Source organism: Leuresthes tenuis, unplaced genomic scaffold (genome assembly GCF_036924035.1).
Source record: "Leuresthes tenuis unplaced genomic scaffold, fLeuTen1.0.hap1 SCAF_9, whole genome shotgun sequence".
In the NCBI taxonomy this organism is placed as follows: Eukaryota; Metazoa; Chordata; class Actinopteri; order Atheriniformes; family Atherinopsidae; genus Leuresthes; species Leuresthes tenuis.
Window position 1 is genome coordinate 15,121,015 of NW_027325363.1, and position 140,551 is coordinate 15,261,565.

The 140,551-nt window shown below is 41.8% G+C and overlaps 9 protein-coding genes, 1 long non-coding RNA gene and 1 other non-coding gene across 17 annotated transcripts; 4 read left to right on the forward strand and 7 right to left on the reverse strand.

The window, feature by feature from the left end:
• Positions 1 to 2,950: 2,950 nt before the first annotated feature.
• Positions 2,951 to 6,966, reverse strand: c1qtnf5 (C1q and TNF related 5). 2 transcript variants are annotated; one of them, XM_072392497.1, is made up of 4 exons: positions 6,855 to 6,918; positions 4,939 to 5,128; positions 4,303 to 4,547; positions 2,951 to 4,219 (listed from the first exon to the last, which is right to left on the reverse strand). In XM_072392497.1, exons 3-4 carry the CDS (start codon positions 4,532 to 4,534, stop codon positions 3,699 to 3,701), a joined length of 753 nt encoding a protein of 250 aa, XP_072248598.1. In that variant the 5' UTR covers positions 4,535 to 4,547; positions 4,939 to 5,128; positions 6,855 to 6,918; the 3' UTR covers positions 2,951 to 3,698. The 2 variants fall into 2 exon arrangements, with proteins under 2 accessions (XP_072248598.1, XP_072248597.1); XM_072392496.1 differs by lacking the exon at positions 4,939 to 5,128 and having other exon boundaries at positions 6,855 to 6,966.
• Positions 6,967 to 8,538: 1,572 nt separating this feature from the next.
• On the reverse strand, positions 8,539 to 44,024 carry kmt2a (lysine (K)-specific methyltransferase 2A). 3 transcript variants are annotated; one of them, XM_072392499.1, is made up of 34 exons: positions 43,714 to 44,024; positions 36,364 to 36,436; positions 32,910 to 36,250; positions 32,521 to 32,698; positions 31,583 to 31,811; positions 30,790 to 31,466; positions 30,522 to 30,595; positions 30,146 to 30,382; positions 29,878 to 30,024; positions 28,716 to 28,814; positions 28,304 to 28,424; positions 28,036 to 28,149; positions 27,693 to 27,877; positions 27,397 to 27,573; positions 26,876 to 26,986; positions 26,536 to 26,609; positions 24,556 to 24,767; positions 23,990 to 24,084; positions 23,772 to 23,909; positions 23,537 to 23,695; positions 23,290 to 23,401; positions 23,116 to 23,194; positions 22,834 to 22,994; positions 21,760 to 21,906; positions 18,534 to 21,195; positions 15,820 to 18,426; positions 15,434 to 15,502; positions 15,125 to 15,351; positions 14,816 to 14,890; positions 14,510 to 14,684; positions 13,911 to 14,018; positions 13,719 to 13,799; positions 13,347 to 13,476; positions 8,539 to 13,248 (listed from the first exon to the last, which is right to left on the reverse strand). In XM_072392499.1, exons 1-34 carry the CDS (start codon positions 43,957 to 43,959, stop codon positions 12,973 to 12,975), a joined length of 13,596 nt encoding a protein of 4,531 aa, XP_072248600.1. In that variant the 5' UTR covers positions 43,960 to 44,024; the 3' UTR covers positions 8,539 to 12,972. The 3 variants fall into 3 exon arrangements, with proteins under 3 accessions (XP_072248600.1, XP_072248599.1, XP_072248601.1); XM_072392498.1 differs by having other exon boundaries at positions 24,556 to 24,770; XM_072392500.1 differs by lacking the exon at positions 21,760 to 21,906 and having other exon boundaries at positions 24,556 to 24,770.
• A 3,812-nt stretch (positions 44,025 to 47,836) lies between these two features.
• ube4a (ubiquitination factor E4A (UFD2 homolog, yeast)) lies at positions 47,837 to 61,119 on the reverse strand. 2 transcript variants are annotated; one of them, XM_072392502.1, is made up of 20 exons: positions 61,100 to 61,119; positions 58,885 to 59,054; positions 57,311 to 57,487; positions 55,861 to 55,973; positions 54,848 to 55,000; positions 54,537 to 54,696; positions 54,195 to 54,397; positions 53,880 to 54,071; positions 53,454 to 53,787; positions 53,109 to 53,235; positions 52,679 to 52,986; positions 52,200 to 52,332; positions 51,926 to 52,116; positions 51,447 to 51,547; positions 50,927 to 51,040; positions 50,513 to 50,687; positions 49,711 to 49,891; positions 49,437 to 49,584; positions 49,147 to 49,304; positions 47,837 to 48,986 (listed from the first exon to the last, which is right to left on the reverse strand). In XM_072392502.1, exons 2-20 carry the CDS (start codon positions 59,012 to 59,014, stop codon positions 48,851 to 48,853), a joined length of 3,234 nt encoding a protein of 1,077 aa, XP_072248603.1. In that variant the 5' UTR covers positions 59,015 to 59,054; positions 61,100 to 61,119; the 3' UTR covers positions 47,837 to 48,850. The 2 variants fall into 2 exon arrangements, with proteins under 2 accessions (XP_072248603.1, XP_072248602.1); XM_072392501.1 differs by lacking the exon at positions 61,100 to 61,119 and adding an exon at positions 60,731 to 60,835.
• Positions 61,120 to 62,183: 1,064 nt separating this feature from the next.
• On the reverse strand, positions 62,184 to 78,387 carry LOC140314342 (BICD family-like cargo adapter 1). The gene is made up of 10 exons (XM_072392503.1): positions 78,008 to 78,387; positions 75,750 to 75,965; positions 69,646 to 69,765; positions 69,099 to 69,245; positions 68,418 to 68,588; positions 66,272 to 66,436; positions 65,655 to 65,732; positions 65,119 to 65,231; positions 64,825 to 64,945; positions 62,184 to 63,423 (listed from the first exon to the last, which is right to left on the reverse strand). Exons 1-10 carry the CDS (start codon positions 78,257 to 78,259, stop codon positions 63,187 to 63,189), a joined length of 1,620 nt encoding a protein of 539 aa, XP_072248604.1. The 5' UTR covers positions 78,260 to 78,387; the 3' UTR covers positions 62,184 to 63,186.
• A 2,739-nt stretch (positions 78,388 to 81,126) lies between these two features.
• On the forward strand, positions 81,127 to 84,225 carry LOC140314343 (protein FAM98C). Its single transcript, XM_072392504.1, has 8 exons — positions 81,127 to 81,266; positions 81,500 to 81,606; positions 82,155 to 82,280; positions 82,369 to 82,634; positions 82,721 to 82,801; positions 82,894 to 83,010; positions 83,500 to 83,646; positions 83,732 to 84,225. The coding sequence occupies exons 1-8, from the start codon at positions 81,223 to 81,225 to the stop codon at positions 83,885 to 83,887; spliced, it is 1,044 nt and encodes a 347-aa protein (XP_072248605.1). The 5' UTR covers positions 81,127 to 81,222; the 3' UTR covers positions 83,888 to 84,225.
• Positions 84,226 to 85,536: 1,311 nt separating this feature from the next.
• Positions 85,537 to 88,531, forward strand: chchd2 (coiled-coil-helix-coiled-coil-helix domain containing 2). Its single transcript, XM_072392505.1, has 4 exons — positions 85,537 to 85,712; positions 86,843 to 87,098; positions 87,538 to 87,703; positions 88,141 to 88,531. The coding sequence occupies exons 1-4, from the start codon at positions 85,663 to 85,665 to the stop codon at positions 88,149 to 88,151; spliced, it is 483 nt and encodes a 160-aa protein (XP_072248606.1). The 5' UTR covers positions 85,537 to 85,662; the 3' UTR covers positions 88,152 to 88,531.
• Positions 88,532 to 88,702: 171 nt separating this feature from the next.
• On the forward strand, positions 88,703 to 94,416 carry LOC140314345 (phosphorylase b kinase gamma catalytic chain, skeletal muscle/heart isoform-like). The gene is made up of 10 exons (XM_072392506.1): positions 88,703 to 89,001; positions 89,581 to 89,722; positions 90,451 to 90,629; positions 90,770 to 90,824; positions 90,912 to 90,977; positions 91,061 to 91,224; positions 92,504 to 92,594; positions 92,832 to 92,985; positions 93,079 to 93,204; positions 93,749 to 94,416. Exons 2-10 carry the CDS (start codon positions 89,640 to 89,642, stop codon positions 94,013 to 94,015), a joined length of 1,185 nt encoding a protein of 394 aa, XP_072248607.1. The 5' UTR covers positions 88,703 to 89,001; positions 89,581 to 89,639; the 3' UTR covers positions 94,016 to 94,416.
• A 337-nt stretch (positions 94,417 to 94,753) lies between these two features.
• On the reverse strand, positions 94,754 to 96,821 carry LOC140314346 (uncharacterized). 2 transcript variants are annotated; one of them, XR_011917136.1, is made up of 4 exons: positions 96,669 to 96,821; positions 96,206 to 96,290; positions 95,521 to 95,599; positions 94,754 to 95,235 (listed from the first exon to the last, which is right to left on the reverse strand). It is a non-coding gene; the product is annotated as an uncharacterized lncRNA (long non-coding RNA). The 2 variants fall into 2 exon arrangements; XR_011917137.1 differs by having other exon boundaries at positions 95,147 to 95,235; positions 95,521 to 95,610.
• Positions 95,856 to 95,993, reverse strand: LOC140314887 (small nucleolar RNA SNORA15). The gene has a single exon (XR_011917215.1). It is a non-coding gene; the product is annotated as a small nucleolar RNA SNORA15 (small nucleolar RNA).
• Positions 96,822 to 99,460: 2,639 nt separating the features above from the next.
• On the forward strand, positions 99,461 to 103,171 carry psph (phosphoserine phosphatase). Its single transcript, XM_072392520.1, has 6 exons — positions 99,461 to 99,554; positions 100,224 to 100,367; positions 100,504 to 100,638; positions 101,662 to 101,807; positions 101,892 to 102,040; positions 102,149 to 103,171. Exons 2-6 carry the CDS (start codon positions 100,228 to 100,230, stop codon positions 102,257 to 102,259), a joined length of 681 nt encoding a protein of 226 aa, XP_072248621.1. The 5' UTR covers positions 99,461 to 99,554; positions 100,224 to 100,227; the 3' UTR covers positions 102,260 to 103,171.
• LOC140314355 (protein NipSnap homolog 2-like) lies at positions 102,666 to 109,585 on the reverse strand. Of its 2 annotated transcripts, XR_011917138.1 has the most exons (11): positions 109,471 to 109,585; positions 108,747 to 108,886; positions 108,621 to 108,666; positions 108,223 to 108,317; positions 107,903 to 107,973; positions 107,664 to 107,804; positions 106,588 to 106,619; positions 105,090 to 105,184; positions 103,927 to 104,010; positions 103,447 to 103,761; positions 102,666 to 103,389 (listed from the first exon to the last, which is right to left on the reverse strand). XR_011917138.1 is itself a non-coding variant. In XM_072392519.1 (10 exons), exons 1-10 carry the CDS (start codon positions 109,560 to 109,562, stop codon positions 103,697 to 103,699), a joined length of 861 nt encoding a protein of 286 aa, XP_072248620.1. In that variant the 5' UTR covers positions 109,563 to 109,585; the 3' UTR covers positions 102,666 to 103,696. The 2 variants fall into 2 exon arrangements, 1 of the variants encoding a protein (XP_072248620.1); XM_072392519.1 differs by having other exon boundaries at positions 102,666 to 103,761.
• Between the last annotated feature and the right edge of the window lie 30,966 nt (positions 109,586 to 140,551).

The window sequence follows — 140,551 nt, forward strand, 5'->3', positions numbered from 1 at the left end:
GGACTGTTCATATTTCAGGTTGCCTTTATCAGTCCTGCCCAGATGGTCTATGGTCTGAAGTGATGACGAGTCTGTTGCTGTCTGTACCTCAGCGGCTGAGGAGTGATACAACACCGCCCCCTGCTGGACAAAACCGACCCATCATCTGTCGAGAATCCACTTCTGCTGAGGATAGAAGATAGAATGAGTTCCCCTGTATTCCTTGGAGTCATAGAGCCTGTCCAGAGTGCATCCTGCTTCTCGCCCCATGACAGCTGGGATATTCGCCATATTTAGCAGATGAATTCTTGAATTCTGACTGTAAAAGTTTTTTTAAGAACAAAGTGCCCTTTGTGAAAAGTCTTTGAAAACTCTCCATAGATATCGTGTTCAAAAGAATCAGACAGACAGTCTAAAGATACTGCCTCAGGTGGTGAAATATGATTTATCTAACACTGGCAGGTCTAGAATGAATTTGACGACATCTCTGTTAAAATGCCTGAAAATACATAAATATGCATCAATTGTAAAGAAAATTAGATTAAAAAATATCCTAGTTTTTGGGAACCTTGAGTTACTTTTGTGGAGGTAATCTAACTTTAGGTATTTCTTTTTTTAGATATTTTCCGTGAGCTAACCTAACACTGGAATTATGAGGTTGCTGGTCATGACCCCACCACTCCACCCGAATCAGAGACTCGTGCATGCAGACTGCAATGCTGTAAGACACAAATCTGCACCCCCCCAGGCTGAGAATCACTGAACTGAATAAAAGATGGAGAAAGTTTCCAAAAGTTTTCTTTAGTAAACATGCACAGGGTAATATAATATAGTCTAAGTCTTCGTAATTGAGTACTATGTTACTAGGAAATCTGATTCCAGCATCTCTGAAGCCATTGCCATGGCCCTGACTCTGTTTACTGTGGTAAACGTTCTCATCTTTAGTAAATCATCAATCTTATACTCGCTCTACATTTCAAACCTGATAAAGTCTCACAGACAAGCGGACACCCGACCGCCTGCTCTGTATTTTGCACTGTAACCGTATGCCTGGATTCAAACATTGACAGAACGATTTGCAGGCCTTGAGCGAATGGAAATAACTGATTGATGCCAAGGGAAGATTAAAGAACTCCTTGCAACTCCTATTCTGCCCTGGAGGGAATTGCTACCAGGGTATATTTGGAACATAATTATGGTGGGAGTCTCAGGAGCAGGAGAAGAATAACATTTCTTCATGTCTTTGATGGTGTGTGTGATAGGTAAAGAAGAAAAAAAGACAAAAAAGCCTCGTATGAGTTCTGGTCAGAGTTAAACTCCTACATAAACAGTCGTGTTTCATTAAATGTCAGGAGGTGGAGGAGGTGACTCAGTGAAGTGGGAGAATAAATACTACGATTACTGACGGGAAGAAGCAGATGATGATTCACCAGCTCACAGCGTTGAAATGCAGCTTGTGATTCTGTCGCAGCGTTTGGTGAAATCATTAGGCGGCCGTAAACAGTGTGAATCCAGTGGAAAATGAATATTTCCAGCCTTTTTTTTCATTTTAGTATTTGCTTTGGTTGTTCTCCGTCTGGGAACAAGAACGAGAGAACGACTACTAGAAATGCCTCATGAAAATTGATCAGTCATCCAAAGATGGATGATGACCAACTGCGTTTGCTGAGGTTCTTGACCTTCAGGTGCTCTCACGTCGTTTCCATTTCATGCAACTTTATACTTTGATATCGCCTCACTTTATGAAGGAAATACTGCAGTTTTACTCCTCTACATTTATCCAGCTTTTATCCCTAATGGTGACTTTTAAATTTTCTTTTAAAAACAACATACGATCCTTTCAAGAAGTATAATGTCTGATTTCCAAAGTGAAAATCTCCCTTCAAAAAATAAACTGCCCTGCCGTGTTTCAGTAATGAGATCGGAATGTTTCTTCCATAACTATCCAAGACTTAGTGTAATTAAGAAAATTGTGTTCTGCTTTTCGCTTTAATGAGTCACCTCACAATCCCTCCGTCATATTTTATGACCCAACAAGAGTAAATGTATTATTCTGATTTTGTTTAATTTATAAATGATAGGAAGGAAAGGCGCCCATGCAAATGATTGGACACCCCTTAAACATTTGAACCCTCAAATAACTTACACCAAGGTCTCAGACTTTTGATTGGTTTGTTACATCGAGGCCTTGTTCATTACTAGAAACCAGATTAAGCCAACTTTATAAGTACTTACTTTACAAAAACTCTCACTTATGACCTTTTGCTTTGTCGACACCACAGATTTCTAAGAAGAACATGTATAATTTTCCCTTATAATCCTATGTCCTATGTCCATAATGTAATTAGAAAATGATTATCAACAGTAAAGGTCAGTCGATCTTGCACACAGAGAACTGCTGTTCCAGAAAGTCTAATTGAAACCCCCGTTTCAGAGAGAGAAGGTATTTAGAGAGATTTTTGTTAAGTTCTGATGGAATTTTCTACCGTGCAGCCACATCTGCACTTTGGGAGTCTTTAGAACAAAACATTTCCTGTGTGGTCTACTCAAAACTCAGCTTCAAAAGCCTGCAAATGAATATCTAAATAACCCTGATACCCAATGATGAAGTTTAACCTTTTAAAAAAAACAGTCTGTGAAGAAGTAGAAGTTGAAAAGAGGATGACTTTTACAATAAAAATAATCATCCTGGCGTGCCTCAAAATCCACAACCTAATCAACCTGACATAAACAGTCAGCAGAGCGTGTATGATCGCCCAAAACTCAGGACACGAACAAGAATGGCTGAAAATCCCCCAAACGACCTGAAAAGACCCGAAAGAGTGCTCAAAAGTGCTAAAAAAGTGTGATACTCATCAAAAGGGGGTGCTACTGAGTACTGTACTTACCATGAAGGGTCCCTAACTTTTTTTTTGTATTTTGACATCAATAGCAGCTGTAAAAAGGGATTTTATTTAAAACATTACAAAAGTTGTATTTAATCTTGTGCCTTTAATTCTAAAGTAACAGAAAACCATAACTTTTTCATATCATATGTTTAAAAAATACTTCAAACTGGTCCAAACAGTTACAATAATAAAAGGGGGTGTTTTGTACTAATTACTCAATGTAATCACTGTAATACTCTCATATGAAAACACTTTTTACAGCAGAAGAAACTGGGTGTTCTTTCACTTTTTCATTGTTTTTACTCTCATTAAGTAAAGAATCTGAATATGAACATATCAGAAAGTGGTTCGACGCACATGTTAAGTCACCACTCACAGCAATCACCCTCACTTGTCCTCATTTTTCACTTTCCAACATGAATGGGTACCACATTCTATAAAGTCTAAAGATTTATGCGTTTTTAATGTTCGCTGTGCGGACACTGAGGGGAATCAAAGTGCAATAAAGGCATGAGAGCAGATTGGATCTGTGGCCTGGAGCTGGCTGAAGGCCACTGTCCCAACATCTGTTACAAGAATTAACTGTGACAGCAGTTTAAAGGCCGAAAGTGAAAAACAGATAGTGAATAAATCGTACTGTTAAGTGTAAGTACCTCACACCAGTATACTCTGTGCTATTCAAGTAATAGTCTGTCTGGTGCATTCTTAATGGTTACAGAAATACAGCTGTACCAAGTCACAAGAGATTCACCTTTATTTAAAAAGGCGGAAAACGTGTTGTGGTTCATTTTCCACAGTGGGATAAGATTTTGAGCTGTTGCTGAACTCGTGTCATGCAAACACGGCAGAGTTTTTCCAGTCTGAGTACACCAGGAAGCCGGTGAAGGTGCTGTCTGTCTTGGAGCTGGAGTAAAATCCATTGTACTCTGAGAGCGCCATCTGGACCCACACCTGGTCACCAGGGACGAGGTGAAGCAGGGAGCCACCGGACAGAGAAGCCGGTTTGGGCCAGTTACCATAAAACTGAAAATAAGATGCCATGGCGTGTCCGTTCTTCATCAGGTCGAACTGCAGGCTGGCACGGTAAACTGTGGCGTGGACGGCAAAGTAATACACTCCGGGGACTTTGCAGGTGAAGTGTCCCGTCTCTATGTTGTAGTCCCCCTGTTCGTTGAGCACGATCGTGTCGAAGCGCACTGTCTCGCCCACATTGAGAGATGAAGAGAGGCCCTGAGACAGCTTGACACTGAAGGCCGATTTAGGAGCCACTGCACACTCTCCTGGTTGCCCCCTCTCCCCTTTTACTCCAGCGTCTCCTTTGTCTCCAGTCAGGCCTCGCAATCCCGTCTCACCTGGATAGGAATAGGAGCACAAATATGAGCATCTGGCACTGACAGTTATTATGTACTCTCACATAGCTATAAAAAATAACTACCTTGGTACCCTGTGTCCCCCTTCTGCCCTTTCTCCCCTGGAGCTGCATCCCTCCCATCCCTTCCATCTCTTCCCGGCTGACCAGCGCTTCCATGAACCCCGGGAGAGCCGGGGATGCCTGGCTGACCGGTACACAGACTGGCAGGGATCTTGTTGTCCTCCAACTGGCTGGAAAAACGGAGTTGGAGGACGAGGAAAGAGTGCAACAAGAGGAACAGCCTGAGTGAGGTCATCGTGGTGTCGAGGCTGAGAGAGAAAGGAGAAACATTTTGCAGTCATGAAGAAAAGATTTACATCTCGCAAACAACTCTCTGGAAGAGCAGCAGGAACGTTTGGTCCGTACAACAAACAACAGGAAAAATGATCTGATAGAACAAAAGTGCACCTTGAATCGCAGCGTCAGCGTTCTGTTTTAAACTACAGCAAATGTAAACATAATACGATCTTACAGGACAATCTTTAGTTTCCATTTGGGTGCAACTAAAGTAAATTGAATGCATTTTGTTCTGTTGTTTCTGCATCTAAACAGCTGTCTTAGTGTTCAAATCATGCCGTTTATAAGCACTGTGGTACTGCGATCCTATGGTCTGATTTCAACTTTTTATTTCCTCACCAAAAATTAGAAAAATTCTAATACCCTTGGGTTCGGAACAGATGTTTCCAATTAAGGCTTGATGAGCTGCTGAATACCAGTCAGACGACTCAGATACAGCTCACAGTAGGAAGGAGGAAGACAGAGTAACACTTTCTCTGTCTTACTCCTGTCTGTGTGTGGACATAAATCACCTCAGAATGACTACAGACTGCCAGAGAGTTGTCATATTACCCTATAAAAAAAAAAAAAGAAGAAAAAAACAAAGGCAACTTCTAAGCACTTCACTATGCTCGTCTTTCTTATCTTTTACAGTGTGCCTTGTCATACATTCACTGTCCAGTATCGACAAGATACAAGCTCCTCTATGCTATCACCCCGTTAAACCGTCTGTCTGAGAGCAGGTCAGGCGTCACAGGACTATAAACTAAACTGATGATCAAAGCGGGAGGAAGACTTACTGCCGTCCAACAGCTGGTTTGGTGATGAAAACCTGCTGTTTGTGCATCAATAATGAGAAAAGTCCGATTTTTTTTATCTATCAACAGGATGACAGCGCTTACATCCAGAACAGCTGCAGACACAGAGTGAGACGGGGAGAGAAAGAGTGAGAAATGAGGGTGGGACAAAGAACTGCATGTCAGCATTCCTGGCAGAAGTAGAGAGCAGACTAGAGGACAAATATTGGAGAGTCTGAGCAGATGTCTGCCACCACTCCTCAGTAGCCCTCAGATGATTAGAGACATGAATGTTTTCAAGAGAGCACAAACGAGGAATCCACAGTTTACTGACCAAAAACACAAGGTTTTCTTCTAGAAGTGCACAGTCCTACTCAGTCTAAAAAGAATAGATCGTGTTTAGAGAGCACAGTATTTGATTTTATACTATAGCAACATTTGTGATGAGGTGACTACCAAATATTTTCAGCTCTAATAAAAAACGTCCATCCAGTGATTGGCTGGACAGTCAGGGCCACTGTATGCTGTGACTGTTAATGTCCTCTGTTAGTCAGAAAAAACACCGCAAAGACAAAGACAAAAAGAAAGACAAAAAGAAAGAAAGAAAGAAAAAAAATTAAACAAAGAATTACTGAAAATATACAGTCTCAAAACAAATACAAGGAGACTCAAAACTACTAAAAGACAAATTGAAACAACTACAAACTGAGTCTAAATGACTTAGGATTCAACAACTAATACACCACCAGACTTGCTCAGAAAAATAATCAAAATCCATGCCAGAATCATCAAAATGATTGGAAACAGCAACAACTCTACACAAGAATGAAAAATGACTGAAAAAAAAGACTTGTTTAGGTAGAAAAAATGTTTATATAGGCTGCAGGGGGGGGGGCTTGTACCAGCCATATTGGCCTCTTCATACTGTTCTCTGTGGCTGAAATGAACAAATTAACTGATTTCTCTGTAAGTCAGAAACAAGGCAGTCATTTGAGATAGCTTGGCATGTTTCTCTGAGGTCAGCTGGAGTGTGATTTCCACATTTGCTGTAACTCAGCATCAAAACTGCCCCTTTATATTAAGTCAGTTGTTCTGAATGGCGCCTAATCCAGACATAGTAAAGTCAAGTGGTGTCCTTAAGCACAGTTTGGCCATTAGTCAGTGTCTAGTTTTTATAGACTCAGTTTAAAAAGTCATCAACTCATAAACGATAAAGTGAAACGCCTGTACTGTGTTTTGCTGAATATTTTGTGTTCTACATATTCTATAATAATGTGTATAATCCAGCAGTTCTACCCACACAACAGGCAGTGATGCGTTACATGGTAGTTAGTTTAGTTTATGCTGAGTGGTCTGAAGAGAAAAAGAGGAGAGAAGCCCAGTACTTTTGTTTCCCCTAAAGACACATCTCAGCCCTCTCGTCTCTGTGCTCTGAAATGTCAGCATGTAAGCTGTTAAGCTTTAATTAATCGAATTTAGTTGAAGAAAGAATCCCAAACTTACCAGGATGCAGTGAAGTCTTCAGGAGCTGCTGCAGCTGCCGTTGATGTTTGTGTGTCCAAGAGAGACCGCCGAGGAGCTATTCCTCTGGAGCTGAGTCTGACTGGGAAAAACTGAAACGAAATGGTACTGAAATCCAATTAGAAAGTGGGGTGGGTGGGTGGATGGGTGGGGCGGAGCCATGGGTGGAGGAGACAGAGAAAATATGTGATGTCAATCCAGCACAAACAAAGAGAGAAATATAACTGAGTAAAGTATGACAAAATCAGTATGAAGGAGGGGGGGGGGGGGGTATTTAGGCAGGAAGGAGTGTAAAGAGGGGATGATGAGTGGAGGAATGCTCGGGACGTTGCATAATGGTGATTGGGAAACTCTTCAGGACATGACCAGAGGGAGTCCATAGGGCTGTGGTCAAAACAGACAGATGTTCCCAGAACACACAGCTGTAGCAAAGAATGAGCTTCTCCAATTTTTTTTATCACGCAGACGACGCAGAGACACAGACAAGTAAAAGCAGGGAGAAAAAAAAAACAGGCACGAAAATCAACACATTTTCCTCTCTCTGCTCTGTGGGTTTGATTATCTGCGTCCAAGAATAAGCCGTTTGCCACAACAAGATCGCATCTTTCACACTAATATCAGTCTGCCATTCGTGCAAGACTCTGAAATCCTGCAGTGGTAGCGTTAAGATGATAAAGAAAGAAGTCTTCATATCTTCTTGGCAAACGAACTGAACTCGGGTCGTTTCCATTTCGCAGCAACCAGGCCAGTAATAACACATTTTTGCGTTATCATGGAGCCCTGATCTCAAGAGGAACAGGCCCGCGCCAAAAAAACTGGAGACACTGTAGGATCACAGTCGGGTAAACTACGGAGGGGGAGCAGAAAGTTCAATCAGGGTCATTTCTTTGTTTTATTCTAATTCCTGTAAAAATCGAAGATTTGTTTCTCATAGAATTGAATCCAGGAACAAGTCTTTTTTGGCGTCTAAAATGCTAATTAAGAATGAAACATCTGAGCTACTTTTGTGTTGAATCTGGATGAAATAGATGGTCCGTCCGATGACCTTTCGTTAAACCGACATTGGTGGATCTGAGTCCTTTCATCAACTGCTGAGTGGATGATTTGCTCTGAAGTTGCAGCTCAGATGATATGTACTAAAATAATCAACAGACTTATCAATCTGGTACTTTTAATGGATTTCAACCCAGCTCTAAAAGCCTAAATACACTGATGCAATTATCATGGCATAATTACCCTAGTTCATGCTCCCTGGTTTTCTGTCTTTTTGCTGTGACATGCATGAGAACAGAGGCTGACGCTTCTGTGAGCGAACACATGGGTCTGCTTAGCGTTTTACCAGTAAATTGCGGCTTTTATGGGAATGCGGTGGGCACCAGCTCTTTTGAACACGAGCCGAAACTCCTTTGAATTCCCACCCATCGGACCGCTGTGAGGAGAGCTGTCAGCAGGCTCCTGTGGAGGCAGCGAGCTGTAACCGAAGCTAAGACGTGCGTTTAATTAGCAGCACCAGATTCAGCGCATTCTGGGTCTGCTGCAGTCATTTCCTGTAAGAATCCATAAAGTGCCGCTCGGAAGATTTCCTTTTCAATTTGTACAGCAGCTCGAGTCGAGCCTCTGCACAGGAGAAACGGAGCCACAAACAGAGAAGTGAGACAGAAAAGAGTAAAGGAGACATGTTTATTATTTAAACTATCACTTAAATAAAAAAAGTGCATAGAAAATAAACATGATTAGAAACTTTTCTTTTTACACTTATGTACAACTTTGTTTCCTAATCATACATTCAACCAAGTAGTTTGTGGTTTGTTTTCACGGTGGTGGTTTTCCTTCATTTCGTTGCTGTGTACTGAAAGAACACTGTTGAATGGGAGAAAATATGACTGTCGTGAATACCGTTATTACACAGAGCAGGAGATATCGATATAAGACTAAAGTTCAAGGCAAAAATAAAGCAAGCCCGTTCATGTTCATGTTCATGTTCATACCCCCCCCTCTCACTGCGACACCACTTCCTGCCACAGGCTGACGACTTCTATACACAACAATTAAAAAAGTACAAATACAGGTTAAGTACTCGTCCGACCTCTCCAAAAACCTTGACTTGTATAAGAACAATTCAGGGTGGATGCGCCACAAAATAAATAAATTAAATGTTTTCAACATCAGCATTATGACTTTCTATGAAAACAGTACATGATAAGTACAACCAAAGCTTCGGGAGGTGTTCGTGGAGACGCGAGGACGTTCCAAAACGAAGAAGAGAGAGAGAGAGAAAGAAAGAAAGAACGAAAGGAAGCCATTTTGGTGGTATCGTTCCAACTCCTGGTCAGTCTCCACAAACCAATCTCTAAGTTTACCACATCAAGTAAGCCGTCTAAAAAAAGTCCCTGTTGACATGAATAAAAAAAAAAAAAAGTAAACAAAAAAAAAACAAAAAAACATTCACTACAACAACCAGGAAAAAAAACAAAAAAAAAAAACAAAAACAAATGGATGACCTCAAGAAGTTCACGACCACAGTAATACAGTTACATTTGTCATCACATAAAAACCGTTCTGTTCCGGAAAGGAAAGAAAAACTGCAGCGCTCCTCGCTGGTGAAGGAACACTCACAGGCACAGCAAAATTTGCACTGGATATCGATATACAAAAGAATGATGCACGTTAGATTTATCTGATAGTACTGTAACACAAAACCATTATAGAGTACATTGAAACATTGCTATTAAACCATTATAAATCCGCTGTTTTGCTACTGTAACTAAGTTTGTCTGTCCATTCCATATATTGTATAGATACTAAAGTACAAGAAATGACTATGCATGTTGCCGTATAATATTGTTAAGTATTTATACTATAATTACAGATGATGACGGAGAAGGGCCACTGGTGTGGCGTGGTAAAATGTCCAAAGAAACAACGGAAGCTATTTCCTTCCTGTTTATTTGCTGCTCAAAACGGCAAAAAAAATGACTGACTTATTGTTCACTGAACACTCTGAGCCTGAACATGCAGAAGTGGAGCTTAAAATGAGTCGTAGACTGAGCCATGAGCATCTGTGACTGAGTTAACACCGATGCTGGCTTCAACTGTTTGAGCTAAACCGGTAAGAACCTGTGGTCCGGCAGAAAGAAATCCCACTGCTGTTCACACTTCGGTATAATTCCCTGTGCTGAAATTAAACTGCTGCTGCCCAAGTTTGAGGTCACGTTTGCGTCTTCCAAATCTACCTGGGTGGTTACAAATGAACTCAAAACAAACACAGCCGACAAAGTACCGACCCCATCACAAGACTGGTGATGCGGCGGAAGAATATACATTCATTGTTGACCTTAGCAGCAGAACCCAGCGAGCCCAGTGTTGGCGCCGCGCTGCGACCACGAGGCTGAGCCTCCAGCCGAAGGTGGAGAAGCACAGCCTGCGGGGTCGCACCTGCCGCACCGCCAGGAAAGAAAGGGCTGCCGGTGTGGTCCCTGCCTTCACTTTGTTGAAGAGAAAGGATCAAGTGCACTTTGCTAGAGCCTCAAACACCAACGTCAGGAGTCGCCAGAGCCTGAAACACGAGCTCAAAGCATCCGAAGAGACTGCGCGTGCTTGTGGGCTCAGCATTGGAGTTGCATTGTCTGTCTGGAAAAAAGAGCTGCGTTTTTTTATTTATTTTTTTTTAAACGTCTATTCAGTGCCTGTGTCACAGCGCAAGTGCAAACTGTTTGTGGGCCATATCTTAAGTTTCTGTTCACAACAACGAGGGGTAGAGTGGGAGGAACCGCTAACGACCATCACGTCACAACGGAGTCCGTGTGAACGGCAGACGACATTCACAAAAAGGGACAAAACAGAGTGGCAGCAGTCGGCCTGAGCGCTCTGCTCAGAGGACACCAAGGCTTGACATGAAGCGAAGAGGCGTGCTCATTTACAACTAAGGCAAACACCAAGGAGACTGAACGCAACGAATGTTTGCCAAATAGCAACGTTTTTAATGGACAAATTGGCTCGTGGAGATATGATGAGTGAAGTTAAAATAAAGGCACCTCTTTATTATAGACCAAGTCTGCAGAGGGACTTACTGCCTTAAACTGACAGAACGTTTAGCTTAATTATAATTGGCTGTGAGCCAGTCGATCCATGGCTGATAATTGAACCACTTGGATTTGACTGCCAGGGAGCAGCCTGTATTTGGACTTTTGGGGTTCTTTATGTGATGTGTTGTGGAGACGATAAGGCTGGAGAGAGGAGATATCTGCTATGGATCAACAATCTAAACTCTCTCAAGTGCATAATAATAGTTCACATGACTGCCACACTGCCAGCAAAGAACTGGAACAATGGAAACAAACAAAAAGATGTCAGCTCCAGCCACGTGGCCTGGGTAGGTAAAGAGCTACTGGTGGACTGAACTCAAAAGGGGACCAAGCCACAGACCAGCGTCAGTCTTTGGAATTAAAGAAAAACATTCAGGCTACAAATTAAACGAATGAAAAAAAAATAAAAAGAATTACAAGTACAACGCAACAAAATAAAGAAAAGAAAAGAAAAAAGCTTTTAAAAGGCAGTGGAATACAAAACATAGAGACCGAGCATTAGTGTTTGTAAACCTCTATTTCCTACAAAAAACGGCAATAAAATAAATATGATTTCTTTTCAAAAATATAAATACCATCGTTAAGTGCTATTCACTAGTGAGTGCTTTTTAAGGTTTTTTTTGTAGAAAAATATACATTATTTACATTTGTTTTCTTTCGTTTTGTTTTTAAAAAGCAAGCATGATATTTCCCTGTCCGTAATAAAAAGACAGATCACAGACAAATAAAAAAAAAAAAAAACATTTCTCCACAGTTACGGTTATCACAACAGGCCGAGAAGAAAACGAGCTGTGTCGAAAGTTCAATTGCGCAATGTTTGGTTCTCTTTCTGCTGTCATTTGGAACGCGACTTAAAAAAAAAAAAAAAAAAAAGTCCTCCGAGCTTATACGATTACCAAAAAAACCAAGCTGGGTAACGACAACAGCGGGAAGCACAAACCTGAAACGCGTCTGCGCGCCTCCGCCGGAGCCCGAGTCTGGAGCACACCTTCAAAAAAAATAAAAAATCAATTATGTCTACTCAAGCACATCAGTAGGTTTCTCTGGTCCCTCTGCTGTCAGTCCACCAGAACCTCTAGCTGCCTCGCTTTTGTCAGGCCTGAGGCTTCATCCCATCAGCAACACACCTACAAGGCTATCAAGCTGTCAGATGAACGGCATCAATCTCTGATAACATCCTCTATCCCGACGAGCAAAAAAAATAAACGTATCTTTCCAACGGAGTCGCTTTTTCTGTGGCTGCTGCTCCCCCTAGTGTTTCCACCTGTGCAGCTCTTATGGGGCTGCTACGCACGAGCAGCTCCTATTTACAGAGTCAGACGTACACACTTACGAGCTTTAGGAGAAGGTTCCAGTAAGTCATAACAGCTCTGAAGGCATCAGGGCACATTCAGACAGGGAGATGTGCATCAATAACATCTGACGTTGAGCTCAAACAGAAAGAAAATAAAACGAACAAGGTTCTAATTTCTTTTCTTTTTTTTACTTCTAATAAAATTACGCTTATATAAGTCCCTTCAACAAATTGCACTTTGGTGTAAAATGGAACCGAGTTCTTTGATTTTTTTTTTTCTTTTCCTCCTTCTAAGTTCACATTAGTAGAACGTAACATATTTCTAAAAAATTAAGGAGGATGGGACGATGTAAAAAAATTATGAAAGGGTGACTTTCTCATCCAAATAGAAATAAAAGTTAATATTGCAATGTTGCGATTTTTTGTCACTCACCTCTGCCGGTGAAGCTTTAAACGCCAAATGTAAATTAGACAAAAGGAGGCACATTACATGTTGGAATTTCTAGAAATGTCCCGTCCTCCAAAATGGCCCTTCCTGCATATAAAGTATGACCGCGACCCGCTGTCTCTGCCAACACCTGCAGCAGCTGAGGTGCTTTGTGGACCAATCCTGTTGAAGTGTTGTATCATCAGCCCCCGGGGCAAACCCCCAACAAGGCGGCTCCTCGGGACGTCGTGGCATTGCTGCTCCGGTCCTCTTTTAGTCGTTTAGATCCGGCCATCAGTTGAGGAACTTGCGGCACCTCTTTGCACCGCAGTTGCACGGCAGCTTGTTGCTGGCATCCTCGATGGGGAACTTGTAGTCGTATGTGAGCTCCTCTCCACGGTAAATGCGGCGAGAGGCGAAGATGACGATGTGCTTCTGGCCGTCCACGGTGATGACCCGCGAGTAGCAGTTGGGCTCGCAGGAGTGGTTTATGAAGCGAGCGGCGTTGCCATGCACCGTGGCGTCGACCACCTCGTAGTCATCGATGCGGAACATGTAACAGCCGATCCCCTTTGAGGACAGAGAAGAGGGTTCGTTCGATTCTCCCGTTACCTTTCGTCAAGTTAATCAAACTGTAAACAAATGCTCCTTGTGCTCCGAGACCTCACCTTTCCATCATAGTACTTCTCCCGTTTGTCAGTGAGCACAGACCGAATGACGTTTCCAGAGTATTCAATGACCATCTCCCCGGCCTCGATGGTTTTCTTGCAGAACAGACCTCGACCGTGAATAGGAGACCTGCCGAGAGGAACAGGGAGTCGCAGCGAGATTATTCAAGTCTTCAGACTCTTTGTAAGCTCATTAAAACCTTCTTTTAAAACCTTTAAGTAACTTCGTAATGAACGACCACAACAGTTCACAGATCTCAAGATCAAAGAATAAAATAGTTGTTATTGGTCCAAGCTATTGGCCAATGTGAATCTTTTCACCAACAGAAATCAGTTATGACTGATAATCACATTGAACACCACTGATCTAACCTGTAGACCCCAACTGTTTCCTTCGAGGTGGCTTTAAGCTGTTTGAACCTCACAGCAAGTGGCAGCTCCATGGAGGCACGCCTGCAATGGCAGCGAGAAAACAGACATATATATATGTAAATGTATGTATCTTTTTGTTTTTTAATGTTAGCATAATTCTGTTGACTCTAAAAAAAAAATACGGTCACCTACCTGGCAGACCTGAGCTGCCCTTCCTCATCATCATCTTCCTGCGGCCGATATTCAGGTGGTTGGCGATGTTTTGAGGCCAAGAAATTGAACATGTCAAATACAGACCTCCTGGTGGGTAGAGGTGAAACAGACGCATGTCAGGAACACTAACAGTAGCTTGATTTACTTCTGGCTGCCTGGTCTCTAAGCACCGGGCCTGGTCTCTAAGCGCCGGGCCTGGTCTCTAAGCGCCGGGCCTGGTCTCTAAGCGCCGGGCCTGGTCTCTAAGCGCCGGGCCTGGTCTCTAAGCGCCGGGCCTGGTCTCTAAGCGCCGGGCCTGGTCTCTAAGCGCCGGGCCTGGTCTCTAAGCGCCGGGCCTGGTCTCTAAGCGCCGGGCCTGGTCTCTAAGCGCCGGGCCTGGTCTCTAAGCGCCGGGCCTGGTCTCTAAGCACCAGGCCTGGTCTCAAAGCACCAGGCCTCTTCTCTAAGCACCAGGCCTGGTCTCTAAGCGCCAGGCCTGGTCTCTAAGCGCCAGGCCTGGTCTCTAAGCACCAGGCCTGGTCTCTAAGCACCTGACCTCTCATCCAACAGACGATTGTTGTGCCCATCGTTTTGCTAACCTGTGGTGGATTTCTGCACGAGCTGAGCCGTGGGGGTTGAGAGGAGGTTCGTCAGATTCCTCTGGTTTGTGAAAGCGGAAACGATAACTTCGGCAGTGTCTGGATCCGTACAGCTGCTCCAGCAGGAAGACGATGGCCTCATGGACGACTCCCAGCATCCTGAGTCCGTTCACACCTGTGAGGAGCAGAGAAAAACCCTCCGAATGACACAACAGCCTTCCACCCAAGTACCATGCAACACATTTGTACTTCCAAGAGCAATCTTGACTAATTAGGATTTTTTGAAATATATTTGCATGTTCTTACCTTCAAAAGAGAGCTCTCTGAGTCGTGCATTGGAACGAGCCTCCTTCACTTTATCAGTCAGAGACTTCCAGGCCTCTGTAGAGAGACAGTCAGCATTTTATGACCAGTGTGTGGTTAAAATGTGCTAAGATGTGGAGTAACACTTGGTTTTATTATCATCTATATTACATTTATTACCTTTGAAGTCATTTTATACGTGCAAAGTAAGGTCCATTCCACGTAGCATTTACTGAACTGTTTATTCAAACCCAATTTAAACTCGCAGTGATCATTTGACGGGACATAGTTAGTCCAGCTGTCTCATCTCACCTTCAATACTCTCACAGCGGATGTGGAAGCCGTCCTCACTGCAGATTTCAAAGATGATGCCCTTTTTGGGTTTGCTATCCAAGCCAGAATCCCTGCTGTTGCCATCTTGGTCGGGTGGTGAATCCAGGGGATGAGACCCTGCTCCTCCAGCTGTAGCCGGTTTGTCCTTTCCCACTACTTTCCCCGGCAGAGCATGTCCTTCAAATGTCTTCTTTTTACCAAGGACACTAAAAAATATGCGAGTAAAGCATTCAAACTCTTTGTCTGTTATACGGTTGAAAATGTCTGAGTAAGACTGATACTCCATACCTCTTGTTGGTCACTTTATCTGGAGGCTTGCCCGTGTCCATAGGTTCAGGGGAGCTCAGCTCCCTGGAGCTGATCGGGGAAGGACATTTTGGACAGTTTAAAATGAGTATACAATTAATCTACATTACTTTAACCATTGTACCAGTTTTGGAGGCCTCTAATGAATACAACAATTCACTTAAACTCACACTTAAACTGTACATTATCACCATGAATATGTAATTCGACTGTCAGAAAAAGAATTTGAATTTCTCAAATGTCCAAAATAATCCCTTTATTCACAAAAACTTATGCATAAAAGAATGAGCAAAACTGCTGCACATTCATTCCCAGTACTCATGTAAGTAAGAATAAATATGGCTCACCAAACATTAACAATGTCTCACCTTGGGTTTGAGGACTGGAGCTGCCCTGCAGAGTTGCTGCGATGGTCCTCTGCCTGAGAGGCTTTGAGCTTTTTCCTGCTGCTCATGTCTGGACTCTGTCTGCTCCTCTTCACTTTCTGTTTGCTTTTTTCTGTTCCTGAAAGTGTACCTGACACCGCTGCTCTCTGTTCTGATAATCTGGGAATTGCCATTGTTCTACCACTCTGGGAGTGTGCAGAGGTCTGCGTTTGCTTGAACACTCCAACAACACGTCCCTTGGCAGGGCTTCGAGAGGTGGATAGGCTGGGAGACAAAGTAGCATTATTGTTGGGACAGGAGTCCACAGTCTGAGCGGTGCTAACAGGCTGAGGCTGATGCTGCAAATGGACATTATTGCCCTCTGTCTCTGGATGCTGACTAACAGCCATGCTGATAGTCTGTTGGGTTGGAAGGACACAGATGCTGCTAGCTATAGATGTCTGAACAGAGGAGCTGAGCTGTGACATTAGAGGAGCTCCTCCTGCTGACTGAAGGACCACTGACTGATCTGACAGACCCAAACCATGTGGACTCGCTTTGAAAAGTAGGCTGCTAATCGACCCTGTGATCTCAGCAGAGCTGAGGACCGGGGTGGAGAGTGACACTGATCCTGGTCCAAGAAGGCCAGCAGAACCACTAGAGGGCACAGACACAACATTCAACACAGACTGACTGGGGTTGAGACCAGAGACTGTACAGGGTAGGAGATGAGTGGAAGAATCGTGACCCAGGATTCCGGGCTGGGTGGGACCAGGAATCCTCTGCTGTAGAAGAGAAGTGGGATCCAAGTACATAACCCCGCCAGATTTCGCTCTCTTGATAATATTAGGGACCTTGCGCTGTGAAGTGGACAGGGAGCTCAACTCAACAAGGCTACCAGGTTGACCTGGGATGCTTGCCGTAATCTGTGGGGAGGACAGGTTGATGAGAGTCATGTTGGGGGGGCCCACTTCAGACGGCGCCAGAGTGGGCTGGCTGCGGGAGCGAGCCATCTTTTTGCTTTTTCTCGGCAGACGAGAGATTGGCCTTTTCTTTCCATGAGCTGAGGCCAGTACAGCTGGGGAAGAAGTCAGGGAAGAGGGACTGGAAACTATGGCAACGCTGGGACCCAACTCATGTGGTCTGCCAGCCTCTGACACCAGAATCTGGGATTGGTCATGGGGCTGAGAGGGTAGGCCAATGAGAAGCCCAGAGGTGGTGCTGGGGATTCCTGTCTGGAAGCCCGTCTGTGTGGTTCCTGTAAAGGTGTGAATCTGAGAGGGGTGAGGTATGGTGCCTAGGACTTTACCACTGGCAGGAAATATTTGCTGGGCTTGAGATAGACCAGTGTTCAACCCTGTGGCAAGTGTCATGGGGCTCAGCACTGCAGGAGAGGTAGTGTCCATCACTCCTGTGGCACTAATTTTTTGGGTGACACCGTTAGGGACTGTCTGAAGGACATAAAGCGGCTGGAACTGCTGATTGACCACAATGAGCTTGTCAGGGGCTGGTTTGATGACTGCTGGGCTGGAAACCTGAGCCTGGGAAGGTCCGGGGCCAGGCACTGGACTGGGGCTTCCTGCAGCTGCTGCTGATGTTGGGTGGTACTTCTGACCCTGAAGAGGCATTGAGGGAGAACTTGGTAAACCAGGAGTACCGGAACTCCTGGGGACATCCTGATTAGCTGGAGGTTCAACCCCCTGACCAATGGCAGGGCTGGGAATAAACTGCTCAGGAGTCATGTGACCTTCTGTGACCTGCGTGTCCCTGCTGCCTAAAGCTGTACCATCATGCTGATTCTCCGATGGAGACACACCTGGTCCAGATCTTTTCTTGTCCCCGCTCTTTTCTCCACTGATGGTCTCTGGATCAGAGTTCAAGCCGAGAATAGAGCGGTCTGAGGTATTTGAGATGAGACTCCCAGCAGAGTGGTTCTGACTTGTGCTGACCGTTGGGCTGCGAGTAGTCAAGAGAGAGAGGTCAGAGGGCAGCTCTAGAGGAAGATATGGCTCTTCTACAGATATGGAGCTATTTACACTACTCTCTACGACTCCTCCACTTTCAGCACTGGACAGTGGCTGGGAGAAATCATTGAACAGCATGTCTTTACGCCTGCTGACATCTACTCCAACATAGCCCTCGCTAAGAAGCAGCTCTGAGGACGATGACATGGAGGGCGTGTTCAAGACAAACTCCATGATATCGGATGGCAAAATGTTCCCACAGTCATCGCTGTTGTTGTTGTCAGAGTCTGATTTGAGCAGGTCTGTGCTGAGGGACAGCTGGGCCTCAATGGGATCCTGACCCTGACTCTGTGGCTGGGATTTGACCCCGCCTCCTAACGGAAGACAGTTTTCCTTCTGGTTCTTTCTGCTTTCTCGTGTGTTGCCACTCACTGCTCCTCCACTGTTGTCAGCTTCCTTGCCTGAATCATGGGTGTCAGGTTTCTCAGTGTGCCTTTCTCTGCCCCTCCTCTTAGGGGCGCTCTTATGTGGCGTGGAAGAGGAGGTGGCTGTAGTGGTTGTGGTGCTGGTGGTGCAGATGCTGGTATCGCTCTCTGATCCATCATCAACGCCATCAAGCTGGCCGATTTGCTGCTTGCCAAGGGTTCTGTTAATTACACCAAACAGAGCAATGTTTATTAGAGACGATTAGAGACACCAGAAAACAATCACAAAGAATTTTACAATGTCATTTTAAACAATGTGTGTACTAACAAAGCACTAAGCATGTCCTCTTCAGCTTTTTCTTGAGCCCTTTGTTGTTGCTGCTCCTCGTCTTTCAGAAAACGCTGCAGCTGGGATCCCCGTCCCAGACACTGGTCTAATCCTTCAATAGATGGGAGGCCCTCGCCAGGGTTAATTACTGTCCGAGTAAAGTTGTAGTAATAAGGATCTTTACTCCTGTGTTTCATTCCTCTGTCTTCATCCTCTCCACTGTCCCCCGATGAAGATGAGGTGCTCATGTCATCTGCCCCATCCACCTGCCCCTCAGCTGACTTTTTACGGCCACCTGTCCTCCTCTTCACCACAGCTCCCACTCCATCACCGCTACCGTAGAAGGGAAGGTCCTCTTCGCCATACGAGCGGACCCCGTAGAAGGGGGTGAGGCCAAAAAACATGTTGGAACGCGCGCGGGCACTGCGTCGAGGGTATCGTCGCTTGGCAGACCCCGATCCGTCGCTGTCGTCCTCGTGATGCTTATCCTCCATACCTCTGTCGTGGTCGTCCTCTGGGCCATCACCTTCATCCTCCGTGCACTGAGTGAGGAGACTGCGGTGGTCTCTGAGCTCACTGCGCGAGCGCTCTTTGTGCAGTTCGTCTTCCTCAGTCTGAGTCTGGGTGTCCGATTCGGAGCTATCGCTACTGCTGGCAGAGGGTGAAGAGAACAGAGCCGGGCGGGCAGACCGATGAGTCCCCTGTCCAGCAGGAGAGACGGTGGAGGCAGTGCTTGTGGGACAGGTGGACAAAGAAATGCCACCAACAGCACTGGTCCCATTAGGATCGGTCTTGATATCAGTTTTCAGTGGCGCTGGAGCCGGTTTAACTGATCTCCTTTTCTCTCTGGAAGAAAATGGAAGCTGATTGGCTGTCTGTTTGGATTGAGACTGAATAGAGGGCTTCCCGTCTTTCTCTGTAGCTAAACTGGTCTGCTGGAGTAAACTGTCCAGACTAGAGCTGTTCTTCCTCTCTGGACAGGAGTAGTTTTCCCTGATCTTTGAGGATGACCTTTCCCCTCCCTGGTTCTCAAGCTTCTCCCCAAGAGCCTTCCCATGAGCTTTGGAGCTGTTTCCAAGCATTGGAGTTTTGCTGTTGCTGCTGTTGTAAGAGCTGGAGTTCGAAGCGTGTGTGTTAGAGCTGCCAGGAGCTTTTGTGTTGTTGTTGAGAAGTGGAATTTTGTTGTTGCTGTTTTGAAGGGTCTTCTCTCTGTCTCGGTCTTTGGACACATCTCTGCTGCCTGCTGTCTTAACTTTGGAGTGTTTGTCTTTGGCAGCTGAGCCTGCAGCTGGGGACGCCAAATGCATGGAACCCCGTTTAACAACATCATCTTCTGCTGATGTCCTTGACGGCCACAGAGGCTTCACGGCTGCTGCTGCTGCTGCTGCTGCTGTGACTGGACTTGACGAGTAATCATTTGATTTCCATGTTCCACTGGACTTCTGTGGGGAGCCAGATTTTCCACTGACAGAGTCCTTATGGAGTGAAGATGGTACCATATTTCCAGTGCCACTGCTACTTTCCTTCCCTGAGCTGGACTTGTCCTTGCATGGGATTGTGTTAGAAGTGTGGGTAGACCGGTGATGAGGCAGCAAACTGAGGCTTGCAGAAACATCCTGGTCCTTGCTTCCATGTTTCCCTTGCTTGTCCACCTGCTTGGTGCTGCCACTTCTCTGCTGACCTGAGAGGACAGCAGTGCCCAGTGGAGGGGATGACTGGCCTGAGCCTACAGGTGCCAGTCTGGAGCTCTTACTTTCACCTCCAGGCTGTTTCGACTGACCACCAGCATTACTATCTTTCCCTAAGCCAGAGTCTTTGCTTCTCTCTGTGCTTCTATAACTGGAGTCTCTAGAAGGAAGTTTACCCTTGTCAGAGTCTCTGCTAGAAGGTCTGTCTTTACCTTGGCCAAAGTCTTTTCCAGTTTCTCTGCCATACGGTCTATGTTTCTCAGAATCCTTTGGTCCTGTATCTCTGCTGAACGACCTTGCCTTGTCCATATCCTTATAGCTTGGATCTCTAGATGATGATTTACTCTTATCTGTTTCTCTTGTGCTTGACTCTCTGCTTGTCTGTCTTCCCTTGTCAGAGTCTCTATTAGCTTGTCTCCCTTTCTCTGAATCTCTTGAGGGATCTCTACTAAGAGGTCTTCCCCTCTCAGAGTCCTTCAGACCTGAGTCTTTACTGGAAGGTCTCTTCTTTTCCGGCTCTTTGGATGATATTTCGCCCTTGTCCGACTCTTTTTGTTCTCTGGATGATCTACTCTTGTCAGAGTCCTTGGAACCATGGTCTCGACTTGACGGCCTCCCCCTGTCTGCGTCTCTCAAACCTTGGTCTCTGGTTGACTGCAGTTTGTTTCTGTCTGTGGAAAACAGCCGACCTCTTTCATCATCTCTCCGGACTGGACTTTTTGCTGAGTCTTTGCTGGCGTGTTTGGACTTTTCTGGGTCTCTTGCAGGAGAGGGGATGAGGGGAGGGGGTGAGGTAAGGGGTCGTGAGAAAATCTGAGCTGGAGTTGTCACTCCTCTCTGTCTGTTCAGCTGGTGGGGGGATGGAGAGAGAGAAGGGGAGCTATGGCGCCGTGAGTCAATATTCCGCATCCCAGGGTTCACCAGGGAGTCTCCGACTGTCACAACCTCGTGGCTTTGAGGTTGTGACGTACCCCCTGTAAAATGAAAGGAACGGACAGGGAAATTAATTTGACAAAAGAATCTCAAAATGATCCATACTGCAAGTACATGACAACGTTTCTTCCATTCAAATGTCCAAATCTGGAAAAAAGACCCACGCAATTACTTTTCAGCATTACTATTTATCAATCATAATAACATTTCAGCCCTCCAGGGCCTGAGTCAAAGAATCAGACTACTTTGATGCTCTTTTTCTTCTTTTTTTTTATGTGTTGAAATTTGTGGAAATCTGAGAGCATGATTGCCAATTAGCAAAAGGCACTCCCACGAGAAAGTAACTGCCTGACACCTGTGCACACAGGCAGTGGGTGAGCATTATCTATTTAAGGTCACTGATGAGAGATGGCTCTTTGCACAGTAATTTGATTTAGGACCTGGAGCGCTGAAACATTAATAAGATTACTCAGTTTTTTTCTTTGATTTGAAACTACAGCCAACATCTTCCAAAGCACAGGAAACAGATCGGAGTGTGAACATTTTCTTTAAAAAAAAAGCAGACCAAATCAAAATCAAAGTCAGAAAAGGATGCATATTAGTACCCGGAGATGGCACGGGCCTGGGGCCGACCGAGCGCTGACAAGGGGGGTAGCTTGGGTGCCGGTTTCTGGTGTAAACCCTGAGCTTTGGGGTGTTGGCGGGGGAAAGGGAGTCAGAGCGTCTTGGTGACTCAAATGGATCGGGAAAATCTACATACGGGGAAAAAAAGAAAACTGACTTTAGGAGAACACATTGTTTTCAGAGAATTTAGGAGAAACCAGAGAAATCTCTGTATACAAGAAACAAAAGACCAGTACAGAGGGTTATGATCTTCAGGCTCTCATTTCGCTCTGTGTGGGGGGGAAACAGCCAAAAAAAACTAAAAAATAATTAAATAAATTGAAAAAAAAAAACATACACAATATTACACCATGCAGTGTAATATTATTTTATTAGTACTGATAATATGGTATTTCTTCAGTTTAAATGGATTATCTATTACTTGTCTTGTTTTGATAAGGAAATTTGCCTCCAAGTATAATAGATGTGAGATTCTCTTGGCTTTTTTTTTTTTTTTGCATGCTCTACACTCCACTAGCTTATTTAGTTCTCTGGTCTAAAGAGGAGACCGACCATCTGGTTTGTTATCAGAACACAGTTTGCAAGCCAGGAATCATGATGGTATGAAGGTGCAACAGTCCGAGTAGCTGGTAAATAACCTGGACTGCCTGCAGCTCGAGCCGGTGAGTGAAAACATCATGAAATATGACAGGGCCCTGAACTGAATCCTCTATCAAGAAAAACCGAGAAAACATTTCACGTCCAAAACTACAGCAGCTGGTCTCCTCAGTCCTTAAAGGAGTGTTGACAAAAGAAAAGCACAGTTGTAAATACGACCATGTCCCAGCGTTTTTGAGGCACGCTGCTGGTTTCACATCTAATTTTTTTTTTCATTCCAGAAAACTACAAAATATGTCAGTTTTAGCATTTCATACATGAGCTTAGGACCACTTTCAATTAACTGTGCATTTAAATGATTTGCAAATCATTAATTCTCTATTTATTTACGGTGCCCAAACCTTTTTGGAAAGATTCTAACCTATTGAAACCTGAGAGATTAAAAGTTTGTGGCTTACCTGTTATGGATGGCGGGCTGTGTGCAATTGTACGATTCTCCTCAGGAGCCATCATGGTCTTCAGGTCAGACTCTGCCACTGGAGGGTGACAAACTAATATCCTACAGGTATATACACAGCGCTTTCGAGCATCTAGAGTACTCCAGTACACCCTCGAACACCTGGAGAATAGAGAGTGTGTTTAAATTGACAGGCAATATCGCTTTCTACTCGCTGCTGTGTGTACTTTATTTATAAGGAGAATAGTAATGCTGTCACTGGAAATATCGAGAGACGACTCACTGGTATCCTACAGGGAAGAGCTTGCGTTTGGAGTCTGAGAGTTCAGTCAGTATTCCCAAACAATCGACTGTCATGGAGCCTGCAATGGCGAGGTTTTAAATCAGATTTCAAGATGCTATGGAAGTATGCCGAGGCGAAAACGTGATAAGCAACATTCAGCGTTAGTTAACCTACCAATCATCATGTGGACATTTTCAGGCTCTAACCCTGCCAGCCACTTCTTCCTGAGACTAATGCCGTCAAGGTCCACCAGGATCCTGCGGGATACCTCAAAGCCAGACACCACCTAAAAGGAAAAGGAAACAAACGTGCGAAAGATGGCGGGAAATAAAGAACATCAGGTCGCAGTACCTGGCATTGTACATTCACACAAAAGAGCTCCTGAAAAGTTTAGGTTGCACAGTAAACGAGATTCCCTTACTTCCCCTTTGATGAAGTCCCTGTGCTTTGGACAGTAGACTTTCTTGTCCTCTAAGAAGACGCAGTGGCACTGACGGGCACACATGAAGTGGTAGTTATTGGTGCAAGAGGTGAGGCAGCAGCTGACCGACGCCCCCTTCTTTTGACACTTCTCACAGCGCTGAACAGAAAACACAACAGGGTCTCAGTGTCTGTCCCATCAATGGGCACTGGAAATAGCGGACAAAGCATCTCACCATCTGTCTTCCCCTGAGAACGGCCATGTGAACGTTTTTCAAAGAGCTATCGTCATCTTCAAACACCTCAGAGGACCACAGAGCACAGTTCACGTGGGTCCACTCATTCTGACCGATGTACAGCAGCCTGCCGCCCTCCTAAAACAAAGAAACGCTGTAAGCGATACGAACTCAGGCCTGTGTGTGGGGAAGTGAGTCGAGGCCCATTAGAGACTCACGTTAGTGTTCTCATCTCCATACTTGAGACACAGGGCACACTGCCTGTTATCAGTGACGCCTGGCGGAGGAGGGAGCTCTGGGCTGTCTTCATGATCTGAGGGGAAAACAAACACTTTGGATTTTAAAAAAAAACAGTAAGGACAAGATGTGCAAAAACACACCGCAACCCGTAAGAATTGAGGTGTTTTCCCATTACAAGGTACAACTCAGCACAAGTCCTCCAGCTTCAGTCTCTACTACAGAAAATATCCCCTCCACATGGGTGAGATCAGATGTCTGTTATCCAGTATGTGTGTAGCTGTGGCGGCACTGAGTCAACTTGTAAATCACTTTATAGAACAAAGAAGTGTGCCGAGACATTGTCGACGTTAATCAGGTGATGGTTCTCTTTGACCAATCAGCAGTCTGCAGTGTTTTTCCACATCATCCCATAGTGTCGGCTTGAGGTAGCATCACAAAAAGTATCAGTTAGTGTCAGTTACGTGGTATGAAACAAAAAAAAAAGAAAGTCGACCCAGACCATACTGCACAACTTTTTTCACACATTATTTACGCTGTGCCTTACCTGGTAGGAGTGGGGGTGGTGGAGGTAGAGAGGGTGGAAGAGGAGGCAGGGAGGCTGGTGAATCCTGTTCACCAGGGGTCTTGGCCTGGGGAGCTGGGATAATCTTCTTCATTAAGTGGGGGTGCTCAGCACGGGAAAGCTCCTGTCTCTCCTGCCACTGGGCGTAGTTGTGGTCCAGGGAGGGAGGCAGCACGGCATTGGGGAGAAGCCCACTGCTGGGGAAGAATGACATAGTGACACATCATTAATGGATTATCAACTAGAAGTAATATTAATTGTGCAATCTGTGATTGCTCTGTTGAACAACTGTAACCAACAGAGAAATATATCTATAGATATATATAGATATAGATATACATATCTAGATATCTATATCTATATCTATATATATCTACAGATAGATAAAAAGTCTGCCTGTCGGTCCTCCTCTAACACCAGATGAACCAGTGCTAAATAACTGCATTCAAGGAATTTAGCCAAGTTTTGTTTGTGCCAAAAAAAAAAAAGAAGAAAAGCAAGTCAAGAGTCATTTGAGCGATGTGAAGTTTCACCCTTAACAAGCCAGCAGGGACAACAATCCTTGCACTGTTTGCCACAGGATCCACTGGATGGTGCACCGGTTTACTAGACTGGCGCACCGATACATGCCGCAATGGAACGAGCTGGTAAGTCATCGACCACAAACAGACCGCAAAGATGTATCAGAGAGCCTTCAAGTGAAATGTGACACTGTTGTGATATGCCTACCGCAATGGCAGGAGACAAAGCTGAATAAATGTTCCGAAAAGCTAAGAGGATGAGTAAGGGAGTGAGAGACTGAATGAGTGTAATTGTCAGGAGAAACAAAAAATCCCTACATGCGGAACAGTAAAGCCTTACAATTTACAACGTGAAAGGTTCGTGTTTATATGGAAAGTGGGAATTACACTTCAGCCATTCCTCCTATTAATGCCAGATGATGAGCCTGTCATCCTTGTAACGAGCATCAATTATTAAATATGATCATTTTATTATTCATTCTTGATGTGAAGGGATGTATATTAATGAATATCTGCTGACCTCTCGGATGCTAGTTTCAGAAACTCATCACAGCTCTGTGTTATTCATATGAATGCTGCTCGGGGGCTTATTCAATCAGAGAAAATATGAAACAAACTCTATAAAGGCAGCTTTAAATACTGTCTGGGGCCTTTAATCACAGTCGTTGTCAAGCAAGAAGGTTCACTGAAAGAAGAGTGCTTCACTCATCTTCTCCACTGAATGACTAAATTTCATTTAGGGTCCTTTGGGTTTTTGAGAAAGCTTTTTTTTTTTTTTAACTTGTAACCCCCAAACTGAACAACACACCTCTTCGAAGACCTCTTTAACCACTGAAAATTTAAAGGGACTATCATCTGACGTCCTCATTTTGCCCCCCAGCTTTTGGAATACTCAGCCCAAACATTTTACGAATATTAGTTCACTGCTTTTTGCTTCCCTCCCACATGCAGACGATGATCCAGCTTCTTCCAAAAGAACCACATCTTACCCCTTATTTCAATAATTACAGACCAGAGCTTCTTGACAGCTGCAGTTTTTCGAAGGTTTGGGGATAGGCTCAGATTACGGGAGCATTATAAGTCAAATTCTCTTCTCTATAATTACACAGCTTGGACGACAGGTTTAGGAAATGACAGCATATCATACATTTGTCAATACCATTGAAACGGAAAACACTGACTGCCAAGGACCCTTGCTTGAATACTGACTTCCAGACTTTATTCGTATCAGTTTGAGCTTTTAACTATAACTCATCGTCCAGTACTGCCAGACTTGATGTCTGTTCTTCCAAACTTAGGCTAGTACTACGCGTGCAAATCTGGAACAACCTTAAATATAACGGACATTTTAAATCAGCTGTAATGAGTTGCACAGAACAGACACCCAGCATTATGCAAGCACATATTCTCCTGTGTTTTCTATGGTGCGATAGACACTCACTTGGCAGAGACTTTTTGCCTTTCCCAGAACCTGGACTCTTTCACTTTGAACCATGGGAAGTTTCGGTCCATTTGCTGAAAGGGAAAACATTCAGTGAAGTTCACACATCAGGGCCCACTGAAGCACTTGCACAGACCTGCATTTGGGGCCAAATCTGTGCCTGCTGACTGATCATCCCGGCCAGCTGACGAGGGAAATACTTTTTAAACTGTATGCTAAGATCCAAAAGTCTACAGTTGCCATTTTTGTTACCTTTCTGAGTATTTGTGAACTAAAGTACTTTTTTTTTTTTTTTCCCCCAGAGTCACTGTGAAACTTGAGAGGAGTCTGAGAGTCTTACCCGAATGAAGAAAGACTTCACCATGCTGTTGGCTTTCCTGCTCTCAGGCTGGCCTCCGTCACTGTTGATGGCTGTCTGAATGATTCTCACAATGTCATCGCTAAACTCCAGCTGGGAGAGAAAAGATGCACACATGCTTGTTGAAACAGAGATATGGTGATATACACTGGCCTCATTGTATTGTATTGTGTGCATCGCATTAATGTTAATCTATCATTGTCAATCACAGGCCTGAAAAGTGACTCCAGAGACAACTACACAGAAACAATAGAAAAACTTGTTTTAAAGCTGTTCTTCTTTTTTTTAACAAATAAAAACCTCACTGTCCCGATGCAGCATCTAATCACAAGGACAGATGTTTGCATATGTCTGAAAATGCTGGCCATAGTTTGCTTGCACAGATACTGCAAATCCTTAACGTTGATCCTTAAATATTCAGACACATTAGTTGTCAATGGATCAAATGCAGCAGACAACACACTCTGCATAAAACACTTTTATTGAAAGACCAGCATACTAACCAATGCATTGTAACGGCCCTGGTCCATCTTTTTCTCAACCGATTCCAGGTCTGAAGGGGAGTCGCTGGGAGGCGTGGGGGTCACTTCGGTAAGGACTGGAGGATCTGGGCCCTCTGGGGATCGGCGGGATGGAAGACTCTCCTCTGTCTCTGGATTCAGCTCCGGTGGCTTCACCGCCTGCGGTGCAGCCAGAGAGTAAATTTCTCACCAACGCGTTCTTTCAGCTGATCATGCATCAGTATTTGCTCTGTAACTCGCATCGCTGCAGAAAGAGTCAACTCGTGCATATATCTAACCTGTCTGTAGCGTAACAGGTGTGTGGATGTGCGTGAGTTGATCAGTGTGTTGAGGACGTGGCGAATGCAGCCCTGAAGCTCCGTCTCCAATGCTGTCCTCCACTCAGCGGGATGGCGTTCTGTACATTTAGTACATGTGTAGGCGACATTCTCGGGCAGCTTTGACAGCAATTCATACATTTCCTCTGTAGAACAGCAAAAGGACAAATCACCATTGCTACCATCATTAGGTCTATTGTCTGTCAGCATCTCATCAACATGACGACCCTCTAGGACACCCTGTCAGTGAAAACTGACAAGGCAAATTAAGTCAACATGCAGCTCTACGTCGCTCTTTACTAACCTGTAAGATTCTCACACTTGGCATGAACCCAGTGGTTACAACGGCCACACTCCATCATCTTGCTGTCATTGTCATCGTCATCATAGCACTTATCACATAGTGGGCAGAAGTTCCCTGTGAGAGAATATATCAGGAACAATACGTTTAGACCCCTCTGTACAACATCGCTTGTATCTAAACACTGTTGCCGAGGTTACAGATTAGTTCTAAGTCTTAAAATGCCCCCTTTAATTTGAGAAAGAGCACTTGAGCTCTGCATGCCGCTCACCTTTAGCAAAGAGTTTGGCACAGTCATGACACATGGAGAAGTCATGTGACCACTGGGCATCCCAGGACTTCCCAGGTTTAGTGGCTCCACAACTTTTACAGCGCACACACTTGGTGCAAATCTAACAACATTAAAAACAAAAAACAGAGCACATAAACAAGGTAAACACATGGCAGAAAGCTTTAAAGCATTTATCAAACGAACTGTCGAACTGTAAAAGGAGTAAAATGTTTTCATAAGACACTGCCTGCCCCCTGCATGTCAGTAGCACAATCTCGAGAAGATGTAAAAAAAAATATGTGAACAAAGGGAGTGTAAGAGAAAAAGAATGTGTGCAAATGATGCTAACGTTTGGTCAGACAGTGATGAGAGGGCAGGTGATGTGTGAAGGCAGAGCAGCGGGGATCCTTACCCAGACTCTCTTCTTCTTGGTGGGTCTGGTAGGGTAGTTGGGACCCAGGCACTCCGGGTGATAGCTGTTGCGGCACTTAACACATTCTAGCAGCTGCTGCTGCAATGAGAGAAGCCAAAAGTGAAAAGTCAAAATCTGACTATCAAATGAGGCACCGGTGGCTTTTTTTCAAAGCAGCACAAACACCATTTATGTTCAAAGCAAATCAGTGACACGGGTCGCTTGGTTTCAGGAGGATTCATCACGGCATCTTCAAAGGACGGTCGATGGATCCTAAACTGTATTTGACTCCACTGCTCACGCAGTTTATCGCGAGGCACATTCATAATGGGTGTCATGGCCGGATGAACATCATTAACAAAGGCATTATGATAAAACTGGGTGGACATGTTTGGCAGAGTTTGTAGACAATCGCAAATGCAGACAGGTTTTTTTTTCCTTAGGTCAACACAATTAGCCCATACAGCAACATGCAGCAGACAGCTGCAGAATATTTTTTTCTCAATACAAACCGTGGGCCATTCTGCCATCCACGAATGCTTAAACTTAAATGTCACCGTCAAGTTAACAACTGCCTGACGAGTCCTCCGCTCAGTGTTTGTCAAATAATTACACACTGCTTGATGTGAAAGCTGCAGCGCTTGGAAGTTTTATGATCATGTTGCACAGAGTATTTATTATAGTCTGACATGTCATTAACCTCGCCAGGAGCAGAAATTTCAGGCTTTTAAGTCACGCTCTGTCGTGAAATCAGAGTGACAGGCACCTGCCACAGTATAAGCACCACTTAGGTCAGAGATAGAAGTCAGAACAAGCTGCTATTTTCTCCACATTGGTTCTATTTTTCTATTGAATGACCGAAAACCAACTAGTTTACAGATTTCATTAATATGTACATATGTTTCATCGGGCTGCTTAGACCAAATGTGTTCATACATAATTCTTCAGTAACACCCATACCAGGCTCACACCATGCACATTTTGCACAGAGCGTGAATCAAATAATAAAAGCATGGCAGGAACCCAAGAAGCTGATTAAATGATGTCTGCTGGCAAAGGCTAGCCAGCTCCTTTCTTTCAGAAGATTCTCCCCTCTCTCCACTCTGTCAGTCTAAACTGAGCCTCTTTTGTGTGCGGCTTTAAACTGTACTGAATAGCTTACTTTAGCTTTCTGGTGCTGGCGCCCACAGGCCTGGCAGAATCGGCACCGGCGGCAACACCAGTTTTCAAACTGCTCCTGGAGAGGGCGCTCTGACTCCCCCAGGCAAAAGAGATGAAATGGTTCACAGCATACCTGGCAAAAGACAAACTACGGAGAAAGGGGGGGGACAAATCTGAGACCATTGCAATGGGAGAAATAAACCATAGAGGAGCAGTTTGACCATTGCGCTGAAAATTTATGGTCAAAAGTTGTTTAGTTTTTTTCTTACCTCGACATTTCCACTGCTTGCGCATAAGAAGCAGAGCACCCTGGGTGTGACAGGCACAGAGGTGAGCAGGCTGAGGCCGCCAGCCTCCCACACCTTCTCCACATCATGGTCCCTCTTGAAATCCACTCTGATATGATGCACTCCGTCGCAGGGTGCTCTGGGCTTAACCTGGTCCCTAGTCGAGGGAGTGCTCTGCAAGTTTAAAGTACTGCTGCTGGGTGGTTTAGTGTTCAGCGGCTTTTCGTGTTAAACAGACGAGAGGGCAGACAAAGAAGAGATAAAATGTCATGAGTCCGTGTGCTCGATACCGACAGTTTTCAAGAGAACTGTGCAGATGACAAAATAAACTGAGAAGAATCTCTCTGTGACTTCTTACCTTATCTTTTGGTTTCTGTTTAGGTGAGAGAGGAACGGAGCGAGAAGTTGGCTTCTTTGTCTGTTTTGAGTCAGCTAGGAAAAAAAAGGGGAAAGTACGTTACATTCCAGTGAGGATTAAGTTAGGCGTGAAAGATGCCTCCGCTGAGGCAAGTGTTTGTTACCAAATGACTACCAAAGCAGAACCCGTGAAACATGGAAGCGCATGCTGTGTTGGCCCTGCAGGAGGAGGCGCTCTCTGTGCGTTCTCGTGTAACCGAGTCTCTTACCTGTTGTGATCGGGCTTTGCTGTGGCATTAAGTGCTGTTGGGGTTTCTTCTTGGGTTCGCTCAGAGAAATCTTGGGTGAGGCATCCTTTTTCGAAGGCGGCTGACCGGTAAGTGGCCGCTGCTGCTGTTGCGAGGGTTGGTGGCATTGCGTAGGCTGAGAGGGGGAATTCTGGGCCGACGACGACGCAGAGGAAGATGATGAGGATGACGAAGACGATGAACTGGAAGAGGATGATGTGGAGGCAGAAGCTTGTGCAGGCTGCTGTAGTTTCTGCCCCTTTTTACTGGTGGCACTGCTCGTGACCTGGAGCTGTTTGGCGTCCGGTGTCAGAGCCGGTTGCTGAGCCTGGGACGCAACTGTGCTGGAGGCCTGAGTGTCTTCGACTGAGACGGGAGATGAGGTGAGGGCTGGAGATGACTGCTTTGACAGTGGCTGCTGTTTTGACCTCTCCTCTCCCAGCTTTAACGGGGGAGTTTCACTCTTTTTACGGGGAGGATCCTCTTTTGGTGGAGCAGGAGTAGGTTTGGGGGCAGACTCTGAGCTGGGTCCCTTTACTGGATTGAGACCCTCTTTCTTCTCCTTTTCCACCTTGTTCTTTTTCTTGTCCTTCTTGCCTTTGCCTTGCTTTTGAAACATCTTTGAGGGCATCCACTGCAGGTTCTGGCACTTTCTCATCCTGTAAGCAAGAGATACAACGCTCAAAATGCAACTCTTAAAAAGTCCACTGACATAAATTGGTTGTGAAAAGTTCATTTACTGAACGGGACAAAAAGTCTATCAACTAATACTCACTTGCAGCATTGCTTTTTAATATTTCGCCCTCCAAACTTGGGTTTGTCGAGACAGTTGGTGCAGACGCCACAATCTTCTGGAACCTGGCAGCCCGAGCATTGGCCACAGCGACGTGACCGACGCCCCTTTTTGGGAGGAGCTTCCTGAACAGCCTTCTGTCGCGTCTCTCGTGGCTTTATGGGAGGAGACTGGGGCTCTGCCTCTTCGGAGCCTGCTACTGATGACTTATCTGTGAAAGATCCATCATAGATAGTTGTCATCATAACTGACACATTATAGCACATTGTTAGACGGAAGTAGTTTCTAGTTCTGATGAAAAAGAAAAAAAAGTGAGAACTGCAAAATCACAATACAGCCCATCACGGTGCTGGACCTCACATAGACTCACATGTCACAACATGACTTGGAACCAGTCAGAAATAGCGGGAACAGAGCAGCCCAAACTCCTCTCACTCCTTCACCACTTCACTGTGTACTTGTGCTCCCATTAATGACCGGTTTTCTCTACTCCTATGACTAGTTTGCCATCATCACATGCTGCAGAACTTCTTAAGGACTTGTGCAGATGTTGTCATAAAATAACAAAAAGTTTGCTCGGACAGCTCTATCAGTCAGAGTAGTTATAGTGAATGTGTAAAAGCATCAAAAGGAATTCTTCTTAGATTAATTCACTCTTAAATCTTTTAGCTTGTACTGCCATTATTATTTTTGGATAAAAGCTATATAAAAGCATGGCCTGTTGACCTGACAGACCTGTTTTTGAGCACATAAGTGGATACAAATCTGTGTTTGTTGTCTCTCAAGGGTCATTTTGGGGGACTAAGCATTATCATTAAGAATGTAGATTATAAATTGCATCGTTATTATTTCCAGAGACAGATTTAATGCCAAAGTCAACAGGGACAAGTCCATAAAGAGGTTAGTTGAAGATGCCTTACCATCATTCCCCATGGAAGATAGGATCTTTTCTCTCTCCTCCCAGGGCAAGGCACTAAGTGTGGGCATGTCGTCAGGAAACACTGCCCGATTACGACCAAGAGCCACAGCTGCACGACGGCATACGTGCTTGATGCGAGGACCACGGACTGAGGTCTCTGATGAGTCACTCTCCTGGCCCTGCAAACAAGTACATACCATCAAATAAGTGAAGAAAACTATTAAAAGACTGTCACAATAATAATAACAAAAATGCAGACCAACATCCACAAATACACAGTGCATAAACAAAGTCCCTTATAATTGCGGCTGAATGATGAGAATAACACAATCAGAAGAGCTCTTTACTGAGACTTAAGTTCCAGAGAGAGAGAAAAAAAGGAAAACTGACCTGGATCTTAGTCTGATCTGCAGGCTTCAGCTTATTTTTCTCTATCGCAATGAGCTGGTCTTTGGCCTTCTTCAGTAGTCCAACTAGTCGCCTGTCAGTCTGTTGCTCTGCTTGTTTCACCATCAATGAGTCAGGGAGCGGGTGTCTCCCCGGCTGCGCTGGGAGGTTTGCCGTTTGCTGGTTAGGCGCACTTCTTTTCTCTTTCTCCTTCTCCCCATCTTCCATCTCTGCTCCTTTCTCGGACGGTCTGCCTTTCTTAGTGAGACGACCTTTAGCGATGGAAATGGGATGGAGCCCACGCCCATCTGAGGAAGCTGTGTCCGAAACCGTGTCAACTGATGTTGATTTTTTTCTCCCCGGAGTCTTTTTTGGTGCAAGAGGTAAGAGGGCACCTTCTGAGTCTCTCCCATCCACAGTAAACAGGCTGGAAGGTGCATTGGGAGAGCCATCGGGAGTAGAAACCTTACTTCTTTTCTCCAAATCTTTTCTTCCTTCCCTCTTATTTTCCTTCTCTTTCTCCCGATTTTTCTCAGATTCCCTTTCTTTGTCCTTTGGAGCAAGTTCTTGGGGCGCTGACAAGCTTTTTTCCTTACCTCGCCCTGTGTCCTGAGCACTCGAAGGACAGAAAAGTGGGGAAGAAGCAGGTGATGTTGTTGACATTGGAGATGGGTTTCCAGCTGCTCCTCTTCTGCTATCAGGTGCTCCTTGTGAGGCCAGACCCCGAGGGACCGTGGGGAAGGTGCTGAAAGAAGCAGGTGTTAAGGCACTAGTGGCTAGTGGACTTACAGAAACCCCAGGCAAAGAGCCGGGGTTACTACTGGTGACAGAGCCTGTTCGCACAGACATCTTAGAGGCGCCTTTCCCCCCAGAAATCTGGCCTCCCATTTGGCTGCTGCGTCTGGTCATAGAGTGTGACGGAGACCGTGGGTGGACACGTTGTGCTCCTGGGATCAGTCGTCTCCTGCGCCGCAGGCTTCTGCTGGAACTAGAGGACGTCTGATGTGGGGAGAGAGAACCAGGGCTGCCAGAGGAGGGCTGCAGGGTAACAGACTCAAATATTCGAGAGTGAGCTTCACTGGGTGTAAAGCGTGGAGCGCGAAGCAATGGGCTGCGCTTCTGGATTGGTGCATCGAAACGGGACGATGAGGGATGTTGGTGGTGAGTGTGGGAATGAAGAGGGGCAAACAGACGAGTCCCTGTTCCTGCTCCGGTGCCTTGTGCTGGAAATCCAACCGGGGCAGCTCCCCCTGCTCCTGTAACACCTTGGGGCAGCAACCCCACGTCTTCGGGTGTGAGAGGGGGCGGGCGGAAATTGTCAAATATTGGCTTTCGGATGAGCCCCTCCTTGGCATATCTAGCAGAGGAAAAGTACGGCTGTTTAGGGTGCGACAGGGACGTCCAGCGGAATGTGGGCTCTTTCAGAATTGAGCGACTTCGTTTTTCTAACAAGCTGGACGGCACTGACGGCCCAGGCATAAATGGTGGGATGGGGTGAGGCATCCAGGATGACTGGGGGTGGTGTTCGCTGATAACAGCTGTATTGGAGGAACCTGACTGGGAAGGTTGTGGAGGAGTGAGGAGAGGGGGAGGCGGAGGTGAGGAAGGAGATGAGGCGGTGGATGAAGCTTGTTGGGAATTTACAAGAGTAGAGGAGGACATCAGCACTCCTGTTGGCGGGCTGATGATTGGCTTTTTAGTTCCAGTGGTGAGAGTCTCTCTGATCCGCTGTTTCTGACTGCCCCGGCCGACCCCCTGTGCTCTCCGGCCTCTTCGACTCCTCTCTGCCAAAACATGCTCTGGTTCTGGTTCAGAAGGAGGAGAAGGAGGCCGGGAGCTGTGTGACAGGTTGGCGTCTCTCTCTCCCTGTGATGATGGAGAATGATCCTCTGGCTCTGACAAAGCCTGTGTGCCCTCAGAGGCCTGGGAATCACACGAGGAGTCGTCCAAGCTCGGGCTACTGGACCTGGAAGACTCTGCAGAGGAGAGTTGCGAGGAATGCTGTGACACAGCGCTTGATCCGCAAGATGGTGCGCTACTGCTAAATCTCCCGTTGGCTGCGTTGTTGGTGTTGCTGTTGAGCAGACTGGCAGCTGCTGATGGGACAGTGGGGATAGGGGCAGGAGATGACGGAGGAGGGAGGGAGTCGATGAGAGCAGTCGTACCACTGCTAGTAACAGCAGATGTAACTGAGACAAGTGCAGCAGAAGGGGATGAGGAGGTGGTAGATGTGGGCTGGGCAGATGTGGAGACAGATGAAGGGGGTGTTTCTAGTCGTGCCACCTTTGAATGGGGTAATGGGACTCCAAAACTGCCCTCATCCTCAATGAAGCGTTTGGGAGTTTTGATGATACGTAGAGAAACAGTGCTAACCACAGGCATGATAAACTGCCTTATGTTTTTCAGTTGGGTTTTTCTGATGCCAGCCTCAGTAGGCCCCGCCCCACTACTCCCTATAGCTACAGCTTCTTTCTCCAGTCGCTTCTGCGCTCCTTTCTTAGCACGCTGCAGCAACTGCTTAGCGATGGTGGCATCAGTCCGTTTAGAGGGAGGGACAATTCTGACTGGCTTTCTATGTCGAGGGCTTTTTCTGAGTCCTACCGGCCTACTCGATTTGGAGGGAGATGGGGAGGCAGGTGGATTGGAAGAGTCCTGGTCCTCAGTACCATCCATGTTCCTCAGCATTGGCTGCTGAGTTGAGTGTGGTTCTGCGCCTCTGTCACCACCTCGTACCCTAAAGGCCTTATGTTTCCCTTCCCCACCGTCCAAAGAGGTAGACAGCTGTGCAGCAGCAGCAGCCGCTGCTTCAGCCTTGAGCCGTTCGGCTGACGGTGGTCTCCCACGTCTACGCCGGGGTACACCAGGAAAAGTCTTGAGGCGCGACTTAATAGGGGTGATCTTAGTCTCTGTCAGCCTCTTCACGTTGGTAACTTTGGATTCACCCCGTCCACCTTTGGGAAGCTTTGCCTCCGAGTCATGAGACTGAGCAGAGCCCGCTGGCAGCCTTTTGGCGCCTTTTCTGTCCTTGTCCTCCTCTGTATCCATACCCAACTCAAACTCAGTCCGCCTGCTGTCTGCCCCAGCTGCATGGTTTCCAGTACTCCAAACTTTCTTGCTACTTGAAGAAGGTGGGCGGCCTCTTCTCTTCTCCCCAGTGCTGGGTGGCCTCCCCGGCAGCCTTTTAACCTTCTCAGCTGGCCTCTCAGGACCCTCAGGTTTTGCTTGTGTAGGGGAGGAAATGGGCGAGGGGGAAGATAGACTTGCAGCAGCTTTCTGGGCAGTCAGGGCACGTGGGGGGCGGCCTCTGGGCTTCTTTTCCTGTATGGGTGGGCCTGCTAATGAAACTAGAGAATAAAACAGAAAGCGTTAAGTAAGCAGAGAAGAATCAGACACAGACAACTGATACCAGCACAGTAACCTTCAAACACTAAAGAGGATTAATTTGAAGTATTCATACCTGAAGAAGTTGTTGAAGGGCTCTGTATTCTCGTCTGTTCAGCAATTGTGCCAAATCCTCCAAATGCTTCTTCCTACAAAACAAAACAAATAAAATCTGTTCATTGTAACCACAGATCCTGAGAGGGGGGTGAGAAGTAGTTAATATTCATAGCATAGATGATGGTACATAACTTATCAAATGGCTTGGATGTGCAGCACTTGAGTCATTGCTGAAGTCGAAGTCAGATGAGGACCAACATTCAGGGCTATAATGATGTGCTCAATCTCACCGATTTACTGCTCCGCTCTCAGGTTTCTTTGGCTTTTGGAATGACATGCCTGCTGTTGGTTAATGCTAAAACCACAACACACAGTTTGAATTCCATCTAATCATCCATTTTCCACACCCACTTCATCCTACTCAGGGTCCCTGGGGGGGGGCGGCGCTGGAGCCTATTCCAACTGCCACCGGGCAAGAGGAAGGGTATAACCTGTATAGGTCGCCAGTCAATTGCCGGGGCAAAACAGAGACAAACAACCAAGAATACTCACACCTCCAGTTAATTTAGAATAACCAGTTACCCTGACATGCATGTTTTTTGGTCAGTGGGTGGAAACCAGAGCACCAGGGGCCCGTGCTGTGATTCGAACAAGGAACCTTCTCGCTGTGAGGTGTCACATCACTGCCCAGGCTCAGTTTGAATTCCAAACATTATCATCTTACCGGGTGACTAATGCACAGCACAGCACCCCCCTGTTCCCAGAAGGAACAGTAAAATGCTAAGATGGTTAGTCATTTACCAGCATAATACAGACACACTGTCTTACATTCTTACAACAGGAGTGGCTTGAGAGGAGCAGCAGAGCAAAAGCCACTTTACTACTTAAAAGTGAAGTGTTCATTATATGTGCCTTTTCAGAACCCTTTAATAGGTACTCCTCCGACTCTAAACCTTAATTTAACTTTCATCACTCTGAGCTTTTCTTTGCCAGTTGAAGTCGTACTTATGTCGAGAAGTTTATTAAGCTGAATTTGAACATTCAAATCTTACTTTCCTGTGTTCATGTTAAAATATTTCAGCTTCTGTTGATGAAATACAGACATTTGGCGCGTAACATAGAGCATGTCAGCATGTTATTGCTAATCTCATGTTTTACAATGTAAAATGTTTTAGATCATTGACTTAAAAGTATTTTTATTGACTGTGGCCAAGAAATGATACACTCCACTGTGAATATATCTTCAGAGCATCAATTTCTTTTCACCTCATGCCTCAACAGAGGACAGAAACGTGCTACAGTAAAATCCCCAGGGGATGATCAGCATCTTAAGGATCCTTTGTGTGTCACTACTTCCTGCAATCAGTGGGTTTAAGGATGGAGGTGAGTATGTCATTTCATCATGTTTATTTATAGATGCGTGTGGGGATGCAGTTGAGGACTTGTTGGCCCAGTTTAGAGAGCAGCTGCTTTCCAAGTGTGCGCACACGACTGCATGCTAACTGATTTTGCACCAGCCAGAAATTAGACACGTTATCGTGTGAATAACAGACACCAAAATGTGCCTGAAACACACACACACACAAAGTGGAAAGTAATAGCTATAATATGAGCCGCAAAAAACTGCCTTTCATCTGTTCTACATATAAACAAATGGTAATAACACGCTGCAAATACTGCTGTCTATCCTGGCAGGCGATTTCACTTTGAGCATCCGACTTTCATCAAGGTACATTCGAGCATCTTCTTCTATGTACACTTCTCTCTCCTCTTCCTCTCTCCTCACTGTAATGCCAGCATCCTCTCCTCTCTGAGCAAGCTGCTGCTCTTGTTTGATGGTGTTGCAGAGCCGGAGGGATGGGATGGGGGGGTGGGGGTGGGGGTGGGGGTGGAGTACCAACGGACGGCACTGACTCGCTGCGATAGTGTGAGTAGCAGTCAATGACATCACAACGTGCAATGCCAGAGGCAAGTGCTTAAAGTAGACAGCACAGATGCATGTAACCGCACACATGCACATGTGCTCATGTACCTCCAGGTTCCGTACATCACACATATAAGAGGGGATTCAAATGCACGCACACAAACAGCTTGTGCGTGAACTGCACTTTAAGATGTAAACAAGCAGAAACATAGGCGTGGGGACGTGGGGGAGGGGAGCGCAAGCAAGCAAACCAGAGTGACGAAAGGAGGAGGGTGGTGGGAGGATGGAGAGGAGGACAGGAAAAAAAAAAAGAGACAAGGAAACAGCATCTTGACCACATGCACCATCAACAACAGGGGGAGCGCAGCTGTCTCCTGGGAGCACTGGATGAAAGGGGTTTGGGTTTTTCAACACGCTCGTGCAGAAGCTCGCCAGAGCCCAAACTAAACAGGCCTCCCACACACAACAAGGCTCCCCGCTCCACCCCCTTTATTCCTGCTCTCTGCCATGCTCCCAAACACATATTTCAGTCACTCACTCGCTGCTTGCTTCCCGCCCACTGGCTGCCAAGCACTGAGCAGCAGCAGCGTGTGAAACACAAGGCTCACCATGAGCTCAATAGCGGGGCAGGCATGGGGAGGTAACTTCAAGAAGTAAACAAACACTGTAGTAGACGAGCGAGGTGAGGCTTGTGTGCTACCTTGCCTTGCAACACGCATATGATGAAAAGAGCGAGTGGAAAAACAGAAGTTTCCCTTTTTCCTCCTCAGCTGAAGAGCATTATTCATCTTTGCACGCTTTTGCTGTCACAGTCATCTTGAAATCCTGTGCAGTGTTACTTCCTGCTGATCTGCCACATCTCATCCTGCCCCGATCACCGCATACGTCACTTGACAGAAATCCCCAAAAAAGCTAAAGAAAAGCCAACCGATCTGATTCATAGCGGAAGAAACGGTTATTTTCAGGAGGCGCAGGTTCTGAGGTACATTTCTCTGTATCATTCTGACGCTGCTTTTATTGAGTCAATGGGGCTTTCAAGACGGCGTTTAGGAGAAACTGAACTGAATATATAGAAGACTGGCTGCAGACGAGATCAGTCAGCAGATACTAGTCCACCGTATTACGATTTTTTTCCACAAAGTTTTCAACTGCATTACCACCACGCATCTAGAGGCTTACACAGTTCCAGCTGTGAAATTGTTTTACTTACATTTATTGCATCTTATTTAGTATTTTAAACCATATTTCAAACAAAGCAGGTCAAAAATGTCTCAAATCTCTGTGTCTCATACTTTACCTGCCCTCACATATTAAGCCAGCCTACATATCACAGTACCTGCAAAATAACAATAACCTGACATGTTTAAATGCCATTATTTTACACGTGACTGCTTCCTAAGTACTACAAAAACACATTTAAAGCAGTGCTCAAACTTAGATATCCCCCATTTCTAAGCAGGCGAAACACTGAAGTCAAAGTAAACACAAGAAACTTGTGCTGCAAAAGAAAACGAAAAGAAGAAATCACTCCTCCCTAATAGTCTGGGAGGGAAAAAAAATCCTGAAACATTCCAGGAAGCATTCCTCTTGAATGTCCGGTACAGATACTATGCGTCACCACTTCCTAGAATGTAAATAGCCGGTGAGCTCATACTCCTTTATGTCCCTCTGATGACACATCTGTTACAAGAAAAAAAAAAGGCAACAGAAGTGAATTATACCACGGTGACCTCTGTCAGCCCCCAAGCAAAAGGTGGACATTTGTTTTTCCAAGTGTCTAAACACAAAGTCCAACTGCTTCACATTTGCTCCTGAGCACATAGACCTAAACAAACACTGCTCCGGGTGGGATGCCTCCTCTTTCTACACCTCACACATACGGAGATGAAGGCAGTCAGTGGGCAAAGACAAACAGACTGATTGACGCGAGTGCGTGGCGTCTCGTACTCTTACACACACACACACACACACACGCACACAGTAACACGGAGGCGAGCAGACACACACGAGCCCGGATCCACAACAAGGAGGCAGAGAAATTGAAGTTTTAATCAAAACAAAGACAAAGAAAGCACGCCCACTCCTGATTGCAATGAGAGACACAAAGTCCGAGGGACACCCCTGCCCCTTTCCACCACACACACAAAGGGCAAGAAAGACGACACAATTGCCGCCTTTCTCTCAGTCAGGCAACTCCTAAAGCAGAGGTGAAAGCTCGTTGCCCGCCTGCTGTAGCAGAATAAAGCCGTGGATGGGAGGGTCTGTGACTAATTCTCCACCCAGCGATGTCCCGTTGGGAGGAGGGGGTTTGCCAGGCACCCTTTGATATCCCTGCCTGCAGTCTTTCAGCCGCCCGCACTTTGTGAGAGCTAGAATAAAAGCAGACACAAAGCTTCCTGCTCCAGTCCACACGCTGTCTTGGGGATGGGTAAGCGGGTGGGGGGGGGGGGGTCTTCCTTTTAAATAGGCCAAACACCTGCTGGACTGAAGCCCCTTCCGCTCAAGCACACCAGTTCTCTCAGATCAGTGATGCAAACAGACATTTAGGTTGATACATCTATTCAGCTGCATTTTTTTGTAACGAATGATTAAACTTTGATAATAACATGTGTGCAGACAGGATGCAACAGAAGGCAGGCTCTAATTGCTCATGAACAAAAAGAGGAAATGATGCAAAGTTCATTTAAGGGGAAAGTGATATATGGGGTTGAGCTTCTGGGTCACACATTTACAAAAAAAGTTCATGTGATCTGCACCAAAACAAGCACAAACAATTTGCCTGGAATCAAGAAAATGGATTGTCCTCTCACACACAAAAGCTATTAAATGCCTTCATTTGGACAGCAACAGCCAACGAGTATCCCTTTTGAGGCACCCCAATGGGCTTAGTAATCCATTCCAAAGTGGCAGCTGTCAGAAGAAAAGTTGCTCTGCCTCTCAGACAGGGTTGTGTGTGTCTGGAGTGGATTTAGGTTTTTCTGCCTGGCTGGAGGAGGGAGGGGTGGCCAAGAGTCCGGCTGGCACTCAGGGTTCAGGGTTGCCCTGTGAGCTCAGTGAGCTGCAGTGAGCTTGAGCAACCCTGCCTCGGTCTGGCCAGACCAGCACTGCATACTGCCTCATGATGAAATAACCACGCCGAGTCCTCAGCTTCCACGGGCTTCAGGTTCCATGGGGATTTACTGGTTTAGTCTGTATCCACACATGCCAAATAATGCTTCGGCGAAGCTTTAAGGTGAAGCAAACGTGTGAAAATGTTTGAATATGAATAAGAAAATCGTGGTCCACAGGCGTGAAATTCAAGCTTCACTGTGTTTTTATGGTCACAGTGTTATGCTGTGATGTGCAATTACATGCAGGGCTGATAGATGTTCAAAAAGCTTGTAAAACCACAGAATACAAGCGGAGTAAAATGAGTGATTCCCTAGAACATTATTAAACACTGATTCAGAACAAATCCATTCTAAAATTCATTAAAAATATTGTACAAATGCATACTCTTCAAGCTTCAATAAGGATTCAATGGTCCACATTACACTTCTATTTTATTAATCGTGATAAATCTTCAGAAACAACGGCTCCACTAGCTTCTTAAATGCCCATTTTGTTCACTACGTCCTAAATATAATTAAACATCAATGCATATAAATACTAAATCTGGCTGCTGCGTTATCGTGAAACGTTCACAATCTCCAAAACACGATTGAAAAAAAAAATATGAAGCGGGGGAAAAAAAAAAAGAAAAATAAAAACTATTTGATTTAAGAATGACAATAAAGATATCTAAAGGCCGGTGTATCGGGAATGAAAATACGGCTGTGCTTTGACCGTGTTCCGTCTGAGCTCAGATTATGAGCTCTAAAGCTGGTGGTAAACATCCCCAGTCGGTGTACTCCCACTGCAATGAACGCGTGCTGCTCATCATGAAGAAGGAAGATGGTAGTTCGCTAAGGCGAACACACCCCCACATCACACGGTCCGTCAAGAAGGGGCTCGTTGTTATTGTAGCCAGCCCTGCATGCGCACTGTCACTAGCAAGCCTTATTCCTCTGCTAAAACGAGGCGAAATCGGACACAAAAAGCACAACCATACACGCTCAATTGTACTTATACGCTAAAGAGATCGGGTTTCCGTATTTGACTGTGCAGAAGACGTAATCACCAGGCGTTATAAACCCAATATTGTGTTAGTACAAGCTACGTACTGACTGTGTAGAGAAGGGGAAAACATGTCCACCTCCCATTTTCCTATGCATCAGCAATAGCCCCAATGGCTAGCGTGGCGTAGTGCGTAGCATGGTAGCTGTCCTAGCTTAACACTAAACAGCAATGGAAATTTAGTTTGGCGTATGTGCTGCAAAAAACTTCAGCCCGGGTGTTTTCATAGGCTGCGTAGCAATACGCTGCTCAGAGGTGAACTCGGCAACCTCCCGAGCAAAAGCCCAACTTTAACACCGTTTATGACAGGAGAATAATGGTGTAGTTTTAGCTGTGAGACACAGACAGCTAGCCTGCAAGCTAACAAAACAGCTAGGTTGGTCAAACGTTGCTGGAACGTTGACACCAAGAAAGAGTTAGCCCCGTGCTCATGGTGTTAATACTTGGCTACTTGACTTTAGACATTATACGGCAGAAACCTAAATCAGGTTGAGCGAAGAGCCCGTTCTGGGAGACGTTGCGGGCAGACGCTAAGTTCACGTTAGCTCATTACAAACCACAATAGTGTACTCTCGCTTCCTTCAAGTTGTGAACACATTATACGTTATCTTGAAGGTCCTGTATTGTTTGACCACAAGGAGAAGGCGTAATAAAAACAGCTGTTTAAACACAAGTCCACTGTAGGATGTTAACTTAACGCTTATGTTGGACGTTAACTTTTACAGTGTCAATGAGTATGAATTTGAAGGCAACACATACAGCCGTGAATGCGTTGATATGATGCTATTGCCGAGTTGCTAACCAGTAAACCAGTTGTAATGGCTTAGTTACAACAGCTTCCATTACTAAACCGTATTGGTATTTGTGCCATATGTTATGGTCTGTTTGTTGTAATCAACGAAGTAACGCCGGGATGTATCTGCTGCGGTCTGGCTAGCAAACTATCGTTAGCACCAATTCATCCAAACTGTGAGGATGTAGCATGTCCTCACACTACTGAGAAGAAGAAAACTTTACCAACAGTACAAATGCTGAGATGAAAATAGAATACTCCGAGGCTGTGGTATTTCTTACAAAAGTGAACATCGTAACACGTTACTGTAGAGTTTAAGGCCACACAACCAACTCAAAGTTAACTGAGCATCCTGGCAATGACAAGTTTGCGCACCGGAGAAGATGGTTTGGGGACAGTAACCGCTAGCTCCTCTTCTCAAAGGAACCAAACGGTCCTCCAGGTGGACCGTGCCCAGCTGTTGTCTAATCGATGCTCTCGGCTTGTCTTGTGCTTACCTCTGCGCTGCTCGAGTCGCTCGATTCCCCCAAAACATCCCGAAATTTCTGCAGGTTGCTCCCGATAACCGAAGAGACCTGTAGTGCAGCATCAAACCCGGGTCCGAGTCCAGCTGCATTTGGGTGGGCTCCTGATACATTCCGTAAAGAGGCAGTAACCCGGATTCGGCCCGCTCTCCTCCCGGTACCGGAGTTGCTGCTCCCTCCGGGCCGAGCGGGGAACCGCCACCGACAGCTGTGCGCCATTTTACACTCTGTGCCTGTCTGCCCTGCGATCAGCGATACCTCGGTGGGCGGAACCCTAACCCAGCACTCCACATAAACAACCTCTACCACAGAGCTCCGCTCTAACTGGCCGACCTATCGTTATGCATGTTGCGGGGCGGAACTGAAGAAACCCCGACAATGCATTTTCTCAGCGGCCCAACTCAGTCTCTGCATGGCTGAATCCTAATCAGGTTCAGGGGCTTTGCCCGGGAAAGACCTTCGTATTTGAATCACAGGCAAGGACAGAGGGATGAACGTGAGAAAGTGAGAAGCATATAAGCAGCGGCCAAAACTAAGAGATACCACAAGATAGCCTCGGTTTGACAAGAAAAGCATGGCAATAGACTGTAAAAGCAGGCGAGTAACATTAATTCTGCACACAATAAAGGGATGGGGTTTTGTTTCTATTTTTTCTTTTGTTTTTGACCAAACAATACATGTTATAGTTGATAAGTTATTATTGACTTCTGCATTAAAACAGTAGAAACTAAAACGTAAACAAAAGGAAAGCCATCCCTCATGTTGCAGATGTGGCGACCCCTGCTGTTGAGGCAGCAGCCTTCCAATAAGATTTAGGTTTATGGGCTGGGTTTGGTGATTAGGGGCACCTGGGCCCAGTGCCCTGAGATTACAAAAGCCCATGGTTGATTCCCTCTGGTGGCTCATTTCTCTCTCCAGCAGCTGTCCCGTGGGGTGGTGTTGCAGTCAGTACAAGAGGGGCCACCCTGTTTAAACAGAGTCGGGGCAACTATGGGTGACTGATTACCCCCAAGGTAAATACATGTTTTTGTGTAACTCACAACAAACGTGTTCATCCAGTAACCTAGCGCAGAAGTGTGAGAAAAGGTGAGGCTGATTAAGACATTTAACACTTTACGCACAGGGTTACTAACATTTGCACACAGAGTTGATCAGGGGCTTCATAGAAAGGTCTGAAGCTGTAGTTTAACCAGCAAAAAACAGCAAGTTACTAACTTTAACCACCAACTAGTAATGATGCTATGAAGATGGGATAGAAATTGGGGCACATGCTCAATGCACATCACGGGGAATAATATTAGGAAATTACACAAATAAAGTTACTCACAAGAAGCCACCCATCCCGCACAGTGCCAGCTTGTAGTCTGTTCCCAACAATGCTGTTACTCAGTATGTATGAATCGTGAGTTTAACCAGGGCATCTTGCCACAATGTTGGTTAATTGCATTTGCGCATCACATGTGAGCTGTACATTGATGGAATGAAAATGGTTCCTGTTGATATAGAAATTCATCATGTGACGGCGCTTTTATAGCACTGTGTGTGCAGTCATAGCTCCAAGTAGGAAAACCGGCTCTCGCTTCAAATTGCGCTTTAATGTTGGCCCGTTCAACTGCATTGTGCGAATTTGATATACCTGCTGAGATGCAGATAATTCCATCCATGTTGCACTCCAACGCCGGCACCAGCTCCGAGCACAGTTCCAGGAGGACTGCCGTTTATCATGTGCCAGCAAATCATCTCTGTCTCTGAACACACGCTCTCTTCGAATTGCACCATTTTCAATGTCTTCCAATACCGCATAAGCAGCCATTGTTTTAATAGTATGCATTGCACCACTTTGCGCATGCTGTTATATCCACTCGTGTAATTGCAGACACATGGATGTGTTCATGTGTCTCAGATGTGCACATCACAGTCTGAGGACAAATTGTGTTCAAATTTATTTATTATAACAGTTTTCTAACATCACCTCAAAGTGTGGCCAAAGAATCAACAGCTGTAGAAAAGTGCGTACGCCAGCCCTGAAGTGGACATGAGGCACCGCACATTTCCACGGTAATTTCACTCTTGATACATCTGATCGTACGCCACTTTTTGTGCGTACGCACCCTTTGGACACGAGGCCCCTGGTGGCTTCCTGGGTAGTGATCATATTATTACATTTCCTCTAAGCTAGAGGAGACAGTTTGTGTCTCTTCCAGTTCTTGGCAAAGTGGCGACACGGCTGATAACGTAGGTTCTGTTGTTTAAAACTGATGATTTTGAGGTCAGTGGAGTAGGTAATGTAAAGCAGACTTTTTGTGTTGGCACAGAGGCCACTGACTGCAGTCAACAGGAGAATGAGAGTTAAGACATTTAACAGCAGAAAATCTTAAATCTAAGTAGGTGAATGTATAGTTTCGACACTTTTTAAAAAAAATTTTTACCAGATGTTGATGATAGAATTTTGTGTACCAAGTTAATTAGTTGCCTTCGATTTCAGATAGTGTCATGGTTCATTGTTCAAAGATTAAATGTGTGGCTCTGGTTCTTAATTCAATTAAATTTATAGTTGCAGATGGTCTGACTTTCAGATATCACCTGTTTGTAATTTGTTTGGAAGTGACTTGAAGACACAGCACAAATACATCATCATCATTGTGCTTTAAAACGGTTCCTCCATATAAAAATGAATGTTTTGTAAAGGAAAACATTTGGAAAATTGCGGCGACACCTTTCCCCCCCACACTGAAGAATAGAAAGAAAGAAAAAAATCCTGCATATGCGAATACGTTTGATTTCAAAAGTTCAGCGACTGAAACAAGATGCTTCCAATCACTAAAGCACCGCTATCGATGCATGTACGATACAGGCTTTAAACATCCACATTACCGGTGTGTAAAATTGCCCGTTGGATGGGGCTGGCTATCAGGTTTGGCCACAAATCCTGTTAAGAGGCAGCGGAAAAGTTTAAAAAGTGTCCAACTTGGCTACACATCGTGCTGCTCAAACATCAAGAGGTGAAAAATGACCCAATGTATTATGTGAGTGAAGGCGGGTGACAGAGTTGTCTCTTGCAATCCTCTATTTTGGTTTTAAAGTATATTTTGTACCGTTCTGAAAAAGTGATGCAACAGAACATAATGTCTTATATAACTTAGAGGAGTTTATTTCTTAATCATACTGTACATCCAAAATAAACCATTTATAATCACAATTAAAACAAACAAAAAAAAAATATTGCATTGTAATTTAAACCATGTGATCCTCGGGGTGGTAGATATTAAACACAGTATGGGAGCATGCCAACAATTCGTCCCCTCACATTTTACCTACTCATACTTGAATTTGACCACTTATATTCAAAACACTACTCAACAACACGTAATCTTCTTCTGCTCTTCTTTTACAACAATCTACTGCAAAGCTCCATATATTTCCTCAGAGAAACAAATTAATAATCAGGTATGTGAAGCCTACGAAACAGATCAAGTCCTCAGTTGCTGACATTTATTGCAAGGCTCTTGGTTTTAGGCACCGATTCAATCCATCAACTGTTTGCCCACATGTTAATACACTACATTTACATATAAAAAGAAACTAATCAAAACGCTTGATCAGGACACATCAGTCAACATCTGGTGAGCATCGACTTACTGACTGACGTGCAACACTGCCGGTCAAAAATAACTGAACCCCATATTTTTGCCTTTTAAGGTTGAATCTCAAGAAATGTAGTTGCTGTAGGGACCAGACAGTGAGAGCATAGAAGAAGCCGATAGAAATTAAACAGAAAAAACTGCATCCAGTCAGATGAGAAGTTGCAGCTCATCTGCATTTCTATTACAATGAATCCAAACTAACATCTGCGTTGAGCCACAGGCAACATTGAAATAATTCTTTGTTATAGTATCTTCTTGCCCTTTTTTTTTTTAAGGAGCTGTCAGCTGGCGCCCATTTCCAGCGTCTTAAAGGGGCATTGCACAGATTTTACACATGAAGGTCATTCTGCTGGTCAGCCTGTGGAAAGCAGCCATCTTCCTTATAAAACACTGAGGCATTTTTAAATGTGTGACAAATTGTGAGCAATAACACCCCCCCCCACACCCCCCACCCCCCCCAAAAAGGCTTCAACACTTTGATGCTACACTGATGTTTTGTTTGCTTTTATCAAGATGCCCCCTGGATCTGTCACAACACTGTCAGCTAGTATTTATTTGTAACTGCTGTGAGAAGCTCCCACATTTACACTCACCATAACAACATGAACATGAACTGTACATTCTGATATTTCAGGATAGACTTCAGATTCTATTTTGTGTCCATATGTGGTTTGAAACAAAAGTTTTAATCCTCGACTCCAACAGCCTTAATTGGGGAGCTCTCCCATCCCGACAAGATGATTACCGCTTCATTAAAAGAGGTGATCTGATCAGCTTTACTATGTCTGTTAAAATACTGTAACAACAAATAGGGGTTTCAATGCCTTTAAGTATATATAGATTATTTTCAATCCAATAACTCACATAATTGAGTTCTGTCTTACCAACACTTTCCTTTTAATTTCTTATTTCTAATTTCATTTACAATCGTCGTGCTGGTCAAGATTTAACCAAAAGAGCAAACATATAGGGTATTGTTGAAGTTTGAAAGGCAGTGTATAATATATTCTTTACAGAGGTTAAATCAGGTTTAAATCATAAACAACTCCATCCGTGTTCTGACTTGCGAGTTCCCGAAAATACTTACCTTGCATTATAAAACCAGGTTCATGACAGCTGCTCAGTCAGGAGCTCATACTTAACTGATACTTCTGGCCAACATTTGGACTGTAGTTAGAAGCAGAGGCTAGTGTTACAACAGGGCATCATGGGAGCATAGCTGCTACTGTGTACTGATTCTGAAGTCGTCACCAGCAGGTGGGCTATGGCTTGCCTGAACTGTTGTCACAGAGATGATCCATTTAGCATGAAGGCTGCATGAAAAGGCTAATGCAACGTCAGCCGGAGAACAGATCCACAGAGGAGATCACACCATGGATTTGTCACGAAGCAGAGGAGCATGTGTGCCGGGAAAGAAAAACAGCAATGGGAGAAGAGTCATTGTTTGTCACATTGAGAGGTCAGGACTAGCCACTGGGCCCCAGCTGCAGACTCTCCTGCTTGTGCTTATCCAACCACTGTAGGATCTGCTGTTTGAGTTCCTCGTTTGGCCTGATCTGGTCCATGGTTAGAGGACTGCGGTTGAAAGGGTCTGTCTGGTCACTGCGAGAAAGACATAATCAATTAAATGTTACGTTTAATTTCAGACTTTGTGGTATGAGCAGAAGGTAGATTACAGGAAAAACTAGCTGAAGTGAAGGAAAGTGTATGACAACTGAAAGAATCAAATAGGCACCAACGTTGTGACAATGCAGTGACTAACCTGAGGAGATGTCTTGCTATAGTTGAGCGGTCTACTGTTACATTAGAGGAGGGGAGAAGGACAGGATCCAGCATCAGTGTGGACATGATTGGGTCCAAGAACTCATCTGGAGCATCTGCGTACGTCTCCTCTTCCTGCTGCTGCCTGTCTGCATGAGACTAAACAGGTGCCACGGCAACAAACTGAATAATCACTGTGGTGCTCACAAGTAAAAACTCCATAATTCAATAAATCGATTCAATTCTTAAAAGATGTGCTCTGTCTGTGGCCCATCTGTGGTTCTATGATACCTTAGTTTTATCCGCAAGGAGAGCGAAAGCCACGATCATGTCACCGGGCTTGTTGATCTTCTTTAGCACACGTAGTGTCTGGGAGAAGAGGGTCGGAGAGTACGATCGTCCATCCTTTGGGACTGTAGCACAAAAATTCTCCTCGTCACTGCCAAAGATGAGGAGATCATTTCAAGTTTGACTTCTTCCTCTGTTTATACACGTTTGCAAAAGGACCAAAAAGAACAATTTCATCGTCTGCTCGGTTTGTCGTAGAAGAGCGTTTCCAACATACCCCAGGTTTAGGTAGATTGTGCAGATGTCGGAAACGAGCTGCTGCGGCTTGAAGTCAAACTCACTGAAGTCCTTGACTTTAAGAGCTCCCATCTTAGGGCCCACCAGGTGCTGCAGGAAGTAGTTCAGCATGGAGATGATTCTCTCAGCCAGAAAGGGATGTACAAAGATGCCCTTGATCTCTGAGAGAAATGGTCACAGACAAAAAAAAACAAAAAAATAAAAAATCTCTATGATACTTAAGAAAGAACTGGAACTCAAACCTGTTTTCTGCATCATTGGTAATAAATCAACAGCATTGGCCATTAGTCCCTTAGCACCGCAGCTGCCTCAGGAGCCTCTTTTCTTGTTGTAAGGAGATCTGTGTTCTTTAGTGAATTTAAGACACCGACCGTACAGTTTCATGCTGGATGTGGAAAACTGATGTAGTCATTTTTGTTTGTTTAGTCTTTTTATAAGAATCTTAGGGCTCAATGACAAGTAAAGCAACTAGTTTGTACGACTGCAGGTCGTAGTGTTTAATATTCCATTATTCCATCATCACACCTGATACTTTTAACCTCAAATTTAGATGTGTGTGTGTGTGTATTTATCTTGTTTTCCTGTTTAGTTATTTACTCTTGGTTTATTTTCTGTAAGTCTGCCGACGGCTGCGTGCTGACAGTGAGCCGGAGGGAAGCGTACGAGCTTTCAAAGCTCTTTCATCTCGTATCCGTTTGAAACACTGAAATAAATAACTACCAATAAGACCAATAAAAGGAAGGTTAAAATCCTTTTTGAAGGAACAGCCTGTTCTGCCGGACCTGAGGTGAGGAAGGCCAGTGTGCCGATGGTCTCGTTGGACATGATGTTGTGGAAGCGTCCCAGCTGTCCAAACATCTGCAGGCTGGACTCCTTCTCTCTTCGGGCATCGGGGGCCAGGCCTTCCCACTCCCCTCGATCCCGCTCCAGCTGCAGAACCTTGATCTTACTCAGGTACTAAAAGAAAAAGTATTCATTATTTTTTTTGTAACAGCCTCCTCGAACACACAATCTTTTAAAAGATAAACTAAATCTTTACAATTAGAAAATAAATAACTGAGGATCACCATAAAGTCTTCACAAACTGACAAACAAACTGGCAATTAACCAAAGTAAAGTGCTGGGAAAGTTTGTCTGTTGGAACTAGAGAACGTGTTTTGATATATATCGAAAGTTAAAACTTAAATATGTCAGACCTGAATGGCCTCATCCAACAGGAAGATGGCATCATTCATCAGTAAGTTGAGGAACCTGAGGAACAGCGGGGGGTTCATGGCCTCCAGGTTCTCAGATGCATAGTTTGCTAAGTGCTGAAACAAATCATGTCAAACAAAATGAAACACATCGAGCCTTGTTCTGCTGAGCACAAGATATTGAACCACCGAGAAGGAAACCATGCCTGCTTTTCCTATTTAATCTGCCATTGCACCTTTATGTGTTTTAAAGCCGTAATGACTGAATGTCTATAACAGCGCGTGTGAAACTAATAAAATAATTTAAAGCTACACCTCAAGCGAGTGAGGGTACGCTTTCACACCTCTTTCCTGTTTTTTTTTTTTTAATCAGGACACACATTTGGGAATATAAATCTGCCTTTCAGCAGTGAATGGATTTTCATATGAGATTTTTTTTTTTGTTATACTTAGTAATCATACAAAGAAGACACCACACGGTTTATTTAGAGAAGGGCAATCAAAGACATTTCCCTCTTATTACCTTAATGCTGTCTCTATAGCTGTCTTTGCTCCACATGTACTTTAGAATTGGATACATGGGTCTTCTGTAGTTGAATTTCTGTTCAAACTGATGAGGATCGCCTGTCGTACAAAAAAAGAGCGAGCGAGAGAACAACTATGTGAACTCGAACCTTCATGTTGCACATAATACAGATGGGTTAACACACACATTACAACTTCACCAGATTGCAAAAAGACTCCAAATAATCTGTCAGTGGTAGTCTTAACAAACTCAATAGAAGGCAACTGTATTTTTTTATTTTTTAGTTCTTGGAGATGTTCTTCTCAGTTCTGACACTGATCTTAGTGAGTTGGATTGAGTCAAACATGGTCTGTAACCAGTAAACATGTCTACTCAGACTGAGAAGTGATGCTAAAACCATTAGTTGAGGCACACGTTCAACTACTCTTAGTACTAGCAAGTAAAAAATAAAACAAATAAGTTGATGGCAGTTTTACCAGTGAATTCAATGTCAACAAACACAGTGATGAGGGCCTCGGCCAGTTGAGGTGCGTGTCTGTAGGTGCAGAAGACTCTCTCTCTCTGAAACACGATTGGCTGAGCAGCACCAGGAGCCAGCGGCTCCATATGAGGCATCACTGCTTCCAAGACCTCTGCAAGCTTCGCTCTTAAGTGAGGGTTCTTCATCCTGTTATGCAGGGAGGATCTAGTCATCAAGAGAAAACCTGAAAAATGGCGTCCACCATTCTCCCTACAATCCCAGTCATGTACCTCTCAACATTCCCCATGAAGACAGTAATGAAGCTGAGAATCTGCTCCAGATTTTCTGCAGACGTCTCCAAAACCTCGTCTGCAAACCGCCGCAGGAAGATGAAAAAGTCTCCCATGTTTTCTGCAAAAAACTCTGGAAAAACAAAATGCCGCTTTAAGTCATGACTATCGTGTTGAGGAATGTTCCGCATTATTGAATGAATGTACCATGAGTAACTAACCCCTTCCATAATGCATGCACAGCTGCATTCATTTTAAAGCCTTTTGTAAAAATGGGTGTGTTTGAAATTATTCATTCCCCCAGAGACTGAAACATGCTGTGTTATGTTCAACTCGATTCAGTTCAATACTTTATTAATCCCCAAAGGGAAATTACATCGCTGCAGTATAATTACCGTCAAGGATTTGCTTTGTTATAGAAAGGTAACAAAATAAAATAAGGTAATTGTATTCGTAGTGCAGTGGAAGACCCGACCTACCTGGTATATAGCAGAGCGTAGTACTCTGCAGGGAGGGCAGGGGAAAACTGAGTGCTACATGTTCAGGTCCCTGGTTTCCCATACTAAGCTGAACAAGCAGAGCAGCAGTGGAAGCTTGGAGGTTAAGGCAGCATTGCAGCATGGCAGGCTGCGTGGTGGCAGCTTTGGTTGACAGATAAACAATCATCAGACGCTCAAACTGCTCCAGGAGCTGCTCTGACATTGGGTTGCCTGTTCGCTGGGCCTCCTGCCATGTCACCTGGAGCCGGTGGAGAGACTGGTTCATCTTGACCATCTGCTCGTGAAGTCTGCACAAACATACCATGCGTGCACACATGTTAATGCTCGCATATGGCGCAAGCAGGAAAAGACTGTGAAGAAAAATACTCTCTTAAACATGTTTATCAAAGATCTGCTTAGCCGCAGATACCTATGAAAGCCGAGATGCATGGTGAGTTGTGTGAAGATGAGGTTTTCAGTCAGCAGGCTGTAGGACTGTGCAGATTCCACCTGCTGCTGGGGGGGCACCGGGATCAGGCAGGTTTCCTTGTCAAGACCTGATACAGTGTTAGACACAAGTTATTATAGAGAACAATTGAATATATATATATAGTCTTGTTCAATTTTGGTAATGCTAAAAACAATTGTACACATTAATTTGGCTGGTGTAAAACCAAAATAAATACCTAAGCTGCCCTGTTGTCTGACAGTTAAATACTGATCATTTTTAAGATGGGCCGCTCACACTCTGAATGTCTTTCTCACGCATACTGACCTCTTGCATGGATGTTGCGATTGCGCCTCTCTTCTTCGCTCATCTCCTTGAGTGCGCAGTAAGAGGGGTTGAAGGTGAGCAGCTTGGGGGAACGCGGCTTGCAGAATGGTTGGCACAGTTTCAGCAGGACTGCACCGAGGTTTAGGAAAAAAGCATCCGAGGCGTACATCTGGAAGAAGATCTCCGGCATCTGATTGGCCCAGATCTTGGCTCGGCCAGCATTGGCCTGCATACAGCTGCCCAACCACATGAGCAGCAGGTGGCGGGTCTCGCCCGATCGCTGGAGCAAGTTTTTTAAGATTTGGTGCAGCTTGTCATGAAACTGACCCATGAACTGCAATATGAAGAGAGTAAGGATCATCAGCCAAGGTGGACTAAGTTGACAATCTATATAAAGGAATGGCAAACTAAAACGAATCAGTGAACCTGGTGGATGTTGGCCTCCTGGACCTTTGTCTCCTGGGCACTGGACCGGGAGGGGTTCAGGAAATAGCCATGTCCCTCTACTACACCTGGGGTTTTCAGTAAGCAGGATATATTTAATACAGTCCCCAAGAGGGTCTTCTGATACTGCAAACCATGGGCTGGGTCTTTGGGCTGTATGTGTTCCACCAACACCTTGAAAAACCAAAAAGAAAAGGAGCTGTTTGCAAAGATGCTGCTCTGACAAAGCAGCCATGAGATGAAATTAAAGTAGTATTATTTTTCACTTATTTTTCACGTGTCTCTGTGTCTCCTGACCTTGGCAATATCTTTGTGGTGGCTAAAATAGAGGAGAACATCCAGGTAGGAGTAGAGGAGAGGCTGGCACAGGTCCAAGTCTTTGATGCGTCCCTGGAAGATATCGAACACGGGAACTATCACCTCCTCAAAGGTTCGCACCTCTTGGTCAGACAGCAGGCCAGCGATGACCTCCTCCACAAACTCAACCACCTCCTCAGGCTCTGAAACACAGTGACTTTGTGAGCAGAGAAAACTAGAGAGAATATTTCACTGAAAACAGGATAAGACGATGGGAGAGGAGAAAACGGGTAAGAAAAGAAAAGAAATACTCAGGCCTAACAGGCCCAATGCAGGACCTACGTGCTCCCCTGAAGCTTTCCAGCAGCAGGTCCAGAAGCTGTTCGTAAATATTCTGGCTGATGTAGATTTCTGGTGTGAGCAGAACTGTTCGTGTGTTAGAAACCGTCAGGTTCTTGCAGCGAACCGCAAATGAAAGTAACTTCTCCGGCACCTTCGTCACCTGGTGCACAGATAGGAAGAAAGTCCCTTAAATTATTGACGAGCACAGGTGATATTTTTTATGCTCCATATAAGTCTGGAATGAAGCTGGAAGGTTCAGAAAAAAATAGTATTTAAGAGCTACAATAACAATCATGTAGAATAACGCATACCTCCTCCTTTGCTCTCTGGTAACAAGCAAAAAGATAAGGGATGGCACATTTCTCTCCCGCATCCCGGTCAGCAGACAGGTTCACAGCGCTGCATGATGTCATATAGATGAGGTGGTTTCCTGGCTCCAGAAGCAGCAGGCGGTTAAAAAGAGCCTGAGGCACAAAAGGAGACATCAAATCAGCCCAGAAAACTTTATTTGTTAAGCCCTTAAAGAGGAAGTTCGTTTTTTGTTTGTTTTTTAAACCTAGACCTTATTTCTGCCTTAAAATACATTCATCTACTCACCGATAACAGTTTGGTCAAAGTCGACGTCCTTCGGAAGATATTTAGATTACTCGAGATCCGCGTATATCCATATAACAGGAGAGAATGGGGGCATTGACAATACAGCCTCTAAATCTTATCTGTCTTTATTTCACCAAGACTTTAAGCCGAATGAATGAATGAATGAACGCGTACTATTGCACTGTTCGTTCATAGCTGCCATGTTGTTGTTATCTGGGGCTATCGGGGAGCTTATAGGGGGCTTTCTACACACGCGTCTACTGGGATGACTTCATCGACACCCACTGCTGCTTATTTACTCCGTGCTCTGTGACAGTCGGCTAACTTCGCATGGAGTTTGCTAATGATAGTTTTGAGCAACATGGCCGGATATTTATCAGATTTTGACGATGTGGACGACAACTTTGAGTACGATGGACGTCCTTACCGGAGTGAATGAGCTGTGCTGCAGCGGCGGGCGTATTTTAGATGAACGTATTTTATGCCAGAAATAAGGTCCAGGTTTAAAAAAAAAAAAAACGGAACTTCCCCTTTAAAAGTAATCTACGTGTCCCACCATTCCTTTGGTTTGGATTTACTTCTTACATAATGCTTTGTGGCACTGGAGCTGAACTGAACTGATGGCCTCAATCATGCAGGCCATGCATTCAGTGACTTATTGAGAAGAGACAAAGACATACAGGCAAGAAAAGAGCTGTGTCATAAAGACATGTTGTTGATGTTTAACCTGCTCTATGTTGTCCATGTCCAACCAGTCCTGTCCATCCAGATCTGCTGCCATTTCCTCCAGGTAAACACAGCGAGGGGGGATCCCATTACCTCCTCTTAGACTGGGGTCACCTAGGATTGAGAAAAAAAAAGCATCAAATGAAGCCAGCTTGAGTATTTTTACAAATAACCTCAGTGAGCTTCAAAGCGAAAACATGTACGCACATTGAGTGAATTTCATTTATGAAATGCAATCAAAAGAACAGATCACATTAGAATAACTGAAGAACTCGCAGATCAAATGTACTGCACGTATTTACTGAAAATAGAGAGAGCTGGGAGAGAATTTCATGAGGGGACTCGGGTGAAAACAGGAGGTCTTTTAGCCTACATTTCCCTCATCATTATGACTCATCCTTAAGTAGTCTGAGTGAAGCGAGATCCAGCCAGCTCACAGCAATGGAGGTCTTTTTTGTTGTTTTAAAGCACGGTGAGTCATTTGTTACTTACTGGAAACTTCTGTTACAGAGCGGCATCCAATAATAACCCCAGAAGAAAAAAAAAAAACCAGCTAACTATTCATTATCAGTCTCATCATCAAGAATCTAGCTTTAAAACAATTCAGGGAAAATATGGTTCGCTGGTAACTGATGAATTATCAAACGTTGCTTTGTAACTTTCTGTCACACACAGACCGGCCTCGAATTAGTCAGCTTTAAGATAACATCCCAGTAGCTGGAGCCTCTAAAGAGTCATCACTTTTAAAATGAAAGGAAACATTCTCAAGTTCTCCAGCATGTCTGGAACAACCACAGGCCGAATAAATGATAAACAACTACTGAAATGTTTTAAACTGCCACGAGGTGCTGGCTCCAACAGAATACCATAAAAAAATTTTTTTTTAAATATCTCAATTTTTCTAATGAATGGTCAATATATTTTCCCTCTAGTCATTATAATCATGTTAGCTAAATGTACTTCCTCTTATTACTGTGCTGATGAGCCTTCATAAAAGTATTTAAAAAATGAATAAATATAATAGATAAGTCCAAAATCTGTTTCCAATCAGCTTACGAGGATAAAGCTTCAGCTCCAGTCACCTTGCTGGCTCCAGAAAGACAGAGGTGTCGAAAGAAAAGCCAAAGTTAAGGCTTCAAAATAGCCATGCACAAACCACTGGGTGGTATATACAGTCTGTGGGATCAGCTTTACTGTTGAGTTACTTAAACTGAAACGTGTGTCTGGGAGAGCTGAATTTTAGTCCATTCTTCCTCTACCCCATGGAGAATTTTAAAGGCCTATAAATACACTCTTAAGTTAAGACTGACTTGAGTCACATATGACAGTCTCACATTAATAGAAAAGCTACAACAGGGTGATGTAAAACACAGGAGGAAAATGGATGTGCTCCCCAGTTCTATCCAGAGTTTGTCCGAGTTACAGACCCATTTCAGTGGGCTTGTACTTACTGTTGTCCAGGGTGATCAGAAATATTCTCTGGATCATGTGATTGACATTGAGCTGCTCGCACAACTCCTGCCGGGACCGGAAGGAGCGGCTGATCTCTGCAACTGAGTCGTCATTGTCATCAACACTGTCCGACACAGAGTTTTCTGACTCCGACTGGCTCTCCCCCGAGTCCTCCACTGTGAAAACAGAATAAGAGGTTGAGTGTGAAGCATGTGTGTTCATTTCGCCCAGATGGTAACATGAGCAAGAATATAAACAACTACTGATGTGTTCAAAAGTTTGGGAACCCCTTGGTAAAGTTTGGATTTGTTCATTTGTTGAAGTAAATAATGACTCCATCTGAAATGCAATGCAGATGTAAGCCACAAATGCCAATGATACAACTCAACAAGCATGCAAAAAACTAAATATTGATTTAAAATATGTGACAGTACTTTGATAAGTCATTAGGCTTTTAAAGTCCAGTGTGTTGGATGTGGTGACATCTGGCAGCACACTGCGAGTGAACATGTAACAACAAAGTGCTATAACATGGTGAAGGGAAAAAGATAGCCACCATCACAATTCTTTTAAATTAATTGCTAGTTTTAAGGTAATAATAATGTATTTCTTTCAAGAATTGCCACACAAATTCAAATGTATCCATTTTACCAACAGATCCCCTAAACGTGACTAACTGGAACTTTAATTGACCAATTAGGACTTGAAGGGCAGGTTAAGAACGGTCATTAGCAGCTGAGGATCCTTCAAAAAAGTAATAACACCCAATAGTCATGGGCACCTTGAAGCAACTAGTGGAGATCCTAAAAAGGGAACTGGTGGCTTTAAAAGTTACAGAAATACATGAAAACTTTCATGCCTGTAAAACATGTTTCTGAGAGAGGAAATTTAGCTTAGGCCCCGTTTAGATTTGCACTAAAACGAATCAGTTTGAACTGTTGCAGTCACATTAACACGCAGACACACACACACACACACACACACACACACACACACGGTAGAAGTGGGATGATTTGGCGTGTGATCAGCTTTCAGAGGAATGGGACAGACCGGGTTATCAAATAAATGACATCCCTGTCCAAACTTTCCTCCCCCGTGGTTTTACCTATGATAATTATCTGCAGTGCCAACGCTTTCATCCCCATCATCTGAGCCAAATAAATGAGAGAGAAGCATTTGTGTGAAAGCTGCAGGTTCAGCTGACACAGAAGTGGAGGCAAAGTGTTCCACTGTGCAGGACTTTATCTCACCTGCAGCCTCATCACAAAAGTCAATGTGCAAAGTATGCAAAACAACTTTAGGAAAGTCATATCTGCCAACGGTCTTAGGGGAGGTGGATATGTACTGACTTAATATTCTCTCAAAGTACACAATTTGAAGAAATTACACTTAGTGCAGTAACACTGCCTGAACATTTGAACAAGGACTCATTTTCACGTCCATTTGCTACATAGGTTGTATTTTTGCCATTTCAATTGTTTGCTCAGTGGTGCCAGAATTGCCTTCATAAAACCATTATGTAGTAAATTAAGTGCACGGACATCATATTGAACTGCATTTAGATTCTACTCACATGGTGGTTCACCAGACTGCTGTTGTGGTTTCTGGCCAGATGCAAACTGTTTGGCATCAGCCAGTGAGCTGAAGAGGGCAGCAAAGGGGTTGCAGGAGATGTTCTGGTTGTTGTTGCCCTGGTCAGTCATCTCACTGGGGCTCAACACTCACTCCATCCAAGATTCCCGCCTGAAGTGGCAGACAGAGAAAATATGTGGCAAAGAGAAATACTTGAAACAACCCACTAAAGGGGTAAGCGAACATGCATATTGTATTTGCACACTGAAATCTTTCTTACACATGCTGTATGTGACACTATCATCCACAGAACTTCCCTTTTAGTTGTACAGTTAATCTATAACAGCAATGTAACGCGTTATCAGATCATCATTAAACTAACTGTAAGGTACATTTCCAACTATCATATACCCCAACTGTAGATCAAATTGTGACCCAATACACTAGACAGCCTTTGTTTGTCTGTGTGAAAGTGGTTCTAAATCAGCATTCTAGTGAGGAGGTGTTAAAAGGATCATTTGGGTTTTGTGCGCTTCTTCGAGGCTTAACCTTAAATAGAAAAGATGCAACAAATGTGTACATCTCACTGTCAAATGTGAAGTGATGCTTGCTTGCTTTTAACCTTAAAGCCAAATGCAATGTGTTATTAACAACTACTTTTTTTCCCCAAATGACGAGCATAAGGGCAAGGTCACTTGTTTGCATTAGGTGCAATAGGTTTTCTCACTTTGTTTTGTTTTTTTTCTTTAAATCAATGTTCACATTTTCAGCAGAAGCTGAGAAATGACTGTGTTAGTGGACCTCAGGGACTCTGAAAACCCTGCATTTTTAGGACAGTGCTTTCAAACTCTGCTTAGATGGCATTCTTAAAATCGGCCTTCAGTCCGACTGTGTTTAACAGCTGCTGCCATCCTTTGAGCCACATTAACACTGCAAATACTGTCAAGTTCCCACATGATTCAGTCTAATCATCCTGAAAGATGTAATCATCTCTGCAATTCTGCAATAAAGATACTTACATTTCATAGCACTTACCATTTAATCTGCAAGTTAAGGGTATGCTATAATGTTTTTATGCCTTATATTGTTATTAGCAGCAAACTGTGAATGTTTTCAGGAAGGCAAACCATTCAGCGCTCTTTTCAGTCTTTGGTTTTTAATTTGTTGTCCAGTTTCAAATATGCACACAAGGGTTAGTGACTCTTTTTAAGCAGCTGGCCATTATCCCATGAAACCAATCAAACTGGGTTTCTACTGTATCACATTTCAGTGTGTCCAGCCCTTACAAGGCCATCAATAACAACAGAAATTACACTAACCACCATCATCACTATTTGTATGGCAGTTGTTACTAAAATAATATACCGACTGTGGTTTGCTGATTAGTTGAAACCATATCAAGTTAAATTGTACAGTTTTTGGCACCTACACTTGACTACTGTTACAAAAGAGCGTATAAACGGACTGCAAACTGCCCATACCTAACTTGCAGGTTAACAGTTCTGAAGATATTCCATAATTTCAGCAACTTTCAGCGAAAAGTCGTGCTGCTTCATGGGGCTAGCTTTCCAACCAGTCGCCGTCAAGCCATTTAAGATTGTCTCAACAGCTATTAAGTAATTAAGGAAAATAGAACAGGTTCCGCTACTTGGCTAGCTAGCTAGCGGGGGTTCAGTTAGTAGCGCACACCGCATTGCATCTGGGTAGATAGCTAGTTAGCTATAATGTGAGGCAGCAGACTTAGCTGTCACAGGGTCACCACGGATCCATTACAACAAACCGAAGTACGCATTCATCGTGTTTTCAGTCTAAATAATGTGTAGAAACGATTGAGAGCGTTGTCGTACCTTTTTGACGAGCAGAGAAGTGTGTTTTTTTATCTAGAAAATAGCTTCAACGAAGCAAGGGGCAGTTCCTCAGTAAACAGAAACTGTCAACGTCATCAATGTGAGACGACGCGTTTGCTTTGCTGAGTAACCAACTAAAAACTAAAACTTACTCAAACTTTTCGAGCTTTCCAAATACATAATAACAGTTAAAAATATGGTGTATAAGACTGAATAAGAGTTGTAAAAAATATCCCCATAATCCACATGTATCGATAGATTGGACTGACTGATATCCATTACAGACTCTGTCAAGACGATGTGAGAACGGATAAACTGGATTAATCAGTTTCTTTAAGTTATTAAACTATATTACGTTTTCCCTTCTACCACTTGTCGTTTAATCTCAGCTGTATCTTCGTGGACCTTTTTGAAACATGTAGTGCTTCCTAATGATCAGCAGAGGGCAACACCAGGCTAAGACTGTCCCTGTGTCGTAATGCTTTCTCTGGGTTAGAAGTGTGAACTGCCTGTCAATTTTTAGCTATATTAACCACAAAGTGGGGCTTAATGACAGAGGGCCAAGAAAAAACTATTGCTAAAATCAACAAAATAAATAAGATGATAATAATAATAATAGAAAAGATATTGGAGTTAATCCAAAGTCATCTGGGAAACTTCCCAAACATGTCCAGGAAGGTACTTCTAATTAGATGAGACTTAATTTGAAGTTCTGGCCATCAATCACAACGCTATGAGTGGCACAAACCCAACATCCTGAGAACCTCTTCTGACACAGAGAAGCATCCTGCTTTGGGAATGTTTGTAGTTGAAGGGACCTGATATATTGATCAGACGCTGAAGAACTGATAAAAGATCGATCTGGTTACCTACAGGCAAATTCTTGGGAGAAAGCTGTGTTTATGTTCCAGATGACCGAGACTGGGAGAGAGGTTTATTTTCACAACTAAAGACTGTTTTGCACCATCAAAGTAGGGATCCAGTTTTCCCCAAAAAACATTTTAATTCCATGATAAAAAAAAAAAATACACCTCTAGAGTGGTGTCTCTAAGTTTACCCTCCAGCACCTTATTACCCGTTGTACTGAAGTCCAGTGTGTGGAGTTCACCGTTGACTTACTGGGACTCAGGTTTAGCAGGAAAGCGGAATATATATAAACTATATACATATAAATCTTCAACACTTTCCTGTGGAGTTCACACATAATTATTCAGATCATTCCAGTTTTAAATGCACTTTAAACAGCAAGATTTTGTGAAGATTTTATTATTCACTGTATAAGATTTTAGAAATAAACTTAGCGGTCTGGTTTGAGACTAATCAGACGTTTGGTTAAAGATGTGGTTAATAAGAAATAAAACACCTGAAAAGCAGAAAAAAGTTGCACAATGCAGTAAAGCAAGAATTTAAGACGCATTAACTGCATCAATTATAAATCGATAAAAAGTTTATTTTATCGTTTTCTGAATTTATAGTCTGTGCATACAGTATATTTGGTCACATTACACCACAAAGTGTCTTAAAATAGAAGGTTGGATATTCCTCAAGGCTCCGTACTTCATTGAGTCTTAAGAAAGAGTAAGACTTGAGTACAATACTGTTGATCATACTTATCTTGTTGTGATGCAAGGACAGCTGTGAGACGTGTGCGCGTTTCAATATGAGACTGAAGCCAAAAGCACAGGGACCTGAAAGGAATATTTGATGTTTTTATGGAACCCTTGATGTGGCCAGTCAGAGAGATTAGTGAACAACACAGTTTAAATACTAAGCAGCTCCAAAATTGAACACTGAGTCATTGTAAATGTGTCTGCTACACACATGCCCACCAAAGTATGCGTGTACCACCTTTAAAGTTAACATTCAGAGAATGTTTTGTGTTTTTAACAAAAAAATCTATACATCTATAACAAAAAAAACTTCATTGTACATGAAAACACGTAGAAGACATTTTAGCTTTTGAACAAAACTGACAAAGAAAGAAGAATAATGTTCTCATGCCCAACGTAGTAAAGACAAATTCAGTGTAACTGAAAACAAAGTTTGTTCGTCAAGTTCCTGACATGCTTCTTTGATTTGTTAAATTAAAGAATCTAAACCAACACTTTCCATTGATCTACACTCATTGTGTATTTACTATAAGATGTAAAGAGGTCCACAATATTACAAAATAAGGCACAGTATTTACAGTCTGTAAGCACGTCTGTGGAAACGCTGGAACCACAAATTGTCACAGTTTAGATTTTGAAGAGGCTCAGCCTCTCAGTGAAATGTATTTCAGTCGGTGTCTGTTACACAAGTTCATGTTTATAGTGGCTCTGCTCTTCTTTACTCAAAAAAGTGTCTTTCGTGGCCCTTTTTTCACCACAAGATTTACAAGAAGCTCCATTTGTGGTTTTCTTCAGACGTTTTCACTTCACTTATCTTCAGTCCAGCAGTCCGCTCTAAAGTGTCCATTATTTGCCATACTGTGCCACTTTCCCCCGTCTTAGCCAGTCCCTCCAAGGGGATTGGGCTTTGTCCTGACTAGTGTCTGAAGTCCAAGAGAAGGAGGAGGGCTGGCGTGTCCAGGTGGAGGATGTTTTGCTGGGTCTGCGGAAGAATGACATGCCATTGGAGGAGGGCTTCTTCTGAGGCTGCTCTGACTGCTGCTGCGACTTCAGCTGCTGGTTGATCACAATCTGGATGTCGTCCTGAGGAAAAAAGTGGAGCAAAATGAGCAGGAAGTCTGAAGGGGGAACGAGCTTGATATCTTGGAACTATCCGACATAGCTGAGTCTATTTTACCACAGAGCCCCAAATTCATCCAAAAACTGTTAAACATTTATCATTTAGCCACAGCCCTGCACAAGGTAACATTTCTTTATCATGATAAATGTGGAATTTCTCTGTGCTAATCCCAAAAGTGCAGTCCAGCTGCCAAATAAGTTGGGGACACTATTTGAAAATGTAAATCTAAGCAGCTTGCAGTGCTTTTCATATTCACAATCACACAATTTAAAGGCTCTCTGTTTTACTTTTACACTGTTGTTAATCTTTTTGCAATACTTCCGACATTCAGGGTTTTTATAAGTCGTACTAAAGGAGGACCCGCTCGCCCCACACAAAGCCAGCGACAGCTTGAAAGATCATGCACCCAAAGGTCCCATGAATGAGCCTCAAGTGTCGGTCAGGCACTAGAAGATGCACGACCGGCCAAAACAATGCCAAAATAACCGACGCCTGAGCTCATAGGATGTCATTTTGGCGGGAGCTGCTATTAGCGAGGGTGCCATAAACTTAACTTTAGGCTGGTTATTTTCAAGAAAAAATTTTTTTTTTCCTTTTGTGGGTCAACAAAAATAAAGTCAGTAACTGACAATAAAATATGGGGAATTTTGTCAGAAGACATTTTTTCAGAAACACGCTTTAGTAGGCTCTTTTCAGACATGTTCAGGTTTTAGAATACTTCTTTAAACAAAGCTTTACGTCTGAATGATTGACTACTTTAGACCACAGCTGTAAGTGAGAGTACTCTATATGTGCACATGCAAGCTGTCAGTTTCTATGAAACTTCTTTTCATCAAGGCAAATGACTTTCTTTGCTATAGATTTTGTCATTGGTCATTCAAAATAGTTACCTGACACTTTTACCATTAGTTATAATGATGAGAGTGAATTGACATTTCAATATGAACAAAATGTGCTTTTTCCCCTCAGCTAGGAAACATATCTGCAGAAAATCAACCGTTGCTCTGGTTCAAATATGATCTGCATCATCTTCAAAGCTGGAGAGTTAAAACTGTCTGGTAGATGGCTTGGCTTGGCTTGGCATGGAGCAACTCAGCAGCTCAGAGAACTCCTGCTGTTCATATGCCCTAAAACTGTCAAGACAGAGAGATATGGCTGCATCCGTACCCCGACATACTTGTTCAAATTATTATCAAAACTACAGGCTGCATTATTTAAAATGCATTTATTAAAACAGGAAATAATGCAGATATTCAATGTAATGATGGAGGATTTTATCATGCGGTGGATGGTCAGACAGATTCCAAGAGAGTAAGACAGTGCAGCAAAGTGGCACAACAGAGGTGTAACAGAAAGGGACTCACCTGCCAGGCCTCCAACTCCTGTGACAGCTCCAGTTTGCGCTGAATGGCTTCTAATAACTGGTTGTTCAGAGACATCATGTCATTTTTGCTTCTCACCAACTCGGCCTCCATCAGATTTTTTCTAACAAGAAATAATTAAACCTCGTCAGTCACATGAGATCAGGATATTTATACCCGACACATTTTTTCTTTGTTTATAAATGAATAGGAGATGCATTTATCCATTAGGATTTTTAAAAATCGAATTGGAATAAAAAAATATATATACATTTTAAAAATCAGTGAGTGACTTACTTGGATATGGCTTCATCCCGGTCTCTGATGGCTTGTTGGACAAAATCGGCCTGATCTTGTATGCTCTGCAGCTTCTGCATCAGCTCAGCGTTCTCCTGCTGCAGCTGTTCGTTCTGCAGAAGAAAGACAATCTTTAAAAGATATAATCTCAATCTTTAAAGAAAATAAACAGTTAAACAGTCCAATAAACAGTTACAGTAAAGTTGAATAATTCATTTTAACACTTTTAATCTCTCTTCGTCTCTTGAAGAGGCAGTTTAGAGCCAAGCTTTTTGAAAAGTAATCATTTAAAAAGAAGCATTTACTTGGACTTTTAAGTAAAGAAAAAAAAAGTGCTCCTTCTATATCACCTTAAAGTAGATATTTTGTGATAAAAAAAAAATCTAACTGTTAAGTACAACCGCTGAATCTATATAAGCGCTAAGATTGACTACACTGACAACATCAAGGTCAGTACTGGTGCAGCTCATCCTCATAATGTTCGGCCGCCGGCACCGTGGCTCTTTGACATACATGATTGTTCATCACTAGGTTACCTGATCTCTCAGTTCCTGTGCTGCGTTTAGATTCTCACAGTGATCGTCCGTCCTCTTGACAAAACCCAGATTCAGCTCCTGGAACAGAGACGGCAACAGAGAGATCTGGTGTCAGCTGTGCTTGTGCAGGAGAAGGAGTTGGCCTGCATGTATGGTGCTCTGAGGGCAGAGGAGGTGGGGCTGGATATTTAGTTACAGTGGTGAAGGGATGTTACTGCTCTGAATGGAGCACAAATGCCAATGAACACAACAGGACATTTGTATGTGCTTGCTAACGGCAAGCAGAGGTTAAGCATAGCAAGAGTATCAGTTGCACCAATTCACTGGCATGTGAGGGGGGGGGCACTACTGAAGTAATTGAGTGCGAAGACCGCATAGTTTCTCAACAACCCACCAGGGAGAAGACTTCATTGTTTTTATATATACATATGTGTGTGTGTGTGTGTGTGTGTGTGTATAAAAATGTCATATCAATCATATTATATACACACATATTTTTTCTATGTACTATAATAATAAATGAGTCAAAGACTTAGCGAGCATAAAGGTATATTGTACCTTTCCTGCCCTCCTTTGATTTAAAAAAACAATGAAGCCTTTTGTTTCCATTTCCTCACCTGGGGGCTGGATGCCTGAGCCAGAGTTTGGGCCACTCCCTTGAGCCGGTGCAGCATGGCGTGCAGGTCCTCCTGTTGTTCCCCGACCCCTGGCCTCTCTGAACCGTTCAGATCCTGAGTCAGTGGGAGGAGTAACCGGAGGATTGACCCCATTTCATGCGTTATCTAAGAAGAGAAGTGACAGAAACATGTTGATTTGTTATAAAATCTCAAAAGTGTCAGTGAAACTATCAGTTTACTAATTCTTCAATGCTGGCACAGCTTGGATGCTGCTACTGGATATCTTGCCTACATTTGACATTTTCATGAAGAGTAAAGCACAGTCAAAATTCAGATATGTCTTTTCCTTGTGTCCTTTTATTGTGCCAAATATCGTCACAACATGACTTGAGTGACATCAAGTATTTACACAAAGGTGAATGGAAAGCATTACCTCATCACTATATTTAACTCACCTGACTTGACCTCTATCACATGACTGAGCTGATCTCATGATAAAGATATCTTATCATTAAATAAGTAAGTAACTTTTCAGATTATAGGTGACTTACAAATAAAATGAGCCTTTTGTAATAATAATTTAAAAAAGCTGAATAGTACAAATATTTTGGCTACTGGGTTCCTTTATGTGCCATCATCACATAAATGTTATGAAAGCTCTAAAACATGGAAACTCTCCCACAATGTGGCCTAGACAAACAGGAAATGTAATAGAATGACTCATGAGCACAGCTACATGTCACATTTTCCTGTTGTAACACAACAATAACAGTAGATAGACTGAGAGTGAAGACTTCTGTTCTCTCTCAGACAATTCATTCAAACTTGTATCACAAACAATCCTTATCAAACATTTCTTTGTTGCGTCTTCACTCAAGAAAAATGAGGATGTTCACACCTTCTCCCGGTGTCAAACAGAAATCCTGGTCGCGCAGAACTTGGACAAAATGTTTCTTCTTGAAAGCGAAATTTAAAAAAGCGACTTTTTAGGTAAATTAATATATATTTATGGCAACGCTGGATTTGAATCATGTCGTGGAGGCCAAGATAACAATTTTCATATATTGTATGGTCTCTTCTGTGCACATTTGATTTGAAAAAATAATTATTTGAAGATTTTGTTCATCATTAATTTACGCCATTACAACGCACCTAACTCCGTTCATGTCACTGATTTTCAACTCCGAGGCAGAACTTTATCATTTTTGCAGGTCACCTGTTATTTATTGCTTGATTCCACAAAACTCGAATAATTATTTCAGAAAAATAGATGTTTCATGAATTTCAACAGAAATAAAATGTATTGTAGATAACAAACATTCTTCAATAATCCAAGCAGAATAGAAACCTAGAGGTATAACGTGTCTAAACTATCAAATCTGGGGCAGTGGGTGGCTTAACTGGTTGAGCGGGTGCCACATGTGCAGAGGCTGAAAGTCCCAGGAGCGGTAAGTCTGGGCTCAAGACCCCGAACCACAAATTCAGATAAGAACCGTTTTATTGTCAGTTCAATCAGTCTGTGTCACATATGATACTGTCAACCTTCTATCAGTAAACATATAACTGAGTCCTTTCGATCCGCAAAATAGAGTGAACTATATTGTCATCGGCTTGTATTGCTAATGACTGGTGGTTTGGCCAGTTAGCACAACAACAAGCTAATCCTACTGGTTTTCCGACTTGCAACTGGAACATGGAGAACTCGTCATTTCCAGCTCTACCTCTGAGGTAAATGGAATGCGCCAAGTGTGTGTTGGATGGACGCCAATGTTGATGTACATATTCACTGTAATAGAACAGCTTGATGTGGTGCAACAGCCTAGACTCACATTTGTGGTACACAAAAGTCTTTTTATACGGAGTATTTTACATTCTTCAAAGCACCAACTTTTGGACATTGTTGTCTAAATAGGCACTTGGAATGCTTTTACTTTGACAGGTGTCCCGTGTCCTAAATTAATAAGTTGAACTTCTTGCCATCTTAATGGATTGGGATCTGGGGTGATGCAGTGTCGATGTAGTTATTAATGCATTATTTCACAGAATAGAGTACATACTACATGTGCTGCTGTCAGCTAACAAGTGTTTAAAGGTAAATCTCTCCTCTAATACTGTAATGTCTGGTGGTGTTAAAAAGTTAGTCTACCTCTTCTTTGCTGACTCCCAAGTCTGCTGTCTCCAGCTCGGACAGCAGGGAGTCATCACCTTGGCTCCTGGTCTTCTGCAGAGACACCTCCTCCTGTAGCTCCTCCACCTGGGCCTGCAGCTGCTGTGACCGACTCCGAACCACCTCCACCTCCTGCCACGCCTCAGCTAGCTGAAAGCACAAGGGGAAAAACAGTTAAATATAGTGTGCATGCAGAACCCACAGACACAGAAATAATTAAATATGTTTACATCAGTGCTTTAAAATAAAAAAATTGCATTTTTTATAAGCAACTCATGGATGACCTGAAAAAAACAAACTCAACTCCTTTAGAGGAGAAATCCTGATGAGCCAGATTCCAACCTTCAGCCCAACATGAAACTAAACGAACACGAGTGGAATCCAGACTTGTGGGTGATAGTTACAATGACTGGGATGAAGCCATTGTTTTGCAAATCTTCAAAAATCCCACTGAAACCCTGACTGCCAGTCCTGGGGCAGAAAATCCTTTTGCTATTTAGTCTGTTTCATTCATGTATCAACTGCACAGGGCAGTTTCGTGTACCTTGCTGCTACAGTGAACACCAATCAGAGTGTGTTTACTCTGAAGAACGAGCGATGCTGTTGGTGCATCTGAGAGTTTCGGCACCTGTATGTAATGTGTGGGTGCGTGTTATAAACCTGCTGGCTGTGCTGCTGGTTGTGTTCTTCCTGTAGAGCCAAACGTGTGTGTAAGGACGCCAAATTCGACCTCAGCTCCGCATTTTCTTGACACACACTCTCCAAACGCTGCTCCAGCACCTGTTCTTTCTGCGTCAGGCGCAACACCTGGTAAAAACAGACATGAAGAAGAACTTAGTTACAGCTAAAACATATCTTCTGTGGGAAAAAAAAAAAAAAATCCACTACTGCCTTTCATCACACCCCAACCACCATCAGGAGTTGTAATACTGGAACAACTGGAAGTGTAAAAATGAAAGCAAAAACTACCTTTGCTGACCTTACATGTGCAAGAAGCGATAGAGTACAGAAAGGGCGTGAAAAATATACATAACCTCATTAATGCTGCCTGAAGGTTGCTGTCTGACCGTTTAAGTTTAACAACACCATAAGTTACAGATATAGCCGCAAAATAAATCAAGAAAGACCATGTAGCACTCGCTTGACCTGCTTTCATCATTCAAAGTCACATTCAGTGATGTTTACACATGTGTGCTGCAGTAGTTACCTGCTCCCTCATGGCACTGATCAGCTCCTCATCCTGCTGCCTGTTGTGGCTTCCTTTTTGTTGGAGCTCCTGTTTCAGAGCCTGCAGTTCACTGGACATGGCTCTCTCCACCTCCATAGCCTTCAAATACATATCAGAGAGGAAAAAAAAACAAAACATTAGATTAACAAATTAACAAAACAAGACAAGAAAACTTGTGGCTTCTCAACTTGTGCATTTTCATGAAGACAAAACAGGACGACAACCAAGAGAAAAAAGTAATTTAGCTATATAATAAAGGTGAAAGCATACATGCACATCAGTCCAATTGAAACTCTAACAACTGGCACTCTCTCAATGTTTATGCCACTACCTGAGGTATGAGCTTTGACAGAGCAGAGACCTCAATCTTAAGTTTAAAAATGACCAATGCACAATAGGAGTCCTGTAAACTAGCCCAAATGTGAAGAATCCGGGGATTAAGTGACTAGAATGAAGTGGGTTTGGTGTTGTTTCTGCTGCAGACCCTGGAGTAAAGGAAAAATAAAATATCTATTTTTTTCAGATAAACACGCTATTTCAGAAAGTTGCAGTCAGTACCCAGACCGGAGTCCCTGGAAAGTTTTGAGAGAAAACTAGGTGTGGAGGTTAGCACTGTAGCCTCACAGCAAGAGGGTTCCAGGTTCAGTTCCCAACAGGGACCTTTCTGTGTGGAGTTTGCATGATCTCCCATGTATGTTTGAGTTCTCTCCAGGCACTCCAGCTTCCTCCCACCGTCCAAAATCATCCATGTTAGGTGAATTGGCGACTCGTTGGTTATGTGTCTCGTTTCTCTCTGTGTGGCCCTGTGACGGACCGGCGACCTGTCCAGGGTGTAGCATGTGTTAAGAGGGAAATGCAGAGTTTTGTTCTTCTCCGACATGGGTTTTCTGCTCTCTCAAACATAAATTGTTTCAGAACTGTTAAAAAAAAGCTGAACTTTTTTTTAGGATGCCGCTGTGCCAGTTCTGAAGCCTCAGTGATCAGACCACCCATCAACCCCTCCCACCCATGCCCTGGACTGGGATCCTTGATTCTCCTTACTCAGCAGTTTGGCGGGCCCCTGTCAGGTCCCATCAACGCCACATAATACAAGATGAAAGGTTGGCCTCTGCAGCAGATGGAGCGGAGGGCATCTTGGTCTCGTCGGTGACATCATCGTGCCACACTAGACAACAATCCAGTGGCGAGTAAACTTGGACATCATGAGGGTAAAACTGAAGGCGACAGCTTGAGGGTGCTTGTCTGTAGTGAGTGCACAGAGGAAGTGAGGAAAGCGTGCGGGCTCAAGAAAAGAGGGAAGTGGGAGTGTGTGACGAGAGCGAAGCAGACACTGATGGGCAAAAACAAAAAAGCCAGTATGCACACGCGATGTGAGGAGAAGAAGGGGGGCCTTACAGATGAATAGTTGTCCCCGCGAGTTGTCATTACTGCTGCCTCACTAACATGGGCCTCTTCCACAATAGAAGTGGCGGCCTACTATAAATCCTCAAAACACCAGTGGAAGGAAAACACTTAATTTGCTAGAAACAAGAAGCCCGAGATGATATCCCCTCATATGGCCCCCAAGCTTCAGGCCTTCACTGATCCAAACACTGAGGTATCCACCAGCTGACAACCACAGCTACAGCCAAGCCCCGCAGGGAAAAAACAGAAAAGATGGCCCTCCCCTGGGATGCCGGGATGTTTGAGGATGAGAGGGAACATGAAAAGGAGAAAATTAGAGATGTATATCTCTCTGGGATGTATATTGTCTTTTCCTTTATGTCTGTGAGCTGGGTGATGCTGGAAGAGGGTGCAGAGGTCACGGGGGCTCATCTGAATTCAAGCGGCTCCTTTTACAATAACGGAAACCCACAGAGAGGGATTGCTCCCAGCTGTCCTATAAAATGCTGTGATCCACAGCTAGTGTGAGTGATCATTTAACAATGGGTGGAAAGCAAGAGGTGAAAAGGTAATGTGTAAGTCAAAAGGTTATCTTCACACAAAAACACCTTTTAATAAAATGCTCTGACGTAGCAGGATCATAGTCGGTTAAATAAAACAAACTATTTAAAATGATGAGTTTCAATGAGAAGCTTCACTCTGAAATCTGGTGGGAAGTGTTTGTTGCAGGAAGAAAAGAGTGCAAATGGGAGTGAAAGTGGAGAGCTCCATCCGGGGAAGAATGAGCAATGTTACAGAGTTCAAGGAGCCTGAAGACAGTTTATGAAATTGCTGTTCTGACTGAGAGGGCTTCTGCAGACAGAGTGGAAGTCATTAACCAACTTATCCTGTGATGCTTTCAAGTGTGACGATACCAGGTCAAAGTGACTAAAGGAAAAATATTTTTTCAGTCAGACAGTTGTCTCTTAAATCACACTGCAGCCATTTAACAGCAGTTTGGTATTACATTCTTACTCAGTACTGGATCAAACAAATCTGTTCTGATTTAACATTTTGAAAGTTTAATTTGGCAAAATAGAACCCAGGTATAAAAATACCAAAATGAATTTTGACTAGGGGCCCAAACAATTTCCTGAACTACATTTGAGGATGTATCATTGATTCTTTAGAGCTGAGTCAACAACTTTTACCAGGAAACAGGCCAAATATTATCAACACTTCCAGTTTATTGTCACTACCATGCTCCTGTTCCAGGATGGAATTTTTTAACTGGTAGATGTGTTTATGTTCTGATGTGTAATGAACTGATAATGTTGCACAAGACTGACTAAATCATCAAAATGCTTAAACCTTTTTTTCTTTTTGTATCTGTAAATAATTTCATAACCTCCTCCTTTTCCTTGGTGGGGACTGCCTGGAAATTCCCTCATTTGAGTGAGTCAATTAATTATAAACTGAAGCATCAAAACACATGAGCCAGTCCTGAATGTTTAACTCGAGTGTTCTCAAATATGTCTACAGTTGCAGGAAAAAACGCATTTCGTGTAATGAACAAACACCCTGACAGCACAACACCTGCGCTCTGAACCTCACCTCCTGTTTAAACAGTCTCGACTAAATCACATGACCATCTGGCACACGTCAGTATTATCTTTACGCAGCTGCTTCCTCAAACGTATCAAGACAGACATTCACAGCAACTATTTCCCATGCCCATCTTTCCCATCTCAGGCTGGTTGATGTTGCAGCTAAATTCTTTCTCTCTCAGGTTTCTGTGGTGAGATTACAACACCCTCCTCCAGATTCCTGTCATGCTCCGTTTAAGCTCTTAAAATGATGGTAGTTGTTTCAAGCTCCTCGAAACCTGCTGGAGCCACAACACATAAGAGACTTAGTGTAATCATGTTTCCAACATAAAGGGTTAAATTCACTGCTTTTTAGTTGCCCCCCTCCTCTTTGTTCATATCTTTGTCTGTTTTTTTCTCTGTGGGCAGGATGAAGCAAAAAAAATAAATAAATAAATAAATAAATAAATAAAATTCCAGATAAATTTCCCTAAAATGTAACGCATTGCTCCACCTCTTTAAAACCTCAACAGACAGCTCCAGTCAGATTTTTCTTAAACGTCATCATGCCGCCAATGAGTCGAACGTGTTTGTGCCTTTAGTCATACGACTTGAGCTGTAGGCCTAATTTTCATTCAGGAAGTTGGAAACCTTATATGATGCCTAATTGGATTTCATTAAGAAAAAAAAAAGTTAAGTTTCATGAGTACTCCCCCGACCTTCAACCAGTTTAGCTCAGATTAGCTCGCCACCAAGCCTCAAAAAGATCATGTAGATTTTTGTTCTTTCAAAGCTTCAGTCACAGTCAATCACAGCTGTCGAAACAGAAAATAAAGTCATGTCTCAACAACAAATCAAACTTTGTACATAGGAAGCTTTTCCTCAAGCTAATGTGTCTCCGAGCTACTCTCGCTCGTCTCTCATCTTTATGACTTAGCTCCATCCTTTGAGGATGTTAAAAGGGACCCAGGGATGAAGTCAAAGCAGCCAAAATGAGAAATTCCAGGTGGCAGTAATGTCAAACAGTGCCATCATAATTCATACATGTGTTAAAGGATGATATCAAAGTCACAGGAGGAGAGAGAACGCATTAATGAACACAAAGAAAAATCACCCATAGTCATGTGACTCCCATTGAGGAAAAAAAAAAAAAAAACAGATTAGAGCATGCTACAATAAATAAATAAAACTCAGTGTTGCCTAATAACTGTGGATGTTTGTGCCTTGAGAGCTGAGGTGTGTCAACTCCTCAAACTAATTGTCATGGCGATGGTCTGTGGTCTCTAATTACCCTGCTTTGAATTTTTTTTTCCTGAGTAACAGGGTCTAACAGTAACTCCATTGGGACAACATTAGGGCTACATTGCTGCTTGACCTCTACAGAAGTCAAGAGCTATCATTAGTCAGTTTATATCAAAATGTCAAAACTGTATCTACAGGTTCCAACGTTATACTCTGGTTATAAATTAAAATGTTTAATTTTCCTCAGGGTTAGTGAACAACATATCCTGGGTTCTGTTCCATTCTCCTAACAATAGGTGACATTTAAAGAGGCCCTCGGAGCCCGTGGCAGGTAATTCATGTTGTTTTCTTATATAAGATTTACTGACATTTGAAAAAGAAAAACAACTTTCCTGTTTTTGAACAAAATCAACTGCCGAAATCTTAACTGTATGACTGACTGAAGACACCCACACACAAAAACAGCCAGAACTTACCCCACCAGGCAACAGTGCAACAGAAGCAACGAAACTCTTCACACGTCAGACATGGAGCTTTTTCACACTTTGTTTCTTAATGATATTCGCTCTTGTCTCGCTCTTCTTTAGTCCATGGTTTCTCCTGTACGATGCTGGGCAGCCAAATAAAACATTTCCTCCACTTCCCTCTCCTAAAACAGCTCAGAGAGACACAAGCTTTTATCTAAATTGACTTTTTCCTGAAGTTCAAGGGAGTCTGACCACAAAGTTGGGGGGGGGGGCATTCTTTATTCTGTGGACTTTGAGTTATGGGAGTGTAACAGTGCTGCTTAGATTCATTTTTAACTTTCTGAGCTCAGGTTTGCAGTTCATTTTGCGACAACATAAGGAGCAGTAATGATCAGTAATGATCTGTCAAGTGGAAGAGAAGACGGCCCGAATGCAACGTTTGGAAGAACAGCCCATACTGTTCAGGCTGGAAAAATACTCAAGGTTGTCCAGCTGAGTGATCCAATCAGCTCCTTCGTGTTAGCTAAGAATAAGATAAGAAGCTATACTGGGTTTCTTTGGAATCAAACGCCCAAAGATCATAAACATTGGCTAAAAAGCTGAATGATTTGACTCAGCTGTATTTTGTTAGCTTTTATAACCATTACGTCAAGGTGTAAGTGTAAAGTTAAGAATTAACTTCATGTTACTCAATAAACTGGCTTGGCAGATCATAATGTTCTCAAATCGAGTTGTGGCTAATAATTATTTTCATAATTCATTAATCTGCAGGTTTTTCCTCAATTAAGAGGCAATAAAAAGTCTGGAAAAAAAAAGAGAAAAAAAAAAGGACCCAGCTTTAGAATTAGATGTTGAAAAGCTGGAATTAGAGAAACAAAGCTCTCTTAAACAGTTATTTTTGTGTCAGTGGTAAAGGGCAACCTGCAGCCCCCTGAGCATTTCTAGGTCTCCTCCCTGTGTCCTCGATCTGAATCATGTCACAGCATTCAGTTTCACTCTTCTTGTTTGCATGCCATTTCCATCCAATTCCAAACACCACAGATTGCTTGTGGCCTACAACTCAAAAGTCAGCTGACAAAATTTGCGTCAATCTGTCCTGCTCCGATAAAACTCTTTTTTTCCACGTTTGTACATTAAGCTTTTTGCGACAACCTCGCTCCAAACCTATCAACATCCTGGGAGTCTGGCCTCGAGTCAGACTGATATCTGAGCGCTTCAGTTTCAGAGAGCAGATTGGGTGACAGTCCAGCTTATCTACTTTCACTCAAACAATCTGCAGCCTTGGATCAACAGCAGGTGTTTGTTTCATTCGAGCTCAGTTACTTGTCTCAGGGGTTCTTTGCACCATCCTCAGATCATGAGCTGTAGAGACAACAACATTAAAACTGCAAATTCCAACAAGCTAGACAGATGTGTGGGCACTTACAGTGTTGAGCTCCTCTCTGAGGTGCTGAGTTTGCTCGTTATGCTCGATCTGGTCTCGGCTCTTGTCCCTCTCAGCCTCACTGAGCGCCCGGGTGAGTCGCTCCACCTGGGCGCTCAGCTCCCTCACATCCCTCTCCAGGTCCCCCACCTGGCTCTCCCACTGGGACTGGCAGCCCTCCAGCTTCAGTCGCAGTTCATGCCGTCCCTGCTCCAGCTCCTAAACACATGTGGAAATAATGTCAGGTGACAGTGTAAAAAAATATCTGCGAGACACCACAAAGATCTCAAAATGTCAATTCTTGAAGAAGGCTCATTCGATGCATTTGGAAGTTTTAAAGTCTAATAGATTATGATGACTGGCAACAGAAACCAAAGACCTGACAACATCTAGTGACTATTACTGGAGTCAATGCCAGAACACCGCAGAGAGTCTCGTGTTGATATTACTTTGTAAATCACTTTGTCACATTACAACTTGTCTTTTTGTCCTTATAATGATTTAAATGATCATCAAAACTGATAAGATTCAGCATAGAATATCTGCGAGAGACATTAACTCTCCCCTTGCGGCAGCAATGAGGCTGTTATATAGTATGACATAACTGCTCAGGTGTGCGTTTCTGTGCACTCAAAACAAGTCAACTACACTTGCTGCTCCTGTATGAACTTTAAACTTAGGGAATCGTCACCTGGTCATTTCAAGCTGTCAAAAGTGTGTGTGAGCTGTGAAGGGATCATTGTTTGGTGGGTCTGATGCTGACTGAAGTTAACTGCTAATTTTCTAGAGGAATTTGGGTCTTGTAAATTTAGAGCAGATTAATGGCTTCTCTCACAACCTGTGGATGTAGCTTGACTGAGAAACAGAGTTGGTCTCTGCAGCCAGACTTTCTTGCAATCCTTTCAAGTGGTCTTGAGCAACAGTTCTCCAGGTTATCTGAAAGTTTCTCAATTATTTTCTTTAGACTTTGGCTGCTCTTTCCTTTTTCAGTCAAAAAAGAACAGCGTATCAGATAATGTGTTTTGTATATTAAGCTGATTAACACTGATCTATTAATGTCCAAGCATTAAAAAAAATAAAATAAATCAGTGTTGTGTCAACATGCAACAGACAACTGAGCAAAGAAGCATTTCTAAAGTGCATCTTCAGGCACTTTGTTACTAGCAGCCAGACCCAAAGAAACATAATTTCTTCTGATCTACAAAAAATGCCAACGATAACACATTTTAACAGACATGAGTATGTTTTTTTTAGTTTTTTTTTTTTTATTAGCAGGAACAAGGTGATTCTCAACTAACAATTAAATTATTTGATTAATTGAATTGATAAAGACTGAGGACAAAAGAAGAAGTGGTGGGCCTGAAAAACTATCTACAGCAGATGAACAGAATCTAAAAGTGATGTCACTAAGAGAAGGGAAGAATCTGACTAACATCTGACACAGGACCCAAGAGATGCACCTGGACCTTCAGTCAATCTATCTACTGTTGGTTGAAGCCTCATCAGAAAGGTTAAGGTATGCCAAATGACAAGAACTGGCCTGAAAATCAGCAACAGGTCTTATGGAGGGATGAATCCTCCCCAGAGCCCAGACCTCAACATTACTGAGGTGTGGAATCATCTTGACAGAGAATGGAACAAAAGACAGCCAACATCCAAGGAAGAGCTTAGGAAAGTCCCTCAACAAGCCTGAAAACCATTCCTGAAAACTACTCTAAGGAATTACAAGGAAGCTTGTCTTGAAGAATAAAGGTGCTCATACCAAATGTTGTCTTCTAAGCTTGAAAAGTGAAAATGCCGTTTTCGCCCTATATACTGTATTTCAATTTATGTATGCACACTTCCATAGATCACTGCATCTTTTTCCAAGTTTTAGAGGAAATATATATAAAGACATAAAAGATGGCTCAAGACTTCTGTTCGGTATTATAAAGGTGGTAACGTTGAAATAACCATACAATTTCCGACAACTACAGAGAAAACAGCAAACCCAATCCGTACTAATTTCATAGATTATTCACAAATGTCTCCTTTCTGGTACCAGCTATAAAAGTTAAGATTTTAAATCTTTCATAATTAACATATTTGTATAATTTTTACAAAGAAATGACGTTTTTCCCACATTTTCACCCGCCCACTTCAAACACGAACAGCCACCACGACGCCTAAACTTCTTATACGACACATTTCACCTATTGTGATCCCTTGTTAGAACATTTACTCTACTCTATTTCCTTTAAAAACTCCGGGTTTTTTCTTACCTCCAGCTTGTGCGCTTCTTGTTCATGGAGCTTTTCGCTCTGCTCTTTCAGCTGACGGTTCTCCAGAAGCAATGCGTTTCCCAGCTGCGCTGCCAAAATAACCTCTTCCTCCTTTTGTTTCAAAGCAGCCAGGAGTTCAGAGGGGTCTTGATAATCTGTTATTTCCTCCGCTCTGTAGTCGAAGTAGAAATCCTCCTCCTCCTCCAGGTCCATTTTCTTGGACTTGAAGCTCCATTCGTGCAGTCGCTCCATAACAAACTCAGTCGCTTCCTCTTACAGTTTTTCTTATGGCAAAGAGACCAACAAAATAATAATAACGCGCTGAAACGGTGCAGTTCATGCCATGTGTAATCCTGACACCTGAGTGCAGCTGGACTGGATGTGAGTTCTCCGTTGAAAGTGGGCCGCTCTCTCTGTCACCAGCTGATGATTGTTTGGCTCCGGGGAGAGTTGGCTTGGGTCACCTGAGCAACTGTCGCCACCCCGCCCAACCAGCAGCATGACACCTGTCCTCATCCGGGACCCTAAACGCAGTGTCATCACGGAAAAATTACACCTGTACGGAGCGATGACGTAAAGCCTCTACGAGTTGATCGAAAAATGTTCTCTCGTCTGTCCACAATCACCACCAAGTTCTACTTGAAATATTTCACATAGTTTTAATATGAAGTTTTATGGTACTGATTGCTGAGTTGTATGATCTTCTCAACAAAGTAGATCAACCAGAAACAATAGTTTCGGTAAATATCCCACACCTAACAAACGTCATCACTTTTACACTTCAGAACTCACGATGACATTCCTCCTGTTGTTGTTCTTATCAGTCAACATGTCTATTTTGGACCACTTCATTATCCACATTTGTACACAGGTAAAAGTGTTGTTGCTTTTTTTTAGTATCACAACTTCTTATTTTCAACCAAATTTACTAATGTTTGGATATCATTATGTGCACCAGTAATAAAATATGGGATGTACAGTGTGTGAAATTCTGTCTGATACAGATACTGATGGTTTTTGTTGTTTATTTTCACAGTTTTCAGCCCATTGTCACATGATCTTTGTCTGAGCACAAACTCTCTCACAAAAATGCTTTGAAAAAATTACTGTCCTGAAATTACCTACCATCTTCAGGACAAAGATTAGTTGTGTAAATGAATAGATGAATAAAACATCAGTTTGAATATATATATATATGTTGTCCTATTTTCTGGTGGTCTGATTGGTGTCAATGAGCTGAATTAGTAATGATGTTGGGCCATTGGGCATCCCTAAATAAAATATAGTTTTAATTTTTATATCATGTGATTTCTCTCTTAATTATATTTATCCAGACGTGTGTGTGTTTCTCACGTAAATTCATGAAACACAAAGACTATATGTTTAACCATTCTTGTCAGATGTAGAATAGGAAGTATTAACCTTTCTTTATCCAGTGTTGGAGTAAATATATTTTCTCAATTACCATTCTTACAAGTGAAACTTCAGTGTATTTTACCTGAGAATTCTCCATTTCATGCTGCTTACTTTTCAAGTGGAAATACTGTTCTTTGTACTCCACTACATTTATTTAAACACTCTAGTTACTTTAAGATGTCAGAGCTTTCCACTCCCTTGGCTTCTCACATTTATCAAAAAGCAGTGTAAAGTCACATTACCGATGCCTTCGAGTCGGTAACAGCTCAATAAATAGATTTTCCATCCAAAATTACTTGTGTGGTTTATTTTCAATAAATATTGCAGTATAACAATGAATGGGTTTCTCTCTCTGTCTCAACAAGTCTGCAGTACAATGCTTCTGACTGCCAGATAGGGGGAGTGTCTGCCTGTTTTGTCTAGATGCTCTCCAAAGGTCAGAGGTCGGCCTCCACAAGGTTTCATAGAGCAGGGGACAGTGTCTTGGGAATAAAAGACAAAGCATCCTGACGCATGCTGAGGCTTTGTAGTCAAGGAGCCCAAAGCTTCTGTACATATGGCAGCAGGGCCCTAGCAAATGTAGAAGCACTGTGCGTCAGGGGCTCAGCAAGTCTCACCGTCTCCATTGTTCCTGCTCAGTTTAAAGGCTGCTGGCTTGCTGTAAGTGTGATGTGTGAAGTCCAACAGCACTCAACAATAGATTCAGGCAAAGCTAGAAAAGCACTTGTGATGATTTGCGTGTCTGTACACACAAGATGAGGGAGCTGTCTGATCAAACTTCAGGTCAATCATTGAATATGAGCTGTTTTCACAGCTAATTACAGCAAAAATTATACCTTCCTACACTGTGTCAGCCTAAGTAAAAAGTTCCACTGTAAAAAGCTGCAGAGAGAGAAAAAAATGGTTCAAAACTACCCAAGCAGATGTGACAACTATTAAACCCTTAATAAGGGCTGATGTTAGCACTCCCTGAGATCAGCTGGACTCTGTAAGACACTGACTGTGCACTAAAAAAGTTCCACATTAGCTACATCGGTGAGATATGAAACATATCTGAGAGACAGTCACATCATGCTCAGAATAAAGGGCACAGAAATACAGAATTCAAGACGTTTAAACTAACTCATTTTCTTTACATTTTCTTTTAATCCTAACCTATTATTTTGTGACCAATAACAACAGTCTATCTTGAATCTTTACTGGCCCTTTTACAGGACTAATTTGCACCCCTTCAATAGTTTTGATTGATCTTTATGAAAGTAAAACAACTGTGCAATTTTCTATATAAATACAATAGGAAATAAAGAGTCAAATTGATGTTTGTTATGGTAAACCAATTTAAATGGTGTGTGTTTCCTCACATTAGAAATTCTCCATTTCCTACACTATTTTAACAAATATGCGATATCTTTCTTTCACATGTTTTTGCCATGGCAATGAAAATTGAGTAAATCTTTTGTCATTTTTTGTATATTTTCACTATTTCTGTTGTTTTCTCCTGCAACAAAATAGAACAACCGTCTATCTAAATGTTTTTGTGCTTATTTTACATCGCTGCTGTTAAATAGTCTTCAGGAGTGCATTATCACACCACTCTGCACTCAGTATCAAGATATCTTCAGGTCATTTGAAAATGTCCTATCAGTGCACACTCCGGCCAGCAGGGGGCGGTAAGCGTCCTACATTTAAAAACAGGAAAAGCAGGAAGTACAAGTTGTAAACATGCCTGAACTTTAAGTTGCTGATTGAGCAGAGTTACCGCAACCGATGTAAATTTGGCGTTCACCGTTACAGTGGCAATGGAGAGGAATGCAGGGACAGTTTCAGCAATTAAAACTCTGGGGTAAATAACATTTAATAAATTAGTATTTTTGTTTTCTGCTCCATAGAGTCCTGCCGTCACTGTACGTTCCTTTTTGTTGTTATGGCAACACGGTTAAATGAATGGCAGGTAATGTTAGCACATGAGTCGACTCTGGGTTGACTCTGGGTTGACTCTGGGTTTTTCAGTGTTTCATGACTCCTGCCGACTTGCTGTCCAGGTGAATTTGCCTCTCGTTGTCACTTCCTGTTCAGGTACCCCGGCGGCTCCTGCCTCACGCGGTGCAGGTGTGATGAGCTCCCATGTCCGCTGCTCACCTGGCTGTCTGCGGAGCTCAGGACTCTCTGTCCGGAGCTGCGAGGTAAGGTAGAGCCCTTCTGTGTGATGTTTAATCAGTCGTGCGCCGTTAGGTAGTGATTGTACAAACTGTGAATAAAGTTCTAATTAGGAAGACAGTTCACCTCCCCACTGGCACTGTGATGATAGTGGGACATATATGGATCACTTCCCCTTTTTATTAGGATCTCTCATTTCCGTCACCCAATTTTTTATGCAGTGGGACAATATAGACATGGCAAAAAAAAACTTTTTGTGTACTTGCTTGTTGTGGTGAATCTATTTAAGACATATTCCACCATAAAGGCTAACATCTCAATAACAGTTTATCTCCAGTGAGAAGATATCTGATAATGTATAAATCTAGCTCCTTTAGATAATAGCCAGAAGATTACTGGTAACTAAAAGAAAAAAAACAAATAACAGAAAGGTTAATGTGTTCATGTTTCATTGTCTTGTATTATTATTTTTAGTTTTCTTCTGCATTCATTTTTGCAGAACATCCACTGAGTTAACATTAAATAAGTTGGGTTTTCTAATAAAAATTCTCTGTATTTCTTTTTTTTTTTGGAGACTCTTACAAGACAGGTGACGTCTTACTGGTGGGAGAGCTGCGACATTTGCTCTCAAACATGTTCTCTCCCCTTGCTGTGCTGACCTCAGAGGTGTTGGAACCATCCATCCTGAACAATGTCACTGGTGAGAAATATAGTATAGATGCTCTCGTTTTAATATCAGATGATTTTGGATTTACACCATCTCTTTGTGCGTTGGAACAATCCTGCAGAGTTCCTTGTGGCAGAATTGCAAGCAGCTCGCATTAGCAAGCATAAGGAATTGCATCCTGAAGAAAATTCAGCAGGAGAGGAGCCTGTGAAAGAACAGCGAGTGGACGATCACTGCCATGATGTCGCCGAGTTGTGTCAGGGATATGAAGACGGTGATGCCTCAGACACAAACAGAAGGAAGGCAGAGATGCAGGCAGAGTGGATATTAATGCTGCACGCCCTTGGTTTGGATGCCTCCTCTCAATTTGAAAATGTGCAGAGTGAGGTAAGTCGTTTAAAAGAGCCAAAGCTATTTGTAAATCATTCAAATTAAAGAAGCGCAACATAATCTTAACCTTTGTTTTATCGTAGGTGACCTCGAGGCTTGCTCGTCTGCCAGGTGGAGACATAACAAAGCCTCTGCTTAACTCCAGCCTCACCTCGGAGCAGTGGGCAAGTTCACACAGCTATTTTAACTGCCTTATACATCACAAATAAATCTCTAACTTGGCTGTTAGCAGCTTTTTAATCTTTGTGTTTCTCAGATTCAAGTGAAAAAGATCAATCAAATTCTGTCTGATGACTATCGGTGTCGACGACAAATGATGATCAAACGCTTTCAAGTCACACTTGAGTCATTTGCGTGGGGAGAAAAACAGAAGGTAAGCAAATTAAAGCACAGCACACGATTGAACTCACTTTAAAAACAGTTGGAACTAAAGTTGATTATTTGATTGATAGCTGGGTTTAATTCACTATCTCCTGTCTTCATATACTTATTACATATTACTTTTTCTAATCTAAACCATACAAGACTTTATTTTCACCATCACATATGATTCACATCGTGTTTAGCATCTCAAAACTATGTATTCTGACGTCTTTTGTCCTGCGGATGCAGACATTATCATCCTGGAATAGACGTTCCCTTTTAGGAAATTAAAGGGGAAATGTTTCATCATGGGATAAAGGGGATTACTTGGAACAGCTTTCTGTTATTTTGCCCCGGACCTTCTGTCTTCGGGGACAGTTGGACCCAAACTGTGCCAGCAAATTCCTCCACAGCAGAGACACAGATCTCCTCTTTGTTAAGGTCAAGGGTTCACGTTTTCCTTCCAGTCATCAGCCCTCAGAAAATCTGTTATCCACAGGAGCGCAGTGCAGCTCTAGCCTCGGTGCCTCCTCTTGCATCCCTCACCGGATCCTCCCAAGTGTCTCTGTCTCTTCTGCTGGCTGCCAGAGTGGATCAGTCCTTCATTGATCCAATCAAAGCTGGAACAAGCACACCCATCTACAAGGTACAACCATGTTTCGTAATGAACCCGTCTCTCTTTTTTTTTTTTTTTTTTTGCTTTGTTTTACAATCGTCTTTGCTCTCGCTAGACGTTGATGGGCAGCGTGCCGGACAGAGGAGGGCGGCCAGGGGAGATTGAGCCACCTATGCCAACATGGGGAGAGCGAAGAACACAAGGAAACAGATGGGGAAGAGGAGGTGGACACCATAATCGGCAACACAAGAAAAAAGGGAAAAAAGAGTAACTTTCCTCCGGTTTCAGTTTTACTTCTTAAATTGATAAATAAATGAGGATATTTCTTTATTTAAATTATAGGTGTGAAATAAGATGATTGTGGATTGCTTTATGATATTAGTTATAGTCCTGAAATGATGTATGATTTATAGTTCTATGTACATAACTGTGTACAATTATGGAGTAGCTTGTCATTGCTATATTGTACTGGTGTAGGACCAGATATTTTTGTAATATTTTGATCATATAAAAAGAACTGAACGGGAAAAATAACACCAGATTTTTTTCATTTATCAGCTTTCCACATTCCTTATAGACTTGTTCAAGAATAAACCTATAAAACTCAGACTTGTTAATGCCCTTGTGTTTAAAACAGTCCAGCAGCCACTCTAATTAGGATGTAATATTCAGTTCTTTTTTTTAGAGAGGCAAACATAAGAGGCACAAACAATGTTTATTTATATAACCTATGGTACAATAAAATAGAAGCTCATTCCCTGAAGAGGAAAAAAAAGGTTTAATGTGAAGGAGTTATAAGGGACACGTTCCACATGATATACGGTAGGTCTTTCTACTTATTGAGTATACCTTAGGGGCTGCACGGTGGTGTAGTGGTTAGCACCGTCGCCTCACAGCGAGAGGGTTCAACTCCCGGCTGGGGCCTTTCTCTGTGGAGTTTGCAGGTTCTCCCTGTGTATGCATGGGCTCTCTGTGGGTACTCCGGCTTCCTGCCACTGTCCAAAAACATGCATGTTAGGTTAACTGGTGTCTCTGAAATTGTCCTTAGGAGTGAGTGTGAGCGTGTGTGGTTGTTTGTCACATTTGTCTGTGTGTGGCCCTGTGATGGACTGGTGACCTGTCCAGGGTGTACCCCGCCTCTCGCCCGATGACCACTGGGATAGGCCCCCTCGCAACCCGATTAAGCGGGTATAGAAAATGGATGGATGGAGTACATGTTAGTTATTTGTTCCCTTAACTACTAGCATATTAAACTGGATTACAAAAATAATCTTTCCAGCTAATATAATTTACTTCAAAGAAAATAATTTGACTCAAAAAATGTCCTTTAAAAGTCTTCAGATTTCTTTTAAGTTATTGTTGTCATACTCTGAATATTCAAATATTTAATTGTAATTTAATGCTTTATTAGCTGATGTAATGTAGTTTTTGTAATTCCATTACATATCCGGATTACATATATATATTCTCACCCACTGATCTGGCTTTTTCTCAATTGTTTTTTACGCGTTTGCATCTAAATTCGTCTTATATTTAGCTTATATTTATATTTAAAAAAAATATATATTTTTAAATTATCAGAGGAAAATGCAAGCTTTCGCAACAGTTCGTATGTGTAAATACATGAACAAAAAAACCCCCGATTATTTAAATGCAAAATGTGTCTGGAGCCCAGTTTGAGATAAGTAGGACAGTTGCTGAATTTAGAAATGCATAAAATGCTTGGAAATTAAAATTTAGTTTAAGCTCACTGTTCAGACAAATTACATTGACTTAAGACTGCATAACGTTTTCACACATATGTCAACATTTTTCTGGTTGCTTTTATAGTCTACACGATAAAACAGAAGAAAAATACGAGTTTTACAATCAAGTTACACAACTGTTTCCGTCATACCGGAAGTTACCCGGGAGACGAATGATGTAACACGTCGAAAGTTCCGGATTAACTAAAGGTCGAAATAAAAGTGCAGACGACAGTCACCGCTTCTTAGTATTTCGTCTGTTTCTACCAAACACACAACTAAACCGACTCAGTAAATAAAAATGCCGAGAGGAAGCAGAAGCCGAACATCAAGGATGCCCCCTCCAGCCAGGTAACAAAATATATCTGATGCCATTTGTTAGAAGGTGTTTAGCGTTGTCAGCATGCTACGTTGGCTAGCGTACATGCTAACGTTCAGGTAACGTTACAGTGTCATGTGTGGGCCCGAGGTTGCTAACAAAGTCTTGTATGATTTACTGCTGTCTGTTACCTGTAAATAGTATTTCTGGGAATATCCACATCTCGCAGATTTACGGGAGAGTCATGTCAGCTCAAACGTCTTTGACCAAAAATAGTAAAGGTCACTGTGTTAAACTTTCTTCATGCCTGTACAACTTTGATAACAGAAACTCTAAATTGAACCATGTTTAAAAAACAACAACAAAAAAACAATTATATTGTATGATTTTTATATTATTGTACTTTTTTATAAGTAACACAGAAGTGAAAGGTGTATTTCTTGCTGTTTAATTTTTAAACTTGAATTAATCTTTAACACTGCTGCCAAGCTAAGGGGAAAAGTTCTGAAAGACTCCGTTATGGCTTTGTTACACATTCAGGCGATTGAATCGCTGATATAATCATCACCTAGGGTAAATTTTTGTTAAATTAGGTCTTTTTGACATATAACCTTCATGTCGTTATTATTAGTTGCTACATAAAAGCTTTTGGCTCTAGAAGCTGAACCCACCCAATGAAAAATGAGTCTCTGTGAGTCTCTGTTGGGTAACAGTCTACAGATAACCTGTTATCAGTGACCTTAAGTAACACCAAGCGAGACCGCTACACTGTATTCCCGTTGCTCTTTTACCTAACTACATAAGCTGTTGTTTGGCGGTCACCTCATGCCCATGAATATTTTCTTTGCCCTCTGGACAGTCTTTGAAGAGATAAAAGGTCAGAAAAATTGGACTTTTGATTAAAGAGTCCAATAAATATGCTCCAAGTTTGCGGACCATTTGTTCTGAACAGGCTAGTAGTTGGTGTTCTTACCACCCTCTTATTGTCAGAGGAATGATTTTATAAAATATAACAAATAAAATATACCTGCAGTCCTGAATTTCAGTATTGCTTTAGCATTAATTAGCACTTATCTGGAAAAATGCATATCAGCTCATAATAACTGGCACAGTTTTTGAGCGAGCTTTGTTTTGACATTTCAAAATTTATTCTTTGCTGCAGGGCACCACCATCACCTCCACCTATGGCCAGAGCAGCACCACCCCCCTCCCATGCCCCAGTTCCAATGCAGGCCCCACCGTCTGCTATGGGTGCGCCGGCCGCAGCGCCCAGGCAGCCCGGAATGTTTGCCCAGATGGCGACTACAGCTGCTGGGGTGGCAGTGGGCTCTGCAGTAGGACACACACTCGGCCATGCCTTTACAGGAGGCTTCGGTGGAGGAAATTCGGAGGCTGCCAAGCCTGACGTCACATACCAGGTAAACTGAAGTGTAGCCCACCATAGAACTAGCATAGTATCGTGGAAAATTAGTGCATTTAACACATGGCAGGTTGGTCTGTGGGAGGAGGCAACGCTATAAACATTTAAACCTTCATGTAAACAACCTCACAGGGCTTCTCACTTAGAGATACTTTACTTGCCTGCGTATTCTCTGCAAGTTAAGAGCTTTTAGATTAAGACATGCCGTCACTGTGCCGTAGTCTGGCTCTAATTTGGTTGATTAAATAATCACTGTAACTAAGTTCCACTTATCCACTGAGAACCATCAACATAATCCTTGTTATCTTTACATGAAAGGCACAAAGGTGATTGAATGTGGACAGATGATGTGCGCTTAATTGCCTGCTTGGAAATAAACATTTCAAGTGGAGCACATAGATAAGTCAACAACTCATGATCGGCCTTGTGTCTGTCAGGAGCCGTACCAGCAGCAGCCCCAGTCAATGTACCAGCAGCAGCCCCAGCAACAGCAGGTCTGCTCCTACGAGCTCAAGCAGTTCGTCGACTGCGCCCAAAACCAGAGCGACCTGAAACTATGCGAGGGATTCAGCGAGGTCCTCAAACAGTGCAAGTTTGCTAACGGTGAGTGAAAACTGAAGAAAAAAAGTCTGGCCCTCTGTATGAAATCATATTGTATAATAAAGACTTAATAGTGTACCCATCATTTGTCTTGCATCATTATGGCATGTATTTGTTTTGAAACCCTTTCACAAGTTTCAGGTTTTAGCCTTGCTCCTATTTTATGTCTGAGCCATCGTCTGTGCAGTGTTGCTGTTCATATTTTTAAACACTGGCAAAGAAGGAGGCTTTACATAAGACCTTCACACATCAGACACCTGACTAATGACTTTGCACTATTGTCATGCAAAGCCTAGCAGTACTCAGTGTGGCCATGAGGGGGAGTAGTTTTTTAATATTCCCTAAATGTATCTAAACCGTTTAAGTTAATGCTCCACCTCAGTCACTCACATTGTAATGTGAGAAAACTCACCTCATTGAACCTTTTCTTTTCTTCTCAGGTCTGTCATGAGATGGAGACGGAGTCCTGCAGAGTGAACATCATGCATGTTGTCAACGCACCAGATTCTAGCAGGGTGTCATTTTCAAGGGGATCAATCAATAAACGTGCTTTATTTCGACAGTTACCATCGGGCAACATTATTTGTTTGTGAGGAGATTGCTGCAGAGCTTGTAATCATAGTCTTATAAATAATGTTTATATATTTTGCTGTGTCACATTTTGAGTTAGATGTAATGTTTTTCCTTTAGTATCAGTGCTTTTAATTTAAAATTGTTCTCAAATATTGCCGGATTTGTGAAATGAAACTACTAGTTTTCAGCCTCTGGATCAACAACGCTCAAAGTTAGTCTGTAATAAGAAGAAAACAAATAAAGCACTTGAATCATAAAGACACTTGTGGTGATTTTATTGGTCTCCTGTGTAGCCAAACCACATTGCTTCACTGAAATGTTCTTTAAATAGATTTATAAGAGCACCAAAGTGGAGATACCACAGTGGTTCTGCACCTGTCGTGTCACTTCAGTCTCAAAATTTGCACAAAACCACAAATTGAACATTGCAAGTTATATCATTTATCTCCAAGTGCGTCGAGGTGAGAGGAGGCTGCGGGGTATTATTTCATGGATCTGTTTTTTACGCCTGCGGGGTGAGCTGCTGCCGTTGCTGCGGAGGCAACTATTTATTTTTGGCACTTGACATTAAAGCTCACCCTTTACAACATGGCAGCAGCGACCCCTCAGATCCGCGACGGGGCCGGAGTATGACTGGACCTCTTTGTCCGTGATTTTGCTGTTCGTGGTCGGACTGAGCGCTGCTGAGTGATGGATTTCCTCCATTATATCAGACACTGACGGACACGGTGAGTGAGCGCGTTTTTACCTCTGTTCATCGCTTTAGCAAAAAATCTCAGAGATCATTTCACACGGGGTGGCACATTGCCTGTGAATTACGTTGTTTCGACGAAGTCTGGGGCAATAACTTCCAACACGGATCCAAACCACGGTTATCTCGCCAAATAAACCGTGGAACACGTAAGTGAGACGTTTTTGTTCTTTTTCTTAATTAATTTCCTTTTTTTTTTTCTTTTTTTCTTTTTTTTTTTTTTAGAAGGAAGCATGCACACAACAATATCCTTCAAAACTAAAGTTTAAGTTGAAAAATGACATGTCGGAGTACGTTTTAAAGTTTTGAAATGAACCGCTTGGATATATTTAAGTCTTGTATTATGTCTATTGACTATTTAAAACTGATAGTATTTGTGATGCGTGTTACACACAATTAAGAGTATCTAAAACTCTCATTTGTCACCAACGTGGCTGGTTTTGTGCAGCCTGACATCAGAATATACTAGTTCAAATGATTTGGAAGTAGTTTTAATGTGAGCAAACATGATCATTTGAGTTGCCAGTGTTGTTCTGAGCAGCTTTTTCGCCTGCAGCCTGTTGTAAGCTGTAAGAAGAGAGCAGCTGTGTATCTTGGGTGGTGTGTCGCTCCATCATGACCAAAGAGGAGGAGATCCCTGACTGGGTGGGAGCCAAGGAGTTCTATGACAAGTATGAGCCCAAGGAGATTCTGGGCAGGTATGTTTGTAAAACACACACCGTGACAAGCATCCCCGACAGGGGTTTGGAAGTAAAGGGAACATTTGCTGCCCGTGTGAGCAGATTTAGTTTAACTTGTGGAAGTTTTTGCAGAACTTTGGCTTCAAGTAACAGTCACTGGGCAAAGCCATGACTCTCATAAGAGTAGAAAGGTTTCCCTGAAGGTTCTCAGTAGTCTCTGGGAAATGTGAGCGGGGTCAGAGCCTGCTAGTTGCCATTCCTCACCAGCTGTCAGACGGTGGTGCTGTTATGTAACCCTCAGTGTGGAGGAGGCAGCATTCATCGACTTCAGCCTGTTGTGGACAAACGTTAAGTGTAGAGAACCGCCCAGGAACGGCCTCCACTCATTACGTAATTTCACCCCCTTTTTCTCACAAGCCGGTCATGAGGTCACCGGGCAGTGAACAATGCATTCTTGGCCCCATTCAGTTCTGGAGATCATTTGATATGAAAAGTTTATATTGTTGAGAAGCACTTTAATCTTTAAGCTATTTTTCTGAAAGTTAATCATAAACAAGACATGGTGTCAGTGGTGCATAGATGCTCCTTCAAAAAGTATCTTTTCAACATTTACCACTTAGTTTGGTTTCCAGCAGTCATCCGACAAACTCTCAGCTCCTGACTTACGGGAGCGAACATGTTACTTCTGTGTCCATCTGTCCTGAAACCTGTAGATGTGAAGGCTGACGTGTTCCTCTCTCTTTCAGGGGAGTGAGCAGCGTGGTGCGTCGCTGTGTTGACAAGCGCACGTCTCAGGAGTACGCGGTGAAGATCATCGACATCACCCCGTCAGACAAGACGACTCCGGAGGAGATCGAGGAGCTAAGAGACGCCACGGTGAAGGAGATCGACATCCTCAAGAAGGTTTACGGGCAGGAAAACATCAGTAAGCTCCCACCACACAAAAATTCATCTTTCCAACTTTAGACGTGTTGGAAAGACTCCAGACTGGCACAGTTTGTATGGCCTTTGGTACTGGACATAGCTCCCAGCTGATCCACTCACTGGGTGAATTCTCATCTCCAGTACAGCTCAAAGACTGCTACGAGTCCAAAGCCTTCTTCTTCCTGGTTTTTGACTTGTAAGTCTCACCTTTTCATTCATATATGCACACCTGACTTCTCAAACGAGTAGCAGCTCTTCAGACGTTTCATTTTCTTTCCTCCAGAATGAAGAAAGGTGAACTTTTTGACTACCTCACAGAGAAAGTTACTCTGAGTGAGAAGGAAACCAGGTCAGTGAGCGTGTTTTTGCAGAGTGTTGAGTCACAATGATGCTTCTTAAAGACTCTATAATTCGCTGTGTGATGCGTTTCAGAAAGATCATGCGTGCTTTGCTGGAGGTGGTAGAGTTTCTTCATGCCCAAAACATTGTCCACCGGGACCTGAAGCCTGAAAACATTCTTTTAGATGACAATATGAATATCAAACTTACTGATTTTGGCTTCTCTGTTCAAATCAAGCCAGAACAGACACTCAAAGGTGAGTGAATGTTTGCATGGAGACCCAGCAATAGGCATGTGCCAGTATTCATTTACCTCCCCTGCTTTTGTTGGAAATAACTTAGCATTTTTTTGGTGAAAACAGCCAGAATTTCAGTCCTTGCATATCAACATGTCCTCCACTGGTAAAGCTACTATCTTTACAGCCTACAGTGTGCTTGTCTGTACACCAGCTGTCGGTGGTCCATGGAGAATCTGGATCTAGTTGCACAACATACTTCCTGCTCAGAGCAGCACAGGACACTCTGACCTATTTGCTGCTATCAAAGACGCTCGCAGTACACTGACCTTTGAAATGAACTTCTCAGAAAGCTTAAGACCATCAGCAGTAGGAGCTGGCAAGTCGAGATACTAGCTGCACAGCTAGTATGAGGCTCATCTTCAGGAAATTAATCCTCGGTCACTAAACTACTGTAACCGTGGAGAAATAACATATCTTTGACTCACCATTCCAAAGCACATTCAAGGAGGGTTTAGTCTATATGTTCACAGATTTAATGTTAGATGACAAAAGCTTTTCTTGGGCATGCCTGCAAGGCAGGGCAGATATGTGCAATATCTTACTCACTGTTGGCATCATCAGTTGAAAGGGTTACCTGCTGATTCAGTGAGAACATCTTTAGGCTCTTTAAGACTTTCTTTTGCATCAAACAGTCTGATTTGGGGCACAGTTTGTGAGGAACAGCAGTCCTGGATAAACCTCATCCCTTGCAGGTGGTTTTACTTCGAGTGGAGTAATTCATTTTGAATAAATCTGAGACCCTATTAAACCCATTGCCAGACCCACAGACCTTTTCTCGAATGCTTCAGAGCTCAGCCCAGCGAGCCCAGAGAGCCCAGTATGGGGCACCTGATTCAAAGGATCTGAAGGATTAATGTGGATTATTACAAAATGTCATTGTCATATCTATAAGCACTGTTATATGCATGTATATCTTTATTTTCCTCTTGTTCTAAAGTACTTTCTAATGTCAGATTTTGACTTACTTTTATGCGACTGCCTTTTTATTCAACAGAATGGAGTTTCAGCTCATAAACTTTCCCTGTGATTTCACTGGAGTAATACTTCGTCATTTTCCTTACATCCAGTTTTTTTTCTGGTCTGCTCAAGACACACTTAACATACTTACGTAAAACCCCTTCATGGTTCTCCGCTGGAGCATTTCTTTTTAAACTTTGGGAGTGTAGGTTTAAAAGGTAACAAAGAGACCCGGAAATGTGCTCCAGTTTTTCACTGTTTCAATGTGGCTGTAATGCAGAGGTGTTTGGGACCCCTGGTTACCTTGCTCCTGAGATCATCGAGTGCTCCATGGACGCAGAACACCCAGGATACGCTACAGCTGTGGACATGTGAGTGTCCAGAACAAGTCAAAAGTTACACAGATGTCACATGTGCAGTACAAACTCAGTTACATCAGCAATCATTCCAGTTACCATGGATGGATCATTTCACTGAGTGGGATCTCATCAGCCCCCTCCAGTCATACTTAACTGTATAATGTCAGCTTGGTTATTTTCTTCCGCATGTTCTCCAGGTTCTTAAGATGTTACACATACACACCGTTGTCATCTTGCTCGTGTTTGCAGATGGAGTTCAGGCGTCATCATGTACACTCTGCTCGCAGGCTCTCCGCCCTTTTGGCACAGGAAACAGATGCTGATGCTGCGCATGATCTTGGCGGGGACCTACGACTTCTCGTCTCCAGAGTGGGAGGATCGCTCAGACACCGTCAAAGATTTGGTGGGCCGTTAAGTTATTTTCACCTGCGCTTTTTCTGCGTAGAGGTCGTAATTCCTTCATTTACAAATAAGATATCGCGTGGTTTATATCCAGATCTCCCGGATGTTGGTGGTGGATCCAAAGCAGCGTTTCACCGCCACAGATGCTCTCAACCACTCCTTCTTCTCCCAGTATGTGGTGAACGAAGTGAGACAGTTCAGTCCGTACAGGCGCTTCAAGGTGAGATGTAGATTTCAGGAAATTTCTTTTTACTTGAATAAACGCAAACATGTTCTCACTCACCATGACCAACCAAAAGCACACAAGGGATTGTTTCCTAAAGTTTAGTTATGACTTAAGCATGCGTTTGATACGATGAAAAGTCTCTCGACGCAGTAGAGCGCAAGATATATAAATAAATCCTCTAAATTTGTGAAATATATGGATGCGATACAGTGTAACTTTATTTAATTCGGACATATTTTAAGAGAACATCTTTCCAGTTCATTGAGCCATTTGTATCATTTTCCTTCAACATGTCATCAGGCCCAATGATTAAAACATATTTCTAGTGTATTTTAAAAGTGACAAAATTTTACAATCTATGGATTAATGTAAATATTTCATGTGCAGGAAGGAAATTAAGCTCTGCTAATGATAAATCTGTGCGTCAAGCAATGAGCAGTTAATGAGCCATAACATTAAAATCAGTGCGATAACGGTTAAGTAAACTGGACTCTGACTTTAAGTTGATAACCAAGCAGTTCCCTCTCTCCATCATCAGGTCATCTGCATGACTGTGCTTGCCACGATGCGCATCTACTGCAACTACCGCCGCGCTAAGCCCGTCACCAAGGAGGTGATCAAGAGCGACCCGTATGCTGTCAAGCCCATCCGCAAGCTCATCGACGCCTGCGCGTTCAAGATCTACGGCCACTGGGTGAAGAAGGGCCAAACTCAGAACAGAGCAGCGCTTTTCGAGAACTCTCCAAAGGCCATCCTGCTGGCGATAGCCACCGAGGCTGAGGAGCAGCCCCAACACGGTTGGTAACAAGCCTGCAAGGACTGAGATATGTTTTTACTCCCGTGTCCATTGTATGAAAGAAATTAACTGGTAAAATATCGCAGCAATATGACACAGCAGCGTTGGTTAAAACAGGATTTACCTCAAAGACTGCAAAGTGTTCGACATCATTAAAAGACATCCATGTTCAATGTTTTTTCCTGCTCTAAATTGATTTAACTGTAAATCCTCCGGAGAAAAGAAAGTAATTGACGTTTTAAGTTAATGTAGCCTATGAGGTAGTTCTTTGAGCTCGATGCTGCAACCTGCATGAGTGAAAGGTCACACAGTTTAATGTCCTCTTCCGTCTGAAATATACTTTCTAATGTGTGGTTCAAGATCAGAAAGTGTATTTAAATTTTGAGTCAATGCGTCATTATACCCAAAAACATGCCAGAACTGTGAAATCTAGACTTCAAAGCTTGGAAATAACCTTCATAGTTTAGCTGAGAGGAAAACTGAATAGTTAACCTGCATACTTGAAGTGGCACAGACTTGCAGATTACCTATAATTACGCAGGATGTTCAGGGTTACTTGATGAACTGGTAACAGCTCAAATGAAGAGAGCACTTTAAATCGTGTGCTATGAATGTATTTATTGAAATGTGCATTAACTTAACACCCAGGTTTTGTCAGTAGGGAGATGTGGGCTTTTGCAATGCTGTAAACCTGATGTAGGAATTCAATACACACAGAAAGTTTTAGTTCAACTGTAACTTTATTAGTCAGCTATTACACAAGCCCCCCCCACAGGTAATGCAGTGCTAGTTTGTGGTACACGTTCCCTTACATCAGTTTCTGAACCCACTCCCAGGGATTTCCTTTTGGTGCATGTACTGAAAGATGATAGATGGTAGAGTAAAGACAACACGCTGCAACCAAAATTCTGAGCATCACTTGCTGTGTGAAACCTACATCCAGTTAATAGGAATGCAATGTGAAATGGCCAATTAATGCAGCAATAACACTGTCAATAATTTAAAGTAATCATAAAATAATGAATGGGATCTCAACGTTCATTTATTCATTAGATACATCATCATACAGTGTCGATTTGTGAATCCCCAGGACTGAGAGACTGTGCCTGACATGATGGAGCTATGAGTGAAAAACAACTCAAGTTAAAAAGATAAAGATGTGTGAAAGTAGTTACCACAGGCCAAGGAGCTGACGGCTTTCCCATCGTCACATTTTGTAAATGGTCGCCCTACAAAATTCAAGAAAAAAAGAAAAAGAGGAAAATTAATACAAAACCCCTTATGAATGTTGAACATCGCCACTGTACTCATTCCTATACAGCTAGACGAGGCTGAAAGAAGCACAGGTCCAGTCGTTTAGTAGAAATGAGAAAATGCTTTTGCATAGTGTCTGACTGTAACCAGCACAGAGCAGCTGGGACAGAATTCGGCCATGCCTCCAGTAACTTCCCTCAGTGCTCAGAATAATAATCAAGTAGTGTTCCTTTGTGTTGACAGCGAGTGTACAAACTTACGATCCTGAATGAGGCCACTCCTCGCAGTCCAGAGGTCAGTGATGGCAGTTTCTTCAGTGCCCTGAACCATAAATATGCACTGCAAAACATCTTGGAAAACAAAAAATAAATTTAAAAAAAGACACATATTACTCCAGACACATTACAAGATTGAGTTTCTGAATTCACTAAAGTAAATTAGTTGACAAAACAAATTGTTTCTCAATCAGAAGAACAGTATCATCATCATGGATGTCTTGAGGCTATAAGGACACTAATCTCACCATGGAAATCAATTTAGCTCATTCCGATAAACTAAAACAGGACACGTGACCATCCTCTGGTTTGTAGCATGCTGTTGTATTCACTCTGACATAAGAATGAGGAACACGATTAGCATCCTAATCCTGTCGAGTCAGTGTGTGAAAACGATCATCTAGCATGGTGTCTGACTGTATTTACTATGTCAAAAGTGAAACAGAATTCAGCCATGCACTCAAAAACATATGCTCAGCGAAAGCCAATTACATAACAGCTTTATTAGATCTTCATTGAGCTTTTAGAGTAGCTTTGTGTCAGTTTAACAGTTTCAATGAGTCAGTCAACAAAAGATGAAAGTCACTCTACTTTACTTTATGATCATCCTTGAAAACTCAATCAAGAGTTCCTCCTAAAACAGCAAAACGCACGTGCTACTTTTCCTCACCTCGGCCACGTGCCAGTCAGTGTGTCTCAACTCCTCCATTACGCGTGAAGTCAGGCCTCATCCTCCATTGTTCTCCTGTAGAATTCTTTTGAAAAGAAGATGAACACAAATGTGTCACTGTGACCGTAACTCTGCGCATAAACACCCAACATCTCTCAGACTTCATGGGCAGGTTTAAAACTTTGCAGAACGTAACTCAAGTCTCGTTTTTCAAATATAGTTCAAGGCAGGAAAAAAATGGTGCTCTGAAGCCCCTCCATCCGCATCACAATCTGCGAGTAATTACTGCAGGGCCCCAGTTACACGTTGCTATCTGAAAACTTAAACTGCTGTCTTATTAAAGCGAAATTAGAACCACATGCTTTTCATACACCCTGAGCAGGAACAGCTACACACTTTCAGCCTAAAACCAATAGAAAACAGCCTGTGCTGAGCTGCGGCATTATTGAACAAATGTTCTTACTGTTCAAGGTTTTAGTCTTCTTTTGGTTTTTAGGAACACCGGGGCGACTGGGAGCGAAACCTCCCATTATGCGGCTAAATCCACCACTTTCCATCACCTTAATCGTATCATTTGGCTACGTTCTCTTCTTTTTCCTCCTCTTTTCTTCTTCGTCTTCTTTGACATATCCGGCATGTGTCGGTTTAAACCAGCTTTAGGTGACTTAGCGCCGCCCTCTGGTCTGAAGCGTAAACTGTATAATTCCCAACGAACAGTGAGGACAGTATGCTCATCAACCCTTGGACCAGATAACCTTCATCAATCTCCATCTCACTTAGACCCCATGCACCCAAAAACATTTCTGAGTTGAAAACTATTTTGCTCTGCATTTCTATGTTTTTTATCATGTGCCCTACAAACAAGGATTACTAGTATTTGACTGAGATGAGCAAATCGGTTTTCTGATGGATAATGTTCCAGCTGATCCTGCCTCTCCGAGGTCATTTGGCTGCACATGGAATTCCCCCAAGTGATTGGCTGAGTACAACAACTGACCACCACACTGTGCTCATCTTGCCCCAGTTTGTGCACTTCATATTTCATCATGTTATGGTGTCAAGGGTCAGTTTCTCATTTTTTGAAAAACCTGATTATCGTTAAAGAAAGCTGAATGTGAACGTATTTACAGAATGATAAAAGACTCTTTAGCTTAAACACTACCTTCATGGCTGTAAAAAAAAATGTTATCATTCATGTCATGCTGTACTTTTGATCCTCCCATTCATATTAGACCAACAGGTAGACTCATTTGAGTTGTTTTGTTTCTCGTTGTTGAATCCAAGATGCCTTACATCTTTGTCATTGCTTTGTTTCAATTTGTTTTGGCGGCTTTTGCATTTTTTTGTATTGTTTAAATGTCTGCCTCTGTTGATTATATACTTTTTTTGTGGTTTAATTTGTTGATCTTCTTGCTGATTGTCAGTGGTGGAAAATGACCCACATCTACAAGTACAAATAGTGACATCACAATTTAAAGATACTCTTCCACGGTTCAAAGTTGACTTCAATAAAATTATGCAAGTGTTGTCCAGAAAATATGCTTAGATTGTATAAGTAAAGGCATACATTACTCTGTCAGAGCTTTTTTCATATGGTCTATCTATACTAGCACACTCTTGAATTATGATGAATCTCACGTGAAACCTGATGAAGTTCAGGAAACACCCAGGAAATGTTTCCTAAGAAAGATATGGGAATATAGAGCGTTTCTTAAATTTATGAAGGATTTATACAGGTATTACGAAAGACAATCTTCTGTATATGCAGTCCAAAAACCTTGCTGAAACTTCTCTTCAAGGTAACTTTCTCAAAAACAAACAAAATTCAGAAAATGCAGCTGTAAGATTAATCTCATGGGATAAAAATGTAAATATTTCGCTCTGAAATATATTGAAGCCAAAGCAGTAAATGGTGTATTCAACACTAGAAGCCCCAAAGTGCAGACTTTAGTCTGCAATGAAATTCCCCCCAAATGTGTGAATAAGTCTAACACACCACTATCTGCCTCCCACTGTTGTGTAAAAAGCCTAATTATTGAGCTGTGTCCTTGCCAGCAACCCCACCCCCACACACAGGATATTCTGCAAGCCAGCAACTCTGATGTGCTCTTTTGTAAGAATCACTGGCACATACCAAAGGCAGATAACCAAAATATTAGCCATTTATCCAACATAAGATTTGCAACAGAAACCGTGGTGGGATTTGACAAGGGCACAAGACAAATTGTGTTACCTGAGAAAGAGCCTCTTTCAAGTTGACTACATGGGTTTGATTATAGCTCATGTGCCCTTTTGTAAGACTCAATGGGCATCATACAATTATGATTCGATGAAGGGAGGGAGGGGAAGGTCGTAAAAGGTGTGAATGTTGTAGGCGAGAAGCAACCATAAACAGGGAATGCCTGGAACGCAGACCCAGACTTCACAATCTCATAACCAAGGCAACCAAGAAGGATCGGAGCTCAGGAGGCTTTAGCAATTCTACAGAGCATGTCGGACTGTGAATTTGATGATGGAGATGTGGACCTCGCATTTCAGAATGACAACGTTGTCACAGATTCATCAAGTGATGAGGATGCGACTGCTCCAAAGTCGCTCAAGGAGACGGGTGGTCAAGTATGTGATTGAGCAGGACAGTTCAGACACAGAGGCCATGTCAGATGAGGAGGAAGACACAACACATGTCAACCGCCCCTTGTAATTAAAAAACAAAAAGTTGCAGATGTGGGCATAACACCTGGATCCACAGAGAAGGCGAAAGATGGCATTGTGTGGTTCCACCACAAAGTTGGAGAATTTTCTGCTCATTCAAACAGCAGTTTGGCCTTTGTCATAATAGGCAGCAACCGCAGAAGGGGGGGAGTGGAATGGTTGTTTTCACAATGCAATGGAGATAGTTAGCGCCTTGGGAATACACAATTTTTGCAGAGGGAGGGGGCATACAGCAGAAGTGGATATCTCTGGACCTGCTAGTGTCAAATAGCCTAGCTGTGAAATTATAAAATTCAAATGACTTTATTTTATCAACAGGACATAGATTATTGTAATTACTCATGGGCATTTAACTCCTTTATGATTTTAAGTAACTTTCTGGCCACTTTGTGCCTTTTTTATGGGAACTTTATCTATTTGTGACCCTACAAACGTTTGTGATGTTGACAAGTTGACATCCTAACCGTTAGTATCCGTTAGGAAGCGGGTCAGAGGATAGTGGGCGGGCCCTCGTCGGCTTCGCTCTGATTGGTCCGCTGCTCAGCTCCTCTCTTCCTCGTCGGTGAAGCCATCGAGAGCACTGCGGTCTGCTCACAGTGAAACTGCTGTAAGTGCCTTATCAACTTTCCATTTACCGGTGAGTAAAGAAAGGACAACTTGCACATTTTAAGTATATATTGTGAAGACATGAGCCTGATCTTGTAGCGTGAGTGGTTTACGGTTGTTACATCAACGTACAAGTAGAATTCCGCTGTCGGTTAATCCAGGCGTAAAAATCTAGGAAATTGTTGCTCAATGCGTCCAGTTTTTTGCTGTAACTTTTTAGAGGCGGCTTGTTTGTCATTGTATTCGTTTTTCGTGTGGGGGTAGTGCCCATCTTTTGTCTTCTGTAGCCTGCCTTGGGGTGATGCAACATGGGCAGAGGGTGTCCATACATCCAGCCCCAGCCTCTCATATAGTTTGTTTAGGCACAATGCCTTATGTAACACTTCCCTGGCATACGCCGACGACTGGGGCACGTGTTTTTATTTGAGATGAGCTCCGTCGACGCAGGACTGTTTTCACATAGGTATTCCAGTGAATGGACGTTTTTGCTGCTCCACTGGAGAAAAGACATCCACTGCATGCAGGGCTTAGTTAATTAGTGAAATCGGGCACCACAGACCTCACGTTAAACCAACAGTACAGCACGGGATCGCTCAGATGACTCCCCACTGTGACAACATCATGTCAGCTGACATCTTGGTAAATCCAGTGGAAACACTGCTGTAGATTTCATGCTGAATACTTGTCCTTTTTTCCCCAGCACGATGACAACCCTCGCGGAGACAAAGGAAGTCTTCAGGAGAGCGGATGCAGTCTGTTTTGATGTGGACAGCACAGTCATCAAAGAAGAAGGCATCGATGAGCTTGCCAAATTTTGTGGTGTTGGCGATGCAGTCAGAGAGATGTGTGTGAGCCGTGTGTTCTATGTGCATGCAACCCATTTCGTCCATTTACCTGTGCTCTCATCCATAAACTTGAGATCACATTACTGGTTCCGTTCCAAATGTAAAGCCATCCTGTGTTCCTTTGACAAATTTCAGGACTTGTAAGGCCATGGGTGGATCAATGACATTTAAGAAGGCCCTGACTGAGCGTCTTTCCATCATCCGATGCTCCAGAGAACAAGTAAACAAACTGATAACAGATCACCCGCCTCAGTTGACTCCAGGCATCAGGTGAGTGTGCGACGAGTTTGACAACATAAATCAGTTCAGCACACATCGTTTTCCGTTGCATTACAGAGTAACGTGAGCAAGTAAACAAACACAGGTGCATAAATGTGTGCAGAAATATGTTAGAAGTATCTTATTTTGTTGCAAACCAATCTGCTCAAACCTGAATGAGGTGGCACTAGCCCAGACTTCTTGTTTTCATATGTTACTGCAGCAGCAAATTATCTGAGATTTTGTCTAGACACACAAAACAGGATGACACGACCGGTTATGTAACAAACCAAAACATTGCAAGTCGTGAGGTGATTTTTTTTCCCCATTGAAAAATGGTTCAATGCGTATCTCACAGATAAAAATCCCTAAGATAACTTAGTTGAAACACTTTCCCATCACAGAAGATTCAAGGAAAGTGAAATAATCCCTGGGAAAAAATGTAAAGTCCAAATATCTTTTAAAAAGCGGGGTTTCCAGTTCTAGAGCTGTAACAAAAACACTTAGCAAAACACTTGCGGTTGCTTGAGAACGCAGATCCAGACACCTTCCAAATATGAGAGAAACATATCTACGCAACCTGGATCTGTTTCTCATCTTCAGTAGACGTTTCCATCCAACCCAGCGGCAAACGAGGGAACAACGAGGATCAGAACAGATGACGTTAATAACTTAAAAGCAACATGAAAAAAAGTGATTTTTGAATGACAAAAACACTTTAAAATCAATTTAAATGACATTCTATGACCTTGGTGGTCTCCAAAAAACAACTTCTGAGTATTTTTTTTCTTCTACTTGACAAAAAGGAGAGACTGAATAAAAACATGAACAGAAACGTATCCGTCACTGTATCTGTTAGACAGGTTTATGCTGCATGTGGCACTAATAATTCACAAGATACTACACTGATGAGGAACTGCGTAAGACTAAATTCTAAGTATTGTAAGATGGGGGATGTTCTCAGAACATCGATATATGGAAAGCTTTTCATCGTAAAACCTAAAAGACTTCCCGTGTTCCTTTGTCTTTCTCCAGGGAGCTCGTGGACCGTCTGCACGAGCGCAACATAAAGGTGTTCCTCATTTCAGGCGGCTTCCGCTGCATCGTGGAACACGTGGCCACTCAGCTCAGCATTCCTCTGCATCACGTCTACGCCAACCGGCTCAAGTTCTACTTCAACGGTAAGAGCCGCTCCTGCTCTCCTCCCCTTCATTGTGTCCGAGGTTTTTCGGGTCGGCCCGCTTCAAGTCTACATTGAATTCTAGGAGAGTACGCTGGCTTTGACGAGACTCAGCCCACAGCTGAGAGCGGCGGCAAAGGAAAAGTGATCAGCACCCTGAAGGAGCAGTACGGCTTCAAGACTGTGGTGATGATCGGAGACGGAGCCACTGATCTGGAGGCCTGCCCTCCGGCTGTAAGTGTTCACCTTTTAGTCTTTGGGGTAGATGTTCATACGTGTTCTTAAAAGAGCGGCTCGTGCGATCGCAGCGGTAACGAAATGCTCTCTTTCCCCCCCCCTCAGAGCGCTTTCATTGGATTTGGCGGGAACGTCGCGAGGCCGCAGGTTAAGGAGCGGAGTTCATGGTACGTGACGAGCTTCGAGGAGCTGCTAAAGGAACTGGAGAAGATTTAAAGACGCTAGAAGATTACTGTTACTAATTTAACATTTTATATTTGCACCCAAAGGTGTGCCACCAGTTGTTTTACCCGTCGCACACTTTCCCGTAGACTCCCGATAGATTTTTTTTACATCGAAGGAAGCCGTTTACGCGGGTCCAATTTTACCTTAATAGTGATGCTATGCTATTGATTTTTATACTAGTAAATGCTAAAACAAAAGGAATGAAACACTGTCTGTGTGGGAGTTCAGAAGATTTTAGTGTTTTTGCACTTTTCTAGATAAGCACGACTCCTTTATATAATGGTTTGTGCAATGAGTGAAAAATGTGTTGTGTACTAAAAGCTGGGGCCCGACTCGTCAGTGAGCGTGGCGACTTCAGTCCTGTAAGGAGCATTAAAGATGAGAACATGCTCAAAAGGATGTCTGAATCACTTTAATTGTTGGTGCTCTTGTCCGTTTCCAAACACAGTTCCTTTTTGAACAAAAAAGACCAGAATAAATGTGGTTCTGTTATGAGTTCATTATTACAGTACAGAGCAGCATAGTTGTCAACCTTCCACCGGCTTCACTCGGCCCACTGATGAAGAACGCGTTTCCACGCCGTCACACTGGACTCTTTTCTTTTTTGGCTCGTTAAAACATCGTTGGATTAAAAAACCGACTTAAAACCAGGCATGCTGTCGTCACAGGGAAAAGGTGGAAGCCATAGTTACAAACACAGCGCCGTGAAACGCGAACATTACTCTGACAGAGAATAAAAGAACGTTCAGGAAACACAGCTTAGAGGACAAACAGTGTCCGTTTATGATAGCAAATAGAAAATGACATGATCTGCCTCGTAGATGTACTTTATCATGATTACCATCAGAAATGCGGGTTTGTCTTCTTTTTTTTTTTTTTTTTTTTTTTAAATCAATATAGAGATAAATTATTTCATCAGAAATGGCATGGCTTACATCAAAGTGTCATTCTCTCAGCACATTTTAAACACTATGTACTCTAAATTTACACTAAATAAATAAGTGGCTACTGCATTGAGCAGTGAGCTTCAGCAGTAATCCCCCCCCCCCTCCTGTTCCCACACTAACAAACCATATAGCTGCTCGATTTTTCTTCTTTTTTTTTTTTTTTTTCAAGTAACTCTCCTGCCAAAAGTGGAGACGAGCTCTCCTCACGGACCACTTACGGTGCTTACAGACTGCTTCAGAACCCAAAAAATAATGTGTGTGGTCAAGAGCTCGCTACCTTTCAGTAACTATTATAATTACAGATAAACGGCACGCATCTCTGTCCAAGTGACATCATGAAGTAAATAAAGCAACGATGAGAAAAGAGAAGGGGGTGTTTGGTGTTGCTGACAGGAGATCGAACCCGTGACGGCAACTCTCTGGATGGATGTAACATTCAAAGGGATGCCACTTGATTCCAGCTTCCAGCTGGCTTCTCATTTCACTGCAGCGGGGAAGCCTTTGTTGGGATCATGATCCTTGAATCCATGTGCTGAATAAGAGGGACTGCAGAGAGGCGGAAAGGAAAGGGAGGATTTGGGCTTGATTTACTGTCATTTTGATAATGATCACTTTCAGAAGGCTTAGCAAAGCCATAAAAATGGAATGGAAGGCCTAAAAATTTGCTTTTGACCACTTTTCCTCCACTTAAAGTTGATTTATGTTGCTCACCTGTGTAATACACCGCCTCGTGCCAGCCCTCCTGCTGCCAAGCAGCGTTCCTCGTCTCTTCTCGGGACTGAAGGTCTTTGTAAGCTGCCACCAAGTAAAACAAGCAAAAGGGTAAGCCATCTTCAATTATCAGGCTAATAACCGTTCTGGTTTGCTTGTTAAAGCTTTAAAGATGCCACTTGTCCTTTAAAAAATAAATCACTCCAAGTGGAGCTGCTGTGAACATTTCAGAAAACACTTGCACACACTGACATAAGTTAGCATTTATCTAATCAATTCTGAGCCGTAATGTTCTCCTCTTTCGGCTTCATTTTGGCAGCCACCAAAAAAAAAACCCAAAAAAACCCAAAAGTGTCTCTTAACGCCACGAGAGCAGCGAGAACAAACTGAAACACCACAGCTGTCAGCTGGACGACTAAACTATGAGCCAAAAGAACTGAAGCGCTCCGGAGAACTAAGAGACGCCACAAACTATCCCAGTCCACAGCACAAAGAGTCAATTGTGAAAAATATCAGGAACTTTTAATTAATTGGCTTTGAGTGAATAAACCAGGCTCAGTATTGTTAGGGCATGAAGTGGAGGCCCAAGTTACACGTGGCTGTAATTAATGGTGGAAGATGTAGGGCTCTCTAACTGAAGACACATCATGGAAGAAGAACAAATAGGTGCCTTGTCCATATGAAAGAGAAATGGAGAGACCTGTTTGGAAAGTTGGAATTATTCATACAAGTAAATCAGTATTGGCTACGTTTCTTTAAGTCTGATCATTTTTCTCAGTTTAATATCAGCTATTCATTAAATCATTAAGAAAAATGTGTTTTTCATCTGTCATTATGTGCTTTTTTTTTTTTAGAAAAAGGAAAAAAACAACCCTAAGCGAGCATTTAAAACTTCTTCCAACACTGTGGCTCCCGTCAAACTTTCCTAATCCGAAGCCTGTGCAGCTTGAGATTGTGATTTTTTCTCCAAACTCTCAAAAGTCAAATTCAGTTTACAGTGAAGAAAACCCCAAATCTAAGAAAGTGGCGCATTTTCTTTGGCATTCTTGCTCATTAAACTACTTAAAAATCAGTCATCAAAACTGCCGCCTGTGCTGAGCAACAACTGAGTCGGTATGACAATAATTATCGAAATTCTGACGATCTGTGTGACTTGAACGTACCCCAGAGGTGATGGACCATGTAAAGGTTACCGATTTGTGAGAAAAACCCTCCCACAGCCTCGCTGTTGTGCTGGCGGTATCGGATGGCTCTGGCCCTGAAGACAAAAAAAAAACAACTTCAGTCACAAAACAAGCCGAACTAACTTTGGAGTTCATCCAGTATAACAAGAACAGTCTTCAAAGAAAGAGTTCTACATCTTTGACCCACTACGCACATATTTAGGAGTCAAAGATGATTTGAAGAGGATGTTTTAGATTCTCTGTGTTTACCCCAAACTAATCACTCAGTGCTGCTGTGTGCACAGCTAAGTCGAGCTACAGATACAGCTCGACCTGGCCCTCTAACTCGACCACTGTTGTATGTCCAAGTGCACGGGAGCAGAATCAAGTTATTGACCAAAGTGCGTCCAGTGCCACGGCGCTGTGGTCTGAGAGAGAAAAAAGACATTCTGCTGACTAACTTCCTCTGTGGGACATCATCGTACGTGTGAGTGCAGCTGAGTTCACAGCACAGACGTTGTCTCAGGATGGAACTTTGGAGCCTGTGCAGAGGACCGAGGGGTCAATTAGGGTCTAGTTGAGAGCATCATAAACCCAGACAACCATATTATCTGGGGATGTAAGTATGTTTTTTTTGAGAAGCTTGATTTTACGCTCTGGTTTTGCTCAGACAAACTCAATAATACGTTTTTCTCCATTGTCTTGTATGTGTGCTTTGTGTCAACAAAACGGTGAAGTCTCACTTGTACATGTTGTGGTAACTTGAAAGTTGAACTTTAAGCTGCATAAATCACACTGAAATAGCCTCAAATAGCTTTGGAGACGTTATTTGCACGGCTACGGGGGACTGTTCAAGTGACAGCTGCTTAAAGCGAGCAGAAACGAAAAAAATTGGGGAAGAAACAAAATCAACTTGTCTTGTTTTTTCCACCTCTGATTATTCAAAATGACATCCGTGCCGTTTATGGCAAGGGTGAAGCACGAGGCCTCACAGCAGAAAAGCAACAACACATAAGCCATGGGTATTAAGTTATACTTGTGTACAAAATCGTCCACACGCTCAGCTGACAGTTTGATTTGCTTTGGAAACATCTTTTGCAGCCAAAGACATGTTGTCATATGTAATCAAAAGAAGTTTGTAATAGCTCGAAAATATGGGCGACAAGCACGATGAGCCCAGCACAAAGAAACGCACGTATGGAAAGTCTTTGTGTTAATCCATCATAATCTAATGTGCTGCAGTAATAAATGCTGATCTGTTGGCTCCACCAGCCCATGCAGTGTATGCTTCCACATTCAAATGACTCTATTACGCATATTTCCTGCATACACACTGCTTCGTGCGACTTTAAGTCTTGGCAAAGGGGGCATGAGCTTCAAATAAAAGGGCCTCAGTGGAATAACTCTTATTAATGACAGTGTGACGAGGGAGGTTTCATGTAGCGCAACTGTTCTGTAACTACAGTTCAGCGAGTCAAATGAATCCAGGCTGCCTTACCAGTAATTACCCCACTCGATCATGGTTCCTGCCTGCACGAATGAAAAAAAACACAATACACTTTATTACAGTAAAACACATATCACAGTGAGCTTTCCAAACTTCTTCTTTCCAGATTAAACATATTAACACAAATAAATGTGAAGAACGTAATGCAGGTATTTTGTCATTGTGAAGATAAGCTGCAAGAACAACTACACCCAATGGCTTCTTCAATCATTCTGCTGGTGCTCGGGACAACAAACGCCATGCTGCTCGTCAGATATAATCATAGCTACGAGGCTATGAGGAATAATCGCTAGCATTCATCACACGGAGCACTGATCAAGTGGCAGTTTGGCCTTCAAGGTTAAAAAGAACTATTTAATCTGCAGGAGATGGCGTCATCTGCTGCGGCAGTTCGAACAGGTTAAAGTAGAGCCACATTCCTGGGTTCCTGAGTGTCCAAATATTGTTTAAAAAGTGAATCAGTGGGAAAAAAAAAAAAAAAAAAGGCTTGTACAAATGATGATGGCTCATCATCACCTGGCCAGTCGACACACCTGATCATTCCACATGTACACGCGGCAGTTTTATAAGAGTTGCATTTTATCATGTTACAAAAAAAATGGCAATAAAACAACAATTGTTACAGAAATGGCAGCCAAATGCTGTCCATTTCTGTAACAATTGTTGTTTTATTGAGCCCCGAAGCAGCAAATCCTGTGGCAGATCTGCTCAGACATCATTAGCACTTTATAGTGCACGTGTATGTGTGTGTGAGGTGCATAAACAGCCATTTATGTAACACTGTTTTAACATTAAACATTATGACTGGGGCATTTACGTCAGTGCCGCAATGACTGGACACGCTGAACCAACAGGAGACGGACATTTTAAGGAGATCTGTGTTGAATTTGGAGCAACTAAACCACATCATTTAATCCTTATAATCCAACATTTTTGCCGCCAGTTATTTTTCCACAGTTAAAGTGCCACAGAAATCCACCATGTGATCTCTTGTAATAATTACTCTGAGAGCTTTGTGCGTTATGGAAAAAACGGAGCGCCGAGACTGCTGCCGCCGTGCTACTCACCCTGAGCTGGTAGGACCTGAGCTCGTAGATGTTTGGGCCCTCGCGGGGCACAGGTTCATTCCAGAAAGTGAACTCTAGCAGAAGCTGATTCCTGCGGGACAGCAGCATCTTTCCCCGCTCCTTCCTGTAAGCTGTAAACTCCTGCCGTCAAACAGACGCGATCAATACACTTTACTTCAACTGGAACGCTCGTGATGAGCAGGAGCAACACCAGTGAGATGCACGTGAATCATCCTCACCTTGTTCTGCCTGAGCTTGTTCATCACCTCTGTCAGAGCTGGGTATCCACCTCTGTAGCGCCACAAATGAACTGGAGAAGTAACGTATCATACGTTTACATAAACGGACAGAAAGATGACCACATGGTAGAGCAATACTGGATGAGCAAAGGAATTGATGGGAGGAATTGCTTTTGTTTTTTTCTCAAAATGGAAAAATAACCAGATCTCTGTCATTTAACTGCATGTAAGTAAATAAGCGGTATCACATCCCTTGTGATTGCACACCACAGACTTGTTGAACTGTAGAAATGTCTGCGTGTCGATATTAGTAATCGTACCAGCCTGGTCTTGTTCTCCATACCAGGTATTCCAGGTTCCCACCAGCTCACAGGGATAGTACTTATCAGCGTGGATGGAGGGCAAAACATCCTCACTGTGATGAATGAGAAACCAAACTGAACCAAACGCCACACACCTACATCTGACAATTAAAAGCTCAAACTCATTCCTAAACAACAACCTGATCGTGTGTCTTCTATCTTATGTTGCGAGTCTTCAGTCATTTTAGGTATGAGCAAAGCAGGAGTGTAGTTATGCTGGCCTGTCAGTCGCCTCACAGAAATAGACCGCTCTGAACTATTTCTTTGGTGTCCTGGTCAAACACTCCTCCTACTCCCACTACACTACAAGCTCTGACACCGTGCACATATCGACTGTAACAAGAGATGAAACTCACCAGAGTTTGTTGTATGCATCCAGGCACTCTGGCTTGACATTGTGGACTGAAAAGAACAATATTATTATTGTTATTATATCAGGTCACAAATTTCAATGCTGAGAAGCTTGTGTTTGTGTGACTTACACTGAATTTTGTAGAGGTTACTTTCCTCATTTTTGGTCAGTAAGTTGGAGTGTGCATCTTTTCTGGGATCAACTTTCCTCACAAACAGAGACTTGAACCAGCTGTCCTCTCGGTCTTTGCTGCTGGACGTTGCAAATCCCCTGCAAACACAGACGAGGCAGGTTGAACAGCTAATGGATGGAAATGCTCATCGCAGACTCCCCTTCTCCCTTCTTACGTGTTTGTGTTGATCTACCAGATCAACACAAACACGCGGAAATGACTTGTTTTATACACTTTGTAATATTACAACACGTCTGGACTGCGGGATACTGTGGCATATGAAAAACAGCATTCTTAAGCATCGATAAGACCCGAACTCTGTTTGATAGATAGAAACAGGGGTGTGATATTTTTCAGTAAAGCTACATAAAGTAACAAACTGACCTTGAGCATCTGAGAGATGCTCACCAACAAAAGATGACAGAAACTCGAGTTCTTTCACTATTACCAACAAACACATGCAGATTTTACTATAAACATCTCGGGGTAAATTAAATGTAAAGTGCAGCTTGTGACTGTGGTAAAACTCAAGGCCAAACAGGGCTGGCTAACAGTGAACAGGCTAGCTTTGCCAGGCTCGTCGTAGCCACAGTAAGAAAAAAACAACAGAAAAAAACACACAACAGCCAACATGAGACGCTACAGAAAGGACAGCCAAACAGCCACGATGATGACCGCCCACCTGACCCAGACTACGAGTTGTCCAACCGAGTGGGCCCTGCTTTGAGCCGGACCCAAGCTTCCACGGACTCTCTGAAGGACTCCGGTCGCCATCTTCAACTGAGCTCAAGGAGCAAAAGCAGTTACCGCATCTGACCACCAGGTGGCGGCGGAGCACCGCAGCCGCATATGCATCCTGAGAGGAGGCGGCAGCCTTTCACAGGAAGGGGTTCGTCACTTTGGGTTTACACCACAAAACTGGAAGTAATTTAGAGATTTAGCAATCTCTTAACATGCAATCTCATTTAAACATTTAGAGAAACCTAAATAAACAATATTGATCGGCGAAGATATTTGGCTCTGCTTTAAATTCAGACATGATTTTGCAATTGCCAGGTAATACAGTTGGTTCCTGCAACTGAACTGAATTACACTTGAAACAAATTCAAGAGAGTTGATAAATTCTTGAAAACTGTTGGATATCAACCACTACAGTGTCTCCCTCTTTACTCCTACTGTTTCTGAGTTTCTCTCTGCTGCATGATTGTGTTTAAGTGTAAACTGGCCAGTATATAAAAAAAAATCTTTGATTTAAATTTTTATATTATATTATTATATTATTTTTATATTATTTTGTTCTTTGATTAAATGTAGAGTTTAAATGGTTTCTTTTTTCACTGATATTTTACTAACACCCCAGTGTTTAACATACACATGTGCTGACAGATGAACTAATTAAATACTACTGCATGCAATTATGGAATTAATTTGTATAAAGGGTGACACATGTAAACACACCAAAATACCCTGCACAGTAGATATAGTAAAGATGATAATTTGTAAATGTCAGGGGCTTTTCCTGACGAATCGCGTCAAATGTGCAATGTCACGTGACAAAAGTTCAAATTGCCAATATAATGACAGGATTACAAGGTTATGCTAAAAAGTGAAAGTTAATTAAGAGTTAATTAACTTTTTCAGTTGCAGCAATTGACTTCTTTTAATAGAAGATTTTAACTTCTCTCAACAAGGCAAACAGATGTTGACTCTATAAAAATAACGATGGTTCTCTTTTATTTGGGAAATTCCATGCCAGTGAGCCAACACAACACCAGAGCCCTTGAGTGAAAACATGTCAATCAATTCAGCTTCTATTAGTTACATCTGTAGTTTTCCTGTTTTGAGCTGTTAAAATGTGTGTAATTATCACACACACCGTTTCCTCTCAGACTACGTCTGTGGTGGATCTTATCCAGCAATAAAATTCTACTTACCTCACATCCCTCTTGCAGATATTGGTGGAATTGATTCCTTCTGTGAATATTTAACCATCATTGAGGAAATGTGAATACTTCTGAGCTGTATAAAAGACAGCATCATTAAAACACGCAACATTAAAGGTAATCATAACATTTAAAGTAATAATTCTAATGCTATTAAATCAAAACTATGCCATAATAAAATCACTGATTTGCAAGCTTCATGGTCTTGACTTTGCAGAGCATCAGTAATGATAAAAGTGAGAGTAAAAACAAAATGTCCCACTATAATTTAGAATATTTGGTATGGGTGCAATTTGCTGGATGTTGGTTGCGTATATCCCAAAAACACATGACACCTTTGAAACAGCTGAGGGCACCATAATCCAACAAGAAGTATACAGAGAAGCAAGCTCAGACACTTAACCAAACAACAGACGTCTCGCTTCATATTATTTTTGGCTTTTTCTGGTCCAAAGAGTGAAGGAAAACAAAGGCAGAAGGCTCCGAAATGCAAAGACAGTGTGAAATATACAGTATTACAGCATCCTCAATGTAAGGTTCACACACGACTGTGAGTGGTGCAGAAAGATGGTGTTTGCATGACAGATTGCAGATTGAAATGAATTTTCAGAGCATTTCAGATGCTGACATTCACATCATGAAATATCAAATCTCACCAGACATGATCAGCTAATTTTGTCCAGTCACCTCTGAAGAAGTGTACTTTATATTGTGTAACAGGTGGTGTGGCTGCATGTACTGTACTCAAAGCTGACATATAACTCAAATGCAATCCAAACACCGAAGAGAAGACATTGCCTCTCATATGGGAATAAAGTTCAGACATTTTTATAGGCTGAAGATAGGTTTAACATACTATAGGAAAGGGATGAGCTTCTGTGTCATCAAGGCCTTTAGGAAGAGCATGTCACTACTGCATGATCCGGCTGCACGCGAATGATTGAGGGGGGTGATGGGGTTGCAACGAAGGAGGAATTCAGTACAGTTGAGACTGATTTATCATTTGACAGAGTGACTATGAAGCTAATGGGGACCACATTGCTAAAGCCTACTTGGCAACTTTACAACCAATGGAATTCAGAAACTATGGAGAGATTTGTTTTAAGTTCAAAGACATGAATCATAAGGGAGTGTTTGCTCCATGAAACATTTTTGAATAACAAAAGGCAAAATGTGGATATGTCTGGGAATTTACAGAAAGACTGTATCCAACAAAATTTACTCCTTTCGATTGGAAGTTTGTCAAGGTGGTTCATTTTGGGTAGGAAACTTTTACTTAACTTGCTCCCATACACACTGTTTAATTAGTTAAACCAACATTTGTTCATTTTGTAATCCCACTTAAACCAAGTCAGGGTTGCAGGGACTGGAGCGTTTCCCAGCTGCTGTTGGACAAGAGGCAGGTACACCTCAGACAGGTAGCCCGTCTACCACGGGGCCTAACAACATTCCATCCATCCATTTTCTCAACCCACACCACCATACACCATACATTCAACATTTTGACGTATTGTTTGTGTGCGCATTTAATTAAACTGACCCCTCATCATCAGCAATAAACATCTCTGTAACACTTAGTAATGCTTCAGATCAGAGTGCCTTAGTATAGTTCTTATAATGTCACTTTTAATTTGAGCGGCCTGATCTGCATTTCTGACAAATTTAGTGGGACATGGAATAGTTTCACAAAGGGTGCATTTTATTAATGGAAGAAGTGAGATCAGCTTTGAAACAAAGAGCTCCAGTTTCTCTGCTCCAGCTGTACATATAAGGTACTCATTTGCTGGTATAGAAAAAGGTGTTTTGTGGAGTCTTGTTGAAATGTCAGCTGAACATTTGATCCATTTTGTGCCTGTTCAAATATTTGCAGAGTTTTGTTTTGCAGAAAAGAAAGTCCATGTTTTTAAGTGAGCACCTCAAGTACTGAATATCCTCATCAAAAAGCATCCTTAGTGCAAGTTATTTGCTCAACATTGGCTATGTAATTATATAATGCTGTTAAACCACCTCAAGTCAGTTACTGATATGTCAGTCATGAGATCTTTTTATGGCTTTCTGGCCTAACAGACTTTCCCATTATACAGCTCACCTATTTGCAGGTCATTTACCAAATCAGCTGTGATTTCTTCTACAGCCTTTTTCTTGTAATGTTGGCTTTTAAGTCAAGCATTAAAGTCCATTCTTGGGCTTACAAGAAGTAATTTACCAGAAGAAACCTAACTCAAAGAGCTCTTTGTAGCTTTTCTACACATGAAAACGTTTCCATCTCATGGACAACTGTGCAACCCTCAGAGCATGTGATTGGCTTGGCAGCCACGAAAAAAGGTCTTCTTTCTAAGTTGAAGAGTGGGCTTTTTCTGAAATACTGATCTTGGCCCTTTCAGAGGTCTCTCTGACCTTTGCACAGTAGGCAAGAAAGATGTTGTTCTACCATTAAAGTTTGAGAAAATAGAACACATGTCTGGAAGTATGGATAAAAAAATCCTTCAAAATCTTAGGCTTCATTCCTCTATTGTGTCTTTTGTTTTAAAAACGTGACCTGACTGTATGATGTATGTCATTTGCACAACATTTTGTAATGTGAGTCTTTGAATAGCTGCCTAGATTCTGCTCTCTTCCAAGCATGCTGGTCCTGATTTCACAGATTTAGCCTTTTGTAACAATGAATTTTTTCAAACCAAGGCTTCAAGAAGAGCAGCTGTGAAAGCAGCTGATATGAATCCTCTCCTAATGCACCAGAAAAGCATGGATGCCATTTATCAAGGAATTTAGAGAAATGAAAAACAAACTCTTTAAGCCCTTTACCCCTGCTCATATATGGGGTGGATCTTCTGTAAATTGAATATCTTAAAGCCAAATTATCTAACCGGCTGTCACTGCAGTTTCCCTGTCCTTCCGCTTATTATTTTTGGCTTCATAACAGACATGCATGCTGGTGAGAGCTCTCCAGCAAATACCGTTGGATATGTGAGAAAATACTTGAGACATTTTGTTTACCGTCTTTAAGCTTATCTTTTTCTGGCCACTGCAGTGAGTGAATGCAGCTCAACGCGTATACACAGTGGCACTAAAGCATTTAGGATGTCTACTATAAGTAGATTGATATCCAGGAATGAGTCTATGTTTATATCAAAACAATATAATACAGATAAGCAAATGACCCCTGACAATCTTAACTGCTCTGGAGTGATAAAGTATTGGTGGGCAAACCACTGTGAAAGAATGGCAAATTCTTAAAATTTGTCTTATTGATCCCCTTTTATGTCCCGGGGTACCATGTTTTCTTAATCCCACAGCTCTCATCAGGCACCTAACTCTTTTAAACTATGAAATCAAGCAAGACATGTCGTCTACATCTTCAACATATACTTTCATTTGTTTTTTTTGTTCTTACGTGCTCCAGATTCAGTGTTAAATTAGGTCCACCTCTGTTTCTAATGGAACTGGGATGCTGGGCAAAGAGTTCCTACAAACAGAATGCAATGATATGCAAAATATTTAAACCCCATGTTTTTGCTCAAAGATAACATATCAAATGTTAAAAACAAAAAAAAACAAAAAAAAGATTTCCTTTTGAAACAGATCTGCTAATATTTAATTTCAATGCCAGGAACATGCTTTATATAAAGTGTAACGCAGGGAACAAAGTCTTGGAAAGTTCAAGTTCTTCTTGGAAATCCTGGATGCTGCATTCTTTGGGCTACAGAGAAAAGGGGCCGTGATGTTATTAGCAAACGGTTCAAACTCCAGCAACCATTAAGTTATTTGGGTTGGTTAGAGCCCATGGCTGTGGTTATTTGCACATCAGTGCAGTCAACATTAATGCTGAAAAATAAAGAGATGGTTTAAAGCATTGTACGCTGCCTTACAGATGTTTTTTGGGGGGGTTGGATCTTGCTTATTAGCAGGACAATGCCAAACCACATTCTCCATGTTTTACAACAGACTTCTGTAGTAAAAAGTCTAGATAATAAACTTGCTGCCTGCAGCCAAGACCTGTTACTCACTGAAAACATTTGGTGCTATATAAAAAAAGTAACATGATATACAATCTGGTAAAAAAAAAAAAAAAAAGAGTACACCCTCTTTCAAATAAATTAAGTTTAATTTTATTCATAAAACACCAAATTATATCAATCTTCCTCTTTAACAGAAAAAACCTCCAGCAGAACCAAACAACATGGCGTATTATAGTGTGTCATTACTTATTTAACAAAAACAGAGCCAAAACACAGAAGCAACATGTAAAAAACTAAATACACCCTTACTGCTGCCATAGGAATTCGGAGGGTTAAGTAGCAGCAAAGTGCTGCTAATCAAATGCGTTTAACTGATTTAAGTGTGAGCACATCTGTTAAAGCAGAAGCTTTGTCAGTTTGCTGGTCTGGAGCATTCAGGTGTGTTAACACAATGCCAAGAAGGAAAGATATCAGCAATAATCTCAGAGAAGCAATTGTTGTTGCCCATCAATCTGGAAAGAGTTATAAGATCATTTCCAAAGTGTATTGAAGAAAGATTATTAAAACTGGATAACATTCAAGACAGTTGTCACTTTTCCCAGGAGTGGACGTCCCAGCAAGTTCACCCCAAGCTCAGACCGTGCAATGCTGAGAGAAACTGCAGAAAACCCCCGAGCCACTCTCAGACTCTACAGGCCTCACGGAGCATCTTAAATGTTAAAGTGCATGACAGTTAAATTAGAAAAAGACTGAACAAGTATGAATTGTTTGGAAGGGTTGTAGGAGAAAGCCTCTTCTCTCTAAATAGAACATGGCAGCATAGCTTAGCTTTACAAAGTGAATCTGAACAAACCACAACTCTGCTGGAACAATGTCCTTTGGACAGACAAGCTCAAAGTGGAGGTGTTTGGCAATAATGCACAACGACATATTTAGAGAAAACCAAACACAGCATATCAGCATAAGCACGGTGGTGGGCTAATGATTTGGTCTTGTTTTGCAGCCACACGACCTGGGCACCTTGCAGTCAATCAGTCCACCATAAACTCCTCTGTATATCATGGAATTCTAGAGTTAAATTGGAGGCCATCTGTCCATCAACTAAAGTTTGGCCAAAACTGGGTCATGCAAAACAGTAATAATCCCCAGCACACAGAAAATATACAACAAAATTGCTGGAAGCTTAACATCTTTCCGGCATCAAATTCAGTGGAGGGATTCAATGACTCTCACCTCTCAAATACATCCTCTCTACTGTTTCCTCCCTGCATGTGTCTTAATTTAGGTCTGGAATTTAAAAACAGCTTTACACACATGTTAAAATGTGCACTGCAACTCACAGAAAGCCTGCTGACCTTATTCATATGTTGTAATAACTGAGGAAATGAGCAGTTATTTATGAAGGCAGAGTGGGTGACACAGTAAAAACTCTGACACTTAAGTTCAGAGTCATGCAATATTTAATTTAAACAAAAGAAGTGGTATTGGAGTTGATGAAACTGATCAACCATATTTCAGTAACATAAGGAGACACCCTTTTATTTTGAATGTGTCAGCATGGTCAAAACTTCTTCATAAACACTGGCTTGTGTGATATATTTTATCATAAATGATCCTTCTATTATCAGGACAAAAAGGGGTCTTGGGAAATAAAGAAATCCTGTGAACTCACTGAGGTATTTCATGATGCAGTTTTGCATTTGTCTTAGCTGCGACAGCATTGTACTTCTCCTTGACACAGTGATATATTGATATTATTGAGAGGTGTGAATGAAAAAATAAGCACTCAAGGCCAATAATAAGGTTTCTGAGAGGGTGGGAACTGTTGTCTCGTGCCAGGTCTTCTTTCACCTATGAAATGTTTGTCTGGAAGCAATTTAGTCTGTACATCAAATTTTAAGACACACAGGAACGTATCCACAGATTGCAGCAATGCTTTTCTCATACATCACAGGCCATTCCACAGGGTCAGTCCACTGATTTTGTGTGGGCTGTCTTCCCACTGCTGAGCGGTGGACAGATGTGAGGGAATGTGCTTTTGAGATATGATGGATGAATATAGGCCTACATATTTTTCTCTCCTTCGTCTTGATCAGACATTTACTGGTATTTCAGACCACGTGGTTTCGTGACTGGTAAACTGGTAGTTTGCCATTATTTAATAAATTATTATATGATGCACCCCATTGCGCATGGGGTGTATCATAAACTAGTGTCTGCTAAACTGTCTGCTCAGTCGTATCTGAACAAATCTTTCAAACACTACAGCGTGTAGTAGCTTTGCAGTATTCCCAGTGACTGAGAGGGAACTATATCAAAGTGAAATATAGGGGTACGTGGAATTGTTCTTACAGCTGAGCATCCTGAATATTTTTTCTCTTAGAAAAATTTGCCACTGATCTATTGCAGTATCTGCCATTATGTGTGTAAAGTCTGTCATTCATTTTCCATATTATCCTTTTCTCCCTTAGGATCACACATGGCTGAAGCATATTGCTTTTACTACCTCAATGATCTAATATCCCCCTGTGGGTGAGTGAAGTTGTGTCGATCAGAACAAAACTTTGGAAAATCTTGATTATACATGTGGTTGTCATATCAAATGATATAATACTTTATCAAATAACTCCAACTCATACCACAACCATCTCACATTGAAGGGAGATGGATATAGACACAGACACTTATTTCCAGAATTGGAATTGGCCAAATCTGTTTAAGATGAACAGAAGCTGGGGTCATATTCACTCTAGTTTAACATAAAAAGTCATATAAACTCAGTCTTAAAGTTCAAACATTTTTTGGATATAAAATATAAATACATGTCAATCTTTGATCAGCAAAGCTTTTTGTTCGCTTGCACGTTTTTTAGATAATTCTCCAATGTTTTCCATGATGATATGTTTATTGAAATGTGCACTTGATAACAAAGCTGGTCTGAAATGATTTAATTTTAGCATTTTTTTTTTTTCAAAATCAATATTAACGTTAATTATTGCACACATTCACCTGAAAGAATTAAGATTTATCAAAGCATGAAATGCACAAGTGTAATTAGAATTATATTAATGATGGCATGCTCAATCATTCACTACCCCTTAGCGGGATGTAGTTCTCTAACTGCTTTTCTCTCCCCTCTGCTCAATGACAATAAAGTTTTCTTCTGATCTAATCTAATTGGGAGTGGTCTATCTTTTGGAATATTTTTTGATGTGTTGTAACAGCACAGATCTTTCTCTTTTTGTTGTCACGATGTTGGTATATTTGTGCCTAGTGCTCTTGTGTTGCATGTGCCCACAGCAGTGACTATGTCTGCAAAGTCACATTCGCTAATTCCTAAACCCTGTTTTTTAATTAGCATGACCTACCTTAAAATTACAGCCGATTATGGGTACTTTAAGTCCATATTCATTGTGTAACTGTAACTTCTGTAAGTATTTTGTATACACCTAAACAAAATAATTGTGTCACTTTCCAATATTGCCAGGCCAAGTTTTATTACCTCTACAAGAGACTGTGGTCTTCATTTGATTTTGCCTGCAGTCTTCAACAGAGAACCAAAACCATAATGCACAGCGGCGTCCCCTTTGAACCCACCAGACTCCTTGACAGTTAGTTTTTGTTGTTACATAACATTTGCAGGTAAGAGGGATTGGATCACTTTGTTCCACTACAGAATAAAGCTTTTAATCACCCTAACAAATTTGCATCTGAACTAACCTGTAAAAACACCAAATACATTGTGCATCCGTCTGTGTCCTACAATGAGATCAAACAGTGCATATCATTGTGTTGCCTTTGACTGCTGACAAAGTACTTCCTACGGTGTTGGATAACTACATTTTTTGCATTTTGAGACTGAATTCTAGCGAATATTGAAAAGTGCTGTTGTGAATGCCGTTGAATTGAAATGATATAATGGTAAGTCGTGGTGGTAATGACATGTTTCACCGCAGCAAATCCACAGTACTATGATCAGCCCACATAGTAGCAAAGTCCAGTTGGAATGCTGTATGGACAACTTACAGCAACAAATCCCATGTTTCCTCTAGCACCACAGACATCATAGTAAGACTGTGAAATTGGAGCTAAAAAACATGCCCTGGGTCTTGGGTATTCATGCTGTCAAAACAGGAAAAACATGCTGATCACCAAACAAGCTCTGTGGACCAAAACAGACCTTCTGGCTCACAAACAAGGACTGTGAAGATGCAAAATGAAAGATGCAGTGATTTTTGAGAGTTGCTTAGAAAATATGACCATCTGAATAACTATTTAGTCTTCGAATAACAAGAGGCATGAGATCAGAGCTTTTATTAAATAAACACAGATTTGGCAGGAAAAGGACAGCAGACATTATTATCAGCAAAGACATCACAGTTTGATGAAAAAGTCAGCCACAAATTTCTGTCGTAATTGATGTTTGTTCATGATGTGGTTTCATTCCTTGAAATCAGCTTAACCAGAAAGTGCACATGAAACTTTTTATCGATCTGGAAGGTTCATCCTTGCAATTGAATGCTGGAAACAGCTCATTATGTTTTTAGTTAATAAGACGCCTTTTTATCGTTTATGTTTTGTTTTTATGGGTTTTTTTTGGAAATGCAACCCAGTGCCAGCAACAAACACATTGATCCTGAGTGGTGAACAGTGTGGGAGGTAAAGATAAGCACGGATGATCGCATGTCTTACTGATTTGCCAGCGAATGCTAATGAGATCATTTTGGATGAGGGTTTTAAATGAAGAACATCCGCTCAGAGGTCTGACATAGTTTACTGTGAAATATAATATAATATAACACATATTCATGTGCCTGTGATACTTTATGAATTGAACACAATATAGAAATATTTCTCCCAACTTTTAATGAATCATGGCAATAATGAATGAATAAAAAAATAAAGAATCATTATTTTAAAAAGAAAGCTGGGAAGTGTGTGAGGGTACAAGGATTAAGCATTGTTAGAGAACTGAGATTACATTTTTGAAACGTATTGAACTGCGTGTACGTATCTATTTGAACTGTAACTCTGATCTTTTCCTCAAGCTAACCTGACAAGTGATAATAAAAGAAAATGACGGAAAAAATCAAAAATACTCAAAATGACACTAAAGAATTATGTCATCCATCCATCCATTTTCCATACTCGTTTAATTTGATTTAGGGTCACGGGGGTCTGGAGCCTATCCCAGGTGTCATTGGGCGAGGGGCAGGTACACCCTGGACAGGTCGCCAGTCCATTGCAGGGCCACACAGAGACAAACGAAGCTCACATTCACTCCTAAGGACAATTTAGAGTCACCAATTAAATTGCTGTGAGGCAACAATGCTAACCACCACACAGTCAGTTATAAGGAAATTAAACTCAGACAAATGAAACCAAGTCTAAAAACATAGCGATGGCAGGCAAGACACAAACTTTTGCTAGCAAGGTTGAAAGTCTTCCCTCTTACGTCATCACCACCCCTTCAGTCTCCTCATTTGGGTGGACTTGTCAGTTGTTCTTTTTGCAAAGACAGTAATGTTATTGAAACACAGGCCAAAAGAAAACTAGGGCAAAATAAATGTAAGTTTTGTATTTTGAATTGACGCATTTTGTTATGAGACTGGGTTGGTTCAGAGTAAGTGGTAGAAAAGTTAATCCGGTGTTTTGCACTTTTGGGCCATCCTCAGTAGCAGCTGAACAGCTGTGAATTATGAAGAAGCATACAGAGTATGTGGCATTAAGAAATACATTACACGCCATCTAGGTGTCCCAACTGCAGTTTAGGATGATGGATGGGGCTGACGTGTTATCACTGATAGTAACAGACGGCTCATTATTATAAAAGCCACAGATTAGTTCATCAATAAGTCATGACCTAAGCACATTTTTTATTCATCATCATTAAAGTGAGCTCTCTAGGTTCTTTCAAAAGATGAGATGCGCAGAGCATCGTATTTAGGTGAATGTGGTCATTTGGCAAAGGATTCCCAGAAATGATGGCAAATGTATTGTTGCCATTATTTCTTTGAGATGCAGAGACTCTGAAATCCCCAGTTTTCTTTTTTTTTTACATGTGATTTAACCGTCTGTCTGTGTTACAGTGAACTATTCAGTTATCTGACGTGACAAATGTTTTCTTTAAAATGACAAGCAAGAGCAAAGTTAGTAATTGTTACATTAGTGCCGTTTTATTCCTGCCATTTTGTATTTGCTGTTGAGACAACGGCAAAGCTAGAAGATTTTGTCAGAAAGGATATTCTGATTGCAAATAATAGAGGTTAAATAAAATGGCTTAGGTTAATTGCATTTTGTCATGATTTTAACATGTCACGTATCTGTGCCGACCTGGAATTATTCGAGGTAATCAGGCAGCATTAGAAAGGCTTTAAATACTAAATCATGATGACGGGTGTTTTTTAAGATGACATAAACAAAGTAGGTTGAGAGGTACTGATCATCTGACCAGAGAAGGATGCTGCTCATGCACATGCATTTTGATGTCACTGTTACAACCTGATATTTGTTACTGCTTACAGGTTACATATTGGTTTTAAATTCAGCGACTCACTGTGCTTCTAATCACCTTTATATCAAAACATTATCTTCTTATTGGAACAACTGCTTAAGATGAAATTATGACATTTGATATTTGTTGACAACACAATGTTTCTGATCTTGTCTGTGTAATGTTATCTGTCCAGCCTGTTGAAGTGAGCTTATTATTTATGTCCAGAGGTGTTTGGATGATGTGACTGTGTGTCCTCCTCTTCATCAGAGTAATGAGCCTACTGAAACTTGGTTGTACATAATTCAGCATATCTAGAGAGACTCAAATAAATAGTAAGTTAAAGTTGTTTACAGACTTGAGCCCACACACAGCTCTGAATAAAGTGCCACTTTGTAACCAGCATGACACCTACCATCCTCACTTTTATAATAAGCAAAAGTTCCTCAAATTAATTAAATGAAAATGAAAATATAAATGTTGGCACTGTATATCACTGAAAAAGCATCTAGATTTTCTATATCTATACCACGCAGAGATTAAAGGAATAGTTAGCGTGTCATGGCGCATGCGTAACTCTGATCGTGTGAGAATTTACATCGGGGAGTCACAGTTAACCGCTATATAACAACCAAAGTCAAATATGGCTTCTGATGACCTCACCTCCATGAAAGGTTGCAATCTTACCACTACACTATCCAGTCCATATATGTTCTATAGAAGGTAGGTCAACGTACAGCTTCAACATGTACACTCTGTTACCAACAACTGTAGCATGACACATGCCTGGTGGAAGCTATTCAGAATCCTTCTGGTGACAGCATATGGAAAATTGTGTGTAGGGTCACAGGCATTGCACAAGCCAGCGTTATAATACACTGATTTGATTTTCTTTTTTTTTTTTACGGAAAAAATGGATGCAGTTCAAGTAATATTCCAGCTACAAATAGTTGGAAGTTCTTCTGAGGATTACATGTGTTATAGTGCTCCATCAATGTCTCTTGAGAATTATTTTTAGATTTTTTTTTTTTAAATTTTTTTTTACCATATGTTGCCATGAATGACAATAGCAGTTAACTCATATAGTGATAAGCTTAAGCAGGAAAAAATGTAACCAATATCTGTGACTTAACCACGAGCCGGTACAAAAGACCAATCATTTTTGTGTAGTAGAATATAGAGATGCAAAATTACAGTAATTTGCAAAATCTGCATTAAAACGTAGGTTAGTTAGACTGTGTATCATTTAAACTACATGTCACGTACGTTGTTTACATTCCTGTTTAGATATCTTGTAACATGTCCATCGTTCATTCTGTGTTTCTAGTAGTGGTTACATGTAGAGACAACCAGTACTTGGTATTTAATTCCTTATTCCAAGCATCGTCGACATTTATCAGCATTTTATGAGACACCATGTTACCTTTCACTCAGCCAAATGTTTGCAGTATTAGGTCACATCCAAAAGTCTGTTAAAAATCACGGAGCCAGACTTCACATCTGAATTTTATTATCATGAAACACTGTTTTCCATGAATGAAATTGAGATGTATAGGGACAGAGTGGTATATATCATTAAGGTGAGGCTTTCAGAAAAATGAGGTTGACGCGTCTCATGAATGCATGTGAGATGAAGCTAATTTTGACACTCCACTAAAACAGGGATGTCTCAAACCAAATGTATTTTATTGTTACAGCTTGTGGTCATACAGACACAATATTATTCACAGAGGTGTTAAAGATCAGACCAGATTTACACATATGTAGGTTTTTTTTTGTCATTTATACTGTTATTAACGTGTCTTTAATTATTTTGATGTAGGATTGTTTTCTGAGGCTTCATTCGTCGTAGAAGATAGCAACAGATGGTTTTACTTTTGGGAGAATTCCTGTAGGGTTTATTTATCAATGTCTTTTGCATGTTTGATAGTATTCTCATCGTGGTTAGTGTTTATTATGCAAATACACACATCACTAAATTGGCATAGAGCTCCAGTCAGATTATGAGAAGGTTTTCCAAAAGAGATGAGGCTGTCAATGTCATGGAAAGATATTTTGGCACAAAATGGCAAACATTGTATCCATATGACAGTAATTACCTGCTTACGTTCAAAATCGACAGCGTCAGGCAGGAAAAATGCACCAGAAAGTCAGTGAAGAACGTTTTCTTTGTCTTTTGGTGGAGTTTAAATTGACAGATATGTGTCAAATTATGGCCTATGATTTTAAGCATGTAAGACAAACCGTGTGTCATATCATAACTTTCTTCATGAAATGCTCTGATTTCTTTGGAATCAAGCTCGTGAGAAAGTGAAAACACTGTTGGATGACTGCATTGTTTGGAACTTCTGTAGTCTGTGCTTACATTTTACCTCATTGTTACCATAGAATAATCGATAAAATGTGATGTGCATGACATGTCCAGCAGCACATTTCTTGAAGAGCAGTTTGCAACTGTAAACCCAAAGATTAAAATTGGCTTAGATTAATGGCAGGCCTACAACCTTTTCTTTCCTCTTTTCTTGTTCCAGCAGATTTGAACCTCTTTTATTAATATTCAGTAATGTCTCGAGCAAATTCTTTTCCCAAGAGTTTCATTTATGGCTGCATTTTTCATTATGTTTCTTGCAATTTTGAAAAATAATTCTGTTAGTGTATCGAGGGAAAGCTTAAACTTTGATGGTGATATGCAGCATGTGTGATATTGCTCCACCATTTGGCCTGAGCCATAAATCAACAAAGCTAACACTTGGAAAAAGGTCAGGGAAGTGGGACTTAAGCTGTTTCTGGCTGAAGTTAGGGAAATTATCACTCCAGATCTGTGTTCTGGAAGCCTGGGTTTGAAATTTATTATGAAAAATTTTTAGCTACATTTTAACAGCACTATTTTGTCTTTATGGGTTGTTCATATCCTTTAGCCATAAAGAGCACTTTGACTTAAGTGCTAAAGTACAAAAGACTTAGCTGTTATACTTAGAAGTACTCTCTGTGTAAAAACTTTTAAACTATATATTTTGTATGAATACTAAGTATTCCTAGGTACTTGAATGAAAGGCGGATGTACATCTTTTCTTGAGTCTTGAAGATGTTTCACCATCACAAAGACTTCTTGAAGAGGCCTTTGTTTTTAGGATCACCATGACCTGGATGACATAAGAATCCACACTAACAACATGAATAACAGTTTTTGTGAAGACTTTTCTCAATGTTACAAGAGAAATCATTTGATTCTTGATCATCCTGAAACCAGATTAGATTGTAAATGCCTCATTAGAGCCTCATTAGGGTGCAAGTGTATGTTGGGTTGTTGCACTATCTGTCTGTAATCTTACCACGTCTTTCCACAACTGCAATCATGAAACGTGAAGTTGCATTTGTGTTTGTTAACACACAACATTCTTTAACAATACTGTAGCTGTAGTTACTTGACCGTGTATGGGCCACTGGAGACCGCCAGCCCTGTTATAATGTCACTCGTGAACATCTGAGGTGCCAAACAGATTGAATCGTTTGATGCTTTTTGGACCAACGTGGCTTTGAAATTTAGAAAAACTGATTCAGTCTTTTAAGTTTTATATTACTAGATGTGAATCACTTTATTGTTAACAATTCCTCAGTGTTTACCAGAAAATCTACTTTGACATGTGTGTTTGTTATAAACATGATTCATTAATTTTTTTTCTTTGTGTGTGTGTGTGTGTCTCCAGGTCTCATATTAATAAGTATATAAGTAATATATATAGTATATAGTAATATATTGCAATGGGTATCGATATTTATATTCATCACAACAATTTTTTCCCCACTCAGTTTAGTTTGTGTATAGTAAACATTTGTATTAATTTACAATTGTATGATTTAAGGTTTACATGACTTTAATCCACATTTACCCTTCTTCATGTTTGATTGCAGTCAACATGCAGTCAGTGAATGACACGTTGCACTTACATGGATTTCTGTTTCATGTTTTCTAGATTGCATACACATAGCTTTTTTTTTGCCAACTTAAAGAACATTAGTGTGCAGGCCCTTCACCTGACACCTGGTTTTCATTTTTTTCTTTAGATTTTGGTTCGTCTACTCTGTCCTAAAGGAAGAACTCCCTTTCTATGCAATGTAAACACAGTTCAGACTTGTTCAGATGAGTAAATTGCTTCCTCTTAAATTGATAACTTGTGGCACATAAATTACTATAATTTTGGCATACATTTGGCAACTGTTTAAGTAAAATGCACATTTGGGGATTTAGCATAGAGTAACATCTCTGTAAGTCTTGCTACAACACCAGCGCAGCTGAATCAACAGTTGGAGGCCTCCGTAGAGTATCTGGAGGATCATTAGTTTACTTAGCAGAAAAGGGGTTGCATGTTACTCGAATCACAGCAGATTCGTAGCGCTTTGTGCACTATTTACAAGTCTACTTTCTTCTGTTTTTAGGCCAAAAGAATAAAAACACATAAATATGTCATTCAAATGCATTTTGAATTCAGAATTGTTTATAGGGTAACAGATCACAACAAAAAGTCATCTCAGGGCACTGACACAACCCAACAATTAGCAACGTGACAAAAGTTGTTCTAGTTGAATTGATGCTATCTGGAAAATTAAATATCCCACCTTCTTCTATGTTGTTTCAGATGTTTGGCAATTTAAACTGTAATTCTGAAGTCATCTTTGTAGGCTTACAGTGACCACTCGCCTGCATCTGTGCGATTTTACAAAATTCCAAGCAGAAGTCGCCCTGCCAGCGTGATGACAGACAGCATATTCTGCAGCACAGCTAAATGCTTATCACTTTATTGTTTTAGTGTGATTAACTTCCCCGCGACTGTTGAGTTCTGATGAAAGTGATTGATTAACTTGCAAACCAGAGGTCATGTGAAATAATCTGCAGCATGCAACATCTGACTTACTTTCCCATTCATCTGTTGTAAAACGGTTTTATTTTCAAATTAAAAGTAATCAAGAGGAAAGAAATGAAAACATTATAGAGCTCAGAATCTGCACTCACTACTTTAATTCACATATAGAATATTATGATAGAATTGCAGGACTGTCTGTTGGTGGTAAAAGAGTAGTCTGTGTTACTGCCAACCATGGAAATTTGAGTTAAGTGGGATATCTTACTCTCATTTTCATCTATAAATCAATAGAAAAAAGAGGAGATGTGAGATATAACTGGCTTTCAATTCAGCTTTTTGCTACTAATGGTTCAAGAGATCATAGTATAGTTAGGTCTTTCTGCACTTATTTATCCACTTTTAACGATATATTTTCTTCCTGCACATTACGGTTCAATAAATCTTTCACACGACCATGTAACCAAAAGGGCAAGACCTGATTTTCCTTTGAATATTTGAAGAATTATGGTACATATTATACCGTGATTCATGGCTTACTTGATTTACTTTGTAACAGTTGTCCTGGCTGTGGAAGATTCATTTGGAACACAGATACAAAGCTCTTAAAATATCCTTCCACATCAGCCTGTAGTAAATGATTTAACACAGTCAGGCATAAGCATGCCGATAACTAATTCAATACAAAGAAACGTATGGCAGTACAAAATATGATTTGCCATCATAAGGTTCCCTTTGAGATCAAAAGTCTAGTCGTTGCTAAGAAAGCATGAAAATGAAAACAAAACACACCACCCATATGCTTGTCATGCATATGCTCATGCTCCTTGTTAGCAGTATGTCAGTACTGCCTTACATTCTTGGGCTGCTTGTGTTTGTTCTTGACAATTCTTTGGCAACTTTGTTTCACCCACCGTTACTGGTCCCAATGCCCTCTGGCTGTGTCTCACGTTGAGCTTTTTTAAATTAGATTTTCTAGCTATTTGCCCATTATTCATATTTTTTATTTCCACATAGTAGTTAATATGGAAAAAACTTTCATCCGTTTTCAGTAACCGCTTAATCCAATTCACGGTAACGGGGAGCCGAAATCTGCCACTGGGCAAGAGGTAAGGTACACCCTGGACATGTCGTCACTCCATCTAACGACCAACACAGAGACAAACATAACAAACAATCATGCCCACTCACATTTTTTTCCTTGGGTCAATTCAGAATCACCAGTCAGTCTAACATGCATGTTTTTGGACAGCGGAAGGAAGCTGGAGTAACTGGAGAGTGATTTGTTGATGTCATTTCAAAATGTGAATCATTTTCCAAACAAACTTTAGATTTTAAATAAAAATAATTAATCTTTCACTTTTTTAATTCAATTCTACAATGGCTAACTTCTAAACCTTAGAAAGAAAGGCACTTCCATAAGTTTTCTTGGGAGCTCTGGTACACATGAAGGACTGGAAATAACCAGTGCCTCCACTGTTAAGCTGTTCACGCTTTATTCCTTCTCAGAGATGTTGAGTGTAAACTACAAATCTGCAGGGCCAAGTAATTTCTTCTGCTTCTGGTAATGTTCAGATACTCTACAGCTTTCATTGCAATATCCCTGCCAAAACTGCTGCTGGTGAGGCTCTTTTGCTCAATTCTTGCACCTGCAGAAATGCTTTTGGACATATTGTTCACTGTTGCTGGATGAATGACGACAAGAGGGGCTTTTTTTTTTTTCAAAGAATCTTAGACATCCCATCCTGCTGTTGGAAAGGAATCAGACTGTTCTTTGTGTTGATAAAGGTTTTGCTTTTTATACAATCACCTAAATAGAAAAAGAGGGACTGCTGTCAGGCAAGGTGGGCAAATCCCCAATTTTACAGTTGAAGGGAGAATCTTTTGCAGAGCATGGGTCCTTTCCTGCAGCTTTACCACCTACCTAAAAGCCCCTTTTGACTGAAAAGTCCCGCTGACCTTATTATTTGCTCAATGGCACTTCAAGAGTTTAAGATCAGGGTTAGAATATTACATGAATTGTGCCATCATTGTTACTCTGCCGTTCAAATTCCTGACAGACTCACATTATAACTGCTGCTATGCAAATGTATGAAGTTAAGAATATTTAAAGAGTACTGAATAACTCCTGTACAAATGATATCCCTTCTTTTATTACCAGAAAAGGTATCTAGTCTTTTCTCATTTGCTATCGACATAGAACTGTTGAGTAATGGTCATCTTGGGAAACAGCAGGATTCCACCGAACCCAACTGCTATCCACCCATTTTCTGTACCCATCCAATTATCCATTTTCTATACTCGCTTTATCCAATTCAGGGTTGCGAGAAGCCAGAGCCTATCCCAGCTGTCACTGTGTGAAATGTAGGCACACCCTGGACAGGTTACCATGTTACTGGACCGAGAGAACCCACATTTGCACAAGGAGAACGTGCAAACTTGACATAGAAAGGCCTCTGCCAAGATCCAAACCAATTTTCTGCACTATTTGGATGACAATGGGAGCTTGCAGATAGAGGAGAACTTTATAGGTTCCTATTGATCAAGGTCAGATTTTTAATAAGACACGAAGTGATGTTTATTATTTGATGTTTAAGGTCAAACGAGATAAGCAAATTTAATGTGCTAATGTACAATGTACTAATATGTAAAATTTAGTAAAATTGTGAGAACTGATGAGTGAGAGATAGTTTTATAAATGTGGAAACCAGGTAAAAACTCACAATCAATAGCACATATGTTACTACATATTGGATCAGAAGGGAGGAGGCGTAATATAGATTGTTTGTGATCAAAATGAAAAAAAAGGTAGGCAAAATATGTTGTCTGCAAAGTAATTCATAGATATTTGTAGTTATAGGTTAAGGATTTGTTGGGCTTGTTTGTTAACTGTTCCCACAAGTCTGAAACGTAATGAGCTGTGACTTTCACATAACCATATGTAACCTGCTATGTCCATCCATCTCAGGTTAGACCAAGTGTCTTATCCTTTTGTATCAAATTGATATTTTCCCATATGGTGTCGTACAGATGTATGTGCGATGAGATTGTAACAGTGATTTCTACGTCTTGGCTCCAGTTACATCATAAAATCCTGAAACCCCTCTTCCAAAACATAAAACAGATGGTCTGCTTGTCTTGCATATACATTTTGCTTACAAGCTTCAGGCAAAGGGCCTCCTGTGGCAGACTCTGCTGAATAGCAGGTTGTCGGGTGATGTTTATCACTCGACCTTGACTTGCCTATATGTGTGTCCTCCACTGCCTATCCTGAGCGACAAGTTAGCAGGTGAGTACACAGATTTGTTGTTTTTATAGAGAAAGATGGTTACTTTGTTCAACAAGCTACTCTTTGTTACTTTACCATTTACAGTAATATTCAATGTATTTCTTAACACTGTCTCGGGTGATGGAGGACCCAAATAGAGAAGGACCCAAAATGCAGTCTCAGAGGCAGGAGGTTAAGGAGAAACTAAACTGATTTATCAAAAATGTAACAAAAGGCGTGACTGAGCCAGAAATCCAAACCACAAACATGATGAAACAAAACCTAACGATGACCAGAAATACCAGACTGAAGACAGGGACAAGAGCAGGAACACAAACATGAACAACAGAGAAGTTCATGAAATTATCTGGCAAGGACTGAGGGAAACCAAGGGGAATACATACACTGTGAGGAGAGTGATTAGTGAATGAGTGCAGCTGACAACATTGAACACAGGTGTGGCAGTGAGGCAATGGCCAGGGAACTGAGGGAAACTAAGAGGGAAAGTGGAGCAAGAAACAGAACTGAGGCAAGACAAACTAAAAACAAAAAGGCAAATCAAGACTAGAACAGCAAAAAGTCCTAATAACAAACGAAAAACTAAAACCTAAGTCCACAAAATCCACAAACCATGACAAACACAGTTTCTCAAATTATTTGATTTTTTTCCTTTTAGGACAACTTTGGTCACTAGTTTCCTTTCTTTTCATAGCAACTTAGCAAAAAATTAAAATAATTTTAAAAATACCAAAAACATTAACTAATTTCACTGAGAGATCCTCTCCAGTTCAATATAATTGTATTCATATTATGCCAATTCATATGTTGCTTAGCAGAGAAAACCAACAGATTGCTTCAAACCTTTGCATTGATCCTGAGGATGCATGGGTCAGTGGGCAACAGTAGAGAGGATAATCTCCCTTTTCATAGGAAGAGACCTCCAGCAGAATCAACCTCAGGAAGGGTGACCATCTGCCTCAACCCACTGGTCTTCTCTTGTCTGATGCAACTTGTAAAATGCATTGCCATACTTCAGTTATTAGGATGACGACATTCGGAAAGGGTTGATTAAGTTTTAACATTTAAAACAAGTGCGTGAGCTTACACTGATCATTCACCACATGCAGTCATCGGGCAAACAACAGCCCTTCATGCTTGTTATGCTTCTCTGAGCAAGGCAGCCTTGACAGATCAAGTCATAGTGAGCCGAGTGCTGATTAAAACAGACGAAACACAGTTGATGAAACACAGTTGGGGTGTACCAGAGATAACATCATAGAATGGGAAAAAGTGGGGCAGGGGCAGCAGAGCATGCCAAAAGAAATAAGTCAATGAACCTGACAAAGTGTGCCATAAAAGCGACCTCAGTAAAAGACCAATAGTCAGAGTTCACGGTGAACCCACTTCCTACAGCTTTTTAAATGATTAAGTCAGTTGTAGTATAGCAAGATGAATATAATACTGGTATAAATTTTGTACTCCTAATTTTGACTGTGCAATGGAACAGACAGCATTTACTATGTAGGAATCAAACACATTCTACTTGGTCATTTATTTATTTAGGATATCAAATATTACAGATTCATTGGAAGCCCTTGTGTATAAATCTCTAGTGTTGGCACTTAATATAAAGGTGAAATTAGACTCAGGTGTTTTCAGTTGATGGGATGGCAATGCTTTTATTCAAAGAAAATGCATTTATCAAAGTCTGACCTATACAACACGTTTGTATTTAATGACGAATACGAAGGAGATTTTGAAGACCTCTGAAAAGATTTGTTGATGCTCATCAGGTTGGAAAAGTTAATGAGTCTGGACTCCAATCCAAACCAATCCACAGTCGGATTGTTTACAATCAGTTTACAATCATTTCTTCATGTTTTGCTTGGAAAATACGCTTCTCTGCCAAGTTGTCTGTAATGTGTAGACGCCACGCTGGTTCCTCCCTTGAGTTAGGTACCTTTGTTTATGCTTGACTCAGTGTTAAGTAGCTTATCAAACAACACAATCCTTTTAAAACAGTCAGTTACAAGGACTGGACTGAAATTGAGTGAAAAAGACCTTCAGAAAGCCTGGAGAACCATTTGCAGCTTTTTCCCGAAACAGAGAAGTCGATGCAACATGGTCTGCAAAGTTGATTTTATTTTCTAAAAAAACAAATTGAAAATCAGAATAACGACTTTCATCAGTTTTCATAAAAACTCGGCTGCTGATTGTGAAGTAGAGAGTTAACTGTTTAATTGAATAGTTTTATTATAATGAGTTAGAACCTTGTGAATTTTATTTCAGTTTTATTTCACAACATGCCTGTGGTTTTGTTTTATACATGATATGCCTGATGAAGTTTGTTCGGGGAGTTGTGCCAGCGAATGAGTCAGTTGTTTTAGCCAGTGACTGAGACAAGCTATTAAGTGATTTACTAACCCCCTGGTAGATATCAAGTCAACACGAAATCCCAAGTTCTTATTTCAAAATATAGTACTGCTCAGGAAACATGAATATCATACAAAGGTCCAAAAGAACTGTCACTTGAGGATATGCATTCTTAACAAGGTTAAATATCTTATTTGAAGCAGAGCCAATGTGAAGATATTACAACCAGAGACACTTACTGGCTTAACAGATCATACCCTATTGGCATCAATTCATTACACTCCAGAAATGATAAAAATAGATTATCAAGGGATTATTATTCTGATATCAGGGGATTATCAGTGTCAGGGGAATTATATTCAATATCAAACAAATACAGATCAAGAGGATTATTTCATGGAACATTGCAGATTGTCTTTTGCAAAATTGTGTCCTAATGTCTCCAGATTTCTCCACGTTCAGCAACTTGCTGTAGGTCTCTAAGACCCACATCCAAAATTGGTGTAGTTTTTTATTGTTGGTATTTGTCACATGGGTGGGTGCAAATGACTCAATTCCTGGACACACACACAATGGGATATGGCAAAGAGTGTTTTTTAATGTTGCTTGAAGGCGAGAGCACCATAGGATTTGTCAGCATGAACGTTGCTGACAAATAGGACACATGAGACTGTGAGGAGAATAGGACACATGAAAAACAGGCAAGGTTTGATAAAAAAAGCAGGTTACAAAGTTTGAGGGCTTTGATCCCATTACCATACAACATAGATGAACAATCAGGCAATGAGTGGAAGGAGAGTCCATGTTAAGTACTGTTGTAGATGAATGATGTTGGTCAGGTGTGCAGGAGAAGCTGGGGCAGCCACGCCTGCTTCTGGGAGGGTACATAGAGTTGGCGCTCACGCCCACAGACACACAAGACCGAGGGAGGAAAGAGCAGGGAAGACAGATCAGGTAGAAGGAGGGTCAGCACCTAAGAGAGCAAGGGGACCATAACAGTATTAACCAAAAGGTGCAGTGCTAAATTTATGCCTGGAAGCCTTGGACACAGTAATCTTTGTGTCTGGTCCCGTTTCACATGTATTTCAGGGAGTTTTCCTGCTTGAGCACAGAATTCAAGGAAACAAAGTATCTAAATTATTCACAGAGACTAGTTTGTTAAAGCTTTGTGCATCGTGATTCACTGTGGTTTGTCCCAAAAGAAACCAGGTCTTAAATCATGGACGCTTCATTTCTTGGTTGATTATCATGGTGCAGATATCCAGTTTCACAAAATGGTGCCAGAAAACCAGAAGTGACAAAACAACACTTTCAGTCAGTCAGCTACGATACAAATAGTTCATTCAACTTACTGTGACTGCTTGCATTCTTTTAACTACTGATTGATCAGCAAGTTAAGCTGGCCGCTAATAATCGTTAGCCCTCCCACTTCCAGTCTCTGTTTTTCTATGTTGTGTGACAGTCCTCCTATGAAGCATCAATGGCAGATAAATGTGCTTGGGGATATAAATAGGGTGAGAAAGTAAAAAAGGGAAATAAGAGGGAAATGAATACATCAAAGGAATAACAGGAAATTACAATTAATGTTTTTATAGAACATTGATAAAAATGGGGATAAAAACAATAAAAAAAAAAAGAATAAACAGATACAATTTAAAACTGGATAACTGCACAAATTAACACAAAGTTAAATGGATACAGTGTGAAATTAAAGCAGAAATATCCACTTTTTTTACATTCAATACATAAACTATTGAATGAATTTGTTCTTGTAGTTGTATTTATGGATATTGAATTATTAATCGAGCCATTTATATATTTTTGTGTTTGTTTCTGAGAATGATACTTCTCCATAGCTCATGAGCTCCTCAACGAGCTCTTTTACAGCTGGCTCAGTTCATACAGGGCAGAAAAGGACCAAACCCTTTCTCACAAAGCAAACTTTTGCTGATCCTTGAAGCCTCTTGACACAACATGGAAGCTCCCATAGTTGCAAGTGAGGTATCAATCAAAAGATAAATATAAAAAAGGATACGCAGGAGATTAGACACAGCTGCAGGCTCAGCAGAAATGATTTAACCACAGCCTGTGGGATTGCATTGAAAAATTTGCTTTTGACCTAAAACTTACTTTTGTAAATGAAAAAATTGTTTTTGTCTTGCTTATTCACTGGTTGCTTGTTCACAACTCTACACTAATTTGAACTTCTCCTTGTAGACTGCTATTATTAAATGATCTGGTTGCGTCTGTGTCTGCCCAGTTTTAAGACATCATGGAAGTGAAGTGCTTGCAACCTCTCCTTCCAAGATAGCTTAGCAGTTCCAGACCCAGCCGGACTGATGTTCGGCCAGAAGCAGACGACTCCAGAGTACTGGTGACTGGACTGGACTGGACTGGATAAGCTACATTACATCTTATTATCATTATTGTTTGATTATTCCTGATTGTATTGTACATGGTACAAAACTGTAATTTATTCATTGGATATTGTTTGTGTATTAATTTGATGTTTATTATCAGTCATAACTAATCACACTTATGTCCATTGCCATTCGTGCCAGTCAACTGTTCGGAGCGCAACCTTTGATAATGAGTGAGTAATTAAGTGGTCGGTCGCCAAGTGGGGATGGGGCCATAGGATCATTTTCCCGTGCATAAGAAATTGAGTTACTGAAGAAGCAGCCGACGGGTTTTTGGACAATTTTAAGGGTAATGTTAAAGGTTTTAAATGATGACTGTTAGATGCAATATTATTTGTACTAGATGATGAGTTTTCACAGTGTTTAAGTTGTTGGTTCGAGGTGTAAAACTCACACTCTATATGTTTTTCAGTTTCATTTTAATGGAGTCATTTTACTATTCATTCAATTTATTATTCATTCATAATTATTCATTCATTATTGTTGTGATTTCCTTGTTTTATCATTGCTTTTAGTTTTTACAATAATTCCATTTATTCAATATATTCTATTTCATTCCATGATCATTTTTGATTATTAGAATAATTTTGTGGTATTTCGTTTTTTTTTTACCCATAATAAGTGATTTCAGGGGGGAATTATGTGGGGGAACAGGGCCTTGACACTGCTCCACATATCGTGCCTTGACACAACTCAACAACTTATTGTGTGCTGACACTGCTCGAATCAGATATTGTTGAGGTCAGAATGAACCCTGTCTAGATAATGACGAAGATGTAGTAGCGTCCTCAGACAGCAGGCGCCTAACAGAGATTGGGTTGGGGCCACATACACACTGAAAGGTATAAGAGGATGTCACAAACTGAGGTCACTGGGAACGTCCGTGCATGCTGAAATGTACATGTCTCTGTGACGGTCTGTTCAATACATTCCCCATAAGAGGCTGACCAAGACGAGTCTGACTACTCTTTTCTCCACAACAAACCTTGGGCCAGGCCATTAGAAAGTTGTTCAGATTCAATTATTTTTATAAATATGATATGAAAAAATACATTTGATCAGTATTTTTTTAGGAAGGGACCAAACAAATTATTAGAATTTTAACCAGCAGTTGCTTCTGTTTTAAAGGAGGTGGGGTTTAGTGGATGTGCTGGTAGAAACGGAAAAGTCTCATGTTTTCATGAGTGTAGAATCACCTGTAACAAAAACTACAGACGTTGACTATAAAGGGCCACTTTTGCTTTTTTGTTCAAGTGATAGTTGCTTTGTCTCCAACTCTTAAGAAGCAGGGGTGTGGTAGTTGTCTTTAGTTTGTTGCCATCTGTGACATTATAGACAGTCTATACAATTTTGCATTGTAGGTGGTGACTCTGCTCTCCAAACACTAACCTTTCTACATACACACAGCCTGGGAGAAGAGCCAGATTCAAGCTCAGACCAGCAGTGCTCCAGGCCACCCAGCTCTCCTTCGATAAGATAAAAAGAACAGGAGCAGCAATGGCTGCAGAGGTACTGTGCTGGCCAAGCTGAAGCTTTTCTACAAGTACTGAGCTGATACAGGATAATTCAAAAGCTGGGGTCCATTAACACTGCAATCTTTCTGGCCTCTTGTCTTGCTCTTGACTGGCTTAGAGTGATCTCAAACAGCAGAGATCCCATTTGTTAAGAATTACTGAACAAAAAAGCATCCAGATTGAGACAGTGATGACATGTTTAATCACATCTTCACTAAATGCCCTACAAGACATCTGCATTCTGGATATGATTTTTGAAAATGACTTAAGTTAGCGTGACATTACTACTCCCCTTTTTATCAAAGGAATCAGCGAGCAACACAATATTTCAACATGTATTTACATTTCAAGTAAACTTGTGGCTTAAAACTGCTGGAATCACACCTGTCTCAGGATACACAAACTTTGTACATCTTCTTGAGAACAGCTAACAAAAATCAGGGCATGAAATCCTGGTGCTGGCCTATTCAAAACCAATCTCAGACTTACACATGTTTAATGAATGCGTCCTGACATGCAACAACAAGTTGGAAATTATCTAAAAATTACTTTTGCCAAAAGCCATCACAATACCAGCAACAAATTCTGATGAAACTGATGCTTTTTTTTCTGAAGAAAAAGGTGTTTTTATTTTGAAGAAACTGATGCTTTTGATGAGAGCTGTCGCATGCTATGAAATGTCGACCCGTATTTGGGAATTATCTGCTGATGACTTACTGGATCAAATTATACAATCAAATCAGATGAGGAGACCATAGAGTGACACCACTATTACTTTGTTCTCCAGGCAAAACATTGATTGATTCATACATTATAGACGTCATAAATATCTAATATTAGGCTTGAGTTTCAAATTCAAAATTACTGAGTATAAAACTTTTTGAAGCAGTGAGTTGAAGGAACCAACAGGAATCAGTTTCCTCAAAAAAAAAAGAAGAAGAAGAAAGAAAAAAGAACTGGCACATCCTGGGCACGTCTTAGTTCACATTTTCCTCCCGCGTCATTCCCTCCCAGGCAAGCACAGCTGCTGCAGAACAAGAGAACAACAGGCACTTCAGGAGAACTGGAGCAACAGAGAATGGGGTATATGTGTATGTTTTTGTTTCCCTTGTGCCCACATTCTGACTTGTTTGTTCAGTTAAATTGCTTATAGAAAAATAATGCCAAACCCTTCCTGAGCATGTTCAGTTGACGTGTCACAGACATTACGCATTGGTTTGACCCCATTCAGCATCCATATATTCATGCCAAAAACCACATCCAGAAATTAACAGCTTATAGTTGTAGGAATGTGGTCCCACTGCAACAATGTGCCAAAGAGGTTGTCAGAAAAAAGGCTTTAGCTGTTGAATAGTTCACCTGTTTCGTGAGGAAACCTTTTCACTTTTCTCTCACTGCCACCCAAAGTCGACAGAAACCAAGATTAAAGCTTCAGGCTAATCTTTTCAGAATCAGAATCAAGTTTATTCAGAGCCTCAGAGTCCTGGAGAGATGAAAGATTGCAGCCAATCACCTTCAGTCTGCCCTTGTCCTTGGTGGTGGCAGCAACGTACCAGATGGTGATGGAAGAGGTGAGGGTGGACTCAATGATGGAGGAGTAGAAGTGCACCATCACACCATCATTGTCCCTGGCAGGTTGAATTTCTTCAGCTGCCGCAGGAAATACATCCTCTGCTGGGCTGATGAGGGAGCTGATGTTCAGCTCCCACTTGAGGTCCTGGGAGATGATAGTTCCCAGGAAGCGGAAAGAATCGACAGTGTCAATTGTGGAGTCCTAGAGGATGATGGGGGTAGGTGAGGCTGAGTTCTTCCTGAAGTCCACAACCATCTCCACTGTCTTTAAAGCGTAGAGCTCCAGGTTGTTTTGGTTGCACCAGGACGCTAGATGGTCAGTCTCCAACCAGTAGGCAGAGATAAGTCAGATGGGAGAGGTGTCGTCCGCGAACTTTAGGAGCTTGACGGACCGGTGACATGAGGTGCAGCTGTTGGTGTACAGGGAGAAGAGCAGAGGAGAAAGAGCAAAGTCCTGGGGGGAACCAGTGCTGATGGGCTGTGAGTCGGAGACGTCTTTTTATACTAGCATCACAGTATGGAGGACTGAAACTGACCAAAGACAAATATAAGAATATGTAGATGGTTCAATATATAGATATGGCACTAGATTTTCCTTTCTTTATATATTTTCTATCCCTGTATGTCTCTATTTATTTCTCTAAATGTATTTATTTCTGTATTTCATTTCTACAATGTGTTTTAGAATTTTCTTTTATGAAGACGTTGGAAGATTTTTTTAAATATGAAGTAAACATAAAGTAACTCCTACTCACAATCCTGACCCACTTACAGAGCTAGGACAAAAGGAACTCCCACACGCCTTAATGCTTTTAGGCCATTGATTCAACTACAAATTGAGTTAGCACCATTACCAGGAACAAAAATGTTCCCTACTTCCAGTCTGTGTCGCTATGGTTTGAATTTGGCCTCACATGAAACACTTCGAACAACAACCCACTTATTTCAAGAATGTAGCAGATGGATAGGTCTTATTTAAGGCTAATTTAATACAATGTAATAACTGTTCAACTGGTCCAGTCAGACAGGTGACATTCACCTTTTTATGCATCATCTAAGACAAATTGAATTCAGGACTCTGAATTACTTGTTTTCACAATCCTCCCAAAACTATTTAAAATACAATCTAAGCCAACATGAAATGTATGTGTCCTGGATTTAGAATATTTCTGTTTCTACGTCATCATTACAATGAATTAGTCAAAGTGACCTTTATAATAAGTAAAACAGCCTGGACTGGAAGTATTTATTTGACACTACAGGTTAATCAGTCATACCACAAAGGATTTGTTCATAGCAAAGTAAGTGACTAAATTAAAGACTGCACTGAGGGAGCAGAAAACTTTAACAGTGGTATTATACATTACAGAGATCCTGACATTTAAATGGAGCTTGACAAACTGTTTCTGAGTCATTAACCTGAGCAGGACATAATTAGTGTTGAAACTAGGGTTCTATAGTCTACTTTGCTATCTTTTAATGACTGCGTGAGTGCTTTTTCTGTGAGGAATGGATGTGTAAGGCGACCAGGAATTGTACAGGAGAAAGTTAACAAGCATGCCCTCCTGTCTCATTTAATTCATGTTAAAGAATCCACATTTGAAGCTAGATGAACTCATAAAGGACTATTGTGTGACTTGTGATCAAATTAAAGCCGCTCTCTCTCTTAGTTGTGTCTGCAGAACTTAAGATTGTATGTTTCAAGAAAAAACTGGAAATGCTTCACAAATTTTGTGAGCTAAGCATTGGGAGTTGAAATGTTGCCAGTTCAGCTGTGTCTTCTGGCCAGTTCGACAGATCATATAGAGTGGAGGCAGCTTTATTAAGTTAAGGGGGGAGTTTTCTCTTTTATCTTGTTAAGCCTATCAAGTGTTTCCAGGTGTCATTTTAAGTAGCTTGGATTATTCACATTTGAAATATTTGTGAGATTACAATATACAGCATTTGTGTAGTTACAAAATATACCAACCTTCATGGGATGCTTCCTAATGAAAGTGATAATGTTTGGTAAGAAGAACTAAATACGTGTTATTGACCTTTATGGCTACAGGTGTAGTGATGCTGTTAGTTGGCCTTCAGAGACACTTTCCTCAATCCTTTTGAAACGGCACACTGAGCTGCTTTATCTGCTGAAGAAAATCCAGCAGATTAACATTACTATTTTGTACTGTGTCAGAGACTGATGATGGGAACGAGCCTCCCAGTCATTTCAATCACTAAGACTGCTCTGTGTGTGAGCCAGGCTGACTCTTAAGTTCTTCACCAGCCCTTGGACAGCCCTGGACAAACTTGTAGGCTATTTTATCCCATTGGTGTTGCCTGGTTTGATCTTTCCCCAGTGCATGGAGTTCATGAAAAGTCTTGCACTTTTTTTTAATGCTAAAAAGTGCTCACCGCTCCAGCCTGTAAACCACACCATAGAGTAGTAAAAGAAAAGGAAATGGATGCTTTAACTTGGTTACGTCCCCAGAAAGTGATTGACAGGTTTGCAGTGTTTCCATCCATGTTCTTTCATAGAGTGATCAATGAGGGAATCGGTCATGACAGTGAAGATGTGTGAATTCCAAGTCCTTTCCTTGGAATGGGAAACTTTTCTTCCTCCAACTAGATCATTTAAATTTGAATTTTGCCACATAGTTTTTTATACCTGAGACACCCTGCATATAGACAAGTAAAAGTTTTGATTTTCAATTGTGTGGCCTATGTATATGTATTTGTTAATTGATTGAATAAATTGGTAATGTACGTACAGGAAATGTAAATTTAACGTTAGCTTAAAATTGATGATTTACAGTAACACTGTTTAAAAGTCACTGTAAACTTTAGTGGCGTTATTAGACATCGCTGGATTCTGCTAATTAAAAGATCTTTTGTAGGCTTTGCTGTACGATTTAGAGGTTGTTGTTGGAGAGCATTATAATTCAGAGACTTATTGTGCTAGAACATATGCAGCATAAAAATTGAGGACTTGTATCTCGTGGGGATATTCAAGAACTGGGATCACGATTAGCAATATAGTGTAAGTTGGCAAAAATGTGTGGGTGACAAGAGTCAACTATGACAGTTTATAAAGAGAAAATATCTTAAATCTTTTTCAAAATAGTATTCATCTGTTATTTAGTTCTGCACAGTTTATTCAAGGATGATGGGCATCATTTACTATGTTGATTTTGGACGCCACCTGCCATGATTCAGAATGCTGTTATCTTTCATTTAGTACCATCAATTCTGAGGTATTTTTGCATGGATTGATGTATCTTTAACCGTGATGTTGATTTATGGCTCAACATTACAGTGCAGAGGAATATGTGCATTTTGACGTCAGCTCGGAAATTTCTTCAAAATCAAAATGCTACAAATTT

Bases quoted from the DNA above. Each gene is read 5' to 3' on its own strand.
- c1qtnf5 (XM_072392496.1), bottom strand. From the start codon at position 4,534: ATGACCTCACTCAGGCTGTTCCTCTTGTTGCACTCTTTCCTCGTCCTC. The intron at 4,220-4,302 runs GTAGTTATTTTT...ATTCCTATCCAG, and splicing joins GGGGGACACAGGGTACCAAG to GTGAGACGGGATTGCGAGGC.
- LOC140314343 (XM_072392504.1), top strand. From the start codon at position 81,223: ATGGAGAGGAATGCAGGGACAGTTTCAGCAATTAAAACTCTGGG. The intron at 81,607-82,154 runs GTAAGGTAGAGC...TTTTTTTTGGAG, and splicing joins TCTCTGTCCGGAGCTGCGAG to ACTCTTACAAGACAGGTGAC. The intron at 83,647-83,731 runs GTACAACCATGT...TGCTCTCGCTAG, and splicing joins CAAGCACACCCATCTACAAG to ACGTTGATGGGCAGCGTGCC.
- kmt2a (XM_072392498.1), bottom strand. From the start codon at position 43,959: ATGGCGCACAGCTGTCGGTGGCGGTTCCCCGCTCGGCCCGGAGGGAGC. The intron at 30,596-30,789 runs GTAAGAGACTCG...TTTTTTTCCTAG, and splicing joins GCAAAGCCCGATCACAACAG to CTGACTCAAAACAGACAAAG. The intron at 23,696-23,771 runs GTGAGATGCTTT...TTTTCTGTTCAG, and splicing joins TTCTCAGGGGAAGACAGATG to CGCTGTGAGAAGTGTCAAAA.
- LOC140314342 (XM_072392503.1), bottom strand. From the start codon at position 78,259: ATGGAGCGACTGCACGAATGGAGCTTCAAGTCCAAGAAAATGGACCTG. The intron at 65,232-65,654 runs GTAACCTAGTGA...TTTCTTCTGCAG, and splicing joins CACAGGAACTGAGAGATCAG to AACGAACAGCTGCAGCAGGA. The intron at 63,424-64,824 runs GTGAGTCCCTTT...TTTTTTCCTCAG, and splicing joins AGGAGTTGGAGGCCTGGCAG to GACGACATCCAGATTGTGAT.
- psph (XM_072392520.1), top strand. From the start codon at position 100,228: ATGACAACCCTCGCGGAGACAAAGGAAGTCTTCAGGAGAGCGGATGCA. The intron at 100,639-101,661 runs GTGAGTGTGCGA...GTCTTTCTCCAG, and splicing joins CAGTTGACTCCAGGCATCAG to GGAGCTCGTGGACCGTCTGC. The intron at 101,808-101,891 runs GTAAGAGCCGCT...ATTGAATTCTAG, and splicing joins GCTCAAGTTCTACTTCAACG to GAGAGTACGCTGGCTTTGAC.
- LOC140314355 (XM_072392519.1), bottom strand. From the start codon at position 109,562: ATGGCGACCGGAGTCCTTCAGAGAGTCCGTGGAAGCTTGGGTCCGGCT. The intron at 108,318-108,620 runs GTGAGTTTCATC...CATTCATCACAG, and splicing joins GATGCATACAACAAACTCTG to TGAGGATGTTTTGCCCTCCA. The intron at 107,805-107,902 runs GTGAGGATGATT...GTTTGACGGCAG, and splicing joins ACAAGCTCAGGCAGAACAAG to GAGTTTACAGCTTACAGGAA.
- chchd2 (XM_072392505.1), top strand. From the start codon at position 85,663: ATGCCGAGAGGAAGCAGAAGCCGAACATCAAGGATGCCCCCTCCAGCC. The intron at 85,713-86,842 runs GTAACAAAATAT...TCTTTGCTGCAG, and splicing joins AGGATGCCCCCTCCAGCCAG to GGCACCACCATCACCTCCAC. The intron at 87,099-87,537 runs GTAAACTGAAGT...TGTGTCTGTCAG, and splicing joins AGCCTGACGTCACATACCAG to GAGCCGTACCAGCAGCAGCC.
- LOC140314345 (XM_072392506.1), top strand. From the start codon at position 89,640: ATGACCAAAGAGGAGGAGATCCCTGACTGGGTGGGAGCCAAGGAGTTC. The intron at 89,723-90,450 runs GTATGTTTGTAA...TCTCTCTTTCAG, and splicing joins CCCAAGGAGATTCTGGGCAG to GGGAGTGAGCAGCGTGGTGC. The intron at 92,986-93,078 runs GTGGGCCGTTAA...GTTTATATCCAG, and splicing joins CAGACACCGTCAAAGATTTG to ATCTCCCGGATGTTGGTGGT.
- ube4a (XM_072392502.1), bottom strand. From the start codon at position 59,014: ATGACTGACCAGGGCAACAACAACCAGAACATCTCCTGCAACCCCTTT. The intron at 54,697-54,847 runs GTATGCGTTATT...TCTGTGCACCAG, and splicing joins ACCAGAGAGCAAAGGAGGAG to GTGACGAAGGTGCCGGAGAA. The intron at 52,117-52,199 runs GTACATGACTGG...CCTGCATAACAG, and splicing joins TTCATGGGGAATGTTGAGAG to GATGAAGAACCCTCACTTAA.